Source organism: Salmo salar, chromosome ssa15 (genome assembly GCF_905237065.1).
Source record: "Salmo salar chromosome ssa15, Ssal_v3.1, whole genome shotgun sequence".
NCBI classification, from domain to species: domain Eukaryota; kingdom Metazoa; phylum Chordata; class Actinopteri; order Salmoniformes; family Salmonidae; genus Salmo; species Salmo salar.
The window spans coordinates 82,258,233-82,402,411 of NC_059456.1; the positions used below are offsets into that span (position 1 = coordinate 82,258,233).

The 144,179-nt window shown below is 42.9% G+C and overlaps 6 protein-coding genes across 10 annotated transcripts; 3 read left to right on the forward strand and 3 right to left on the reverse strand.

Moving 5' to 3' along the window:
- Positions 1-23,505: 23,505 nt before the first annotated feature.
- On the forward strand, positions 23,506-27,297 carry LOC106571995 (DNA fragmentation factor subunit beta). Of its 3 annotated transcripts, none has more exons than XM_014145670.2 (7): positions 23,506-23,679; positions 23,831-23,957; positions 24,964-25,149; positions 25,304-25,383; positions 25,553-25,726; positions 25,932-26,032; positions 27,192-27,297. In XM_014145670.2, exons 1-7 carry the CDS (start codon positions 23,557-23,559, stop codon positions 27,226-27,228), a joined length of 828 nt encoding a protein of 275 aa, XP_014001145.1. In that variant the 5' UTR covers positions 23,506-23,556; the 3' UTR covers positions 27,229-27,297. The 3 variants fall into 3 exon arrangements, with proteins under 3 accessions (XP_014001145.1, XP_014001143.1, XP_014001144.1); XM_014145668.2 differs by lacking the exon at positions 27,192-27,297 and adding an exon at positions 26,118-26,554; XM_014145669.2 differs by lacking the exon at positions 27,192-27,297 and adding an exon at positions 26,133-26,554.
- Positions 27,298-29,723: 2,426 nt separating this feature from the next.
- LOC106571994 (UPF0688 protein C1orf174 homolog) lies at positions 29,724-31,912 on the reverse strand. Its single transcript, XM_014145667.2, has 4 exons — positions 31,538-31,912; positions 31,111-31,203; positions 30,640-31,002; positions 29,724-30,518 (listed from the first exon to the last, which is right to left on the reverse strand). Exons 1-4 carry the CDS (start codon positions 31,550-31,552, stop codon positions 30,384-30,386), a joined length of 606 nt encoding a protein of 201 aa, XP_014001142.1. The 5' UTR covers positions 31,553-31,912; the 3' UTR covers positions 29,724-30,383.
- A 712-nt stretch (positions 31,913-32,624) lies between these two features.
- Positions 32,625-34,909, forward strand: LOC106571991 (UDP-GlcNAc:betaGal beta-1,3-N-acetylglucosaminyltransferase 7-like). The gene has a single exon (XM_014145665.2). It carries the CDS (start codon positions 33,137-33,139, stop codon positions 34,460-34,462), a length of 1,326 nt encoding a protein of 441 aa, XP_014001140.1. The 5' UTR covers positions 32,625-33,136; the 3' UTR covers positions 34,463-34,909.
- A 158-nt stretch (positions 34,910-35,067) lies between these two features.
- On the reverse strand, positions 35,068-86,468 carry LOC106571987 (centrosomal protein of 104 kDa). Of its 3 annotated transcripts, none has more exons than XM_014145662.2 (22): positions 86,240-86,468; positions 85,517-85,643; positions 84,721-84,894; positions 84,173-84,311; positions 83,975-84,037; positions 82,565-82,638; positions 77,073-77,241; positions 75,619-75,774; positions 72,620-72,853; positions 71,502-71,714; positions 71,195-71,362; positions 66,007-66,180; positions 64,235-64,411; positions 60,188-60,388; positions 59,657-59,746; positions 59,285-59,360; positions 58,998-59,073; positions 58,622-58,730; positions 58,257-58,395; positions 54,209-54,276; positions 38,924-39,011; positions 35,068-36,832 (listed from the first exon to the last, which is right to left on the reverse strand). In XM_014145662.2, the coding sequence occupies exons 2-22, from the start codon at positions 85,627-85,629 to the stop codon at positions 36,687-36,689; spliced, it is 2,847 nt and encodes a 948-aa protein (XP_014001137.1). In that variant the 5' UTR covers positions 85,630-85,643; positions 86,240-86,468; the 3' UTR covers positions 35,068-36,686. The 3 variants fall into 3 exon arrangements, with proteins under 3 accessions (XP_014001137.1, XP_014001136.1, XP_014001138.1); XM_014145661.2 differs by having other exon boundaries at positions 59,285-59,363; positions 86,240-86,467; XM_014145663.2 differs by lacking the exon at positions 64,235-64,411 and having other exon boundaries at positions 59,285-59,363; positions 86,240-86,467.
- Positions 86,469-86,552: 84 nt separating this feature from the next.
- Positions 86,553-98,267, forward strand: LOC106571990 (leucine-rich repeat-containing protein 47). Its single transcript, XM_014145664.2, has 7 exons — positions 86,553-87,155; positions 87,439-87,912; positions 88,727-88,843; positions 89,799-89,914; positions 95,371-95,473; positions 96,211-96,300; positions 97,530-98,267. Exons 1-7 carry the CDS (start codon positions 86,592-86,594, stop codon positions 97,749-97,751), a joined length of 1,686 nt encoding a protein of 561 aa, XP_014001139.1. The 5' UTR covers positions 86,553-86,591; the 3' UTR covers positions 97,752-98,267.
- A 1,907-nt stretch (positions 98,268-100,174) lies between these two features.
- smim1 (small integral membrane protein 1) lies at positions 100,175-101,650 on the reverse strand. Its single transcript, XM_014145666.2, has 3 exons — positions 101,451-101,650; positions 100,978-101,124; positions 100,175-100,654 (listed from the first exon to the last, which is right to left on the reverse strand). The coding sequence occupies exons 2-3, from the start codon at positions 101,073-101,075 to the stop codon at positions 100,531-100,533; spliced, it is 222 nt and encodes a 73-aa protein (XP_014001141.1). The 5' UTR covers positions 101,076-101,124; positions 101,451-101,650; the 3' UTR covers positions 100,175-100,530.
- Positions 101,651-144,179: the final 42,529 nt, after the last annotated feature.

Genomic DNA, 144,179 nt, shown 5'->3' on the forward strand with positions numbered 1-144,179 from the left:
CCTCGGGGTTTCGCCTGCCAAATCAGTTCTGTTATACTCACAGAGATTATTTTAACAGTTTTAGAAACTTTAGAGTGTTTTCTATCCAATACTACCATGCATATTCATATCCTAGCGTCTGGGCCTGAGTAACAGGCAGTTTACGTTGGGCACCTCAGTTATCCAAACTTCCGAATACTGCCCCCTAGCCTTAAATATCAGGAAAGTTGAAAAATAAATATAGTAGGCATAACGAGTTGCAGTAGTTCAGATGGGAGATTAGGACCTGCGCTGCTTCCTGTGTGAAGTAGGGTCATACTGTACAGATGTTGTAGAGCACGTGTCAAACTCATTCCACGGAGGCCCGAATGTCTGTGGGGTTTTCACTCCTCCCTTGTACATAATTGATGAATTATGGTCCCTAATTAGTAAGGAACTCTGCTCACCTGGTTGTCTAGGACTTAATTGAAAGGAAACAACTGAAACCTGCAAACACTTGACCCTCTGGAAAGAGTGACAACCATGTTATGTTGGGTGTTGTCCAGGGTCACGCCAAGGATCTTTGCACTCTGGGCGGGGGACAACATGGAGTTGTCAAACGTGATGGAGAGGTCTCGGAGTTGGCCAACCTTCCCCGGGAGGAAGAGCAGCTCCGTCTTGTCGAGGTTGAGCTTGAGGTGGTGGGCCTTTCATCCAAGCTGAGATATGTGCCAGGCATGCAGAGATGCGTGTTGGGAAAAGGAGAAAAGTAGTTGAGTGTCATCCACATAGCAATGATAGGAGAGACCATGTGAAGATATGATGGAGCCGAGTGACTTGGTTTATAGAGAGAAAAGGTGAGGGCCTAGAACCGAGCCTTGCGGGACACCAGTGTTGAGAGTATGTGGTGCAGACACAGATCCTCTCCATGTCACCTGGTAGGAGCAACCTGCCAGGTAGGATGCAATCCAACGGTGTGAAGAGCCTGCGATGCCCAGCCCTGTTGGGTGGAGAGGAGGATCTGATGGTTCACAGCAGATAGATTTAGGAGGATGAGAACAGATTGAGAGTCAGATTTGGCAGTGCGGAGAGCCTCCTTGACACAGAGGACAGCAGTCTCGGTTGAGTGACCCGTCTTGAAGCCTGACTGGTTAGGGTCAAGAAGATCTTTCTGAGAGAGATGGCAAGAGATTGGTCAGAGACAGCACACAAGTGTTTTGGAAAGAAAATACAGAAGTGATACTGCTCAGAGGGATAGAGTTTCCTAGGCGTAGAGGCAAAAGCTTTACATTTAAAGTGATAGAAAGTGGCTTTAGCAGCAGATACAGAAGAAGAGAAGGTAGAGAGGAAGGATGATAGGCCCTCAGAAGTTTAGTTTTCCTCCATTTTTGCTCAGCTGCCTGCAGCCCTGTTCTGTAAATTCGCAACGCGTCACTCAGCCATGGAGCAGGAGGGGAGGGCCGAGCCAGCCGGTAGGAAAGGGGACAGTGCGAGTCATAGGATGTAGAAGAGAGGAGAGTAGGGTCAAAGAGGCAGAATCAGGAGAGAGGAGGGAGAAGGATTTAGCAGAAGGAAGAGATGATAGGATAGAAGAGGAGAGAGTAGTGGGAGAGAGAGAGCGAAGATTGCGACGGTGCATGACCATCTGGGTAGGGGCTGAGTGGGTAGGGTTGGAGGAGAGGGAGACCGAAAAGGAAACAACATAGTAATCAGACATAGCGAAATGCTAATTTTGTTTTACAAGAAATGGGTTGAGAAGACTCAAACACTGTACCTATCTAGCATGCCCTCCTTGGCGACAATGTTATTGGGGCACGGAAAGTTAGATTAGTCTTCTAATTTGAACTTAACTGTCATTGAAGTTGGTGGTTACTACTGGTTTCAGATTGTGAGAGAAACTGTCTGCCATGTTTGGTGTTTTGGTAAGGGTTCGGAGTGACGTCACGCATCCAAGAAGCCTCAACCAATAATTTTGCGACATGATATGCGATAACCATATATCTCTAAGAAATATAAAAAAGAGAGAGAGAGAGGACTGAAAAGGCAGGCACATGGATTTTATGTTTTGGTGCAGTGCGGAAGCCTTGGGGTTCTCTCTGTGAGCCCCAGGAAGAGTAGCTGCAGCTTTTTCAACAGTGAATGGGGATCCTAATAAAATACAAAAAAGCTTTGCTGTGAACCCCTAATAAAAGTAAATACGGCAATAAAAGCAGTTTAAAAGTTGGGTTCTTCTGTCATTAAAAGTTCCACCTGTGAAGGAGTAAATTATGTGTCCATGAACATCCTCATTGTCATGATGTCAATGCCTCAATTCTACAGAGAGAGACAGGGAGAGTGTGAGTGAGTGAGAGAGAGAAGACTTAATAGGAGCCTTTTCTTTCTGCCTTAATCACTTTGATTGTTTGTGAGTCATTCTCTTTGCCCGATATTAAAACCAATCCATCGGGACCTATGCAATTTCACTGAGCTCCCCCGCTGCTCGGCTAGAATCCCTGAGACTTTATTTGGAGATCAAACAGCAACTTGCCACTCATAAACACCAACATGAATGCAATGCATCGGCCCAAATCAAATCAAAAATGGATATGCCTCTTGCAGCCTGACAGAAACCAGACCGTAGTCATTTCATAATCCTGATAAGATATATGATGTGTTACGACCGCCTGGGGCTGATGGGATCTGAAATGTGGAATTAATGAAGGCCTACAGTATGCGTCTGTGAATGCAGTATTTCTGCTGCTCAATGGTGTTTGTGAACAACAGCCGTGGCAGGTAGCTTAGCGGTGAAGAGCGTTGGACCAGTAAGCATAAGGTCGCTGGTTCAAATCCCTGAGCTGACTTGGCGAGAAATAGGTCGATGTGCCCTTGAGCAAGGCACTTAACCCAAGTTGCTCTGGATAAGAGCATCTGTTAAGTGACTGAAATATAACAGGCATGGGGTTAATTCAATTGTATTCAGTCAATTCAGAAGCATTTGAAAAATACCTTAATTAACTGAAAATGGCCATTTAATTTGAGCACAAATCCTAAATTGACTGCATGACTAGAATTGACCCCAACCTTTGAATAAATCTATTTACTCACTTTTATTTTTATTAAGCAGCTGACAAATTCTTAGTGCTCAAACATTGCAAGGTTCTTAATAGCTTGTCCTCGGAGGGGTCTAATGTGAAATGCATAATGGCATATTGCATCAAAACAATATTGGACAACAGCTACTTAGGGACTGAGCCCATTTAACAGCTAATTCAGGGTCAGCTCCTTGAACAAATTCCTTATAAGTAGTCTAAAGACTGCTGACCAATGGAAGCCTTCTTAAGAATTGACTTCCATTTCCTTGGACATTCTAGCCCAGTCAAAAAACTATTGGCCTAGCCCGTGCCCCTATAGATTTCTATTTTCAGCTGGCGTTAAGGCGGCGCGAGTGTCAATGCACATTCGTTGGGAATTTTGACCTCTTAAAGGGGAATGGAAACACTTTAGGAAGTAAATCTAAGCAAAGAGATGTATTCAATCCACTAGTACTAAAAACATGTGCATTTAACGTAAAAACATCTATATTTAGTATTTTGATCGCCGACAAGTTTTATTTGAGCTACGGTCAGGGCCATTTTAAATTGCCATAGTAACGACTGACGCCAGTGGGTCACTAGCAGGGATCAGCAAATTTAGTTTTTGCGCGGAGAGTGAATGGCGAGAGTGAGGTTAGGGGCGGACAACGAAGATGGCAACAGCAAGTTGTAATTCAAACATGAACTGTAGAGCACCAGGCTGTATGAATTGGTTCCAAAAAAAATCCCTCTGTAAACTACCATCGGCTTCCCAAGGACCTACAACTTTAGAAGAAGTGGCTCCATGTCCTGAAGAGGAAGGACGTGCCAGCTTGACCTACTAGGATCTGCAGACAGCATTTCGCGGAGGCTGACTTCGCAATGAAGGGCACTTTCGATGCGGAAACCGTGAGTTTCCGAATGGAAAGGAGTCATAGGCCTACGTTGAAGCCCTCTGCTTGCGCCTCCATTTGAAATGGAGGGTTATGGTGTAGGGGTTACCGACCAACCATCATGAACATCGCTGATTTTGGAGTCAAGCAAAAGCAACTGAATGGAGGAGGCGACGCGAGTAAATGCAATGGAGCCTGGGGTAACGTTAACCGGTCATGACTGTTGTTGACTAGGCTAGCTTTAGACACTGGACAACTTTATTGCAACTCTAGTTGAAGGTAATCTGAAGTGCTTTGTGTAACACCCCCCAGCAAATAACGGCAGCAAGCAACTCAACTGCAACACAGTTTTGTGTACCCGTTATTAGGCAACGTTACTAGTTGTAGCTAGCTTCCACCTCAGATAGTCAAGTACTGTAATACATTTTGTTGACAGATTTTTTTTTGTAATGTTTTGTTATCTCCACCTCATTTAGCTAGACTGAAGTTGACATAGCTAATGTTTGCTGAAAAACAAATGTCCCTGTGTGTGTGTGGACAAAGCATACAAGACGGGTAGCTTGTTTAATGCCAACTGATATATTTGGGTTGAGTTGTCTTAACAAAACATTTTTTTGTTTTCAGGATGACATCTTCATCCCTGAAAATGTTTTCATCCTGGAGGAGACTGTGCAGGAGGCAGAGGTGGTACATGCAAATCCATGTTATTTCTAAGGCTATTGTTTATTTCAAGTATATGCAGTGATTCTTGAATATTACTACAGCCTAATATATGCCTTAATTGTTTTCTACCAACAGGAAAGAATGGTTAGTACAGCATGCCAAACTGACTCCTGGGTGCCAGAGTGTTCCTGTGCTGCGGTGGATAAGAGGTCCACCGGGAACATCACTGAAGAGCTCAGGGCCCAGCTAGATTGCGCTCACAACCATCAGTATACAACTGGGTCCTGCCCCTATACGCCACAGATGGAGTGTAACAGTGTAGGTTCCGTCCCTCTCTTCGCCCCAACCTGGGCTCGAACCAGGGACCCTTGCACACATCAACAACTGACACCCACGAAGCATTGTTACCCATCGCTCCACAAAAGCCGCGGCCCTTGCAATGCAAGGGGAACAACCACTTCAGGTCTCAGAGCGAGTGACGTCACTGATTGAAACGCTATTAGCGCGCACCACCGCTAACTAACAACCCATTTCACATCGGTTACAGGAGCAGACGGAGAGTGAGATCAGTGAAGACCATAACTCGCTGTATGAACCTGAGAGCTCAGAATCACAATCATCACAGTCCGAGCCAAGATATACTATCGATCACTTTGGGGGTGCGGGATGGTGTTCCGAAAATGGAGGAGCAGGCCATTCAACAGCGAATTCAAAGATACACCCATCCATAAAGGGAATCGGAGTGGAATTGTTTTAACGCAGATTTTTTCCCCCCCCGTTTCAATGAATGTGCTACCTTGTCACGGTTCTGCTGTTTCGATTTTCTCTCTCAACCTATGAATGCTCAGCTACAAAAAGACAACTGACATTTGCTCCTGCGGTGTTGAACTGTTGCACCCTTTATAACCACTGTGGTTATTATTTTGATGTAAAAAGGGCTTTTGTAAAATACATTTGATTGTTTGCTGTGCTGGATGTTGTGTATTCACTAACTCTGAGTGATGGGCCATTTTTTGTGTCTAACATTTGTGTGTATTTAATCTCCATCTTAACTTTTAAAGTGGCAATCAGCAGTAGAAACAATAAAGTGTCTCCCTGCTCCTCGTTCAGTAAAAAGCTGAGGGATGGGGCTGGAGAAATGTAACCACTCTCAAATTCATAGACAGAGCGATAGATGCAAGGACTGACCATCCATGAAATCAAAATTGTAATCATGTTTCTATGATGTGTTTCCACTACCATGTACCCAGTTCGCTTTGGATAAAGGCATCTGCTAAATGGCATATATTATTAAAGTCTACTTTGACTCTGCCAACTCGCTGCCCAGTGGAGTTACCATTCCTTTCCAATAGATGGCAGCCAAAGCTAGTTCAAGTCACTACTCAAGCACAGGGACACAGGATTAGTGCTCACTGAAAGTATTTTTATTTTTTATTGAACCTTTATTTAACTAGGCAAGTCAGCTAAGAACAAATTCTTATTTACAATGACGGCCTACACCGGCCAAACCCAGACGACGCTGGGCCAATTGTGCGCTGCCCTATGGGACTCCCAATCACGGCCATCTGGTTACACTTGAACCTGTTGTTGTACTGGACAAGCTAACTAATACTATTTTTACATAAGGCTCAGGCATTAGGTCTATGTCTTAGGCTAGATTTACTAAATGAACTGGTTTTATTTAAACTTTTATTCAATGCCTTTGCTTCTGGCTATGCGCGCCTTGGAATAAACGACACACGCAGAGGATGAGACGCCGTACACCTTGTCCAATTCTCCCTTGTACCCATAGGGTGAACTGGTGACAAACTGCCAGCCTGAATGCTCGGCAAACAAAATCATGACAAAAGTTAGTCTGATACCTAAACCAAATCACAATGTATTTATAATGACCACGTCCCATTATTGGTTTGAATGACATTTCATGAATCATGATGCTGTCTGCGATTCCAACTCCGGTCGTCTAATCTAAAAGTAAATGTGTTACCAACGCGCCAAACAGCGCTGATGATAAACAACGTTATAGGATATATAAATATATAATTACAGGATACTGATACATAGAGATTATATATATATATATATAAATAAACACAGCAAAAAAAGAAATGTCCTCTCACTGTCAACTGCATTTATTTTCAGCAAACTTAACATGTGTAAATATTTGAATGAACATAAGATTCAATAACAGACATAAACTGAACAAGTTCCACAGACATGTGACTAACATAAATGGAATAATGTGTTCCTGAACAAAGGGGGGGTCAAAATCAAAAGTAACAGTCAGTATCTGATGTGGCCACCAGCTGCATTAAGTACTACAGTGCATCTCCTCCTCATGGACTGCACCAGATTTGCCAGTTCTTTCTGTGAGATGTTACCCCGCTCTTCTACCAAGGCATCTGCAAGTTTTCGGACATTTCTGGGGGGAATGGCCCTTGCCCTCACCCTCCAATCCAACAGGTCCCAGACGTGCTCAATGGGATTGAGATCCGGGCTCTTCGCTGGCCATGGCAGAACACTGACATTCCTGTCTTGCAGGAAATCACACACAAAATGAGCAGGATGGCTGGTGGCATTGTCATGCTGGAGGGTCATGTCAAGATGAGCCTGCAGGAAGGGTACCACATGAGGGAGGATGTCATCTTCCCTGTAACGCACAGCGTTGAGATTGCCTGCAATGACAACAAGCTCAGTCCGATGATGCTGTGACACACCGCCCCAGACCATGACTGACCCTCCACCTCCAAAACGATCCCGCTCCAGAGTACAGGCCTCGGTGTGACACTCATTCCTTCGACGATAAACGTGAATCCGACCATCACCCCTGGTGAGACAAAACCGTGACTCGTCAGTGAAGAGCACTTTTTGCCAATCCTGTCTGGTCCAGCAACAGTGGGTTTGTGCCCATTGGCGACGTTGTTGCCGGTGATGTCTGGTGAGGACCTACCTTACAACAGGAATACAAGCCCTTAGTCCAGTCTCTCTCAGCCAATTGCAGACAGTCTGAGCACTGATGGAGGGATTGTGCGTTCCTGGTGTAACTCGGGCAGTTGTTGTTGCCATCCTGTACCTGTCCCACAGGTGTGATGTTCGGATGTACTGATCCTGTGCAGGTGTTGTTACACGTAGTCTGCCACTGCGAGGACAATCAGCTGTCCGTCCTGTCTCCCTGTAGCGCTGGAACAATACACAAGAAGAACCTGAGACTCTACGGCGTGCCAGAGGTGGAGAATGGGGATGTGCGACGAGAGGCTATCCACATCTGCCAAGAAGTTATGCCTGCAGAGACGAACAAAGTTGGTGATACCATTGACGTTGTACATCGCCTCGGCAAGAAGCAACAGCAAAACGATTCAAGACCAAGGGGTATCATCATCCTCTTCACTACCAGATTCTACAGGGATGCTGTCTGGAAAGCTGCTAGGAAGAACGCCGTCCTTCAGAGCCATGGTCTGCGTTTCGCCGAGCATCTCAGCCCGGAGGACATAGAAAAAAGGAACAAGTTGTGGCCAATGATCAAGAAAGCACAAAATGAGGGAAAGGCTGCTTACTTCGTCGGAGGACGAGGCTTCAGCAACATTTCGGAAATCCATATTCCTCCCTAGAATCTCACCCGAAGGAAGAGATTGATGGTTTCAGCCATGGTATTCTCATTTTCCTTGTACTGATTAACGTTACCTAACAGGCATCAGGTGACTATTTTTCAGAATACTCAGGTACCTCAATTTATTAGTTTGTTCTTGTATAACCAGACCAGAAGGCCTATTATGTTTACAAACTTACAAAGAAGACTGGAAGTTGTATTTACTGTTTTAAAGGGCATACAGGTCTGCTCTGACTTTACACGGTTATTGTTCCATTTAGTTATTAATACTTATTTCCAAGTGAAAATGGTCTTAGGAACCTGTATATGTAAAACATTATTTATTCCATTTTTTTTATGATCACTTAAAATAGTAGGTACCCTTTTATTTAAATTATTATTTTGTATTTCATTTCTCAGAATAGTTCATGATTATACTAAAGATGGTTTTTAGTCTCTCTTACTACAGAGAACCCTTGGTTAAGTCTTAACATCATTTTCTGTTTAGTTGAATTTCAAAAGCCGGATAACAACTAGCTCAGAGTTTATGGTATAAGATATTTTCACTTTAAGTTAACTTAAATGGTGCAGGTCTCGGTTCCATATCGCTTACTGCTCTTACGTTTTTGACTCATCCTACAGTTTATACTTTTATGTAATCTTTGTTGTTTTGTCTTTGTCTATAGTTTATCTTAATGCTAGAGGGTTACAAAACAATGTGAAGCGCAAGGCCTTGTTTTTATTTGCTAAACAATTTCAAACAGATTTTTGCTTTTTTCAAAAGTCTCACTCAATTTCTGCTAATGCCAACTTCTGGAGGTCACAGTGGGGCAACGATATTTGGCTTTCCCATGGATCTGAACGCTCCGCTCGTGTCACTACAATGAAAAATACCTTGGTGGTAATATTCTACACTTGGAAGGTGACCCCTTTGGTCACTTTATTTGTCTTGTGATCAGTTACAATGACATTACGCTCATTACTGTAAACTCCTACAGGTACAACACCAAACACGAGAATGATGAGTTGCTTGAATCTATAGAGAAACATATACTTCATTGGTTATCTAAATTTACCAATTCGTTATTATTGATAGGAGGGAACTTTAACATTACTATAGATAATTCAACTGATAGATGCCCCCCAGGTAGGCCAACCAATCTGAATTTGTGTTTAAAACTTTTTATGGAAAAGTTTGATCTTACTGATATATGGAGAGAGAGTTTTCTGGCCGACAGATCATTCAGTTGGAGTAACAAAACATGTTCCAGACAGTCCAGAATAGATTTTTGGCTTATATCCAAATGTATTGATAGTGAGTGTGTTACTACAAATATTTGTACAACTCCCCTCACAGACCATAGGGCCATTTACATTGATATCAAAAGATTTACCCCTGATACTAACCTTGGTAGAGCATCCTACTGGAAGCTAAAATAGCTCGTTATTAAATAATGATATAGTTAAGATTTAGGTTAAAGATCTGTTTTCACACTTTTGGGAAAGGGCTTGTGAAGAAAATGTTTATTGCAAGAACTGGGAGCTCTTTAAATTTGAGTTGTCTAAATACCTTAGAAAATATGGTAGTAATCTTGCTAAGATCAGAAGAGCTGAGGAGGAAAGGGTGATAACTTCCTGGATAATATATACTGCTCAAAAAAATAAAGGGAACACTTAAACAACACATCCTAGATCTGAACGAAAGAAATAATCCTATTAAATACTTTTTTCTTTACATAGTTGAATGTGCTGACAACAAAATCACACAAAAATAATCAATGGAAATCCAATTTATCAACCCATGGAGGTCTGGATTTGGAGTCACACTCAAAATTAAAGTGGAAAACCACACTACAGGCTGATCCAACTTTGATGTAATGTCCTTAAAACAAGTCAAAATGAGGCTCAGTGTGTGTGGCCTTCACGTGCCTGTATGACCTCCCTACAACGCCTGGGCATGCTCCTGATGAGGTGGCGGATGGTCTCCTGAGGGATCTCCTCCCAGACCTGGACTAAAGCATCCGCCAACTCCTGGACAGTCTGTGGTGCAACGTGGCGTTGGTGGATGGAGTGAGACATGATGTCCCAGATGTGCTTAATTGGATTCAGGTCTGGGGAACGGGCGGGCCAGTCCATAGCATCAATGCCTTCCTCTTGCAGGAACTGCAGACACACTCCAGCCACATGAGGTCTAGCATTGTCTTGCATTAGGAGGTACCCAGGGCCAACCGCACCAGCATATGGTCTCACAAGGGGTCTGAGGATCTCATCTCGGTACCTAATGGCAGTCAGGCTACCTCTGGCGAGCACATGGAGGGCTGTGCGGCCCCCCAAAGAAATGCCACCCCACACCATGACTGACCCACCGCCAAACCAGTCATGCTGGAGGATGTTGCAGGCAGCAGAACGTTCTCCACAGCGTCTCCAGACTGTCACGTCTGTCACGTGCTCAGTGTGAACCTGCTTTCATCTGTGAAGAGCACAGGGCGCCAGTGGCGAATTTGCCAATCTTGGTGTTCTCTGGCAAATGCCAAACGTCCTGCACGGTGTTGGGCTGTAAGCACAACCCCCACCTGTGGACGTCGGGCCCTCATACCACCCTCATGGAGTCTGTTTCTGACCGTTTGAGCAGACACATGCACATTTGTGGCCTGCTGGAGGTCATTTTGCAGGGCTCTGGCAGTGCTTCCCCTGCTCCTCCTTGCACAAAGGCGGAGGTAGCGGTCCTGCTGCTGGGTTGTTGCCCTCCTACGGCCTCCTCCACGTCTCCTGATGTACTGGCCTGTCTCCTGGTAGCGCCTCCATGCTCTGGACACTACGCTGACAGACACAGCAAACCTTCTTGCCACAGCTCGCATTGATGTGCCATCCTGGATGACCTGCACTACCTGAGCCACTTATTGGTTGTAGACTCCGGCTCATGCTACCACTAGAGTGAAAGCACCGCCAGCATTCAAAAGTGACCAAAACATCAGCCAGGAAGCATAGGAACTGAGAAGTGGTCTGTGGTCCCCACCTGCAGAACCACTCCTTTATTGGGGGTGTCTTGCTAATTGCCTATAATTTCCACCTGTTGTCTATTCCATTTGCACAACAGCATGTGAAATGTATTGTCAATCAGTGTTGCTTCCTAAGTGGACAGTTTGATTTCACAGAAGTGTGATTGACTTGGAGTTACATTGTGTTGTTGAAGTGTTCCCTTTATTTTTTTGAGCAGTGTATATAGATTAAATAAACTGGATAATATATATAGATTAAATAAACTGGATAATATATATAGATTAAAAGCAGAAGGAGCCTTTATTAGATCTAGGAAAAAATGGATTGAGGAGGGAGAACAGAATTCATCCTATTTCTTTATACTTGAGAAATTTCACTCTACAAATAACACTATCCATAAATTAAATATTGATGGTGTTATTACAGACCAGAAATGAATCGCTAAATACTATAATAATCTTTACAGGAAATGGTATAGCTCTACGTACTGTCAGGAATCCACAGATATGTTTTTTGACTCACTGAATAATGTTCACTCTGTCAGTGATACAGAATCTAAACAGTGTGATGAACCCATCAAAGTTGAAGAGTTGCATCTTTTTTTGGCATTGTATTAATGTAAGGTAACTGTGGCAAGACATCAGAAGATTTATAATTAAACACATTTATGAAGATTTTACTGCTTGGATTCTTTACCTACGATAGAAATATGATGAAACAATTGGATGTAATTAACATTAATTTCATTATTCTTTTGGCCAAATTACATTCACAAATGTAAATTTACAAACAAAACACCACATTTTCTTACCTCACAAAAATAAATGTTACTATATTTTAACCTCTCTAGGGTCGGCGGGACGAAATCGTCCCACCTACTCAACAGCCAGTTGAATCCCGTGGCGCGTTATTCAAATACCTTAGAAATGCTATTACTTCAATTTCTCAAACATATGACTATTTTACACCATTTTAAAGACAAGACTATCGTTAATCTAACCACACTGTCCGATTTCAAAAAGGCTTTACAACGAAAGCAAAACATTAGATTATGTCAGCAGAGTACCCAGCCAGAAATAATCAGACACCCATTTTTCAAGCTAGCATATAATGTCACATAAACCCAAACCACAGCTAAATGCAGCAGTAACCTTTGATGATCTTCATCAGATGACAACCCTAGGACATTATGTTATACAATACATGCATGTTTTGTTCAATCAAGTTCATATTTATATCAAAAACCAGCTTTTTACATTAGCATGTGACGTTCAGAACTAGCATACCCCATCACATCACTTAAATGCATTTAATAAATAAAGATCTTTAGGGTTACGGTATATTTTGGAGTGTTATACATTTTCATAAACAATGTGGGATGGCAGTATCAAATGTATGTGAATTTACTAAATTACTCACGATAAATGTTCACAAAAAACATAACAATTATTTTAAGAATTATAGATACAGAACTCCTCTATGCACTCGCTATGTCCGATTTTAAAATAGCTTTTCGGTGAAAGCACATTTTGCAATATTCTCAGTAGATAGCCCGGCATCACAGGGCTAGCTATTTAGACACCCACCAAGTTTAGCACTCACCAAAATCAGATTTACTATAAGAAAAATGTTATTACCTTTGCTGTCTTCGTCAGAATGCACTCCCAGGATGTCTACTTCAATAACAAATGTTGGTTTGGTTCAAAATAATCCATAGTTATGTTCAAATATCCTCTGTTTTGTTCGTGCGTTCAAGACACTATCCGAATGGTAAAGAAGGGTGACGCGCACGACGCATTTCGTGACAAAAAAATTCAAAATATTCCATTACCGTACTTCGAAGCATGTCAACCGCTGTTTAAAATCAATTTTTATGCCATTTTTCTCGTAAAAAAGCGATAATATTCCGACCGGGAATCTGTGTTTAGGTTCAAAGATGATAGAAAATAAAAACATGGGGTCGACTCGTGCACGCGCCTCAGCCCATTGTCCTCTGATAGAGCACTTGCCAAAAGCGCTAATGTGTTTCAGCCTGGGGCTGGAATTACATCATTCAGCTTTTTCCCTCCTTCTGAGAGCCTATGGGAGCCGTAGGAAGTGTCACGTTACAGCAAAGATCCTCAGTCTTCAATAAACAGAGTCAAGAAGCTCAAGGAATGGTCAGAGAGGACACTTCCTGTAAAGGAATCTTCTCAGGTTTTTGCCTGCCATATGAGTTCTGTAATACTCACAGACACCATTCAAACAGTTTTAGAAACTTTAGGGTGTTTTCGATCCAAAGCCAATAATTATATGCATATTCTAGTTTCTGGGCAGTAGTAATAACCAGATTAAATCGGGTACGTTTTTTATCCGGCCGTGTAAATACTGCCCCCTACCCCCAACAGGTTAAGACAATTAAATACACCACTAACAAAAAAGCTGTTAGAATTATAAGTGTATGTATGTCCCTTAAGTTCCTTGTGTAATGTGATATTGTACCCCCTATGTCACGTCCTGACCAGTAAAATGGGTTATTTGTCATTGTAGTTTGGTCAGGGTGTGACAGGGGGTGTTCGTTTTGTGTGTTTTTGGTTTAGGTTCTGTTTTCTATACTGCTCAAAAAAATAAAGGGAACACTTAAACAACACAATGTAACTCCAAGTCAATCACACTTCTGTGAAATCAAACTGTTCACTTAGGAAGCAACACTGATTGACAATACATTTCACATGCTGTTGTGCAAATGGAATAGACAACAGGTGGAAAATATAGGCAATTAGCAAGACACCCCCAATAAAGGAGTGGTTCTGCAGGTGATAACCACAGACCACTTCTCAGTTCCTTTGCTTCCTGGCTGATGTTTTGGTCACTTTTGAATGCTGGCGGTGCTTTCACTCTAGTGGTAGCATGAGACGGAGTCTACAACCCACACAAGTGGCTCAGGTAGTGCAGCTCATCCAGGATGGCACATCAATGCGAGCTGTGGCAAGAAGGCTTGCTGTGTCTGTCAGCGTAGTGTCCAGAGCATGGAGGCGCAATCAGGAGACAGGCCAGTACATCAGGAGACATGGAAGAGGCCGTAGGAGGGCAACAACCCAGCAGCAGGACCGCTACCTCCGCCTTTGTGCAAGGAGGAGCACTGCCAGAGCCCTGCAAAATGACCTCCAGCAGGCCACAAATGTGCATGTGTCTGCTCAAACGGTCAGAAACAGACTCCATGAGGGTGGTTATGAGGGCCCGACGTCCACAGGTGGGGGTTGTGCTTACAGCCCAACACCGTGCAGGACGTTTGGCATTTGCCAGAGAACACCAAGATTGGCAAATTCGCCACTGGCGCCCTGTGCTCTTCACAGATGAAAGCAGGTTCACACTGAGCACATGTGACAGACGTGACACTCTGGAGACGCCGTGGAGAACGTTCTGCTGCCTGCAACATCCTCCAGCATGACCGGTTTGGCGGTGGGTCAGTCATGGTGTGGGGTGGCATTTCTTTGGGGGGCCGCACAGCCCTCCATGTGCTCGCCAGAGGTAGCCTGACTGCCATTAGGTACTGAGATGAGATCCTCAGACCCAGCCTGTAGTGTGGTTTTCCACTTTAATTTTGTGTGTGCCTCCAAATCCAGACCTCCATGGGTTGATAAATTGGATTTCCATTGATTATTTTTGTGTGATTTTGTTGTCAGCACATTCAACTATGTAAAGATAAAAGTATTTAATAAGATTATTTCATTCATTCAGATCTAGGATGTGTTATTTTAGTGTTACCTTTATTTTTTTGAGCAGTGTATTTCTATGTTTAAATCTAGTTTTCTATTTCTATGTTGGGTTTTTGGTAGGACCTCCAATTAGAGGCAGAGGGTTGTCGTTGTCTCTAATTGGAGGCCATATTTAGTTGAGGTTTGTTTCACTTGTGTTTTGTGGGTGGTTATTTCCTGTATAGTCTGTGCACCGTATGGGACTGTTTCGTTATTTCTAATAAATTAAGATGAGCACTTTACCCGCTGCGCCTTGGTTCAATCCTTACGACGCCTATGACACCCTAGCCCAATTGTCCTTTGTATATTATTTATATATTCCTGTGTTCCCACATGTACTTCCTGTATTGATTTGTTAATAAAAAAATAAATACAAAAAAATCTACATTTTTCTAACCTTTATTTAACTAGGCAAGACAAATTCTTATTTTCAATGACGGCCTAGGAACAGCCTTGCTCAGGGACAGAACAACAGATTTTTACCTTGTCAGCTCGGGGTTTCCACCTTGCAACCTTTTGGTTACTAGACCAACGCTCTAACCACTAGGTTACCTGCCGCCCCATATAATTATTAATATACACCTACTGTATGATAGCTAGAAAATTAATTAGCTAACTAACTTTAGCCTGCAACTTCTGAAGAAGGAAAATGTTTTATTTCTACAATTTCCAAAAGTTAACCAAACAAAAACATAATTACTTTTACGAGACGTTTGTGCCGTCATGTGCATTAGTAGCACAATTTCTAACTTTTTACTTACACTTGTATGTTGACTTCTCCATTGATGTTGTTTGTAAGTTTTGGCGGACTTTTCTTAGAGGATGTACAATCGTCGCGATTTGAATTGTGGGGAGTTTCAAGCCCCGGAGTGAACATAATTCTACACTCACAAACTCGACTAAAAACAAGGGCTAAGGGGCTTATGTTGTAAACTTCCCTTGCTTGGTTAATCATTTGGACCACCCACCAAAATGGTGACGGGGATTCCCCCAAGGGCATAACGCGAGGGTGTGTCTTTTGAATTGAACTGAACAAAGTTATTCTTCTATGATATCATGGTGGTCCGCAAATAAATGTTTAAAGTGCATGCCGCCACCTACTGTGTTGGAATGTACTATCAACCATGATCTGACAAATTCTGTACTACCATGAAAATAAAATTCTAAACCAAATAAATCCTTAATATATACCACACCAAAGAAACTTCCTAACCCCATTAAGCTTTATCTGCATCATGCTGAAACACTCCACCCTTGAGCAAGGGCGAAAATCTGATATTAACTTTGGAGGGGACAATTACATGAAATTTTCTCAAGAGCAATTCCTGAGGGGACACCAAAAGTAGTGCTGTAACACATAGCCTACATTGTAATATGGTAAATGTATATTGAGGAACCAAAGAAATAAGGTGTTTGCCGTACTCCTAACTACCGGTACCCAAAACTACACAACTAATCACAACAGCAATACCATTGCCTTTAACAAATCTTAGTTCAGTCACCAGTTTAAGTTGAGAGTGGGGGTATCCATGGCATTTTCCAATTATGTTCCTATTTTACAAGTTAAAAAAATTGAGAACCTTTCATAATGTTGCCAAACAAAGACTCAACAAACTTACCTGAGACTCCCTGTCTCTGCCAGTCTGTCCCTGCATATCTGTCCCCAACTATGCTGTCTGTGTGCCATCTGTTGCCTGCTCTGCCTAATGACATCACTGTGAAACATTTCCATTAGAATTTCATTTCTTTCTTATGAACATTTTATCAACTAGTCTTTGAGATATTAGGCTACTAGGGTTCTTACTTTGCGTTTTGGTGTACTGAAAAATACTCTGATGTCCGTCTTTTATTTTTCTGCCATTTTTCTACCTGGCTGGCTGGCTACACACACACACAGTGTGTAGGTTATTTACAGTAGGAGATGGGCTTCTATCATCTTATCTTTTATCATTCTATTTGGGCTTCGATCTAAAAGGTAGCTAGCAAATGTGAAACGGATTAAAATGACAAGAGTTGACAGCTGTATGAGTTCACCATTTACACAACATATGCTGCAACCTTTTGTAATTTTAATAGTTTGTTTCATATTGGCTGGCTTCCAACAATAGCTGAATTTGCAAAGCTAGCGAGCACCAATTCCGTTTCAGTGGTGTTTGCTATAATCTTTGCTACCCGGGTTAAATAAAGGTGAAATAAAATAAATAAATAAAAGTTCCCTTGCGACAATTTAGCTTTTGCAACGAGACCATTAAATATATTTAAGACAATGGTAGAAGAGAGTGTAGTTCTGTTCAGTTTGGACTCCAGTTTATCGCTAACCTTATCACAGGGACTTTGAAGCACTAACTTACATCATCTGCATGCTGATCTTGGAATAAATTGACGATAGCAAAGATTCCATCTTTGACGAGGCCACATAAATGGAATAGGTACTAGCTAGCTTAATAGTTAATATTTGCGCGCTAGCTCTGCATATTCAGCTAGTGTGTGTGTGCGCGATTGACTGGATTAACCTCACGTCAGTTACGTTCATTGAGTGCCTTTCAGACAGTGGATATTACCCCTCTGTTACCTTGCCAACTAAGGAACTGGCAGTGGATCAAACCATTGTGAGGCAAAGGGTGGGGGGGTCGCAATCTTTTGAAACTTAAAAACGCGCTATTAAGTGTCTATAATCAGCACAATTGCTTTCATTGCGTATTATTTAAATTACATAGTTATGTTTCAGTGATATATTGGGGGGGACAAATCATATTTTTCCCAGGATGGGGGGGTCGTGTCCCCCCCGTCCCCCCCGGGATTTCCGCCCCTGCCCTTGAGTCATATTGATAACCTTACCAATAAAAGCTATGAAGTCAACTTAATTCATTATCAAAGTGTCTATTGACACCACACATTCATGAACACAATATTTCTTAACAGGCCTCGAAACCTTGCCAGCCCAGACAGTAGGTCCACTTACTACAGGTACATCCATGTAAGCTTAATCAGTCTGCACTGTAGTTCTACCAATCTGTTTTACTGCCTCCGCATATGACTGTGTTCGTGCTAACGCCTTCTTCTTTAAGGTTTAATGGCAGATTACACAAATTGGTGTATTGCCGCCACCTACTGTACGGGGTTGTTCATGCAAAAAATGTATGTTTCGAATTTAAGTGTTTTTAAATATGACGTAGTTTGTTGATTAAAAATGACCAACCAAGCATATCTAAAATGTTTATATAATTATAAAAAATATAAAAAATACAGCCGTTGTCGGGTTATGCATAAAGTAGGCAATTTGAGTAACGGGAGTACCCTACGGCTGTACCAAAGATGTTTTATAACTAACCCAAGATAGACCAGAGCCTGTCGTTTCCGAAGGGAGCAAATTAATCATAGTGGGCAGAAAAAGCAAGGAGGTGGACAGAGCCAAGCACACGCTAGTGAGATCCTATTGACGCGTTCTTACTCTGTGAGTGCGCGTGTGCAATAATTCAATTTGCCCTTGCGCTTCTTCTAAATAACGCTTGTTTTTTTGTTTACTTTGGCAAAGGGTAAAGTCTATAAAATGTAGTCCACTCTGTTTGCTACAGATTTTAGTTTTGGAAATAGAAAAACTGTATGGATATCAAATGTTTAATCGATAACAAAATTAGCAGTGTGTCGACCAAAATCCATCTCGCTCCATCTTCTCACACTGCCGGACAGTTTATAATTTAGAAGTCAGCTGTGTGCACGTGCTGTTCTGAAACACTAGATAGCAGTATATTGCACACAGGCCACACAATGAGATGGAAACTGAGCTGCACTTCCTAACCTCCTGCCAAATGTATGACCATATTAGAGACACATATTTCCTTCAGACCCACAAAGATTTCGAAAACAAATCCAATGTTGACAAATTCCCAAATATATTGGGTGAAATACCACAGTGTGCCATATTTGTGACTTGTTACCACAGGAAAAGGGCAACCAGTGAAGAACAAACACCAATGTAAATACAACCCATATTTTATTTTTAAACTTTATTTCCATTGAACATGCCATACAAATAAAGGCATTTTAAATAATTATATGAAGAGTGCCTTGGTCCTCCTTTCGTTTTGATGACCAATTTAACCCTTTAACCAAAGAGCACCTTCTGTCTATCAAAATCTGCTATTGTACAGTCGTGGCCAAAAGTTTGAGAATGACACAAATATTAATTTCCACAAAGTTTGCTGCTTCAGTGTCTTTAGATATTTTTGTCAGATGTTACTATGGAATACTGAAGTATAATTACAAGCATTTCATAAGTGTCAAAGGCTTTTATTGACAATTACATGAAGTTGATGCAGAGTCAATATTTGCAGTGTTGACCCTTCTTTTTCAAGACCTCTGCAATCTGCCCTGGCATGCTGTCAATTAACTTCTGGGCCACAACCTGACTGATGGCAGCCCATTCTTGCATAATCAATGCTTGGAGTTTGTCAGAATTTGTGGGCTTTTGTTTGTCCGCCCGCCTCTTGAGGATTGACCACAAGTTCTCAATGGGATTAAGGTCTGGGGAGTTTCCTGGCCATGGACCCAAAATATCGATGTTTTGTTACCGAGCCACTTAGTTATCACTTTTGCCTTATGGCAAGGTGCTCCATCAAGCTGGAAAAGGCATTGTTCGTCACCAAACTGTTCCTGGATGGTTGGGAGAAGTTGCTTTCGAAGGATGTGTTGGTACCATTCTTTATTCATGGCTGTGTTCTTAGGCAAAATTGTGAGTGAGCCCACTCCCTTGGCTGAGAAGAAACCCCACACATGAATGGTCTCAGGATGCTTTACTGTTGGCATGACACAGGACTGATGGTAGCGCTCACCTTGTCGTCTCCGGAAAAGCTTTTTTCCGGAAGCCCCAAACAATCGGAAAGGGGATTCATCAGAGAAAATTACTTTACCGAAGTCCTCAGCAGTCCTATCGCTGTACCGTTTGCAGAATATCAGTCTGTCCCTGATGTTTTTCCTGGAGAGAAGTGGCTTCTTTGCTGCCCTTCTTGACACCAGGCCATCCTCCAAAAGTCTTTGCCTCACTGTGCGTGCAGATGCACTCACACCTGCCTGCTGCCATTCCTGAGCAAGCTCTTTACTGGTGGTGCCCCGATCCCACAGCTGAATCAACTTGAGGAGATGGTCCTGGCGCTTGCTGGACTTTCTTGGGCGCCCTGAAGCCTTCTTCACAACAAATGAACCGCTCTCCTTGAAGTTCTTTATGATCCGATAAATGGTTGATTTAGGTGCAATCTTACTGGCAGCAATATCCTTGCCTGTGAAGCCCTTTTTGTGCAAATCAATGATGACGGCATGTGTTTCCTTGCAGGTAACCATGGTTGATAGAGGAAGAACAATGATTCCAAGCACCACCCTCCTTTTGAAGCTTCCAGTCTGCTATTTGAACTCAATCAGCATGACAGAGTGATCTCCAGCCTTGTCCTCATCAACACTCACACCTGTGTTAATGAGAGAATCACTGACATGGTGTCAGCTGGTCCTTTTGTGGCAGGGCTGAAATGCAGTGGAAATGTTTTTGGGGGATTCAGTTCATTTGCATGGCAAAGAGGGAATTTGCAATTAATTGCAATTCATCTGATCACTCTTCATAACATTCTGGAGTATATGCAAATTGCCATCATACAAACTGAGGCAGCAGACTTTGTGAAAATTAATATTTGTGTCATTCTCAAAACTTTTTGCCACAACTGTATACCTTAGCAGCGCTTCCCTTCCTTCTTTTGTTCTACAACTATATTTATGTTTATTTATTTTCCCTTTTGTACTTTAACTATTTGTACATCGTTATAGCACTGCACATAGCCATAATATGACATTTCAAATGTCTCTATTCCTTTGAAACTTTTGTGAGTGTAATGTTGACTGATCATTTTTGATTGTTTGTTTATTTCACTTATCTATTTAACTTACTTTGGCAATGTAAACATACACTACATGACCAAAAGTAAGTGGACACCTGCTCGTTGAACATTTCATTCCAAATTCATGGGCATTCAAATTGAGTTTGTCCCCCCTTTTGCCGCTATAACAGCCACCACTCTTTTGGGAAGGCTTTCCACAAGATGTTGGAATTGCTGTGGGGACTTACTTCCATTCAGCCACAAGAGCAATTGTGAGGTCGGGCACTGATGTTGGGCGATTAGGCCTGGCTCGCAGTCGGCGTTCCAATTCATCCCAAAGTTGTTCGATGGGGTTGAGGTCAGGGCTCTGTGCAGGCCGTCAACTTCTTCCACACTGATCTCGACAAACCATTTCTATATGGACTTCGCTTTGTGCACAGGAGCATTGCCATTCTGAAACAGGAAAGGGCCTTTCCCAAACTGTTGCCACAAAGTTGTAAGCACAGAATCGTCTAGAATGTTATTGTACTCTATGCTGTAGCGTGTCCTTTCTTTGCATGTTTCTGCACAATGGTCTTCATAGAAGAAAAGGCACGATACACAAGCATTTTGCTACACCCGAAATAACATCTTCTAAACACGTGTATGTGACCAATACAATTTGATTTGCCTTCACTGGAACTAAGAGGTTTAGCCCGAACCATGAAAAATAGCCCCAAACCATTATTCCTCCTCCACCAAACTTTACAGTTGGCACTATTCATTTTGGCAGGTAGCATTCTCCTGGCATCCGCCAAACAGATTTGTCTGTCGGACTGCCAGCTTGATTCATCACTCCAGAGAATGTGTTTCCACTTTCCAGAGTCCAATGGCGACAAGCTTTACACCACTCCAGCCGGCGCTTGGCATTGCGCATGGTGATTTTAGGCTTGTGTGCAGCTGCTCGGCAATGGAAACACATTTCATGAAGCTCCCGACGAACAGTTATTGTGCTGATGTTGCTACCAGAGGCAGTTTGTGCTACGCGCTACGCACTCAGCGGTGAGCTTGTGTGGCCTTTCACTTCGCGGCTGAGCTGTTGTTGCTCCTAGATGTTTACACTTCACAATAAAAGCACTTACAGTTGACCAGGGCAGCTCTAGCAGGGCAGAAATTTGATAAACTGACTTGTTGGAAAGGTGGCATGCTATAACGGTGCCACATTGAAAGCCACTGAGCTCTTCAGTAAGGCCATTCTACTGCCAATGTTTGTCTATGGAGATTGCATGGCTGAGTGCTCAATTTTATACACTTGTCAGCAATGGATGTTGCTGAAATAACCGAATCCACTCATTTGAAGGGGTATCCCCATACTTTTGTATAAATGGTGTATGTTTCTGTAAGGCCAGTCTACTGCCAATGTTTGTCTATGGAGATTGCATGGCTGAGTGGTCAATTCTATACACCTGTCAGCAATGGGTGTTGCTGAAATAACCGAATCCACTCATTTGACGGGGTATCCCCATACTTTTGTATAAATGGTGTATGTTTCTCATGCTAATAAAGCTTTTGAATTGAAAATTGCATAAGAGATGAATGTTCTGAATGGATAACAGTAGTATCAAAAACTGGAACAAAAAGGAAATTGTCTAAAATTAGAGTGTGTGTGTTATATGTGTGTGAATGATAATGAATCGCATCTTGTTGAGATTAGTTTGTTGAGTAAGGATGCATATGTGGGAAACCCATTTGAGGTGTCGAAAATGGTGAAGAATGCGCTTGGAAAAGTGGAGTCTAGAGTGACCAGGAGTGGTCTTATTTTGATTAAATGTATTTCTGAAGAGCAGTGGTCCTCAGAAGAATCCGGGCAACAGAAGTTTTGTGTTTTGAACTTCGGAGTAGAGCACCGGTCAACGGAGTCATCTCAGGGGTGATGACGGATGTTCAGGTTGAATACATGAAGAGAATTCCTGGTGTGATTGGTGCCCGGCGTCTGACCCGCTGGGTGAATGGGGAAAAATAAGTAAGTCTGTTGGTCCTGTTGTTTTTTAATAAAGATTAAATACCTACGCATGTGAAGCTTGGTTATGTAAGATAAGCCGTAAGACCTTTCGTCCCCAAACCACTGTAGTGTAAGACTTGTAAAGGATTTGGCCATCTTTCAAGTGTGTGCAGACGAACAGAGTATACTGAAGAACGGTGTGTAGAAGGACGACAGTGTTGCAATTGTGGTGGGGATCATGATCCTGAGTTCCTGAAGTGCCCTTTAAGGGTGAAGGATATTGAGATGGCAAAAGTTAGAGCTGTCAATCAAATATCCTATGCAGAGGCGATTAAAATAATTGTGAAAACGTTATGCTAGTGAAGATATGGTAGTGGATACACCATAGCCTGTAGTAAATGTTTGCTGCCAGACAAAAGACACCCTGTGTGTTAAAAAGGTGGATTTTGTTGCGTTCATTGCCACAGTTATCAACTATACACCACAATTCTCAAAGAAGTCTAAGAAACTGGACATTATTGTGGCTGCAGCAGAAACGTTTTCAGGACTTAAGGATTTTTCATCTGAAGACTTGCAACGGGTACTGGTGCCGGAAGACCCAGGCTCCCCTGTGTAGTGACCAGATCGGTATTATGTTTTAAATTATGGTAATTTGTACGTTTTTTGGGGAATCCTGGTTCCATCCGGAAATCACATTTAATTGTGTGATCGCCAATATACTATAGAAGAAGAATATTTGATAATTTTACAGCCTGTCCAGTAGTTGGCAGTATGAGTCCTTTCTTTGCGTGTTTCTGCACAATGGTCTTCATAGAAGAAAAGGCGCGATGTTTGGACTTTTCAGAAAAAACAAACTTGTCAAAATAAGAAGTCTGAATGAAACTACAAAACATGGGGTGGCTGCAACAAGTCTGAAAGAGCTTCTCAAAAAGGGGAGTAAACTTCTACAGGTACGATTTCGCCCAGTAGTTTAGCAATATTTAGCACATTCTATTGCTACCAGACCGAAACAGCTGGTCTAGACCTGCAATAAGGAAGTGGCGATAATGAAAGTTACGTTGTTCTTTTGTTTAAATTATTATGTGAATCCTTTTCTTATAGGTTCCACTCGTCGGTTCGCATATTTGCTTGTATGAAGATGGAACAGAATTGTCAGAGGACTATTTCCGAAGTCTTCCAGACCATGCTGAACTTGTCCTTCTTGCCATGGATGAGAGCTGGAGCGGATGTGAGTTAAACATTGTAACTGTGACTGTAAAAAACAGTTAAAACAAACAACAAGCCAACCAACCACCTTAGACTTGGTTGCATGCACATTAATATAATGACGAGACCTACTTTATGTAGCTCTGCATGGTAAATATATGTTAACAATACTAATTTAAATATGCACTTCAAATACTTTATGTAGGCAAATAATTTAGTTAATGAATTTGAAAAGGATGGATTAGCCATGCTTTAATTTGTAGGAAGAGCGGTTAACCACACTCTCTAATGTGTAGCTTAACTTTACCTGCCAGTGATGCTTGCCAGTGCAGCGTGATCTCATAGACTAGACGTAACATAGAAAGTGTAAATCCGGGACACCCAAATTAGTATGATATGTTTGGTATGGTTGCATAAGACAGAAGGTTACTTAAGCAAAAAGTAGGGTGGATAACGCTAACATCTAGCAACGTAAAGGTTGCGTGTTTCAATCTCATCATGGACAGCTTTAGCAACTTTGCGACTCCCTTCTACTTTACAATTACTTAGCATGTAAGCTAACCCTTCCCCAAACCCAGTGTTTCCCAAACTTGGTCATGGGAAACACTGCCCTAACCATAACCCTTTAACCTAACTACTCATCTTAATTCTAACCCCTAACCTAGCTAACGTTAGCCACCTAGCCAACGTTAGCCACAACAAATTGGAATTAGAAACATATTGTACGAAATGCAATTTGTTACATACAGTATTAATATGAATTTTAATTCATAACTTATCATACGAAATGGATGATGGACATCCACAAATTAATACATACCATAAGAAATGCAACATATCATACTAATTGGAGTGTTCCAGACTTACATTTACTATGTTACGTCTACCTCAGAGTCCAGGTTGGCCAGTTAGGCTGTCTGGGCTTCAAACCCAGTTGGTCACATTGGTGCCATGGCTTAGATGTGTAGCTAACAAAAGTTGTTCTGTGAATCAATTTAAATAACAGGTATGATTTGTTATTATTCCAGTTGTCTGTGACATAGGCCGGTTGCTGGACACCGACAGGAACTCAGATCTTCTGATTGATGCGGCTAAGGGGCTTCTCACTGACGAGCGGTCTCCAAAGAGACGCAAACTCCTGGGGGAACTGCTGCTGCATTTGAAGGACAGCTCTGAGACTGAAAACAGAGAAGACGATGAAGACTGGTTCCAAGGTAAAAAGTCCTCTATCTTGGGATGGAAAGAAATCCTGCAGGAAACAATGTGATGGCCAAAAGCAAGATGGAGCAAAGTATAAGACACTTTTTATATTTAGCTGAAACAAACTGTGCCTTTTAACGTTGCACTCTTCCATTTCTGTGCTTTCAGGAATTGATGTCAGATTTAAGACCAAATCGGCCTACATGAAGTACAACTGTGAGAGCAGGATTCGTGGATACATGAAGGAGGTAAAACTGAATTACTGATGCTTTGGTTTGACACTGAAAGTGGTTGGGACTGTCAAGAAGTGCTATCTCATTATAACAAATCTACTCCAAATTGTTATCTGCCCTTCTATTTTCTGAGGGGAAAGAATATACTTACTCATGACTGATTTTATAGTTTGCTTATTCACAGGTGGATAGTTATGCTCAAACAATCCAAAAGCCTAAACTCAAGGCTGAATACAAGAAGACTGCAGAGTCCTTGGTGATGCAGCTGAAGTCTGACAAGTACAATGGCTGCTACTTCAACAGGACAGAGAAGGAACTCAATCGACTATGCACCAAGGATGGATGGTTCTCCTGTCAGGTAACATTTATGAACCTGAAAGTGGCTAGTAATGTAGAATTTGACTATAATAAAGCATAAATACAACATAATTAATTATGTGATGTACAATGGTCACAGTCATTATGGAGATATGAATGGTTACCAACAGTACCAGATCATGTTTGGCTCCATAGCATCCTGTCTTATAGCCTGTGTCCTTCCCCCATCCCTGTCATTTCCTCAGGGTGCATTTGACCAGGATGAATGCATTTCCCTCCACTCCATCAACCCCTATGGCAACCGAGAGAGCAGGATTGTCTTTAGCACCTGGAACTTGGACCACAGGTGGGTTTAGTGAATAACGGTTATTAATATCATTCAGAATGTCAGGCTCACAATCATGTTTGAAACAGTACTACAAAATCTGTAGAAATCTCTGTCCCAGGATTGAGAAGAAGAGGACGGTCATTCCTGCCCTGGTGGAAGCACTACAGAACCGCAAGAGCAGAAACATAAACCTGGACTATTTTTATAAACTGCTGTTCACTCGGGAGAATCTAAAGCTGGTGCATATTGTATGCCACAAGAAAAGTGCCCATGACTTGCTGTGTGATAAAAGAAACATGTACAAATGGGGCAAACGAAAATGATTATCTATAAAGGGAAAACGCTTTTTACATTTCAGGGCAGATGCTTTTTGTAGTGTTTGTTGGTTATTCTTAAACGGATAAAGTACAAGATTTATGACTACTGGTAAATTGAACTAAATGTAATTCTGGGTAGGGAACATTTGTTTTCTGCTGCTCTCAGAACAGCTGATTTGTTGATCATTTTGTGCTAGTGATATTAAAAAGCACTCCATTATGAGCCACTGATTGGGTAGTAGTCAATGGGCCAATCCCAAATCGTCCCCTAATCCCTATTCACAGGGTGAATTCAGTGCGATTCAATGCTTGCTACATTGTGTGATGGTTTGTACTGAAAGACACGTGTCCCCAAAATGGTGCGCACCATTCTTCAACAGCCTTTGAGGTAAATTTGTGCCTGTTTGGTGGTTGTGGCCTGATCAATATGGATGTGACTATTTAACATTTGAAAACACGTGAAGCACACACCATACAATCTTCTTCTGGGCTGCCATAATCACACTGTTCTTCAACTGGTCGTTCACTACCTTTTTCCATTGAATTTAAAATGCAAAACACTGTTCTGTTGTACCCTCCTCGAGGGCAAGGTGGAGCTATTACCAGATTGATTACACCTGTCAAATCCTCATTTTTTATTTAACTAGGCAAGTCAGTTAAGAACAAATTATTATTTTCAATGATGGCCTAGGAACAGTGGGTTAACTGCCTTGTTCAGGGGCAGAATGACCGATTTGTACCTTGTCAGCTCAGGGATTTGATCTTGCAACCTTTTGGTTACTAGTCTAATGCTCTAACCACTAGGCTAACCCAATGCATAGAGAATGATTGATTTGTTTATATATGTTTTCCTAGCACAGACTGGAATATGTTCCGGGATTCTTTCGATGGCATTGAGTACACCACATCAGTCACTGGCTTCATCAGTAAGTGCATCGATGATGTCGTCCCCACAGTGACCGTACGTACATACCCCAACCAGAAGCCATGGATTACAGGCATCATCCGCACTGAGCTAAAGGTTAGAGCTGCCGCTTTCAAGGAGCGTGACTCTAACCCGGAAGCTTGTAAGAGCAAAGCGTCAATACAGGACTATGATTGAATCGTACTACACCGGCTCTGACACTCGTCAGATGTGGCAGGACTTGCAAACTTTTACAGACTACAAAGGGAAGCACAGCCACGAGCTGCCCAGGGACACGAGCATACCAGGGGAGCTAAATTACTTCTATGCTCACTTTGAGGCAAGTAACACTGAAACATGCATGAGAGCACGACTGTGTTATCACGCTCTCCGGACGACTGTGTGATCACGCTCTCCGTAAGAACACTAAAATATCATGCCTAATTGAATACCGACCCATAGCACTCATGTCTGTAGCCGTAAAGTGCTTTGAAAGGCTGGTCATGGCTCACAACACCATTATCCCAGAAACCCTTGACCCACTCCAATTTGCATACCACCCCAACAGATCCACAGATGATGCAATCTCTATTGCACTCAACACTGCCCTTTCCCATCTGGACAAAAGGAACACCTATTTGAGAATGCTATTCATTGACTGCAGCTCAGCATTCAACACCATCGTGCCCTCAAAGCTTATCACTAAGCTAAGGACCCTGGGACAAAACACCTCCCTCTGCAACTGGATCCTGGACTACCTGACGGGCTGCCCCCAGGTGGTAAGGGTAGGTAACAACACATCCGCCTCGCTGATCCTCAACACGGGGGGCCCCTCAGGGGTGCGTCCTCAGTTCCCTCCTGTACTCCCTGTTCACTCATGACTGCATAGCCAGGCACAACTCCAACACCATCATCAAGTTTGCAGATGACACAACAGTGGTAGGCCTGATCACCGACAACGATGACACAGCCTAAGGGAGGAGGTCAGAGACCTGGCTGTGTGGTGCCAGGACAACAGCCTCTCCCTCATCGTGATCAAGACAAAGGAGATGATGGTGGACTACAGGAAAAGGAGGAGCGAGCACACTCCCATTCTCATCATCGGGGCTGTAGTGGAGCAGGTTGGTATCCACATCACCAACAAACTATCATGGTCCAAACACACTAAGACAGTCATGAAGAGGGCACGACAAAACCTATTCCCCATCAGGAGACTGAAAAGATTCAGCATGGGTCGTCAGATCCTCAAAAGGTTCTACAGCTGCACCATCGAGAGCGTCTTGACTGGTTGCATCACTGCCTGGTATAGCAACTGCTCGGCCTCCGACCGCAAGGCACTACAGAGGGTAGTGGATACGGCCCAGTACATCACTGGGGCCAAGCTTCCTGCCATCCAGGACCTCTATACCAGGCGGTGTCATTGGAAGGCCCTAAAAATTGTCAGACTCCAGCCACCCTAGTCATAGACTGTTCTCTCTGCTACCTCACGGAAAGCTGTACCAGAGTGCCAAGTCTAGGTCCAAAAGGCTTATTAACAGCTTCTACACCCAAGCCATGACTCCTGAACAGCTCCTGAACAGACCCCTCTTTTACCTCGACTAACCGTTGCCCTCGCAGATTGACTCTGTACCGGTACCCCCTGTATATAGCCTCGCTATTGTTATTTTACTGCTACTGTTTACATTTTTGTAACTTTTATTTTTCTCTTTTTTACTTAACACTTATTTTTCTTAACTTCTCAAAGCATTGTTGGTTAAGGGCTTGTAAGTAAGCATTTCACTAAGGTCTACACCTGTTGTATTTTGCGCATTTGACAAATAAAATTTGATTTGAGATCTGATTGCAGCTCCATGGCCTGTAAGCGTCATTAGATAATTATGTTTTAAAGTTATGCTTTCATTTGGGCAAGTGTAAATGTGTTTGTGGAACAATACAGACACAGGTCATTGAAAATTCAAAAAAGTTTACTTGGTCCTTGTATTGGAAGTGTAACATTACCTATGTTTAACTTCTACAGTGATTTTTGTCAACATTTACAAAGTTGGCATTGAAAATATACTGAACAAAAATATAGAACACAACATGCAACATTTTCAAAGAGTAACAGTTCATATAAGGAAATCAGTCAATTGAAATAAATTCATGTCTAGTCATATGACTGGGCAGGTGTGCAGCCATGCCTACCCACTGGGGAGCCAGGCCCAGCCAATCAGAATGAGTTTCCATTACCCGTTTAGGCAAACTGGCAACAGACTGTATTCTCTCCCACCTATCGGTTTCATGTCTCAGGTTGTCCGAGAAAGCCAGAATGGATATAATGCAATAATTGACAAATATTGTGCCACTGTGAAACTTGCAGATCAGAAATAATTAAATGGTGAAACTTGCCAGGCAACCAGTTGAATAAATTGATTTTGCAAGCAGTAGGCATTTAGAATTAAATGTAGCATGGAGCTTATAGTTAAATGATGACATCACTTTCCCCGTGTACCTTCCAAAGTTTTCAGAAATCATTTATTCGAGAAACACCATTTGTCACAAAGAAAGTATAATCCCACCCATCAAACAGATAAATGTTGTAATTTATAACTTATAAAATGTATATCATTTATAAATGTCTTTAGAAAGTGTTTCCTATATCTGCCGTTTCCATTACACATCACCATTTTTTTTGTCGCTACATTGCTTTTGTCTAATAAACCCGGATCAATGGAAACCTGCCTAAAGGCTACATGATTTATATGTTGCATTCATTCAGTCGTGCTATTACAAGGCAATATAAAAACGCCAAATAAAAAGATATTACTGTGCATACATACATACTGACAAGGCAACCAGTAACATAGTAACACACATTCAATAAAAATAGAACGAGCACTTACCCTGTACCAATTAAACAATATATACACACACACTATAAACTATAGGTCCTGATAATTGAAAAGCAAGAAGTTACTTTGTTAGTGCAAATAGCTTTTTAAATATCAATACAAATGTAAAAACTTTGGGGTACATGCTGGCAAAAAGATAACTTGATACCCTCGTTCCATTGAACAAATCCACTCTCCCAGGCTTGTCTGCCATTAGGCTAGTAAAAGGACAGAGGTTTTAATCCATCCCATTGATAGGATTTAGTTACTTCTATAAACTAAGTGCCACCTATGTCCTCTTGCTGCATGTCTGTGCCCTCTTCTTCATCACTGTCCTCTTTGGCGTAGTACTGTCGTCTCCGGAGCTCCCTCCTGCTGAAGGTCGAGGAAGCTGCAGATCTCTGTGGACAATCCTACAAGGCAAATGGAAATAACAGTATTTGAAATTAGGCCACATCATACTCCAAACAGCAGACCATTATTTCACCCATCACACCAAGCACATTGGGACATCTTATAAAGATCTCCTCTCACCTGTACAACTTCCATGTTTCCAAAGAACTTTTCCACAGGAAGAACCTGGTTACTGTCATCATCAAGGAAGATGCTCTTGTCAATCACAACACCCTCTTCAGTTTCGTCACCCTCCATATTCTCTGGTAATACGTTTGTTCTGCTCAACTCAAATCTCAGACCGTTCTCTTTACCCTCCCACAATTCATCCATGTCTGGTGGTGCGCCACACCGTGTCTTTTCATCCCATTTATAACCTTCACAGATGAGCCTCTCAGAAGTAGTTGACTCCCTACAACCGGCAACCATACAGTCATTCTGGGCAATTTCGGTTTTTGAGTCTTCCATTTTCGTTTTTTTAACATCCATCTTCTTCACTGAACTCTATGAAGACAAAAGAGATTATTAAAAATACTAAAAGGCTTCCATAACACTGATGGACCAGCCATAATTTAACACGTATCTAAACCGAGAACTAAAAACAACATTCACCTTATCTGAACTCTTCACCTTGAGGTTTAGGTCGCTTGAGGCAACAGCGCACTTCTCCTTTCGCCGCTTCAAGTTGCAAACTCGACTCGACATCTGAAATGAGTTCACACATTTTGTTAATCAACATAGTTGCACAGACATGAACTAGCTAAGTAACTAACACTTCTTAGCTGGCTACCGTAACCAATAGATAGTTAGCTAGCTAACTACTGCCCCGCTAGCTAACAGACTACCGTTAGTTAGTCGATGAAAGAAGGACTAAACAGGTTTCCCAAAAAACAATGGACAATTGAATCGCTAGCTACGTAGCAATTATTTTTGCTAGGTAGGACAATTTAATCGATAGCTAAATAGTGTTAAATAATAGCATATATTGTGGGAGGTTAACTAGCTAACGTTTGCTAGCTACTAACTCGGACAAACTCACCTGTTTCTTCCTCATTTTCGGAAGTTAGCTACATGTTAAGTCACTGGATTGCAATCTAGTTAACAGTCGCTTTTGCACAAATGTCTGTGGACGTAGCTAGCTAATTCAACCAAAAGCAATTTCGTTCTAAATACAGGTCGTCAGCAAACGGTAAAATCGTCGTTCTGATAAAAATACACCGTTTTGTTTTCTGATCCGAGTGGTGAACCGAGACAGTGTTCGAATTCCGAAAAATGTAGCTACGTCTAGAAGTCACGTGCAGTTCAATCAGAGGTCGAGGTCTCTTTGATGTTGACTGATCAAGAAACAATTGATTCCTTGTGCCAGTCAATGGTGCCTACTAGCTACTGTTTGTCTTTGTTATTTCGACAAAAACTTGAGTGTCGTGTCTTACTGCACTTATTACATGTTTATACACGGCATAAATAAGCTCGTTGTTTGAGGTGGAAAAACACGACACATTTGACAATTTCCAAAACCGACACACGGGGGTGGTAAAAGCTTGTAATGTATTTCCTCATACAGCCCAAAGACACCGGTTTCCCCTTTCATCTGTGTCTAGTTACACAGATTTTGTCCCTGTGGATCTCTCTTTCTCTCTGTGTGTATGTGTGTGTTAAATATATTTTTGTGTTAATGGATGATTGCTGCAAAACAAATGTACCCTATTGTTTATAATTACGTTTTCTGAAGCTACGTTGATGGTAGCTAAAGGACTTAAGTTAAGTTCCTTAGCTACGTTGATGGGCAATTGTATGTAGGCTGTGATATTATAATGCATATAATCATGCACAATAACCTATTATATATTACAATATTATTATCATTATAATAAGACAATACACTGTATTGCTTGATGGCTGATAAATAAATAGTAGGTGCAATCAAATGGACAATATAGCCTCAGCCTTAGTTTTTCAAGCTTATGCCATTAGATATCTAATTTAAAGCCTAAAAGATGAGTGAGCCAACCGGAGACGAAGTCTAGTGAGCCACCTGTGATGTGAAATAAGAAACCTGCATATTGTCACAGATAGGTGTATTGGGGAGATGATAAAAAACTCAGTAAGTAAAATCATGTTGAAAATACGTATTTTTCTGACGTCGAAGTTAGGTTAATTTTAGGTTATGAATGAAAGTTCAAAATATATATTTTCCCGGACCGGACGAAATCTGAACCAAATATAGACATCTATGTTAGTTCGGACCGGATCAAAAACCAACAATCAGTGGCTGGTCCAGACCACACCAAAAAAAATACCAAACAAAGAAGGCCGGTCTGGACAGGACCCCCAAAAATATGTACAAAAGAAGTCAGTCCATGCTTAGTGGGAACTGAGTAAGGGGAGAAGCTTGTAGGCAACAGTCACTTTTCAAGACCAGTCCACAATCTCATCGAACAAGTTTTTTTTTGTATGATATAACAGAGATTACTTTCCAAGAAATATAGATTCGTCTTTTTGAACGCTAAAGGAATAGCATGGTGGCGTCCAGCTACCGACTTTCAAGGTAGCTGGTCACGGGACAATGAATAGACTCACTAAGATGTAGCCAAACTGTAATTTATGCGCAGCTTTCAATTTTTCAAAATTGACACTAATGATGAGATGCTTTAACAATAGGGGTACCTATTCAATTGCAGGATTTCTTATTCATTACACGTTTTGCCCCATAGCTATGGATTTTTTTTTCAGGAGAAAGAGGGCATTGAAAACTCTCCTGAGCTTGTCTCTAGTCTTTGCGTCTTTATTGATGATCCAAAAGTTCAAGCTTGTGGATAACAGCATCAAGGATGATATGGAGGTTAAACGCCTGGAAGACGCCGGTTGGTGTGGACCTGAGTGTGATTTCTACAAAGGAAAAGACCTATTGAAAAGCAGTTTGGGAAACTACTCGCCGCCTGTTCTTGGTGATGATCTGGATGCGCCACGGGTGAAGATGTCCAACGATACTCCGTCTACATGGGATGTACACGTTATGAACTGCAGTGAAGATTCAGCCGTGAGGAAGAATGATTGGTTTCGACGTTTGGATCCGAGATTCCACCAATTTGTGTTACACAGACATTGTCGGTATTTCCCAATGTTAATAAATCACCCGGATAAATGCAGGAATGGAGACGTACACTTGCTCATGGTTGTAAAATCCGTTATAGAGCAGCATGATAGGCGAGAGGCCGTGCGTAATACCTGGGGTAGGGAACAGGCAATTGATGGTAAGAGAATAAAAACGCTGTTTCTTCTAGGAAGCCCGACAAATGGTAAAGACACGAAAAACCTTCAAAAGTTGATTGAGTATGAGGACATTATATATGGAGATATTCTTCAATGGGATTTTATGGACACATTTTTCAACCTCACCTTGAAAGAGGTGAATTTTCTAAAATGGTTTGATATTCACTGCTCCAGTGCCAAGTTTATATTCAAAGGGGATGACGACGTTTTCGTGAATACAAAGAACTTACTGGAACTTATTGGTTTCAAGACTGAGGACCGCAAAGTGCTGAACTTATTTGTTGGGGACACCATATCCAAAGCCATCCCCATCAGAAACCATCAAAGTAAATACTACATCCCCAAAGAGCTGTTTGACAAACCGTACCCACCTTATGTTGGTGGTGGTGGGTTTTTAATGTCCTCACAATTAGCTCAGAGACTGTTTGTGGTTTCAGAGGACTTGGAGCTCTATCCCATTGATGATGTGTTTTTGGGAATGTGCCTCCAGAAGCTACACTTGACTCCGGAGATGCACATAGGTTTCAGGACCTTTGGCATCATGAAACGCAGAGTGAGTCCAATGAACAGAGAACCTTGCTTTTTCAAAAACCTCATCGTAGTCCATAAATTGAGTCCTCAGGAGCTACTCAGGATGTGGAGTGTAGTGGAAAATAAGGAGCTGGTTTGTGCCAAATACACTGCACCATGATTGTTATTTATAATATGTGTATGTAGGCCTAGTAGGACACATTGCTGTCACTAAAATATCCAACTAAGAAAGACAATGTGAAAAGAATTACATTCATTCTCACTGACCTGTTTAATGTTTCACTTTTGTAATGTTTAATGTAATGTCCATAGGTAGGAAAACCAAATTAGTAAGTGTACATGACTTATGTCTATACAAAATTAACCACTTTTTCAGCAAACTGTAAATATATGGCAGCATTTAACACTGAAAAGCCTTTTTCATGCCAGTTTAGTGCCTTTGATTTTTTGAGATTAGGGATGTTTTAGTAACTAAAAAGGTTACATGAAAATATAATTTGGTAAATGTTTGCCATATATTCTAGAACAAATATGTAATGACATTTTAAGAGTCACAACTAGTTTTTGTGTTGATGTTTGTAACAGATTCATTAAATATGTATTGTTATATCAGTGTTTTAATGTGGCTGAGTGCTGGGTAAGAGTTGAGGGCTGCTGGGTGGATAACAGATACTGTAATTGTTGGTGTAAAATATTGCAACAGGTGTCTTTGAAATACATATTTGGCAACTCAAACTCAGCACAGTAAGAGACAACAGCACTGTATAGATTCATTTAACTTTATTTCATCAAACATAGATGTTTCAATCTCTGCACAAAATGGTTGTAAATCAAATATGTACAGTCAATACTGATTGATATGTACTGAAAATCCACAAGGAAAATATATACATCAGTGGAGGCTGCTGAGAGGAGGACGGCTCGTAATAATTGCTGGAACAGGGCAAATGGAATGGCATCAAATACATGTAAACCATGTGTTTGATGTATTTGATACCATTCCACTGATTCCGCTCCATCCATTACCACGAGCCTGTCCTCCCCAATTAAGGTGCCACCAGCCTCCTGTGATATACACCTATGTAATTTCCTAAATATGAAAAAGCTGAAAGAGACAAAAAGATTGGGATGTAAGAAAATGTCAAAACGTCCTATAATTTGATCAAGATTGGTAACTCAAGGCAAAGGACCAGCAGATAACAATGAAACACACCATATAACATATGAAGCAGTAAAATAGTATTGTCTGCTAAGTGGACACTTTATATTAGTTCCAGTCCACATTGTACTGATGTAGGGTGTACCTTGGAGATAATTATGACTTGAAGTTTTAGGTCAAGATTCACACATTTGGTATAAAATCCCTCTGATTTAGGCTACCTATACAAAATGCAATAGCATGTTAAGTAACATATGGGAAACAAATGCAAACCTATAAAAGGGTGCATCTTACCCTAGAAAGTATTACAGTGAACTAAGTGCCTAAGATGTTTCATCAAGTGGGACCATTCTCAAATCTTAGATGTTTGGGAAAATTACCACTAACGTACATTACTCCTAAAGAAAAAAGAGAACGTTTGCTCTCATTTATTTTCTATTTCACCTTAAATGGCTTTTTGGCTAGGCTAAATATCTGTGCTTTGTGTTGATTGTCTAAACACTCAAAATATAAAAACACAGATTGAGACAATAAATAGTGTGACAATGTGAAAAGCATGATAAATTCCATTGGCAAGCAAAATGTGCTATATAATAACTATGTAGGGAAAGTAATTACAGTAAGAAACAAAGACACACATTTACACAACTACTGTATCAATGTAAAACATATTTGATTAGATTACAAGTCACACAGAGATACATAAAGAGACATAAAGAGAAATGTAAACAGATGCCCTGCATGAAGCTTGTTGTAAAGCTACACAGGCTGTTATTGGATTTGGAGTAATCAATAAACAGCTTAGAATAGTATTATTACTATATTATAATAACTTAGTATGTAGTATACTAATATATAATATATTGCAATATCATTCAGTATCCCTCTCTTTTGATTTTAGCCAGATTTTGGTCCCTGTTCTGACGGACTCAGTTGCAAGGGAAATTAATCCAGTCCCCCCTAGTCAGGGTGTCAACATGAAACTGTAGCCCAAAACAGACAAATGTTCTTCCCTCATTTCCTCTCCCATTGGTGTAAGGCGACTACATAGGTTGGGATAAAGCCATATGATTGAAACCTATCATGTCATTTTAGATCAGTGATTGTAAAGGAAGGTATTTTATACTGTTGAGACAGTACCATGGTTCTTCCTCATTCCAAGCATTTGGACAATCTAGGGTGCTCTTGTGTGAGAAGACTGGGGCAGAGACGGTTGGGTGTGGGTTCACCGTTTGACTGGGGTGAGGCGGCTGGTGTGGGTTCGGCTAGCTCTGGGTGCCAAGGCCGGAATCCTGCTCCCTTTGCCCATTGCCCTGCCCCTACTTCCCACTGACCACACCTGCTTAAGCTTAGCCACACTGCCAGGCTTCCCTGAACACAAGAGAAAAAGAAGAGAATGACTTCCTCCACCATTAGGAAGTACTGAGTGTTATTCTAAAATACTTTTTCCCCCCCTCAACCACACACACACATGCACACACAAAAAATACCCCATAATGACAAATTGAAAACAGGTTTGTAGAAATGTTTGTAAATGTAACAAAAATAAAACAGAAATATCTTATTTAATGTAGTATTCAGACCCTTTGCTATGAAACTCAAAATTGAGCTCAGGTGCATCCTGTTTTCATTGATCATCCTTGAGATGTTTCTACAACTTGATTGGAGTCCACCTGTGGTAAATCAAATTGATTGGACGTGATTTGGAAAGAAAACACCTGTCTATATAAGGTTCCACAGTTGACAGTGCATGTCGGAGCAAAAACCAAGCCATGAGTTCGAAGGAATTATCCGTAGAGCGCCGAGACAGGATTGTGTCGAGGCACAGATCTGGGGAAGGGTACCAAAAAAATTCTGCAGCATTGAAGGTCCCCAAGAATGCAGTGGCCTACATCATTCTTAAATGGAAGAAGTTTGGAACCACCAAGACTCTTCCTCGAGCTGGCCGCCCGGCCAAACTGAGCAATCGGGGTGAGAAGGGATGGTCACTGACAGAGTTCCAGAATTCCTCTGTGGAGATGGTTGTCCTTCTGGAAGGTTCTCCCATCTCTGCAGCACTCCACCAATCAGGCCTTTATGGTAGAGTGTTCAGACGGAAGCCCCTCCTCAGTAAAAGGCACATGACAGCCCACTTGGAGTTTGCAAAAAGGCACCTAAAGGACTCTTGACTATGAGAAACATGATTCTCTGGTCTGATGAAACCAAGATTGAACTCTTTGTCCTGAATGCCAAGTGTCTCATCTGGAGGAAACCTGGCATCATCCTTACGGTGAAGCATGGTGGCAGCATCATGCTGTGGGGATGTTTTTCAGCGGCAGGGACTGGGAGACTAGTCAGGATCGAGGAAAAGATGAACGGAGCAAAGTACAGAGAGATCCTTGATGAAAACCTACTCCAGAGAGCTCAGGACCTCAGACTGGGACAAAGGTTCACCTTCCAACAGGACAACGACCCTAAGCACACCCCCAAGACAACGCCGGAGTGGCTTTGGGACAAGTCTCTGAATGTCCTTGAGTGGCCCAGCCAGAGCCCGGACTTGAACCCAATCAAACATCTCTGGAGAGACCTGAAAATAGCTGTGCAGCGACGCTCCCCATCCAACCTGTCAGAGCTTGACAGGATCTACAGAGAAGAATGGGAGAAACTCCCCAAATACAGGTGTGCCAAGCTTGTAGCGTCATAACCAAGAAGACTTGAGGTTGTAATTGCTGCCAAAAGGTGCTACAACAAAGTACTGAGTAAAGGGTCTGAATACATTGTTTTATACAATGTTTGTACATTGTTTTATAAATTTGCAAACATTTCTGAAAACCTGTTTTTGATTTGTCATTATGGGGTACTGTGTGTAGATTGAGGGAAAAAAATGAACCAATTTTAGAATAAGGCTGTAACGTTACAAAATGTGGAAAAAGTCAAGGGGTCTGAATACTTTCCGAATGCACGGTAGGTCTAAAAAGGGCCTAAAATGGCCACTTTTCATCTTTTTTTAAAAAGTGATACAAATGTAAAAGCATGCCAAACATCTTTCCTCCCAATGAAGTTTCTATGTGAGAATTGCCAGAACAATCTGATAGCCAAAATATTTTCAGTCTGGAATTGCCTTGTGTGTACTGTATACAGGTAACCTGCAAGGCAAGAAGGTTGTACAGTGTTTGAGTGCTGTGTGTGTGTGTGTGTGTGTGTGTGTGTGTGTGTGTGTGTGTGTGTGTGTATACACATGTTTCCAGAATGTGCATCACAGGAGATTGATGGCACCTTAATTGGGTAGGACGGGCTCGTGGTAATGGCTGGAGTGGAATAGTATCAAATACAGCAAACGTTTGATGCCATTCCATTTACTCCATTCCAGTCATTATTATGAGCCGTCCTCCCCTAAGCAGCCTCCACTGACGGGCATGCATGTATGCGCACACTAAGGACAGAGGAAAAAGTGGGTGTTAAGTGGGTGTATGAATGACTTACCTTGTGCCAGCTGGGCTCTCAGCGATACCGCAGTCCTCCGTGAGTTCTGTTTACAGCCCTCTCGGCCCATGAGGTGTGCCTTCCAGGTCTGGAAGACAAAGAGCAAGTCAGTCTGCTGCTGCCCTATAAAATGTACTCTCTCCCTCTTACTCCATGCATGCCTTTGTTGTGCAGCACCACTGTGGGCCAGTGTCAGTGCCTGGCTAATGGCTGACTTGGCTCCAACACAGGGGCTTTTCATCTGGCACACCAGGCAAGGGTTTGGGCCGCAGAGGTTCAACTGCTACTGAGAGTTTTCCTTGTTGAAGGTAAGAAGGAGAAGTGTGAGGGAGAATGAATGCGGCAGCGCTGCTTGAGGGCTTCCAGAAAATGTGCCTCCTCAGTTCATCTTAAGAAGAACACTGCATGTGTGTTTTTATGAATTTAAAAAAGCAAGTCAGTTAAGAACACATTTTTATTTACAATGACGGTCTACCAAAAGGCCTCCTGCGGGGATGGGGGATTAAAAATGTAGAACAAAACATACATCACAACAAGAGAGACCCCACAACACTGGACCGGATGCTGGAGTGAGTAGTCGTGCTGTACTTCGCTCCGCGGGTAATATTACATTTCATTACATTACAACGGAACGATTTGATTTGATTAGCTAGCTAGCTAGCTACATAGTTGTCTTTGCTGTCTTTATATCAAGGATAAAGGTATAGCTTTGAGAAACTAACAAGGTTAGCTAGCCAGCTGTATTCGGTCGCAGCGACGCAGCGACGCCGTTTTCCAAACAGCGTCAACACCACAGCCACTGCTAGCTAGCCAACTTTACCAACTAGCAGTACTGTAGAAACTAAATACATTACAACGGAACCTTTTGATTAGTGTAATGTTAGCTAGCTACATAGTTGTCTTTGTATCAAAGATAAAAGGTAAGATAAAGGTAAACGCAGCCATTGCAAGCTAGCCAACTCTACCAGCTAGCAGTACTGTATCATTTTTAGTCAATAAAATTGTTGCAACGTAAGCTTAACTTTCTGAACTTTCGAGACATGTAGTCCACTTGTGTGGCTAGCAGGACTGACTTTGTGTTAGCTAGCCAACGTTTAATTACTTCTGCGTTATGAAAGGAACTAGACACGGACACGAATGATCCATTGGTAGTTTGTTGTAACCAAGTATTGGTGCTAACCGTGTGTTATTGGATGCTAGCATGCTAGTTAGCTACGGCGTCATAGGATACGGTGCACTGGGTGGGTTTCACGGAAGAATACTGTACCAAGTTATCTAGCTGAATAAACTAAGTTTGAGCCTATTCCTGGAAACATTGAACCACTGTAGTTTACATCAATTCTAATTTCTAAAGTGGAATTTGGAAAAGTTATATTTGAGTGTTTCAGTGAATGGTTAGTGAGGGAGGCCCTGCTCTCTCGCTTCCCCAGTTGTTTAGTTAATTTTCATTCCAATCTCCGTTGCATTAGCGTTGCCTCTCCTGTAGCCTGTCAACTATGTGTCTGTCTATCCCTGTTCTCTCCTCTCTGCACAGGCCATACAAACACTTCACACCGCGTGGCTGCTGCCACTCTAACCTGGTGGTCCCAGCGCGCACGACCCACGTGGAGTTCCAGGTCTCCGGCAGCCTCTGGAACTGCCGGTCTGCGGCCAACAAGGCAGAGTTCATCTCAGCCTATGCTACCCTCCAGTCCCTCGACTTCTTGGCGCTGACGGAAACATGGATTACCACAGATAACACTGCTACTCCTACTGCTCTCTCCTCATCTGACCACGTGTTCTCACATACCCCGAGAGCATCTGGTCAGCGGGGTGGTGGCACTGGAATCCTCATGTCTCCCAAGTGGACATTCTCTCTTTCTCCCCTGACCCATCTGTCTGTCTATCTCCTTTGAATTCCATGCTGTCACAGTCACTAGCCCATTCAAGCTTAACATCCTTATAATTTATCGCCCTCCAGGTTCCCTTGGAGAGTTCATCAATGAGCTTGACGCCTTGATAAGTTCCTTTCCTGAGGATGGCTCACCCCTCACAGTTCTGGGTGACTTTAACCTCCCTACGTCTACCTTTGACTCATTTCTCTCTGCCTCCTTCTTTCCACTCCTCTCCTCTTTTGACCTCACCCTCTCACTGTCCCCCCCTACTCACAAGGCAGGCAATACGCTTGACCTCATCTTTACTAGATGCTGTTCTTCTGAGTCACTGGCTTACTGGTGTTCTTCCATGCTGTCCATGGGAGGGGTGCGTCACTTGAGTGGGTTGAGTCACTGACGTGGTCTTCCTGTCTGGGTTGGCGCCCCCCCCCCCCCTTGGGTTGTGCCGTGGCGGAGATATTTGTGGTCTATACGCGGCCTTGTCTTAGGACGGTAAGTTGGTGGTTGGAGACATCCCTCTAGTGGTGTGGGGGCTGTGCTTTGGCAAAGTGGGTGGGGTTATATCCTGCCTGTTTGGCCCTGTCCGGGGGTATCATCGGATGGGGCCACAGTGTCTTCTGATCCCTCCTGTCTCAGCCTCCAGTATTTATGCTGCAGTAGTTTATGTGTCGGGGGGGCTAGGGTCAGTCTGTTATATCTGGAGTATTTCTCTTGTCTTATCCGGTGTCCTGTGTGAATTTAAATATGCTCCCTCTAATTCTCTCTTTCTTTCTTTCTCTCTGAGGACCTGAGCCCTAGGACCATGCCTCAGGACTACCTGGCATAATGACTCCTTGCTGTCCCCAGTCCACCTGGCCGTGCTGCTGCTCCAGTTTCAACTGTTCTGCCTGCGGCTATGGAACCCTGACCTGTTCACCGGACGTGCTTGTTGCACCCTCGACAACTACTATAATTATTATTATTTGACCATACTGGTCATTTATGAACATTTTAACATCTTGACCATGTTCTGTTATAATATCCACCCAGCACAGCCAGAAGAGGACTGGCCACCCCTCATAGCCTGGTTCCTCTCTAGGTTTCTTCCTAGGTTTTTGGCCTTTCTAGGGAGTTTTTCCTAGGGAGTTTTTCCTAGCCACCGTGCTTCTTTCACATGCATTGCTTGCTGTTTGGGGTTTTAGGCTGGGTTTCTGTACAGCACTTTGAGATATCAGCTGATGTACGAAGGGCTATATAAATACATTTGATTTGATTCTACTAATCTCACTGCAACTCCCCTCCAAGTCTCCGACCACTACCTTGTATCCTTTTCCCTCTCGCTCTCCTCCAACACTATTCACTCTGCCCCTACTCAGATGGTATTGCGCTGTCGCAACCTTCGCTCTCTCCCGCTAATCTCTCCTCTTCCATCCTATCATCTCTTCCCTCTGCTCAAACCTTCTCCAACCTATCTCCTGATTCTGCTTCCTCAACCCTCCTCTCCTCCCTTTCTGCATCCTTTGACTCTCTATGTCCCCTATCCTCCCGGCCGGCTCGGTCCTCCCCTCCTGCTCCGTGGCTTGACGACTCATTGCGAGCTCACAGAACAGGGCTCCGGGCAGCCGAGCGGAAATGGAGGAAAACTAGCCTCCCTGCGGACCTGGAATCTTTTCACTCCCTCCTCTCTACATTTTCTTCCTCTGTTTCTGCTGCTAAAGCCACTTTCTACCACTCTAAATTCCAAGCATCTGCCTCTAACCATAGGAAGCTCTTTGCCACCTTCTCCTCCCTCCTGAATCCTCCCCCCCTCCTCCCTCTCTGCGGATGACTTCGTCAACCATTTTGAAAAGAAGGTTGACGACATCCGATCCTCGTTTGTTAAGTCAAACGACACCGCTGGTCCTGCTCACGTTGCCCTACCCTATGCTTTGACCTCTTTCTCCCCTCTTCCGTCTTCAAGAGAGCGAGAGTTGCACCCCTTCTCAAAAAACCTACACTCGATCCCTCCGATGTCAACAACTACAGACCAGTATCCCTTCTTTCTTTTCTCTCAATAACCTCTTGAGCGTGCCGTCCTTGGCCAGCTCTCTTGCTATCTCTCTCAGAATGACCTTCTTGATCCAAATCAGTCAGGTTTCAAGACTGGTCATTCAACTGAGACTGCTCTTGTCTGTGTCACGGAGGCTCTCCGCACTGCTAAAGCTAACTCTCTCTCCTCTGCTCTCATCCTTCTAGACCTATCTGCTGCCTTTGATACTGTGAACCATCAGATCCTCCTCTCCGAGTTGGGCATGTCCGGCGCGGCTCACTCTTGGATTGCGTCCTGCCTGACAGGTCGCTCCTACCAGGTGGCGTGGCGAGAATCCGTCTCCGCACCACGTGCTCTCACCACTGGTGTCCCCCAGGGCTCAGTTCTAGGCCCTCTCCTATTCTCGCTATACACCAAGTCACTTGGCTCTGTCATATCCTCACATGGTCTCTCCTATCATTGCTACGCAGACACACAATTAATCTTCTCCTTTCCCCCTTCTGATAACCAGGTGGCAAATCGCATCTCTGGCAGACATATCAGTGTGGATGACAGATCACCACCTCAAGCTGAACCTCGGCAAGACGGAGCTGCTCTTCCTCCCGGGGAAGGACTGCCCGTTCCATGATCTCGCCATCACGGTTGACAACTCCATTGTGTCCTCCTCCCAGAGTGCTAAGAGCCTTGGCGTGACCCTGGACAACACCCTGTCGTTCTCCGCTAACATCAAGGCGGTGAACCGATCCTGTAGGTTCATGCTCTACAACATTCGCAGAGTACGACCCTGCTTTACACAGGAAGCGGCGCAGGTCCTAATCCAGGCACTTGTCATCTCCCGTCTGGATTACTGCAACTCGCTGCTGGCGGGGCTCCCTGCCTGTGCCATTAAACCCCTACAACTCATCCAGAACGCCGCAGCCCCTCTGGTGTTCAACCTTCCCAAGTTCTCTCACGTTACCCTGCTCCTCCGCACACTCCACTGGCTTTCAGTTGAAGCTCGCATCTGCTACAAGACCATGGTGCTTGCCTACGGAGCTGTGAGGGGAACGGCACCTCCGTACCTTCAGGCTCTGATTAGTCTCTACACCCAAAGAAGGGCACTGCGTTCATCCACCTCTGGCCTGCTCACCTCCCTACCTCTGCGGAAGCACAGTTCCCGCTCAGCCTAGTCAAAACTGTTCGCTGCTCGGAGTCACGATTGACGGAGTCAATCACCACCTTCCGGAGACACCTGAAACCCCACCTCTTTAAGGAATACCTGGGATAGGATAAAGTAATCCTTCTAACCCCCCCCCCCCCAAAAAAAAGATTTTGATGTACTATTGTAAAGTGGTTGTTCCACTGGATATCATAAGGTGAATGCACCAATTTGTAAGTCGCTCTGGATAAGAGCGTCTGCTAAATGACGTAAATGTAATGTAAATGTACATAAAGAGAGACATAAGACAACACAGCATGGCAGCAACACAACAACACAGTAGCAACACAAAATGGCAGCAGCACAAAGCATGATACTAACATTATTTGGCACAGACAACAGCTCCATAGTCTCTGGAAGACGTTTTCAATCTTTGCCTGACTGTCTGACACACAAACAGGTTCCGGATGTGATTTATAGAAGAGTCACACACTGTCAAATTTCCCCAAAAAAGGAGGCTTAGTGTCGACATGCATTGACAACGCAGCTCAAGTAGAGCATTTACATTCTATGCTAATATTTCTATTTACAGTGCCAAGAAAAAGTATGTGAACCCTGGATTTCAGCATAATTCGGTCATGAAATTTGATCTGATCTTCCTCTAGGTCACAACAATAGACAAACAAAGTCTGCTTAAACTAATAAAACAGGAAAACATAATTTTATGTCTTTATTGAACATACCTTGTAAACATTCACAGTGCAGCGTGGGAAAAATGTGAACCCTTGGATTTAATAACTGGTTGACCCTCCTTTGGTAGCAATAACCTTAACAAAACGTTTTCTGTTGTTGCAGATCAGACCTGCACAACAGTCAGGAGGAATTTTGGACCATTCCTCTTTACAAAACTGTTTCAGTTCAGCAATATTCTTGGGATGTCTGGCGTTTCTCCAATATTCTTGGGATGTCTGGCGTTTCTCCACACATAGTGTTGTGTGTTCCTTCCAAACAACTAAACTTTAGTTTAATCTGTCCACAAAATATTTTGCCAGTAGTGCTGAGGAACATCCAGGTGCACTTTTGCAAATTTCAGACGTGCAGCAATGTTTTTTTTGGACTGCAGTGGCTTCCATGGCGTCCTCCTATGAACACCATTCTCGTTTAGTGTTTTATGTATCGTAGACTCGTCAACAGAGATGTTAGCATGTTCCAGAGATTTCTGTAAGTCTTTAGTTGTCACTCTAGGATTCTTCTTAACCTCATTGAGCATACTGCGCAGTGCTCTTGCAGTCATCATTGCAGGACGGCCACTCCTAGGAAGAGTAGCAACAGTGCTGAACTTTCTCCATTTATAGACAATTTGGCTTACCGTGGACTGATGAACATCAAGGCTTTTAGAGATACTTTTGTAACCCTTTCCAGCTTTATGCAAGTCAACAATTCTTAGTCTTAGGTCTTCTGAGATCTCTTTTGTTCGAGGCATGGTTCACATCAGGCAATGCTTCTTGTGAATAGCAAATTCTAATTTTGTGAGTGTTTTTTATAGGGCAAGGCAGCTCTAACCCACATCTCCAATCTCGTCTCATTGATTGGACTCCAGGTTAGCTGACTCCTGACACCAATTAGCTTTTTGGAGAAGTCATTAGGCTAGGGGTTCACATACTTTTTCCAACCTACACTGTGACTGTTTAAATGATGTATTCAATATAGACAAGAAAAATACAATAATTTGTGTGTTATTAGTTTAAGCACACTATGTTTGTCTATTGTTGTGACTTAGATGAAGATCAGATCAAATTTGATGACCAATTTATGCAGAAATCCAGGTAATTCCAAAGGGTTCACATACTTTTTCTTGCCACTGTATAATACTCATCATCTTTAAAAGAGCAGGGCTGTTCAATTCTGGTCCTGGAGTTTTTTTTTCTACCTGGTAGTTAATTGCGCTTACCTGGTATCCCAGTTGTGAATTAGTCCCTTATTAGGAGAGGATGAAAACCAGAAGTGTTTCAGCCCTCCAGGACTGATACTTAACAGCCCTGATAAAGAAAATGTTTCTTACTATTTAAAAAAGGGGCAATCTGCCATTGCTATATACATTTTGGAACTTTTAATATCATGATATATACTCAGGCCCATAATTATTTGCATCCTTGATAAAGGTGAGCAAAAACAACCAAAATAAATAATACAAATACTGAGCTATATTGTATGCTCCAAAAAGTTGGAAATTACATTATTTTATACTTTTCCATTGCAAAATGTTGATTTTGTGGTAAATTAACCATTTCTTTGTGGCTTTTGATTAGTGCATAGGGTTATTGTCTTTCTGGAAGATCCACTTGCGGTCAAGTGTCAGCCTCATGCCAGATGCAACCAGGTTTTTGGCTAAAATGTCCTGGTCCTTGGTCTTCCCTGTGGCTCAGTTGGTAGAGCATGGTGTGTGCAACGCCAGGGTTGTGGGTTCGATTCCCACGGGGGGCCAGTACAAAAAAACTAATGTGTGAAATGTATGCATTCACTACTGTAAGTCGCTCTGGATAAGAGCGTCTGCTAAATGACTAAAATGTCAAATGTAAAGTCCAGTGGAAGCAAAATAGCCCCATAACATCAAAGAGCCACCACTATGAGGTACTTTTCTGCATATGCTTCAGTTTTTCAATGCCAAACCCTCCACTGGTGTGGTGGCCAAATATCTCTATTTGCATGTCATCTGACCATACCACCTCCTGGAATTTGATAAACATTTACATTTTAGTCATTTAGCAGACACTCTTATCCAGAACGATTTACAGTTAGTGCATTCATATAGCTAGGTGGAACAACTACATAACACAGTCATAGCAACTACATTTTTCCTCAATAGGGGGCTATCAGAAAAGTCAAGTGTGAGTGAAAAAAAAAGTCAAGTATGAATGTTAGTTCATGAAAGGCATTTGGGGGATTATTTGAATAAAAGGTAGGGTTTCAAATGTTTTTGGAAGATGGGCAGAAACTCTGCTGTCCAGGTGGAAGCTAGTTCCACCATTGGGGTACCAGGATGGAGAAGCTTGGACTGGGCTGAGCGGGAGCGGCCTTCCCATAGGGGTGGGAGAGCCAAGAGACCAGAGGTGGCAGAACGGAGTGCTCAGGTTGGGGTGTAGGGTTTGAGCATAGCTTGAAAGTAGGGAAGGGCAGTTCCTCTTGCTACTCCGTAGGCAAGTACCATGGTCTTGTAGTGGCTGCGAGCTTCGACTGGAAGCCAGTGGAGTGTTCGGGGAGCAGGGTGACATGGGAGAAATTGGGAAGGTTGAACACCAGGCGGGCTGCAACGTTCTGGATAAGTTGTAGGTGTTTGATGACACAAGTGTGAAGCCCAGCCAACAGAGTTGCAGTAGTCCAGACGGGAGATGACAAGTATCTGGAATAGGACCTGCGCCACTTCCTGTGTGAGGTAGGGTTGTGCTCTACAGATGTTGTAGCATGAACCTGCAGGACAGAGTCACTGCTTTGATGTTTGCAGAGAACGACAGGGTGTCCAGTGTCACGCCAAGGGTCAGAGGGAGAAACCATGGAGTTGTCAACCGTGATGGAGAGGTCTTGGAGCAGACTGAGCAGCTCCATCCTGTTGAGGTTGAGCTGGTGGACCGACATCCAAGCTGAGATATCTGCCAGGCACGCAGAGATGCGTGTCGCCACCTGGGTGTCAGAAGGGGGGAAAGGAGAAAAGTAGTTGAGTGTCATCCGCATAGCAATGATAGGAGAGACCATGTGAGGATGTGTTGGAGTTGAACGACTGGTGTATAGAGAGAAGAGGGCATAGAACTGAGCCCTGGGGGACACCAGTAGTGAGAGTAAGTGGTGCTGACACAGATCCTCTCCACGTCCCCTGGTAGGTGAGACGCCCACAGCCCAAAGAGGGTGGAGAGGAGGGTCTGATGGTTCACGGTGTTGATGGCAGCGGATAGATCTAGGAGGATGAGAACAGAGGAGAGAGAGGCAGCTTTGGCAGTGTGGAGAGCCTCCGTGACACAGAGAAGAGCAGTCTCGGTTAAGTGACCTGTCTCGGTTAAGAAGATCATTCTGAGAGAGATAGCGAGAGTTGGTCACAAACAGCACGCTCAAGTGTCTGTAATTTTTGACGTGAGCGGAGTCAAGTGAGGGAGGAGGGGAGTGAAGAATGGGAGAAGGTCTTCAGAGCTGGTCTGGAGAAGGGAGGAGGGGATGGGGTTGAGCAGGCAGGTTGTCGAGTGGCCTGACCCCACTAGTCACTGGATTTCATCTGGAGAGTGGGGAGAAAGAGGTCAAGGCGGAGGGTAGTTCTGTGTGAGTGGGACCAGTGGACTCAATAAGCTGAGTGAATGAGGAGCAGATGTCGTTAACCTTTTTTTCTTCAAAGTGGTTGACAAAGTCATCCGCAGAGAGGGAGAATGTGTAAAAAAAAGTTTCATAGGGTTAGAGGCAGAAGCTTGACATTTAGAGTGACAGAAAATGTCTTTAGCAGCAGATACAGAGGAAGAGAAAGTAGAGAGGTGGGAGTGCTACCCGCAGCCCTAAACAGCATTGGCACTTGGATTGGAACCGGTGCTATGGTCAGATGACATGAAAATAGACCTCTTTGGCCACACACACTAGTGGTGGGTAAGGCATTGAAAAACAGAAGCATAAGCAGAAATGTTATAATTTAGTACAGAGCAGAAGACGAACTTACGTTGTTCGCTGTAACATATGGACAATAAAGTTGAATAGTATTGTATTGTAACGTGTCAGCCTTGTTTTGAGCCATTTCATCAGAAGGATGAAGGTTTGAGGTGCTGCCAGTGTTTTTTTTGCCCCGTGGACACAAGAGCATTTCAATACTTTAGTCAGGGATGGGCAACTCCAGTCCTCGGGGGCCTGGATTGGTGACACACTTTTGCCCCAGCTAACACACTGGACTCCAATAATCAACTAATCATGGTATTCAGTTTAATCAAGTGTGTTAGCTTTAAGGCTGGGGGAAAGGTGTGACACCAATCAGGCCCCAGAGGACTGGAGTTGCCCCTCCCTGACTTAAGTGGCCAGGCAACATGGAAAGCCCAAGTATCAAACGATGGAATTAAGTAAAGGAAGGAGATGCTTTGTCGTGAGCTATGCTGTATGATTGATTAGGGGAAAAAAGACAAATGAACATCGGAGAAAGAAACTGAAAGGCGATTACATCTTTAACCATTACATTTTTTTCTAAAATGCCATGCCCAAAAGAAATCATAATGCAAGAACAGTTGTCACATTTTATTTTCCTTTGGATTAATAACATTTATCTTTTGAAGTGAGGGCTTTGGAGTCCACTGTGACTTTAAAGACAGACAATGTTTTCCACACAGCTGTTTGGTCCTTAAGCCTAACATTAGCAGCACTCTGGGTGGTGGCAGATTGACAGAGGGAGGAAAAGAGAGAGGCACGTGTGCTAGTGGTTGTGAATGCCCTTACAAGTCCTAAACCACCTTTATATCTATCTACTTAGTATTTTAGCCTACTGTCTCATTCACCTTAAAGTGGAACTGACAGCATTTTTAGCAACATGAAATCTTATTAAAATCTGTTAATATACACCCCCAGGAAGAATGACACTTTTTTATACATTTTCTGACAAACGAGCGCTTAGATATGGTCATTTTCAAGTTTTCATGAATTCTTAAAATGTTTGGGAATTACGTATACTAAAGCATTTATGAAAATTCTATAGCAATGTAGAGTGGGAAAGCGGCAAGTGTTTGCACAATTAGACATTGCAGTAAATAAAATCAAATAAAAACATCTGTCTCGTACAGTAGACCTATATGCAAACAAAGGGCCTGCCATCATTCACTTTGAACTGGACTGTGTTTACAGGCAGTTGCAACAGCGCAACTTTAGATTAGAACGCATTTCAGCAAAAGCCTCAAAATACACTTGAATGGATTTCTGCAAATATGTACCTAAATACCATGGGAGTCCTCTTACATTTTGGGAACGTTACAGTTATCATACAATCATAAAAAGGTTGGCTATCTTTCCCTATATGCATCTCAACAACAACAAGATCAACAACTAATGCAAGTCAGAAAAAGATGCGCTAAACTCTAACGAAGGAACATTAGATAAACCCTTTCAAACTTTTTCCAGCTGGTTGGCCGTTAAAATTGCACTGATAAATGATGGGGAATAGCCTGCTCGTCCTTCTGCAGCTTGCCTGCCATTGCATGCGTTGTCCCAACCAAGCACCCAAGCTAACTGGCTAAAGTTGGCTAGCTTGCTAGCTAGCTACTTCCAGACACAAATGAGAGAACACCTCACTAACCTGGTTAGGCTGTTTACATGTTATATAGAGCGTTCATGAGCAATGTTCCCTCTAAACTATACGCAGCTCCCCTGGGACTGTCACACAGATTAAATATTAGCCTGCGCAGAGAAGCATGAGATTGAACTTCACTCAACTTTCTAGTTTTCCCCTTTAGTTAACACTATCAATATTTCCCTCTACTGTGGGAATTGCCAATATTAGCCACTTTCATTGCAACATACAAAACTAAATATGCAAGTGATTTTCTTGTAGGCAGGAACACAACGGAGTAGGATTCTATTGCATTGGCAGGCACAACTCAGCCCATACTCTACAGACCAGATCGGTGCGGCATAACCAATCAGAGCTGCAGTATCTCTATATGTGACCCGATTCAGGAAATTGGGTGTATGTCGCAATTCACAACTTCACAGGAGAGCTATTTGAACGTCAAAAATATTTTATCAAAATGTGTTTTGTTTTGCAGAAATGCCTTCTCGAACATGTTAACTTTCATGTACCTTAATAACAAACGTGTATGCCATCTGTAAATACGAATAAAATTGTTAAATTATGAGCCTTGTTGGTTAAACCACAGAAAAAGTCAGCAACCTTCCCACTAGCCATGATTGGCTGAGATAATGAGTGGCTGGACATGCTGAGAGAGGAGTTCGGATTGGTCTGCCATATAGAAGGCTTCTGCCTATTTGAGCTGTCAGTCTGTGTTGGTAATCCTGTCGAACACGGCTTTTTTAAAATGCATTGTGTAGCGGAGTTGCATTGCTAAGTGTTGCTCTCCACTGTCTGGCGGATCAAGTTTTGAAATCAGTGGCATTAGAGTATGATGGCATTAGAGTATGATAGCTAAAGAGATGGACAAAACACCTGTCTCCGGATTACATCTTCAAACAAAGAGCAACTGTGGCATGGCATTCATGACAGGGAGACATGTCCATCACGCATGATGATGTATACAGGTAAGATTGTAGCTAGCTAACGCTGGACTTTCAGATATTACACATTTCTAATTTTGACAGAAAGTGGTTTCATTTCAAGCTAAAGTGTACTGTTAGCTAGCTAGCGTTAGCTGGCTGGCTCTGTAGCGGACGTTGTTATTTGTATCCCAGAGTTGTTTGCTTTGCTAGTTAGAGTCTAATGTTAGCTAGCTAACATTGAACCTGGTTGGTTAGCACCCAGCATATTCATGCAGTGTAGTAACGACCTGATTTGGCACTATGTTCATTGTTGTTTAAGTAGCTAACGTTAGCTGGCTGGTTTGATGTTAGGCCACTGATAGGCATTATTTTCAAATAGCCACAGTAGCCTACTTGGCCACTGTTATAATTGTAATTAAAGCAGGTAAAGCCTCAGTGTTCACAATAAAAGCGCACCAGAAGTTGCACAAAGTGGCACAAATTCAGCAGGTGTTGCGCGTTCGTAAATTCAGTTATTCTGCGCTCTGACACACTCACACAAGTGTGCTCTGAAATCGGAGTAGGTAGCTAGCCACAGTGAATTCACGAACGCAAGAGATATGGTAACATAGCTAGCAAAGCGATTCACTTTCAAACCAAATGACACGTGCATCTCTACCGTAGCTGTGTAACCACCAAAAAATGATACAAGGGGAAAAAGTTAGGCACTCAACCACTCCTCCAATGACATGACGTTCTCCTAGCAGTTAGCTAGCTAGTGTTTTTAGCTTGCTACATAAATAGATACGCTAGCATATTAGCCACGTTATGACTGACTTGTGATCATTGCCCACACTAGTTTGGTTGTATTGACATGCCCAGCCTTAGTTACATTTGTCAGTTTTTGTCCAAAATAATGAGTCATTGACACTGAAACAGTGCATCCCGAATAGAGGCAGCAAACAATGTACCAGGCCAGCTGTGATTTACAACCTGATAGCAATATTTTTTGGACTACGAATAAATGTATTGGTGAATTATATTAATCACGCATTGAACTGAATCCATCTATTCTGCCAACATCATGGAATGTTGGGTCAAACAGAACCTATTTTTAAAGTATTTTTTTCTTGTTGCATAAACTGGGAATTTGATATTCTTTACTGATATTATGATGGTCTGTTTATTTCATATCTGCAAAGTAGTTAAAATGCTGTCAGTTCCACTTTAAACATGTGTCACTTTTTTTCCCTAATCTCAAAAGGTGACAAGCTAAACTTAAGGCCAGGTTTGAATCCAAATCAAGCTTTGTCGGCTAGGCGCCATTTAAAGGTAATTTCCGATTGAGCCCACATATGCAGAGTTTGCCGTGAATGTGGTCTTAGCGAAGAAGGGAACATTCCCTTTGAAAAGGTGCATAGCCGACAAAGCACGATCGGATTAAATCCCAGCCTAAAACAACATGCACTTGCCTTAGTTGAAATTGCTACATTTGATGAAAACTCATGCCAGGTGATCATTTGAATACAATTTTTGTAATACTGCAGGCATATTTTGTGTTTTGACAAGAAGTACTGTTTAAATCAGTTTTTTTTCTGGATCGAAAAGAGGCTTAGGTGGTGGGCGTGACATGGAGTGTGGCAATGGGAGTGGTTGGCCTGTCGGCACTGCTTGATTTTAGCAAGGCATTTCTTTCAGTTTTAAAGTACATTTTCGGCAAATTCTACACATTTTGCAATGGAGCTGAGAGAAAATGTTGCAGTTTTAAAGTGAATTTCCTGCCATGCCTAATGATGTGTTCTTTTGCAAAAAAATTATAACAAAATCAATACTGCTAAATTAATTATTTTGGGTATTTTCTATTCTCCCTGACAGTCTAGCTTTTATTTTGGTGATTGTTAGTTCTCAAAGATTATATTATAAAAAATAAGGAGACGCATAAGGAAGGAGACACATTCTGTCTCCTAGAGATGAACGTACTTTGTTGTAAATCAATCCCAGAACAACAGCAAAGGACCTTGTGAAGATGCTGGAGGAAACGGGTACAAAATTACCTATAGTTCCACAGTAAAACGAGTCCTATATCGACATAACCTGAAAGGCCACTCAGCAAGGAAGAAGCCACTGCTCCAAAACCGCCATAAAAAAACAGACTATGGTTTACAACTGCACATGGGGAGAAAGATCGTACTTTTTGGAGAAATTTCCTCTGGTCTGATGAAACAAAAATAGAACTGTTTGGCCATAATGACCATCGTTATGTTTGGAGGAAAAAGGGGGAGGCTTGCAAGCCGAAGAACACCATCCCAACCGTGAAGCACGGGGGTGGCAGCATCAGCATCATGTGGGGGTGCTTTGCTGCAGGAGGGACTGGTGCACTTCACAAAATAGATGGCGTCATGAGAAAGGAAAATTATGTAGATATATTGAAGCAACATCTCAAGACATCAGTCAGGAAGTTAAAGCTTGGTCGCAAATGGGTCTTCCAAATGGACAATGACCCCAAGCATACTTCCAAAGTTATGTCAAAATGGCTTAAGGACAACAAAGTCAAGGTATTGGAGTGGTCATCACAAAGCCCTGACCTCGGAAATTTGTGGGCAGAACTGAAAAAGCGTGTGCGAGCAAGGAGACATACAAACCTGACTCAGTTACATCAGATCTGTCAGGAGGAATGGACCAAAATTGCTTGTGGAAGGCTACCCGAAACATTTGACCCAAGTTAAACAATTTAAAGGCAATGCTACCAAACACTAATTGTGAATTTTTACTAGGATTAAATGTCAGGAATTGTGAAAAACTGAGTTTAAATGAGTTCAACTGTATATTTCACACACACACACACACACACACACACACACACACACACACACACACACACACACACACACACACACACACACACACACACACATTTTTTTACTGTTTGAACTTAGTCATCCCCCAAAAATGCTTAGGTGGCCCTTCCAAATGCTTGGCCTGACAGTGACTGGCTACAGTGAAAAGGACCAAGGCCAGTATTTGCGGTCCGTTATTATATAATCTGTGGGAGTGCAACAGAATCTCACCTCCTCTCCGGACACGAAGTTGTTGTGACACAAAGGACAGTGGTTGGAGCCTTTGACTGAGCCAGGAGCTGAAAACAAAGAGAAACATGAATAGCACCGCCCTGCACAGAACCCCAAAATGCCCACAGAAAATGACATCACCAGTGGCATGTATTCATGAATGCCAAGAGAAGCCAGGCTTCCCCCCAAAAATGGACCAATAATTTAGTATAAAATTATATCTCTTTCATCTCTGTGTTTTTATAATTTCCCTTCAATTCGCAATTGGCTGTACCTATCTCAACGGAGAAATCTTCAGAGCGAGGGAAACAGCGCCCCTCTGTCTCAGTATGTGTAGCCAATGTATCTAATGCTGTCTGGACAAATGGACAACATGTATGACATGTTGCCGCCGTAGCATTTGATTGATTGTTCCCAGTGAGCATAAAAAGAAAATAATTAGCCAATCAGCGTTGAGCTGAGCACAACTGTGGGTGGTCCTTGCGCACCAAAACGCCCCCCAAGGGAGGCCAGTTTGGATTTGTCATCACACCAATCAAATCACATCAAAAGCTAAATTGTCCGAAATGATTTCCTTTCTGCATCTGCTTGTGATGTGTTGATGTTCTGAATTAGTTAGCTGTGTCATTACTACAATGCGGTGCCTTTTCTGTCCCCAGGAAATATCACTTTGTAGGGTAAAATGTAGATCGCAAAAGGCTTTAAATATAAAAGGTCACGTGTTCTTTACCTTAAAAACACAAAAATATGGATCTTGAAAGAGAATCTATGCATTTTGAAAACTTTTTTCTCCAGTGGACATAGGCATTTCTACCATGTCCTCGGGTGTTATTCATCAACTTCTACGAGAAATAGAAGCCATAAAATAATAATACATTTAATATCTTTCTTCATTACTTAATAACTTTTTTTTCATGATTGTATTTATTATTATTGTATTTAACATTGTGTGTCCCTGATATCACTTTCCACCCTGTTAGTTTGCAGTAATAGTCCTTTAAGAAAACAGCCCCTTCCCACAATGACATCATGTTCATGAAGTGTCGTCATTTGTTTGGTGGGAAAACAATGGTGCAAAGCTAAATAAATATAAACACTTGGTTTTATCTATTTTTCCATGTTTCATTATGTTAGTCTGTCTCACTCCTACATTGCCACCATGATGACATTTCTAATGTTAAAATCTTCAAGTGTTTACCATTATTCTAACCTTAACCCACAGAGCTATGGCTAATTTAGGCTCCAAATGTTCACCCTGTTAGGTTCCACCCTGTTAGGATTATCATCTCTAGCTTGTGCTTGGCTCTGCCGACCTCCTTGCTTCTTCTGCCCACTATGACTCATTTGTTCCCATTGGAAAAGACAGGCTGTGGTCTTGGGTTAGTTATACAAATCTTTGTTTGCAATGTTTGCTAGCAATGTTTGCTTTGTCTCGGATTTACATTCACTTATAGATGGGTTAGCTGCCAATGTCACGAAAACAATGCACACGCTTCAATGAGGCAGAAGTCTGTGTGTTGTTGTGATTCTGGATGGCCAGATAGCTAGCAACAATGACAAGAAGCTACCATGTGGGGAATCATAGATGGCTTGTTTCAACTCAGTGTATCTTGTTATTGATACCATGTCTTGTTTTGAGGTGTTTTGACTGATGTCACGTTTATGCTAATGTGGCTCAAATGTGCTTGCTAGCTAACCAACAACTGTAACAATGTATTTGAGAGACAACAAGTGCTCATTGTGCAAATGTATTTATGACTTCAATAAACAGACACAAAATATAGTTTACATGTTGTCAACAATCTAAGCCAACCCAGTCTGTTTTGCCGCATTGTTGCAAATACGCGTCGGTTTTGTTGCTAAACAACCAACCAGTATATACATTTCCATACTCACCAAGAATTACATTTGGTAGTTCATTTCAGCAGAGATGGTGGCTTTTAGTATAGTTTTTGAATCTTTACAAACCGGACAAAACGTATAGACGGGTTGGTTGTTTAGCTAAAACAAGCCACCTACGAATCCCCACATGGCAGCTTCGTGTCATTGTTGGTAGCTGTCTGACCATTCAGAGTCATTACACCACACGGACCTCTTAAAAATACAATAAAATGAAAGTATTAGAACAGTTACGACGAATATTTTATTCATGACCTTTATCCATAATCATTGGTTACACGGTTATACATTTACCGTGCTAGCCCTAATAATAACACTGCCATGGTATTGTTTTACAAAAATGTTCCCATTCTCCCACAAACTGAAAGGATGTTGTCTATACATTTTATTCAGCACTATTGAAGCTATAGATTAAACTGATTGGCCACATTTTGGTTGAGCGCCAATGTATATACTCCATGCAGTGATGTTGGAGGTACCACAGGGTTCAATTCTTGGGCCAACTCTTTTCTCTGTATACATCAATGATGTCGCTCTTGCTGCTGGTGAATCTCTGATCCACCTCTACGCAGACGACACCATTCTGTATACTTCTGGCCCTTCTTTGGACACTGTGTTAACAACCCTCCAGATGAGCTTCAATGCCATACAACTCTCCTTCCGTGGTCTCTAACTGCTCCTAAATACAAGTAAAACTAAATACATGCTCTTCAACCGATCGCTGCCTGCACCTGCCCGCCTGTCCAGCATCACTTCTCTGGACGGTTCTGTCTTAGAATTTGTGGACAACTACAAATACCTAGGTGTCTGGTTAGACTGTAATCTCTCCTTCCAGACTCACATCAAACATCTCCAATCCAAAGTTAAATCTAGAATTGGCTTCCTATTTCGCAACAAAGCATCCTTCACTCATGCTGCCAAACATACCCTCGTAAAACTGACCATCCTACCAATCCTCGACTTCGGCGATGTCATTTACAAAATAGCCTCCAATACCCTACTCAACAAGCTGGATGCAGTCTATCACAGTGCCATCCGTTTTGTCACCAAAGCCCCATATACTACCCACCACTGCGACCTGTACGCTCTCGTTGGCTGGCCTTCACTTCATAATCGTCGCCAAACACATTGGCTCCAGGTCATCTACAAGACCCTGCTAGGTAAAGTCCCCCCTTATCTCCGCTCACTGGTCACCATAGCAGCACCCACCTGTAGCACGCGCTCCAGCAGGTATATCTCTCTGGTCACCCCTAAAGCCAACTCCTCCTTTGGTCATCTCTCCTTCCAGTTCTCTGCTGCCAATGACTGGAACGAACTACAAAAATCTCTGAAACTGGAAACACTTATCTCCCTCACTAGCTTTAAGCACCAGCTGTCAGAGCAGCTCACAGATCACTGCACCTGTACATAGCCCATCTATAATTTAGCCCAAACTACTACCTCTTCCCTACTGTATTTATTTATTTTATTTATTTTGCTCCTTTGCACCATATTATTTATATTTTAACTTTGAACTTTCTTCAAATAACAAATCTACCATTCCAGTGTTTTACTTGCTATACTGTATTTACTCTGCCACCATGGCCTTTTTTGCCTTTACCTCCCTTATCTCACATCATTTGCTCACATTGTATATAGTCTTATTTGTTCTACTGTATCATTGATTGTATGTAGTTTTACTCCATGTGTAACTCTGTGTTTTTGTATGTTGTCGAACTGCTTTGCTTTATCTTGGCCAGGTCGCAATTGTAAATGAGAACTTGTTCTCACCTTGCCTACCTGGTTAAATAAAGGCAAAATAAAATAAATACAAATAAAATAAAAATGTTACCTCTCAGTGATAATGTTTCCTTTCTATCAGTCATTTACACAAGTACTGTTTTAATGAGCTTACTTGACAAACCAACTGTTAAGAGCCCCTGAGGGTTAATGGACAGGCATGAATGAAAGAGTAGATGAGTGTATATAGTAACAAGCACAAAAGACTCAATATCTTTGGCTGTGTTGGATTCTTGTAAGAATATACTTGCTTACAAAGACTAAAAGAAGGGATCAAGCGTTTGGCAAGGTTAGCAGGGTAAGCAGTTAGCAAAGTTAGCTATTAGCAAAGTTAGCAGTTCGCTAGTGCTAGAGGAATGTTGAGACTTACGGTTGCAGGCAGGGCTCTGGGTGTGGTGGGTGACCTCGTCAGTGGGCACGGCCTCTGAGCAGCGAGGGCACTGACTGAACCTGGCCCTGTTCTCACACTCCCCCAACAGGTGCTCTGTGAGGCTGGCTATCTCAACCACCTGAGAGAGACAACATCAGTCACAAAAAGACACTGGTCTCCAACACAAGGACACACAAAACCACACTTTGTGTCTACGCACTACACTGTCATATCCTTACTCCACCCAAAGCTTACTCCACCCAAAGCTCCTGCTGGTTCTCCACCCTATGGTCCTTCCGCAATGGGTCATTTTGTCATTTTATTGATAGGAGTTACTTGAAGTGGCCCTACTGGCCTTTGCATACCTGTCTACATTTGTCACAGCAATGCAACATAGGACAGTGCTTCCAATAGTGCAGGTCCAATCCATCCTCAGTGAAGGACTCATCTTTTTCACCGCAGAATATACAGAGGCTGAAACACATTGAGAATATACACACCGACCGAAACACATTGAGAATATACACAGGCTGAAACCAATTCAGAATATACATACGCTATAACATTAAGAATACACAGACTGAAACACATTATGAATAAATACAGGCTGGAAAATAAAATTCAAAGGCATTCCATGTTGCCAATTAGCTGTTTTCCACTCTTATGTATTAGACAATTTTTTACAGCATTTCAGTCAGCTTTGTAGATTCCTTTCTGATTTTGCTGGGCATCAACACTCACTTGTCCAAGTTGTTGACAACTGAAGACTGGTTATCTCCTGCATCTTCCGGGTTGCTTTGGGGTGCAGTTTTGACACCTGGAAAGCAACAGGGATTTTTCACCTGTCACTACAAACTAGAGGGACAGTGTACTGTAGTCCCTAAAATAATGTCTCAGTGGTGCAACCAGCATTCCACCGTAAAAACAAAAATGTGAACCACAATGGCTTTGGCCAAAACCTTTTGTGGTATTTGAGGTGGGTTTATCAAAGTCAGTATACAGTGTTTGAGGATAGGGTTCATACAGACCTGTTTTTACAACTTTAACTGCCTCTTTCTTCTGTCCTTTGGTATTTCCCTTCTCGTTTTCCACTTTGAAATTGCCCTTCTTAAAAATAAAAATAAAAACACAAATCAACATCTTGCAGACATACAGTCTAAAAAGTGTTGTAAAACCATATACCTGTGCTTATATCCATACCAATGGTACATATGATTAAGTGTCTTTTGGAAATAATCAATACCATAGAGACTATTACGTGTGTGTTCTATTTACTTCAGTGGTCTATACTGTGGACATACAGTACAGTGGAATGAGTGCACAACAAGGAGGAGTGACACAGACAAGCTGGCCTGTTGAAGGAAATTAGGTAATATTGCAGTGATGACAGCTCCACCTACACTGATCTCATTCAAGGCAGCCAGCTGCTCCTGAAGACTACGGATCTCCTCCTTCTCCCCCTCCTGCTGTGTGCCTCCCTTCTTTGACGTCTGAAACAAAATGAAAGAAGTATAGTGACACACTTAATGCCATGGTACTGTATAAGTCTCTCTCTCACAAACTCATTCCTTTTCTCCTCTCCCTCTGTCGTTCTTCTTTTCCTCTATCGCTCTTCCTCTCCCTCTCTGTTTGCCCATGCTTCTCTAACAACCCAGTCATGTCTGGAAGCCTTCCAGACAGACTCTACTGCAGTGATGACGATGTGTCCTTAAACTTACACAAGGAGACACAGCCAGAATTTTAGCAGTGGAACATTACTTAATAGTAGCACGGTCATTACTTAATGGGACTAATGGGGTGAGAGAACCCAAGCAACAGAAAAGAAGCAGCTTGTCACCCATCCCAAAGAACTGTGTGAACTTGTTCAGAATCACATCGTGTCCAACGTCAAGTCATGACTCATTCAAGCACACAGATGGGCCGAGCCTTGCCTGGGACTCCACCGGCCGCCCATCGATCCTGGCGAAGCCGTCAAATATGTTTTTATAGAGGACGTTCTTGCGAGTGGCGGCATAGTTGGCCGGGAGGTAGCTGAGGATGGCGGTCTTGTGCAGGCGGTACATAGCCAGGATGATGAGCACGACCGTCTCTCTCACCTCTGACGCGCTGTGCTGCAGCGCACCTGTACAGAACTGACACAGAGGCACAGAGGTGATAAACAAGAGAACAAGAGCTTTTAGAAAGCTGAAACGGAAACAAAAAGACTGGTTTACCAGAGACAGATTAAGTCTAATCCTGGACAAAAAAACTCCTGCTTAATGGAGAATCTCCATTGAAAGTGCTTTTTAGTCCAGAACAAGGCTTCATTTGTAGTCTGGGAAACCGCCTATAAGAGCCTTAACAGAAATTAAACAAAAACAAAGAGGATACAGTAGCAGGTTAAAAAAGCTACAACATACTGAGTTTAGCATGATGTACCTGTACAGAGGATGAAATACAAAAGGAGGTTGCATGTCCAAAAAGAAGCAAGCATGCAAGCACCACTCAGATAGTGAATGAAACAACTAAATGTATAAATTACAGTTATTGACTGAATGAAAAAGCCTGCATATGTGATTGATATGTAGAAATTCTACAGAGTTCATTGAAACATGATACTAATCAATGCTTGTTTAAACCAACAGTCATTATATTACGATAGTCTGGTGAGAATGATAGCTCAATAGCCATCATAGCATATCAGCTAGAGAACATTCAGAGAGAGCATTTACCTCAAAAGGTAAACTGTGTACAAAGGGCACCTATACTCTCCCTGAGTCAATGGGCTGGGGACAGGCAGCCATTATTCTATGTTGTCTCTCGCTGCTTCTCATTTTAATTACAGGAAATTCAATCACCTCTTTGCTCCGGCTCCCGGCCCATCTCCCAGGTAACCGGAGGGGAAAGGGAGAAATGTATCAGTCCTCGGACCAGGGGGAAATAACCCGGCTGACCCTGCACTGAGCAAAGAGCAACCTAGCAGGGTTCTCCCAATGATTTTTTAACAAGGTGGTGCTACTGACTACTGCCGGGAGGGAGGCCTCAGAGATTTTTGGGAGCCCGAGGAGGAAGGTGTGAAACTCAAGCAGTACGGCTCAGTTGCATAAACCCCCATTGTTCAGTGAGACGACACAGACCTGAGGATGGACATGAAGCCATCATCTCACAATAGCAATCAGGTGTGTTGACAAAACTGGAAAACTGGGTCTGGGAATTCACGTTTATGACCGTGAGACCGATTTTCATACAACACCTCACTGACTGAACCCACAGGGTTTACATATTATGTGTTTTTAGGACAAGTGGTGCGCCAAGACTCCTGAAGGGCTGTCAATGAACACCAACAGTTTTCAACTGAAACCAATTCCAATCTTAGGCAGCGAGAAAGCATTATAGGGAAATGCCCTCCCACTATTGCCTCCGAATGCAACGCTTACCCCAAAAGTTTTCAGCAAACATTGAAAGGAGCTGACATAAAGGAGTTGGTGCATGTGCTAGCTGTCTGCAAGCACACACAAACAAACATGCAAACACAGGCCACCGAGGAGAGTACCGTCTGGGGCTCTTCAACTTGAGGGACTCCGGTGCAGAATTTAACAATTTGCTCCCGCCTCCCATAAACCCAGCGGTGAAGCAGAGGCCGGCCAAAAGAAGTCTGACGTCAACTAGAGAGGACAGGCAATCACACTGCCCACTTTGTCAACACTTGGATAGTTGACACATAGATACTAGGTCACTGTTGGAAGTGAAGACAGAGAGACACACACAGAGAGACAGACACACAGAGAGAGAGAGAGAGAGAGAAAGAGAGAGAGAGAGACAGAGCGAAAGAGAGAGAGAGACAGAGCGAAAGAGAGACAGAGCGAAAGAGAGAGAGAGAAGAGAGAGACACAGAGAGAAAGAGACACAGAGAGAAAGAGAGAGAGAAAGAGACAGAGAGAGAAAGACAGAGAGAGAAAGAGACAGAGAGAGAAAGAGACACAGAGAGAAAGAGAGAGAGAAAGAGACAGAGAGAGAAGAGACAGAGAGAGAAGACAGAGAGAGAAAGAGACAGAGAGAGAAAGAGACACAGAGAGAGAAAGAGACAGAGAGAGAGAGAGAGAAAGAGACACAGAGAGACAAAGAGAGAAAGAGACAGAGAGAGAAAGAGATAGAGATAGAGAGAGAAAGAGAGAGAGAGAAAGAGACAGAGAGAGAAAGAGACAGAGAGAGAAAGAGACACAGAGACAGAGAGAGACAAAGAGAGAGAGAAAGAGAGACAAAGAGAGAGAGAAAGAGAGACAAAGAGAGACAAAGAGAGACAGAGACAGAGACAGAGACAGAGACAGACAGACAGACAGACAGACAGACAGACAGACAGACAGACAGACAGACAGACAGACAGACAGACAGACAGACAGACAGACAGACAGACAGACAGACAGACAGACAGACAGACAGACAGACAGACAGACAGACAGACAGACAGACAGACAGACAGACAGACAGACAGACAGACAGACAGAGATATAGAGAGACAGACATAGAGAGAGATACAGAGACAGAGAGAGAATACATCAAAGTGGGCACCCCCGGGACTTTGCTAATCACTTTCTCCAGGAAATGAGGTGACAGGCCACTGACTCAACTGCAGAATCTCGATAGTGGAGGGAAATCTCAAAGACCAGATTACCTGCTGAACTTTGCCACACAGACAAATGCGTGGGACAGTGTTGTTCATCCTAGCATCTGGGTTTGTCTTCTTCCTAGGCCTGTTATTGCTCTCTAAGTACTGTACATCCCTGCACTGAGGTGGAATGTAGGGAATGAGGCCTACTCACTCAGAAAACCTGGCTCCTGGATTCCTACCAAACATAGCTATACTTCCCTAAATATGAAAAAAGAGAGGGAAAATAAAATGTGATACAGTAACCTTTGATGCATGCAAGAAAGAAGATAATGAACATGTCTCATTAACATTTGTCTATATCATGGCTCTCCAACCATTTTCCTGGAGAGCTACCCTCCTGTAGGTTTTCGCTCCAACCCCAGTTCTAACTAACCCGATTTAGCTTATCAACGAGCTAATTATTAGAACCAGGTCCACTAGATTAGGGTTGGAGTGAAAATCTACAGGACAGTAGCTCTCCAGAAACAGGATTGGAGAGCCCTGGTCTATATGGAGGAAACATAAACGATTCCCTATGTTCACTGGGTACTGCTTCTTGCATTTCAAGCAATGTACTGTATATGCCACAATATGCTTGTTATTTATTGTTTATTTATTTGGTGGTTTAATTTTTGGAACACATTTATGCATATGTACGTATGCTTCTGAGCCTTATGTGAAGGCTATATTGTATATCTTAGCTAAAATATTATCTTCTGTCCTGAGAGAGAGAGAGAGTTGGGGTGTGCTGTGGCATTCACCAATGGCAGCATGCCCCCAGCTGACCAGAGGTGACTAACGCCTATTTGAGTTGAGTGAATTAGGATGACTGATTCAAAACACAGACATCATCTATTTGGCCATCCTCTCTCATCCTTCAATTCCACTGATCAACTTATGATATAGAACTACATGGAAATGGACAAGTCAAGATAAGTGGAGGCCTAAAGCCTATCTTTACTCTAGAGTGTGTTGACTGACTTCTGGGGTGTCTTCATTCACTGCTTCTCAAGAGCCCGGATAGTGAAACTGCAGATTCTTCTTCCCATCTATGTCTGAGCCCAGAAACGTGCGACAGCAAGTGGCACTAGGGTAACGACAATGCTCAAAAGCCTGCAAAAACGTGCTGGAGTCTGGTGCAGTGGTAGTGTTGCTGACTCTAGACCACACATGGGTTCAAAACCCGCCCTGCAACTTTCTATTTTGTCTCTCCATGTCATTCTGAATGACACAATAAATAAACAAATATGAAAGGGGAGTGGACGTCCACTGTTCTTAAAAAAAAGCCTGCACACACTGCAACCCTCCAGGAGTGGGAGTAAAAGAAATCATGGTTGCCTTAGGTGTTTACCTTCATGACGTTGTCCAGAGTGAAGCCTGAGTTGTCTGTACCCAGTTCTCCCAGCAGCTTCTCCAGTAGCTCAGCCCTGCTCAGGGCCTGCCGTGTGGGGATGTTGGATTTAATGGGCTTCACCAGCTCCCCAGGCACCAACTGCAGGGCCTGCACCTCTTTAAACAGGGCCATATCCTGCACAGGAGCGAGAGGAAGAGGCAAGGCAGCCATTTTGAACCCAGGAGGTAGTAGTGGAGAAGCAGTAATGCTGGAGAGGGAGCTACAACCAGGAATCTAAAGATTGAATAAACCCCAGAATGGGTGCTCAGTCCTTGGAGATGACAGAAGTGAATATAAAAAGGTTCAGGATGACCCTTCAAATCATGTTTCACGCTGAAAAACAACATTTCTTTCTCTATACAAACATGATATTGATACATTTAACATTTTCTAGAATGCAGACCTTAGGCACAACAATTGCACCATAGAAAAGTACTGGAGTTAATTAAATAACCTAACTCATCAATATACTTTTTAAAAAGACAGCTTATCATCTATCCAGATATGTAGGAACACCATCAATTTGGGCACCATCTAAAGTTCATATGCTTAAATCATAAGCATCATTTTTATGTTGGCAAAGCCCATTCATGAAAAGCTACAATACAAGCTTGTTCGCTATTCGCTAATATCTTTAAGAGGTGCATAGTCAAGAGCCTTTAAAGAAACATTGTGCTAAAGTTCTATAATGTGTAAATGGCCTTTAAAGGTCATTGCATGCTAACCTACAGTACCCTACTAATGTTTTGCTCACAAGAATGTTCTGGGAAAGTGAGATGAATGCATAATGAATAAGGACGTATTATTGCTCCTAGAATGGACCAGAAGACCCTTTCATGCTATGTGTATTTTTATGGTACTACTAAAAATGTTAAGTTTCATTTGTGTGTCCATTGCTGTTTATATAGACCAAGGCCAATAATGTTTTGTGCACGCACGCACACGCACGCACGCACGCACCAACACACACACACACACACACACACACACACACACACACACACACACACACACACACACACACACACACACACACACACACACACACACACACACACACACACACACAGTCCCTCCGTTTCTCTGTAGGGCCCCACCATTCCTAGTACAACATGGGGCTTATTGGGGAGTTTGAAATCAGCTGCAACACCTCCAGCTCTTCATCCAAACAGAGCTACAGTAAATGTTAGCTACATGTCTAAACGTTCTAGATCGGGCGCAGGCCTCGATGGCATGCAGTCAATGAGACGTTTGTAATGGAATGGTGATGTATTTATTGTACAGCAATATTCTCTAATTAATCTCATCCACAACTATCAACATGTAGTTCCCACCTGGGTGATCGGCAGCAGACATTTTGTGGCCAAACGTCTGCCACACAATGGCCTGCTATCACAGTGTAGGTTAAGAACGTACTACAATAGCAATATAGGCCTAGCAAGAAATCAGGTCAACAAATGAAGGGGACCAGGTTGGGAATTTGGCCAGAGCACGATAAGTGCATCCATAGAGCAGCAACCCACTTGGCTGAAGTCCTCAATGATGCTGCCCATGCTAAAATAGGCTTTGTGGCAAAAGGGGGGCATGCGGCCAGCAGCTCCCCTTTTGAATGCCCTCGGCATGTGGGTACACAGACCCGCGAGCAACTGTGGCCCCTCATGAGGAGTTCAGATTTTTCTGTGGCCCCCACCCCCATCAAAGTTGCCCATCCCTGATCTAACTCTACCCACCTGGATGAAAGCTGTGGCCATGGCCCGTAGTCTGGTGGCCGAGTCCCCGGTCCTGGAGAGTAGGTTGGGCCAGGTCTGCTCCACGCAGTGGACCACCTCGGCTCTGCCCAAGGCCTGGCCTGGGATCAACTGGGTCAGCAGCAGCCGCAGCAGCTTCAGAGATGCCTGAAACACCTACAGGACAGGACCATCAACAACACACACATACATTAGAAGTAACCAAAGAGTAATCTAATTTCCAACATTCTGGAATGTCCTATTAAACATGGTTACTTACTCTAGTTTTATTTTTGTTTGTATAACATTAGTCAACTCAGCAGCTGAGTGTCCTCCCTGAGATTGGAAGTTTTGGGGGTTGGAAACAGTGGACCCAATGCCTCAGGACCATCTTTCTCATTGCAGGACAAGTCAGGGAAAGTGGTTGCAACTTACAAGTTGCAACTTACAACTCACCAATCCTCTCTAATATTTGCTTAAGGAGAGACCTCTAGCAGTGAGCAGTGAGTGGGACTGGGACAGCATTGTTGGGGGGGGGTAGAATGTGTGTGTATAGCACTCAGAGAGTGAATAAACATATCTGGCCTTCATGTGTGTCTGTCACTGCTAACAAATTATCCATTTTCAATTCAATTTACACAGCCTAAAGCTTTCCAATTGACAACAAAACCTTACACATTCCAGTGGTGTCTATTCATGTGTGCCAAGAGAAGCCAGGCTTCCCCCCAAAAAAAAGAAGGAAAAAAAAGGAGGAAAAAAAACACATTAAATAATGCATCTTTCGTCTCTGTGCTTCATAATTTTCCTTCAATTCGTAGAGAAAGTATTCAGAGCGAGCGAAACAGCGCCCCTCTGTCTCTGTATGTGAAGCTCATCTATCCGATGTGGTCTGGTCAAAAATAATATGATATTGTTGCCGCCCGTAGCATTGAATACAAGAGAAGACAGCGAGCATTGGCACTTTCCTAAATTAGCCAGAGATGGAAAAAGTGATTTGGACTTGTGGTTTTACTGAATTCTCCGTACTGGCCAATGATTATAACGCCGATTCTGATCCAACTATAAATTCAGACATTGTGCCCCTGGCCTGAGAGGATGGAAGTTCAACATGTAGCTAGATGTAGTATGCTAATGTTAACTAGCTGGAATGACATTTTAGCCAGGTAGCTTAGGACAGCAAAAACTTAAAGTGTGTACTGTATCATGACAGAATCATAGACCGTTTAGGCAACATGAAAGAGGAGGATGGCATAGGCGTTTCTCTACAAGTAGAGTGAGTCAACATGTTTTTTCTACTTGCACAAACACAGATATCAGTACAATGGACAGCCACATCATATTTAGCTGACGTTGATTGGACTAAATCGTTTTTTGTATTTTTTAGTTGTCACTGTATTGGACTAGCATAGGTGATTAGATGATGTTGAAATGTTGAAGTTGAATGGTGCTGGAATAGTGGAAGCAGCGCTGGTTTTCTTTGAGACTTGAGGCAACTCTCCGTGGTTCTAAATCAATAGTTGTTTAGTAGCCCGAAAATTACGGAATCATTAACTTGCTTGACCATGCTGTAGTAGGTCATGTAACGGTTTGTTACATGTAATATGTTTTGTGGACATCATACACACACACACACACACACACACACACACACACACACACACACACACCTTGAAGTCGGAAGTTTACATGCTCCTTAGCCAAATACATTTAAACTCAGTTTTTCAAAATTCCTGACATTTAATCAGAGTAAAAATTCCCTGTTTTAGGTCAGTTAGAATCACCACTTTATTTTAAGAATGTGAAATGTCAGAATAATAGTAGAGAGTGATTTATTTCAGCTTTTATTTCTTTCATCACATTCCCAGTGGGTCGATGCCTTTAAATTGTTTAACTTGGGTCAAACGTGTCGGGTAGCCTTCCACAAGCATCCCACAATAAGTTGGGTGAATTGGGGCCATTCCCCCTGACAAAGCTGGTGTAACTGAGTCAGGTTTGTAGGCCTCCTTGTTCGCAAACGCTTTTTCAATTCTGCCCACATTTTCTATAGGGTTGAGGTCAGGGCTTTGTGATGGCCACTCCAATACCTTGACTTTGTTGTCCATAAGCCATTTTACCACAACTTTGTTGTCTCAGGACGGTAAGTTGGTGGTTGGAGACATCCCTCTAGTGGTGTGGGGGCTGTGCTTTGGCAAAGTGGGTGGGGTTATATCCTGCCTGTTTGGCTCTGTCCGGGGGTATCATCGGATGGGGCCACAGCGTCTTCTGATCCCTCCTGTCTCAGCCTCCAGTATTTATGCTGCAGTAGTTTGTGTCGGGGGGCTAGGGTCAGTCTGTTACATCTGGAGTATTTCTCTTGTCTTATCCGGTGTCCTGTGTGAATTTAAATATGCCCTCTCTAATTCTCTCTTTCTTTCTTTCTCTCGGAGGACCTGAGCCCTAGGACCATGCCTCAGGACTACCTGGCATGATGACTCCTTGCTGTCCCTAGTCCACCTGGCCGTGCTGCTGCTCCAGTTTCAACTGTTCTGCCTGCGGCTATGGAACCCTGACCTGTTCACCGGACGTGCTTGTTGCACCCTCGACAACTACTATGATTATTATTATTTGACCATGCTGGTCATTTATGAACATTTTAACATCTTGACCATGTTCTGTTATAATATCCACCCGGCACAGCCAGAAGAGGACTGGCCACCCCTCATAGCCTGGTTCCTCTCTAGGTTTCTTCCTAGGTTTTTGGCCTTTCTAGGGAGTTTTTCCTAGGGAGTTTTTCCTAGCCACCGTGCTTCTTTCACATGCATTGCTTGCTGTTTGGGGTTTTAGGCTGGGTTTCTGTACAGCACTTTGAGATATCAGCTGATGTACGAAGGGCTATATAAATACATTTGATTTGATTTGGAAGTATGCTTGGGGTCATTGTCCACTTGGAAGACCCATTTGTGACCAAACTTTAACTTCCTGACTGATGTCTTGAGATGTTGCTTCAATATATCCACATCATGTCCTTACCTTATGATGCCATCTATTTTGTGAAGTGCACCAGTCCCTCCTGTAGCAAAGCAGCCCCACAACATGATGCTGCCACCCCCGTGCTTCACGGTTGGGATGGTGTTCTTTGGCTTGCAAGCCTCCCCCTTTTTCCTCCAAACATAACGATGGTCATTATGGCCAAACAGTTCTATTTTTGTTTCATCAGACCAGAGGAAATGTCTCCAAAAAGTACGATCTTTGTCCCCATGTGCAGTTGCAAACCGTAGTCTGTCTTTTTTAATGGAGCAGTGACTTCTTCCTTGCTGAGCAGCCTTTCAGGTTATGTCGATATAGGACTCGTTTTACTGTGGATATTGATACTTTTCTACCTGTTTCCTCCAGCATCTTCACAAGGTCCTTTGCTGTTGTTCTGGGATTGATTTGCACTTTTCGCACCAAAGTACGTTCATCTCTAGGAGACAGAACGCGTCTCCTTCCTGAGCAGTATGACGGCTGCGTGGTCCCATGGTGTTTATACTTGCGTACTATTGTTTGTACGGATGAACGTGGTACCTTCAGGCATTTGGAAATTGCTGCAAAGGATGAACCAGACTTGTGGAGGTCTACAATTTATTTTCTGAGGTCTTGGCTGATTTCTTTTGATTTTCCCATGATGTCAAGCAAAGAGGCACTGAGTTTGAAGGTAGGCCTTGAAATACATCCACAGGTACACCTCCAATTGACTCAAATGATGTCAATTAGCCTATCAGAAGCTTCTAAAGCCATGACATCGTTTTCTGGAATTTTCCAAGCTGTTTAAAAGGCACAGTCAACTTAGTGTATGTAAACTTCTGACCCACTGGAATTGTGATACAGTGAATTATAAGTGAAATAATCCGTCTCTAAACAATTGTTGGAAAGATTACTTGTGTCATGCACAAAGTAGATGTCCTAACCGACTTGCCAAAACTATAGTTTGTTAACAAGAAAATTGTGGAGTGGTTGAAAAACGAGTTTTAATGACTTCAACCTAAGTGTATGTAAACTTCCGACTTCAACTGTATATAGATATATTAATTTAACCTTTATTTAACTAGGCAAGTCAGTTAAAAACAAATTCTTATTTTACAATGATGTCCTACCCCGGCCAAACCCTTCCCTAACACGGATGACGCTGGGCAAAGTGTGCACCGCCCTATGGGACTCCCAATCACGGATGGTTGTGATACAGCCCGGGATCGAACCAGAGTCTGTAGTCTGCACTGAGCAGTGCCTTAGACCGTTTCGCCACTCAGGAGCCTCCAAAAATATCACAGTGTCAACGCATATGAACTAACAGGTTAGAGCAAACAACGCAATTATTACAACTCATGAGTTGTAGTATACCTTTTTTTTCTTGCTTGGCTTACCCAGTGATTTTACCCACGCACCGCTACTGCCTTCAAAACATGGACAATGCCTTTCACTTAATCATTCTATATTACGCTGATTGTATAGACTTTTAAGGGAAAAACCCTGTGAACTTGTTCATCAAACACAGGGAGAAAAGTGTCACAAATAACATCATCCCATGTTAAATAATGCCTAAACAAGGAAGTCCACAAATAAGAGCATGGTTCGAACACAAAAATAGACAAACATTTACCAAAAATGTCCCCGCTGCCTGCTGTGTAGGCTAAGCCAAAAAATGTATATATTTATTTCTGAAGTTGTCTATTTTTGTGTGCAAACCACCCTCTAAAACGGCATGATCAATATTTACTCTGTTCACAAACTTCTCAGTGCAACACACTACTGTGAAACGGTACCATATCACTTCCCCCAGTGCAGGTTTCCCAAGCGTGGGTTAGAATGAATGTTGGCCTCCATAAATCAGCCCCAGGCAACAAGAGTGGTTAGTCATTGTGGCATAAGGCATGTAGCTAGCTCTTTTTATGTTCTACATGTTGTTTGTAACTTCAATCTGGGCCAAGTGTGGTTAAAGGCACTAAAAGGTAAACATGTTAACCTACTGTTCTGAGTAATAAAGTACACAACCCCCAAAAAGATCCCCTGGCATCACAGCTACCTGTAAATCATCATACCTAGGCTAAATAGGGAGTGTCTGTGTCCAAAATGACACCCTATTCCCTATATAGTGCACTACTTTTGACTAGGTCCCATTGGGATCTGGTAAAAAGTAGTGCACTATATAGGGAATACGATACCATTTAAAACTCACAGATGATACTTTATCCTTGAGGGCCTTCTTGACCAGAAACACTGCAGCCCTCATCATGTTCCTCAGTTTCTCCTTGGGCGTCCCGGCTGATACTTCCGTCAGCTTCTTGTAGACAGCCAGCAGGGCATCTTCCCGGTAGGACCAAGTTTTTGAATAAGCTCCAGCCACCTAGGACAGATGAGAGGATTAGAAAGTCAAACTGTCCAGAGGATGACTGACTATGAGAGATACATCATGTAAAGTCTGGGTTTTTCCTGTGTATGTGTGTGTGTGTGCGTGCATACATGCTTGCGTGTATTTATCTCACCAGTCCGTCTCCATACACCTCGATAGGGAAACTGGCCTCTCTCTGGGCACTCTCTGTCAGGGGCTCAGGCTCCCCAGTCACACCAGGGCTACAGGGGATGATGGTGGCCAGGGGAGAGGGGGGGAGACTGGACTCCTCAGGGTGGCTCTGGGGCATCTCCCCCTTTCTCTGCAGGGCAGGTAGGGGTCTCTCGTCATAAGGCAGGGTGGTGACCTGTGCATACAGTCATTCAATGGGAGATCAATGGGACATCAAACTATTGTTTAATTATTGTGGTTAGAACATGTTTCTATATAGATCAATTCATTTCTTTAAGATAACCTCACATGACCCTAATATTACTTTGCTTGCAGAAACACTAACTGAGGATTGAAATAAACAAAAAAAGTTACCTGTTCAGGTGGTTAAGAGTTTGGACTTGATGAGTGAAGATTTAAGCAGGTTTACATTTCTTACACCCAGATATCGCAAGTGTTGAGATACACTGAAATGTTCAGTGTTCAAGAGAAAAAGACCATGTAACCAACCAAACAGACCGAGCTAGACAGACTAGTGAAAAGATTGATTGATCAGATTATCTACTAAAACAAATGTTGCTTTCATTGACTATGCTGTCGTTGTATGTATAATGAGTTTTAGAACCCAGGTATAATATCTAATCCAAGTTTAACTGCCAGCCAACTGGCACAATACTCCCGTCCTGTAAAAGGCCAAAAGCAGGGCCTTCCAGCCAGGTTGGCTCGTGCTAAAGTCACTCAACTGTTTCACTTTTAATTAAATTGTGAAACTGAACCTGTCTGCAGTCACACTGGTGAGTACACCGTACACCATGTTTCAAACACCCCTGCAGATTATAAGGAGGGGCTCAGTGCGTTTCTTGTCACGACATTGTGGCTATAACTCTTCTTCAATAACTTGTGGGGTTTGGTATAACATGGAAAAAAGGAAAAAGTTGTGAATAGCATAAGAAAACTTATAACACCTATAACTGGGCATCAATCAGAGCTTTTTAAATTGTCACGTTAAGTCTTTGCTAGCCTGGAAATCCAAACAGAATCATGCTTTGTTTCACAAGTGAAACAACAGTGCTACATAGTGTGATTCAGTGTGGGACTCACGTCTATCCTGGGCACTGCTGGGTAGGAGCGTGGTGTCAGAGAGAGGGAGCGCAGCAGGGTTTGGGGGGGACTGACAGGTTTGGGGGGGAAAGGTCCCACAGTCTCCGTGATCACAGGTTCCTGGTTTCTCCTCCTTGTTTCCGTGACAACCCTCATCTTGTGTCCTACTTGGTGGCGGCGTGGGGAAGGCACATCGGGAGAGTCCTCGGATGGTGACTCCGTCATCTCCCTTATCTAAAGTCAACATGAGGAGAGAAGACGGAGGGCTTTCCTCGTCAAACTGCTTGGCTTTGCAATGTTGGTGGGTGTCAAGGTTGAAAGATGACCAAATGTCATTTAATGCAAGATGATGGAAGATTGGATATATGGGAAGCCAGGTAGCCTAGCGTTTAGCACAATGGGCCAGTAATCGAAAGGTCACTGGTTCAAATCCCCGAGTAGACGAGGTGAAAAATCTGTCAATGTGCCCTTCAGCAAGGCAGTTAACCGTAATTGCTCTGGATAAGTGTGTCTGCTAAAAGGACCAAAAATATGAATATTTGTAGACATGCTAGTTAATTAGGTTACAAAATAATAAAAATACCATTAATTACCATAATGCAGTGGTTTTCAACCTGTTTCTTTTTTTGTGTGAAAAATAATAACAGTTGGGACTATAATGATGTTGTAAGAAATTTTACATTACTTTTCACAATGCAAATTGTATAACAATTGTATAACAAACATAATAGGCCTTTAATCTGTTACATTCACTGATAAAATAGACAAATTGACAGGTAAGATAGATATTTTATGTAAAATAATGCTGCGCCTCTGCGAATGGTGGACCTCAATAGCCCTTGACTGTGACTTGGTCGTCCCCGGAAAGGAAAAGTTTGGGAACCGCTGCCATAGTGAACGAACTTGTAATGTATTTTTCCATTATAAGGTCATGTTTGTTTTCAGTTGATATGTTGTTACAGCACTGTTTTTATGCTGTTTTATCCAAAAACCCAATTAAAATAGTTAAATGAAGGCATTAAGATACACTACATGACCAAAAGTATTTGGACACCTGCTCGTCAAACATCTCAATCCGAAATCATGGGCATGAATATGGAGTTGGTCCCACCTTTGCTGCTATAACAGACTCCACTCTTCTGGAGGCTTTCCACTAGATGTTGGAACTTTGCTGCGGGGACCTGCTTCCACAAGAGCTTTAGTGAGGTCGGACATTGATGTTGGGAAATTAGGCCTGGCTCGCAGTCGGTGTTTTAATTTATCCCAAAGGTGTTCGATGGGGTTGAGGTCAGGGCTCTGTGCAGGCCAGTCAAGTTCTTCCACACCGATCTCAACAAACCATTTCTGTATGGACCTCACTTTGAGCATGGGGACTATGTCGTGCTGAAACAGGAAAGGGTCTTCCCCAAACTGTTCCCACAAAGTTGGAAGCACAGAATCGTCTAAAAAGTCATTGTATGCTGTAGCATTAAGATTTCCCTTCACTGGAACTAAGGGACATAGCCCAAACCATGAAAAATCTCTGCATGTCTGTCAGACATATCAGTGTGGATGACGGATCACCAGCTCAAGCTGAACCTCGGCAAGACGGAGCTGCTCTTCCTCCCGGGGAAGGACTGCCCCTTCCATGATCTCGCCATCACGGTTGACAACTCCCTTGTGTCCTCCTCCCAGAGTGCTAAGAACCTTGGCGTGATCCTGGACAACACCCTGTCGTTCTCCACTAACATCAAGGCGGTGACCCGATCCTGTAGGTTCATGCTCTACAACATTCGCAGAGTACGACCCTGCCTCACACAGGAAGCGGCGCAGGTCCTAATCCAGGCACTTGTCATCTCCCGTCTGGATTACTGCAACTCGCTGTTGGCTGGGCTCCCTGCCTGTGCCATTAAACCCCTACAACTCATCCAGAACGCCGCAGCCCGTCTGGTGTTCAACCTTCCCAAGTTCTCTCACGTCACCCCGCTCCTCCGCTCTCTCCACTGGCTTCCAGTTGAAGCTCGCATCCGCTACAAGACCATGGTGATTGCCTACGGAGCTGTGAAGGGAACGGCACCTCCATACCTTCAGGCTCTGATCAGGCCCTACACCCAAACAAGGGCACTGCGTTCATCCACCACTGGCCTGCTGGCCCCCCTACCTCTGAGGAAGCACAGTTCCCGCTCAGCCCAGTCAAAACTGTTCGCTGCTCTGGCACCCCAATGGTGGAACAAGCTCCCTCACGACGCCAGGACAGCGGAGTCAATCACCACCTTCCGGAGACACCTGAAACCCCACCTCTTTAAGGAATACCTAGGATAGGATAAAGTAATCCTTCTAACCCCCCCCCCCCCTTAAAAGATTTAGATGCACTATTGTAAAGTGGTTGTTCCACTGGATATCATAAGGTGAATGCACCATTTTGTAAGTCGCTCTGGATAAGAGCGTCTGCTAAATGACTTAAATGTAAATGTAAATGTAAAAACAGCCCTAGACCCTTATTCCTCCTCCACCAAAATGTACAGTTGGCACCAGGAATTCAGACAGGTAGTGTTCTCCTGGCATCCGCCAAAACCAGATTCGTCCGTCGGACTGCCAGATGATGAAGCGTGATTCATCACTCCAGATAACGCGTTTCCACTGCTCCAGAGTCCAATGACAGCAAGCATTACACCACTCCAGCCGACGCTTGGCATTGTGCATGGTGATCTTAAGCTTGTGCTTGGAAGAGGCAGTTTGGAACTTGGTAGTGCGTGTTGCAACCGAGGACAGACGATTTTTAACGAGCTGACTTGTTGGAAAGGTGGCATCCTATGACGGTGCCACGTTGAAATTCACTGAGCTCTTCAGTAAGGCCATTCTACTGCCAATGTTTGTCTATGGAGATTGCATGTCTGTGTGCTCAATTCTATACACCTGTCAGCAACGGGTATGGGGTGTCCACATACTTTTGTATATATAGTGTACATTCCCAGTCACAACAATTCAAATGACTGAAGAAGCCACATTGAGCCACTCACCATACCCATGTCCAGTAGGTTGTGGACCTCTAGTTGATGGTACACCGTCATCCTGTACTCCTCCATTTGCTCCTTCTTCTTCTTGGCTGTGTCATAGTCCTCCTTTTCTATGGCACAGCATTTCTCCACGTCATATCGGCCCAGACGTTCTCCTACCTAGCCCACAGTCACACAGGGGGACAGAAGGAAGAAAGAGGAGAGAGGATGGAGAAAGAGAAACAGAGTATGTTTTTTTCTTTTTTTTTGTGATTAAATATTTTAATGTCCATGAATGGGCAACTAAAGGCCTCGATGTTGGAAGGAAGTGGCAAACTATCCATTATTGTTCAACATTGTGGTTAGTATGCAACGGGGCATTGCCATGCCCACAGGGCATCATGGTATTCCATGGACGGAATTGTTAACGTTTACGAACTGGATATTTTACCATTGTCAATATCCAAAATGGTACCCTAAATCACTATATAGTGCACTATTTATGACCAGGGCCCATAGGGAAGTTGTGCACTACATAGGGAATAGGGTGCCACTTAGGACGGAGACCAGAGGTTCCAGTCCAATGCATCATTTTACAGGGAAATTCCATAGAACTGAGCAAGTTTGCTAGTACGGTGCCAGGTAACACATATATAAGACTATGTGTAACACAGCATTAGCTACTGATGTGAAAGACAATTAGTAGTAGATATATTTGAAGTATGTGACAATACTCAACCTTTATTTAAGTAGGCAAGCCAGTTAAGAACAAATTCTTATTTCCAATGACGGCCTACCCCGGCCAAACCCGGACGACGCTGGGCCAATTGTGTGCCGCCCTATGGGACGCGCAATCACAGCCGGATGTGATTCAGCCTGGATTCGAGCCAGGGACTGTAGTGACGCCTCTTGCATTGAGATGCAGTGCCTTAGACCGCTGCGCCACTCGGGAGCACAATATGAAGTAATTGCCTTTTCTATCAATCCTACATTGGTGTGAGTTATGCCCCCAAGAGGCTATGGTGGAAGTGTTTCGGTTTGACCACCTTAGCAACAGCAGCGCATGCAATGCTAATTGGCCAGGCAAACAAGTGGATTGGAATTGGGTTTGGGAAGTTATTTTGCTACGGCGTGGTGTCTGAATTCACTCACAAGATATGATATGGAGTATACTTTATGTGTCCATTTGTAATGCAAAGATAACATATCTGTGTACTGTGTCAATGTCAAACTCTAACAACACTTTTTTCCACTACCCTAGGCACTTCATGTAGATGGATAGATAGGTACTGTATAAGCAATATGGCACTAGCTCCACCTTATCCTCTAATAGGCTAGGTGGAATTTCCGTCATATTACTTGAATCTAACTATGCAATACATATTTTCAGATCTACACAAGGGCCAACGGGGGGGGGACGACGACGACAGGCTATTGGATATTTTGTTCAATTTTCACACAGAAGACCCTAGAAGTACCTTCTGCAGGTCAGCGATAGCCTGCTTGAGTGTTTTGGCGAACTCGTATCTCTCCTGACGGACCATCTCCTGCTTCTTGTCATCCAGCAGGTGGATGATGTGGGCTACCTCGGGGTCCTGGTACATGTCAAAAGCCAGGTCATCCAGAGGAGAGATGGACTCACACTTACTGAAAAAGACAATGGGATAGAGACACTTTTAATGCAGAGACCAGAGCTTAATTTCACACTTTCAGATAACAATGTACCCCAATTAGGTATTCAAAATGTTATCTGAAAGTGAGTGATTAGTTAAACACATTCTTTACATTTGTTGAGTCACAACACGACTCCCAAGTATCATCAGTATTGTTAAAAAAATATGATTTTTAACATCTATGGCAGGAAGCCGTTTGTGTGTGTGTCAACAGTGAAGGCGACTCCGGGATGCTGGTCTTCTAGGCAGAGTTGCAAATAAAAAGCCATATCTCAGACTGGCCAATAAAAATAAAAGATTAAGATGGGCAAAAGAACACAGACACTGGACAGAGGAACTCTGACTAGAAGGCCAGCATCCCGGAGTCGCTTCTTCACTGATGACGTTGAGACTGGTGTTTTGCGGGTACTATTTAATGAAGCTGTCAGTTGAGGACTTGTGAGGTGTCAGTTTCTCAAACTAGACACTCTAATGTACTTGTCCTCTTGCTCAGTTGTGCGCCGGGGCCTCCCACTCTTTCTATTCTTGTTAGAGCCAGTTTACTCTGTTCTGTGAAGGGAGTAGTACACAGCGTTGTACGAGATCTTCAGTTTCTTGGTCATTTCTCACATGGAATAGCCTTCATTTCTCAGAACAAGAATAGACTGACGAGTTTCAAAATGTCCTTTGTTTCTGGCCATTTTGAGCCTGTAATCGAACCCACAAATGCTGATGCTCCAGATACTCAACTAGTCTAAAGAAGGCCAGAATTGCTTCTTTAATCAGCGCCACAGTTTTCAGCTGTGCTAACATAATTGCAAAATTGTTTTCTAATGCCACTGGAACACAGGAGTGATGGTTGCTGATAATGGGCCTCTGTACGCCTATGTAGATATTCGATTAAAAATCAGCCGTTTCCAGCTACAATAGTCATTTACAACATTAACAATATCTACACTGTATTTCTGATCAATTTGATGTTATTTTAAATGGACAAAATGTTTTTGCTTTTCTTTAAAAAACAAGGACATTTGTAAGTGACCCCAAACTTTTGAACAGTAGTGTATATACACACACTACTGCTCAAAAGTTTTAGAACACCTACTCATTCAAGGGTTTTTCTTAATTTTTACTATTTTCTACATTGTAGAATAATAGTGAAGACATAAAAACTATGAAATAACACAAATGGAATCATGAAGTAACCAAAAAAGTGTTAAACAATCAAAATATATTTTATATTTGAGATTCTTCAATGTAGCCACCCTTGGCTTTGAAAACAGCTTTGCACACTCTTGGCATTCTCTCAACCAGCTTCATGAGGTAGTCACTTGGAATCCATTTCAATGAACAGGTGTGCCTTTTTAAAAGTAAATTTTTGGAATTTCTTTCCTTCTTAATGCGTTTGAGACAATCAGTTGTGGTATGACAAGGTAGGGGTGGTGTCCAGAAGATAGCCCCATTTGGTAAAAGACCAAGTCCATATTATGGAAAGAACAGCTCAAATAAGCAGTGAGAAACAACCGTCCATCATCACTTTAAGACATGAAAGTCAGTCAATCCAGAAAATTTCAAGAACTTTGAAAGTTTCTTCAAGTGCAGTGGAAAAAACCATCAAGCGCTATGATGAAACTGGCTCTCATGAGGACCGCCAAATGAAAGGTGGACCCAGAGTTACATCTGCTGCAGAGGATAAGTTCATTAGAGTTAACTGCACCTCAGATTGCAGCCCAAATAAATGCTTCACAGAGTTCAAGTAACAGACATCTCAACATCAACTGTTCAGAGGAGACTGCGTCAATCCAGCCTTCGTGGTCGAATTGCTGCAAAGAAACCACTACTAAAGGACACCAATAAGAAGAAGAGACTTGCTGGGGCCAAGAAACACGAGCATTGTACATTAGACCGGTGGAAATCTGTCCTTTGGTCTGATGAGTCCAAATTTTCGATTTTTGGTTGCAAAATAAATTATTTGAGATTCTTCAAATAGCCACCCTTTGCCTTGATGACAGCTCTGCACACTCTTGGCATTCTCTGAATGAGTTCCCACATATGCTGAGCACTTGTTGGCTGTTTTTCCTTCACCTACACCGCGTCTCACAAAGAAACGGCGGTTGGAACCAAATTTCCACTGGTCTAAATGTCCATTGCTCGGGTTTCATGACCCAAGCAAGTCCCTTCTTATTATTGGTGTCCTTTAGTATTGATTTCTTTGCATCCCAAAATAAACTCAAGCCCACTATTAAAGGACACCAATAAGAAGAAAAGACTTGCTTGGGCCAAGAAAGATGAGAAATGTACATTAGACCGGTGGAAATCTGTCCATTGGTCTGATGAATCCAAATTTGCAATTTTTGGTTGCAACCACTGTGTGTTTGTGAGACGCAGAGTAGGTGAACGGATTGTTTAAAACATTATTAGTCATTTAGCAGATTTTCTTATCCAGAGCGACTTACAGTAGTGATTGCATATGTAACCGATGTGAAATGGCTAGTTAGTTAGCGGTGGTGCGCGCTAATAGCGTTTCAATCGGTGACGTCACTCGCTCTGAGACTTGAAGTAGGGTTGCCCCTTGCGTTGCAAGAGCCGTGGCTCTTGTGGCGCGATGGGTAACGATGCTTCGGTGGGTGTCAGTTGTTGATGTGTGCAAGGGTCCCTGGTTCGAGCCCGGGTTGAGGCGAAGAGAGGGACGGAACCTACACTGGTACATTGGTGCCGTGACCCGGATCGTTGGTTGCTGCGGAAAAGGAGGAGGTCAAAGGGGGGGTGAGTGTAACCGATGTGAAATGGCTAGTTAGTTAGCGGTGGTGCGCGCTAATAGCGTTTCAATCGGTGACTTCACCCGCTCTGAGACTTGAAGTAGGGTTGCCCCTTGCGTTGCAAGGGCCGCGGCTTTTGTGGCGCGATGGGTAACGATGCTTCGTGGGGTGTCAGTTGTTGATGTGTGCAAGGGTCCCTGGTTCGAGCCCAGGTTGGGGCGAAGAGAGGGACGGAACCTACACTGTTACATTGATGCTGTTGACCCGGATCATTGGTTGCTGCGGAAAAGGAGGAGGTCAAAGGGGGGGTGAGTGTAACCGATGTGAAATGGCTAGCTAGTTAGCGGTGGTGCGCGCTAATAGCGTTTCAATCGGTGACGTCACTCGCTCTGAGACTTGAAGTAGGGTTGCCCCTTGCGTTGCAAGAGCCGTGGCTCTTGTGGCGCGATGGGTAACGATGCTTCGGTGGGTGTCAGTTGTTGATGTGTGCAAGGGTCCCTGGTTCGAGCCCGGGTTGAGGCGAAGAGAGGGACGGAACCTACACATACATTTCATTTCATGCATTTTTTTTTTGTACTGAGCCCCGTGGGAATCGAACCCACAACCCTGGCGTTGCACACACCATGCTGGCGTTGCAAACACCATGCTCTACCAACTGAGCCACAGGGAAGCCCGGATGATCTCGACATGTGTGGTTCTCACCGTGAAGCATAGAGGAGGAGGTGTGATGATGCTTTGCTGGTGACACTGTCTGTGATTTATTTAGAATTCAAGGCACACTTAACCAGCATGGCTACCACAGCATTCTGCAGCGATACGCCATCCCATCTGGTTTGCGCTTAGTGGGACTATCAGTTGTTTTTCAACAGGACAATGACCCAGCACACCTCCAGGCTGTATAAGGGCTATTTGACCAAGAAGGATAGTGATGGAGTGCTGCATCAGATGACCTGGCCTCCACAATCACCCGACCTCAACCTAATTGAGATGGTTTGGCGGATGAGTTGGACCGCAGAGTGAAGGAAAAGCAGCCAACAAATGCTCAGCATATGTGGGAACACCTTCAAGACTGTTGGAAAAGCATTCCTCATGAAGCTTGTTGAGAGAATGCCAAGAGTGTGCAAAGCTTTCATCAAGGCAAAGGGTGGCTCCTTTTTTGGTTACTACATGATTCCATATGTGTTATTTTATAGTTATTCTACAATGTAGAAAATAGTCAAATAAAGAAAAACCCTTGAATGAGTATGTGTGTCCAAACTTTTGACTGGTACTGTATATATATAGACCAAAGACATGTGCATAGACTTCAGGAAGTGTACAACACCTACCTCTGCAACATCTATCAGAGGTCAGAATATAGAGATTGTAGAGGAATACAAATACCTGGGTGTCCTCTTGGACAATAAGCTTCAGTGGAGTAAATGTACAGACCTGATCTACAAAAAGAGCCAAGAGAGACTGTACTTTCTCAAAAAGCTGGGATCTTTTAATGTAGACTGTACTATACGGACTCTGTTTTACAAATCCTTCATTGAGAGTATTTTAACTTTTTGTATTGTTTGTTAGTTTGGCAATGCCACTGTCAGCCAGAGAAATATGCTGAGAAGGATTATCACCACAGCAAGCAAGGTACTTGGAGTCAAACAGACAGGCCTGGATGAGATTTTTAAGGTCAGGGCCCTCCGCAAGGCTCACAAAATAATTTTAGACCCAAGCCACCCCCTGTACCCGGACTTTGAACTACTCCCCTCTGGGCGCAGGTATAGGGCACCCCTCAGCAGGAAAAACAGAACTAGACAATCATTTGTGCTAGGTGTGATATCCCTCCTAAATAGCTCGGGCTAATGTTCCTATCGACTCAGTAAGGCCAGCAGGCTAGTCTTTAAAAAATATATGTTTTATTGGTATGTAACTGTTATGAAAGTTGTATTGTCAATTTTGTTGTGTATTTAAACGCCACTTTAACCGTGTACATGACACTGCAACATGGGGACAATAAAGTCAGTAAGTATATTTTGGGTTTTTGTTCAAAAACTAAAATCACTAGGAATTCAGCAAAAAAAAAATTTAATTTAGGAAATCTGTTCACCAAGTATTCCCACCAAAAAAAAAAAAGATTGTCTTAATGTAATCAAGGTATGAAATTATCTATTTTTGGGCTTACAGTAGTTGTGGTCAATTTACAGTGTACAAAATATTATAATTATGTTCCGGCCCCCCGACCATCTGCTCCAAGAAAAAAATTGTCCCGAGGCTGAATCTAGATGCTTACCCCTGATGTATGGGATATTCTTTTGTTTTTCTAAAAATGTGAATGACATCTTGGAGTCTCAGAGTGACAAATTGACAACTATTCCACTTGACGCATCAGTTCCTGGGTTCTACATTAGCCAGATCTATTGTTAACAGACTATAGTCCAAGGTAAAGAGAAAAACTGTAAAATGGAAATGGCAAATTGAGTGGTGATCATACATAAACTTCAAGGTTAATGTTTTGTTTAAACAGCATTGTCACAGAGCACTTCACAGTACAATGCGCCATGAGCCTTCAACCCTTACCCCATGTATGTTCCATCCAAGGCGGTCTCGTGCTGACTGTTGAGGTAGTGCTCAATCAGTTGCTCTCTGCTAGGCTGAGGGCAAACAGAGATACAATTAACCTCTCTCAATGACAGGCTGCAAAACACACAGCCATAAGTCTCAGACAGGTCATCTGCTCAGTAAAACACACAACCACTGTTAACGGAGTCATTATTATGGATACAGGAATGGAGCATAGTCTAGTGGTAAACAAGCGAGTTTACAGTAACATGGACTTGATAAGGGGACTACTCAACTCTGTATAATACTTGATGAGGCAAGTCATCAGTGCCACAACACCAGAGTTAGGTGATCTACCACAAGTAGTATGTCAATTATACGACCAGCTCTCACTCCACATACTTCAAAGTCACTCTATAGGCTTTACCTGTACAATCACAACATACATGCAGCAGTAAGAACACTAAACTCCCTGAGAGATAACCAGGCAAGCTAACACTGTGGCCGGGTGGAGGTGCCTAAGAGTGGGATTAGAGAGTGACAATGTGAAGCTTGTACCGTGGAATCTGCCTATCTGTGTGTTGGAGAGGTAAGGCTGGGCCACTTGGTGTAGGGGAAAGTTGCCCCTAGACGCTGATCTTTGGTCAGCTTTGCATTTTCCACATGAATGGTTAAGGTTAGGACTGGGGATGGGAAGCTGATCTTATATCTGCAGCTAGGGGAAACTTCCCCTCGGAGCTGGGCCACTCTCTTCCAGGGGCTGTCCGTCCGCAGGTCTATCTGATTACAGTGGCTAAGGCCTCCTCTGTGATTACTCTGCCCTCGGAGTCGGATTACCACATTCCTTCCCCATGCCTGTCAGGGCAAGCAGCGCACACACCAATACAGATGCCAATACAGGCACACACAGTGACCACCATGCAACAGAAACACTGTGTTTGTGTGCAAACTGTAGTCTGTGTGCATTTTGTAAACATACACTGACACATAGCTTGCATACATAAACAGTGGAAAAGGGTTTTCTCTATACGTAAATACATATTATGGAAACACATAACACCAATAAAATATATATGCCATTTAGCAGATGCTTTTATCCATTATTTTACCTTTATTTAACTTGGCAAGTCCACAATATTCAGAAATATCGACCATGATTATCTGCAGAACAATGTAGGTATATAATGTGTATATGGTTCTACAGTAGCCATACTCACCGTTGTGGGTTAAATGCTTATGGAAAAGTAATGAAATCAAATAGATGTTTTTATTAGCGCAGCCTATCAAGAAATTTACTTCAGGTTGGCAGGCTCACACAAATACTAGCACAGCAGCGCATTCTGGTGTTTCACAGTAGTACTGCGCCTTAAATATACAGTAACATAAACATGACAGAACAGTCACACACGTTTAAGAGCGACCACTTACAATTGTGTCAACAGCAGTGCCATCCACAGAATCTCCCAAAACATTAATGGCAACCAATGCAACCTGAAATGATAAACAAAAGTCGATGAAAAAATAAATCAAATAAACTATAAAATGATATGAATGTGGTAGTATATAAGTTAAATCAACAGGTTAAGGGGAATGACTTTATGTCTTTATGACTTCATAGTGGAGTACCTGGTTGTAAAGGTTGTAGCGGTTGACATGGTTTCTGTGAAAGGTTATACGGAGGTAAGTTCCAATGGCGTCCACGTGAACAGACTTCAGCTCCCGGGCTTTGAAGCCTGTTTTCTCATTGTCCGATAGAGAAACATACCTACGGCAAAAGTTGCATATCAATTTCAATTACTGTGCACCTTTCTTGTAACGACAAAGCAGTAAATACGGTGAAAATGTAGGCCTATATATCATAATAGTAATATAGTTACTTAGAAATAACAGATGTTGAAGTTCAGCATGTATATTCACTACTATATGTGTGTCAGGTAGAAATTGAACCAACAACCTTTCTGTTCACAGCACCATGCTCCATAGAAACATGACAACCAACTAAGCCAGACTCATATACATTAGGGTACACCATAGCAAAATGTTTTGCAACAGAAAAAACACATTTTCTATCAGACGAGTTCAGATACTCCCTCCCTGTTTCAGCTCAGTTTCTTGCTTTTGGTGCCTTGTCTGTGTCGGTCAGACATCTCTTTTCGCTGGTTCTACTGACTCACCCTAGCCTGCGGAGGTGCCCAGAGAGACCAGGTGAGTCGGCCTCTAGTAGTCGGTCCCCGATGTGGAACTCTATTTTGCCTGAGATCAGGTACTGGTGGGCAAGCAGCTGCAGCTTACGGACCCGACTCCGCTCTGGCAACTGCAAAGTGATCTGCTGAGGGTATGGACAGAACCTGTGGAAAGAAACAGTGAGGTTGGTACTTCTAGTACTGCACTTACAGTACATTACTGAAAAACAGATCTAAAAGCAGTGTGTGTGTGTGTGTGTGTGTGTGTGTGTGTGTGTAATCCCAAATCAGCCCCTCGCCCCAACAAATTCGTTTGGAGGGCCCTCCGTTGTCACGTGTTGGTGACGAAACTCAGAAGGTGATTTCAATAGAGTGGAGAGGGGATCAATAAACCCATCAACTTCAGGACACACTCATGACTTGAATGGCGCAATTCATGTTCTGCATTTAAATAATAAAACAAGCATGAAATTCCCCCTGTTGTTTAACAAAATATAAAGTTCAGTAACAGTTAAACATTTAATTTGGGAGGTATTTCATTTGTTTCATGTGTCAAGCCTCAAAATCAGACAAACAAACGCACTTGTCATATAATTTGGCAGCCCTTGCAATTTTTTGTATGAAATTGCACAAACTCCAAACATATTGCAGTGTGTGTTGGGATAGCACTTCGCTCTGGAGCCTGCAGCCTTGCTGGCTTGGTCGAAGTGGCTTTCGGAGGCTTTGGGACACTTGCATATGGCGGAGGCGCACATGAGAGAGTGTGTGAGTGAGAAAGAGTGTCTACCTGGCAGATCTCCAGCCATTGACCGTTGGTGCATGGACCATCAGCTCCTTGGCACTGAAGTTATCTTCGTGACCAGAGGAACTGACCAGGGTGAATCCTATCTTCCTGGGCATCCTGCTACTGCACACTATCAAATATGGAGAAACATAACATAATCTAAAACGGAATATCATCTGAAGCACCGTTCACTATCAAATAGATTGGCACAGTAATTAGCTAGCTACCTATACTCGTAAACCATGGAAGACTGACAGCAATCTTCACCCTGGGATTGAGATAAACCTTGACAGCTACACTACTCTACAATGGACACAAGATTAGGTGTGTAGGTGAATTTGGGATTTCATTCTGCCATTTAATTTTCATATCATTCTGCCATGTAATATCAAATTTATGCCCCTAAACAAATTAGTTCAATAGCATACATTTCAATACTCCGTGTTAGCTATATGGTATTGCATTGCTTGCTTGCTTGCTTCTGACGTCCCTGGGGTGGGAAGGAATGAACTTGGAGCTGATGACAGCGCGAGTTAAAGACAGGTTAGCTAGCTTGTTGTAGCTAGCTAACGTTAGCTAACTCGTTCCTATTTAGAATGGTAACGTAAAACACCTTGAATTCATATAAATATAGTGACACCTGATGCACAATAAAACCACCGTTTGAATACAACGTATTTCCTATTGAAGTATAATGTTACTACAAATATATCAAAGATATCTTACCATGAACATTACAAAAATGTTGACAGCTTGCCCAAGTCCCATTTCATCTCCATAACCACCGCTGACAACAACTAGTAAGCTAAGGTGCGCATGTGCAGGATCATCGTGTCACCGCGAAGGACTGTGGTCCATGAAGTTTTTAATCAATTCAAAAATATTTTTGAGTATCCAGTCTGCACGTGCACTGCGCATATCATCTCCACTGCTCGATGCATATTTCACTGCGTCTTCCATTCGGCAGATAGACATTTTAAAGTGTGTGTGCTCAAGTGTTACCGGGTGACTTAAAGCGTCTGTGCTCAAGTGTTACCGGGTGGCATGAGTTTTCCTTTTCCGGGTCTGGTGTAGCAGCATGGATGGTCAAGAGAGTTGGCCAGAAATTGAGAAAGCCTCAAAAGAGAAAAGACGCGAACTGGTCCTGCAAGGTGCAGTTATCGATGAAAAGATATCCTCGAATGGAGGTCTGTGTTCCGCAATCTATTCTCTCAAGCTCCTAAATTACCTAGAAATCATCCAATGTCCGAGTTTGACAGAGATTCATGGAGACATACAAAATCTGACCACCCTTACCAGCTTGATTCTTTGTAGGAATAAGCTCTCCTCTATTCCAAAAACCATTGGAAATCTGAAGTCCCTGAAAGTCCTCGACATTTCAGTCAACAACCTGAATGCTTTGCCTGAAGAGATAACCCAGCTAAGCGATCTCAATACACTCAACGTGAGCTGCAACAACATCGAGTCACTACCAGATGGACTGTGTCATTGCACGAAACTCTCTACCATCAACATCTCCAAAAATGACATCACTCGGTTCCCTGATGACTTCTATCGCCTGGATCTCCTCAGCACTGTCATCGCCTCTGAGAATGCCATAGAAGAGCTGAGTGGAGATGTTCTCAAGCTCTCTGCTCTAAAGGTTTGTAGCTGAAATAATCCATAACTCCACTGCTACCTAAAATGTGCATGACTTCATAAATACCTCTTGTCTATTCCTACTGAATTATGGTCATGGTTGACAGGGTAGCTCTCAGTTCATCTTATCAACATTGTATTAAACCTGAGACTGTCTTAACATTTTCCTGGCACAAGGCCTCGCCGATGGTGAGACACCTGAGACCAGGATAAACCCCCGTTTGGTTATTAATCTTAATTCATCTTATTACATTCAACGATGATAACAAATCTAAAATTTTCCTCAGGTTTTGGACCTATCCAACAACAAGCTCAGTGACATCCCCTACGAGCTGAGCGACTGCTCCAAACTGAAGGAGATCAACTTCAAAGGAAACAAACTTAAAGACAAGCGACTGGAGAAGATGGTCAACGGTTGCCAGACCAAGTCCATCCTGGACTACCTTCGGGCCGGTGGCAGAGGGAAAGGCAAAGGCAGTAAGCAGGCCGACGGGGATGGGGATAAGGCCGACGGGGGCCGGAACGCAGAGAAGACCCAGACCAAAAAGCAGCGCAAGCAGAAAAAGAAGACCGAGGAGGATGAGGTGGATGAGTTGAACCGGCTGGTGGTGAAAGTGCTTCATGTGTCTGACAACCCAGGGGCATTCACTGTAAAGGTGGCCAATGAACTGAAGGACGTGAGGCCGTACTTGGTGTGCTGTGTGGTCAGAGGCATGAACTTCAGGTCCGGGAATGCGCTAAAGAGATTCCTGGTTGCACAGGTAATGCTGTTCAGAGATGAGAACACTTTAGTCTTGGTACCAGTCTGTTTCTGCGTTAGTCAACTCCTATGTTGCGGTCTTTGACAGTCATATTTGGCAAGCAAACTTTGTAGGCTAGTAGTTTGTGAATGCAGAAACAGACTAAACAGGCTACAAAATAAACTCAAGCTTCAGTGGTGGAAAAAGTACTCAATTGTCATACTTGAGTAAAAGTAAAGATGCCTTAATAGAAAATGACTCAAGTGAAAGTTACTTTTAAACTTTTACTGGGTATTTGGTTTTAAATTGACTTAAGTATCAAGAGTAAAAATAAAAGTATAAATCAATTCAAATTCCTTATATTAAGCAAACCAGATGGCACAATGTTTAAATGTTTTATTTACATATAGCAAGAGGCACACTCCAACATAATTTACAAACTAAGCATTTGTGTTTAGTGAGTCTGCCAGATCAGAGACAGTAGGGATGACCAGGGATGTTCTCTTGATAAGTGCATGAATTGGTCCTTTTTCCTGTCAAAATTTAACGAGTATTTTTCGGTGTCAGGGAAAATGTATGGAGTAAAACTACATTATTTTCTTTAGGAATGTAGTGAAGTAAAAGTTGGCAAAAAATATAAAAAGTGAAGTACAGATAACCCCAAAAACTACTTAATTAGTACTTTAAAGTATTTTTACTTAAGTACTTTACACCACTGTGCAAGCTCATAAATTGACACCATCCTCGATAGGCTATGTAACATAATATATGATCGTTAAGTCTCTTTCGCGTTATTCCGTTTTCACCACTCTTTCTCTTACCTGTTGTATTTTAGACCAAACTTCACGATGACCTATGTGGTAAAAGGACAACTGCGACCATCGCAACACACGACATGCAGCTACTCAAGGGACCTCTCATGTATGATGCCAGAACACCTCCTATGTTAAAGGTATGACACATTGCATGACATTTTGCTCATACAATGTTAGACAGCCACAAATTCTCAAATGTAAGTCGCTCTGAGATAAAATTAAAAAACACGTTTACATCTGACACATTTACTATGACTTACTTCTTGAGCTTATATTAGGGCTGGGAATTGTCAGGGACCTCATGATACTTAGGTGCTGACACAATATGTATTGCGATTCGATATACATTTCAAATGTATTGCTCACTACAGTATGTCTGCTGAAGAAGGACAAGAGAGCCATGAGAATTTTGAGATAAAAGGGCCCAAAACATGTTGGCTCACAATTTTAAAAAGAAGATGGAGAACAAGCAATAGGATGAGAAATGCCTGAGTTTTGCCACAGGTACAGCCTACTATAGCGCTAGTTAACGTTAGCTACCCCGCCCCCATTCCTAGCTTCTATGTGTTTTCCAAGGTATTTTAAACTCTTCTCATTTGATTGGTTTACGATGACATTTCTCAGGACCTTGTTCCATGTCATTGTTCAAGTAGTTTATGCAGGCAGTCTCACAAATGTTTCTGGTGAATATAACAAGGCTCTTTTTCTATTGAACATAATACCTCTGTTTTCTTGAGTAGAATCCAGTATTTTGAAGGACAGTTTTAATCAGTAGTTGTGAGCCATAACATTATACCATTAATAATTCATGATCCTTTTAAACATATTTTACGCCAAAGCCAGGCAACAAGCCTGTTATAGTGACATCAGTCTGTTATTGAAAGACCTTCATGCGGCTTCACCTCAACAGTTTGAACACAAAATAATTGTTGCTGGTTGTTGCCTGTCGCTATTGGCATATGAACAAATCATTATATTCATAAATTGCATTCAGGTTTGTGTCAATGCATTTCGGTCCCATTCGCGGTTATTTAAACAAGCAAATTATCTTTTGAAAGGAGCATAAATCTCTCATAAAATGTTGTTTACTAGATAGTCCCCCTGGGCCGTAAGGAGATGACTGCGGTGGAGCTGATGAGGCAGTTGCAGCTGGAGGCAGAGGACCAGAGGAAACAGAGGAAGAGGCAGAATGTGTCTGGCCTCCACAAGTGAGTATTAACACCTGTCTTTAAAGCAGAGCTGAAAGTATAGGTGAATCCAGATTCTGCACTCTTCTCCCAAAGTGTATGTTTGCAGACTTCCCTTCATGGATTTAACAATGATGGAAACTCTATACAGCAAATGATTACACCAATTCAATGTTTATAAATCCATGACAGGAAGTATAAAAGTGCACACTTCTGGAGGATGTAGAATCGGAAACGCAGCTCAAAGCTGCAGTCGGCCTGATGCCCATTCTTTTTTTGTTTTGTCATTAAAAGGAAGGGGGGGGGGGAATCACAAAGTGGCCTCTGGGTTGATGCCAGCATTCTTAAAGGTAGAGTCAGCGATATGACGTAGATGCACAAATAAACAGCATAGTGAGTCAATTTCCGCAACAACTAAGAGCGCGAGGCTAAACTTCTCCACTGTTTTGGTCCTGTGGCTACTAGGAGTGTAACGGTACACTTATTCGTACCAAACCGTTTTGTACGGGGACCTCGGTTCGGTCCGCACTGTGAATCTGAATGAAAACAAAACAAAAAACACAATTAAATCTAGGCCTATAGGCTAAGCCTACGCTGCTTTGTAGACCTATGCCTCTTGAGTAAATCTGAGCAACAAAAAAATCATTTCAGGCTATTGCGTTAAGGCAACTAGAGCCTATGCGCACATTGTAATAAAATTAGAATCTTAATTGGCGCATTTCAAACTGTCCTTTATGAGACACAGCCAGGAACTAGTTCTGTAAGATGGTGAGTGGTGGGGTCAATAAACCAGAATTGAAAGATCCTCCATCATCGTTTAAATTTCCAGTTTGGGAACATTTTGGCTTCCCAGTAGATAACAATGGCGATGGACAGAGCGTTGTGGATAAAACGTTGACAGTATATCGCCACACTCAACGAGAATAGCCTATGCAGCTGCCAACACCTCAAATATGTTGACACATTTAAGCCGACATCACCCCAGTATACCGGAGCAAGACGGAAACGCAAAGAAACAACAACACAACATGTCTCCCCTCTGCATTCAAGCGGCCCTTGGCAGCTGATTCTGACTGGACCAAATAAATTACAAGAGCGATAAGTAGGCTCTTAGAGTTGTTGGTTTATAGCTGTGGATGTGCATCCATTCTGTGGTTAAAAATGGGGGGGTTTCAGGGAGCACCTCGTGAAACTGCTCAAATCACGTTACGAACTTCCCTCTTGCACCCATTTCAGCATACCCGCTCTAAATAAGCCAAGCCAAAGTTTTCAATGAATAGGCCAATGCACCCTGTGTTGCGCTTACTTAAGTGACAGCCCATCACATTTCCCCAGAGGGGGGGATGTATCGTGCTGCAGACACGCCCCCTTTATGAGAGTCACAAGTGCTCATATGGCACTGAAGGAAACCGTGTCATGTGTTTGTAACCAAGATGGAAGTTGGAATTTATCACATACGACTAAGAAAAATCCACTTGAACGGCCCTCCAACTGGTAATTATTAGTGGGAAACTCGTCTATCATCGAGAGCACCCACTTCTCCCACACGGTGACATCTGACATCACCTACTAAGGAAATGTCCTCTATCACAGCACTTTTGGCAATTGAATGCAACGACACATTATTTATAAAAAGCAGTCTGTTAATGTGGTTTCTGAACTGTCATTTGTATACAAGCATGATAGATGTACTTTTAGTTTATGGTGGATGCATCTTGTTGGCCATTAGCCAATCTGCGTTAATCAACCAGTTCAAATCACATTAATCTATCCAACTGGTATTTACGACTTCACAACTGGTAAATTCCCACCTCCCACATGGTTACAAACGCAGCATCAGAGTGAAAACTTGAGAGGCCCAACATAACAATCCGGTCACAACAGACAATTCCAGGAACATTGTGAATGGCATTTAATTTTCCCGAACGGTGACCCCAAACCGCAATACTACTGAACCGTGGGTTTGTGAAACCGTTACACCCCTAGTGGCTACCACGTTGTATGACTGTGTGAGAGCAAAGTCTTGCATCATGTTCATCGCAATATATGGAACCCTGACCTGTTCACCGGACGTGCTACCTGTCCCAGACCTGCTGTTTTCAACTCTCTAGAGACAGCAGGAGCGGTAGAGATACTCTCAATGATCGGCTATGAAAAGCCAACTGACATTTACTCTTGAGGTGCTGACTTGCTGCACACTCGACAACTGTGATGATTATTATTATTTGACCATGCTGGTCATTTATGAACATTTGAACATCTTGGCCATGTTCTGTTATAATCTCCACCCGGCACAGCCAGAAGAGGACTGGCCACCCCTCATAGCCTGGTTCCTCTCTAGGTTTCTTCCTAGGTTTTGGCCTTTCTAGGGAGTTTTTCCTAGCCACTGTGCTTCTACACGTGCATTGCTTGCTGTTTGGGGTTTTAGGCTGGGTTTCTGTACAGCACTTTGAGATATCAGCTGATGTAAGAAGGGCTATATAAATACATTTGATTTGATATGTGGGGCTGCTCGTGAAATGTCATTTTAAAGGGCCAATCAGCAGTTGAAACAATAACAAAGTGATTTTTGGGTAAAAAACTAAGGGATGGCAATTGTAAAATGTAATCCCTCTCAAGTTCATAGACAGAGCTATGGATGCAAGGACTGACTATCCATGATATCAAAATGATATACTGAACAAAAATATAAATGCAACATGTAAAGTGTTGGTTTCATGAGCTGAAATTAAAAGATCCCTGATATTGTCTATATGCACAAAAAGCTTATTTCTCTCATAATGTTAATCCATCAGGTGTGGCATATCAAGAAGCTGATTAAACAGCATGATCATTACACAGATGCACCTTGTGCTGGGGACAATAAAAGGCCACTCTAAAATGTGCAGTCTTGTCACACAACACAATGCCATAGATGTCTCAAGTTTTGAGGGAGCGTGCAATTGGCATGCTGACTGCAGGAATGTCCACCAGAGCTGTTGCCAGGGAATTTTATGTTAATTCCTCTACCATAAGCCGCCCCCGAGGTCATTTTAGAGAATTTGGCAGTACGTCCAACCGGCCTCACAACCACAGATCACCTGTAACCACGCCAGCACAGGACCTCCACATCCGACTTCTTCACCTGCGGAATCGTCTGAGACCAGCCACCTGGACAGCTGGTCAAACCTTAGGTTTGCACAACCAGAGATTTCTGCACAAACTAGCAGAAACCGTCTCCGGGAAGCTGCCTGCTGGTCATCCTCACCAGGTTCTTGACCTGACTGCAATATGTCATCAGTGGGCAAATGCTCACCTTCGATGGCCACTGGTATGGATAAATCCCGGTTTTTAACTGTACTGGGCAGAAGGCAGACAGCGCGTATGGTGTCAACATTGTGAACAGTGGGGTTATGGTATGGGCAGGTATAAGTTACGGACAACGAACCCAATAGCATTTTATCGATGATAATTTGAATGCACAGAAATACCGTGATGAGGTCCTGAGGCCCATTGTTCTGCCATTCATCCACTGCTCATTGTTCTGCCATTCATCACCTCATGTTTCAGCATGATAATGCATGGCCCCATGTTGCAAGGATCTGTGTACAATTCCTGGAAGCTGAAAATGTCCCAGTTCTTCCATGGCCTGCATACTCAGCAGAAACGTCACCCATTGAGCATGTTTGGGATGCTCTGGATCGACGTGTACGACAGCACGTTCCTGCCAACATCCTGCAACTTCGCACAGCAATTGAAGAGTGGGGCAACATTCCACATGCCACAATCAATAGCCTGATCGACTCTATGCGAAGGAAATGTGTTGCGCTGCATGAGGCAAATGGTGGTCACCAGATACTGACTGGTTTTCTGATCCACGTCCCTACCTTTTTTTGGGGGGGGGGGGTATCTGTGACCAACAGATATTCTTGTATTCCCAATCATGTGAAATCCATAGATTAGACCCTAATGAATTTATTTAAATTGACTGATTTCCTTATGTACTGTAACTCAGTAAAATCTTGGAAATTGTTGCATTTTATATTTTTGTTCGGTGTAGTTATCAATTTTTTGATGATATACAGTGTTTGTTTACACTTTGTTTACAAACATTGGACTAAAACAAGTTTATGTTTTGGTTTCTAATGGGGTACGACAAGCAAATTAAGTGCCTTATCTCAGCTTACTGGTCACCATAGCAACACCCACCCGTAGTACACACTCCAGCAGGTATATTTCACTGGTCATCCCCAAAGCCAACTCCTACTTTGGCTGCCTTTCCTTCCAGTTCTCTGCTGCCAATGACTGGAATGAATTGCAAAAATCACTAAAGCTGGAGACTTATATCTTTAAGCATAAGCTGTCAGAGCAGCTTACTGCTCATTGCACCTGTACACAGCCCATCTGTAAATATCCCACCCAACTACCTCATACCCTTATTATTATTATTATTTTTTTTTTTTTTTTGCTCCTTTGCACCCCAGGATCTCTACTTGCACATTATCTTCTGCACATCTATCACTCCAGTGTTAATGCTAAATTGTAATTATTTTGCCACTATGGCCTATTTATTGCCTTACCTCCCTAATCTTACTACATTTGCACACACTGTATATAGATTTTTCTATTGTGTTATTGACTGTACGTTTGTTTATCCCATGTGTTGTTTGTGTCGCACTGCTTTGCTTTATCTTGGCCAGGTCGCAGTTGTAAATGAGAACTTGTTCTCAACTGGCCTACCTGGTTAAACAAAGGTGAAATAAAAGAAAAAATGAGCCATTTATAACTTATATTCTTTATGTATCAATGGGTACATATTGGTCAAAAATGTATGTCGCAACTGCTGATTGCCCCTTTAAATGTTATGGTGTAGTAATAAATGAATTCCTATTTAATTTTCCATTTACAGTATGTTGGTGTGGTGTCCTATGCAATAATGCATTGTTTTTATCAAGCACTTAGTAGCAAGTAGCACTTGTAAGTAGTTTCAGGAGCTCAAAACAAAGGCAGAATTATTAGGTTGCTCATTCAACACATGAGGGCGCCATAAGGCTTTTTGATACAGAAACCATGTTGCCACCATGTTGAAGTAAATAGACCTCCGTTATTTGTGTATGACAATTTGTGGACTGTTGTTTTTAGGACCTGCCATGCTTGAGCCCAGCTGAGTTTTGTTCACCCATTTTCTGTAAAGATATTGCCACGATATAGGCAAGTGATAAAGATGACATTATTATTGACAAGATTAGGTTAGATAAATGACCTAATTTTAATTTACTTTAAGGTAAACCTAAATACCATGACACAGTATTTTGGGGAGTTTTCAAAGAGCTCAAATGTCACTTCAATCTTCACCATGAGTATGGGTGTAGACCTTTCAATGAGCTCTTATGAAAGGGTTATGTTGGCTATTGTAGCCATCGTTGGCATGAGGGTAATATTACACTTTAGCCATTGTTTCTCAGCTAAAGTTATTTGACTTTTTTTATTTTACTCAGATACCTGCAGCTTCTTGATGGAAAAGAACTCTACCCATGTCTGGTGGATGCAGAGGATCATGTGATCTCATTTCCACCAATCACCAACAGCGAGAGAACCAAGGTGTGTGTGATCTTTATCAGACCAAAGACGGGTGCCTTTCTCACACTCATACGCTTATCACTTGCTGATCCAGCGGTGCATTCACAATACAGCTACCAATAGAAATGTTATGGTTTATAATAAATCTTTGTTCTCAATATCTACATTTAGCCTGCCTATAGAGGCCCAGCAGTGTAGAATGCAGAATAAAACCTTGCTGAGTTGTACTTTCCCTTAGACTTTGCACACCTTCAGCACTTTGACTTTGGAAACTTTAAATTGCAGCCACACCAGATAAAGAAATAAATCTGTATCTTTATTGCTTGCTTAATTGCAGACATGCTTGTATCCGGTTTGCAATAAATTCATCTTGAGTATAGTACTTTGCCTTGAAATCAAACGCTGACTTTTTAAGACTATTAGTTGATGACGCAACCAGGTGTTGTCTTACCTGACATTTCCTGATTCTAAAATGTAGTTCTGATCCCTTATTCTGAATTTCGAGATAGTAGCTTATACATTCAAGGGAATATGACATGCATAGATAAGAAAGTGGAATAGTCTTACAGGCAATGCACTGCATTTATTCAATGTATTTATTTTCTAATGCCGGATGGATATGATATCGTACTGTCAACTCTATCCTGTCATCCCTCTTTACAGATTGAACTCATTTGATAATAAAAAATAGCAGTCTGCTTTAGCTGGGGACAATATTACATGCAAGTGATGTACTGTGTCTTTGTCCTGTATTATAGATCAGGAAGACGACTAAGGAGCTTTTCTTAGAAGTGACCAGTTCTACCAGCCTGCAGATCTGTAAAGATGTGATGGATGCTCTCATAGTGGTAAGCTCAGCTCTCTCCCTGTATACAAAGAGACATGCAGTAGGACTGAATCCTACATTGCAATGCACATGCGTAACACTTACAGCCGTTGATTGCATGAATTAAACATTTACACATGCATGCTTCAGTCAGACACACGGTGGCTGGCGAGAGCAGAAAAGTGTCATGACACCGGGTGTCATGCTCAGTCTCAGGGTGTTGTGCTGGTTTGATGTCTGGATCCTGGCCCCTCTGGCCCTCAGTGGAATAAGTGAGCTCATCTGTCCGGGGTGACTGGCTCGGCGGTGTACGGTGTCACCACCTAAACATACAGCTCACAATACGACTGCAACCCTAGAGCTGCCTACACCCATCAGTACACACAGCAGCAGACGCGTTTCAATAACAGCCTTGTCGAAACATAGCAGCCGATAAGGGTTTAATCCACACTCTGATTCCTGCCCCAAAATAGCCATTATTGAGAGAGGGTACGGTTTTGATTGGGTGTGGTGATTGAAGGAGTGATTTGAGGTCAGGTCATGAGAGTTTGGGGTTGATTTAATTCCTGTTCGATTTGGCACACCTCAACAATCCATGTCTCAAGGCTTAAAAATCCTTCTTTAACCTGTCTCCTCCCCTTCACCTACACTGATTTGAAATGGATTTAACAGGTGATATCAATAAGGGATCATATCTTTCACCTGGTCTGTCTATGTCATGGAAATAGCACTCCTAATGTTTTGTACACAGTGTAGGTTGCACTGTTGATGAGACTTCCTGTTCTGGAAGTGCTTGTCCTATATTTCCACAATCGCACTGACAGATCGTATACCTCTCCCTATATATTTTACTGTGTCAACAAACGTGAGTCGAGTGGGGCAAGATAGTGAGAAGTTTACAATACCTTCAACAAAATTTGCCGCCATTGCTTAAGAAATAAAATTAGGAGAATGTAAAGATTGAGGAAATAATAACAATTTCATACCTTGATTACATTGAGACAATCTTTTTTGGGGGGGGGGGGAATACTTGGTGAACAGATTTTCTATTTAGATTTTATTTTTGCGGAATTCCTGGTGATTTTAGTCTCTTTTTTTGTTGTTGGACCAAACACTAAACTCCCCCAAAATTTCATTTAAAAAAATGACTCATTTGCGGCCGACCCCTGCTCTAGTTTACTTTCTCAAATAGACTTCATCCATATGGTCCCAATGGTCAGCAATTAACACATCTCTCTGTTTCCTTCTCAGAAAATGGCGGAGCTGAACAAGTTCACGTTTGAGCACAGAGAGGAGGCCGGGTCAGAGGGAGAGTCGGATTCACCCCCAGTACCTGCCTCAGATGGTACCACTTCAGGAGAGCTGGTCATCCAGCAGGTTCGCACCGTGGACCCTGATGGAAACCTCAAGGTCGTCTACCCGTCCAAAACGGACCTCTGCACCGACGTTGGCGACCTGAACGTCATTTGGTAGTTGCGCAACAACCAGCCTTTTGATTTATACACTTAGTCTCACACAGTTAATCACAATACTGTATATGAATTGCCACTGTTCAATGTATTTGGTTTGCCGGGTTCCCTTGGTAAGCAAAGCTGATTACATCCACTAATTTCTCAAACATGGAAATAGTGTAATTATAGCCTTGCTTAAGGTTCTTGATTACTATTTGGCACGTACAAACAGCTTCTGCTGTATTAAGGCATAGAATAATTCAACTACCTACCTACCAAACCTAAAATATTGCAGTTTTTGTATACTTATTTTTATATTGCTACACGCTAAAGGCAACTCACAATAACTGTAAAGTCTGTAGCAAGCCTGTGTGGTCTGTAGAGTGTAGACATAGTTAATGACAACATTTTAGCATTTGTGAACTGAAACAAGTATAAAACCTTTTTCCATTACCCGCTTTAATTAATTAAGAGCAGGGAATGTGTATAATGTCTAATATTTTAAAAGATCTCTAAAATAAATTGAACCTTGAGGGCAGCAGTGGTTATGTATTTCTTTGCACATGTTGAAAGCCAATGCTTTGTTCTGGGTAGAAACATTTCTCCTATTTTCTTGATCATTTCAGGAATGCTTGGCCTCAATGACACAGGAAACCCCAAAAAGAGATTGGTCAATTAATGTGCATGCATGGTGAACGGCCCTTTGACTGAATTGTAAAACTGCTTGGGTATTAACAGGTTAACTAAAGTGTGGGGTACTGTTACATATCAAGTGTCCAGTAAGGGTTGGGGGGAGTGTGTAAAGGGCTGTGTCTCAGACACACTCACACACAGTATAAAAGAATAGCCAGAGAGTTGCAGTTAGGTGTCCTATACGTCAATGACCGAGTCGGACTACTCGACACAAGATGCAAGCTTCCATTTAAGGCAACCCATTCATTGGAACTATGAAAAGTACTTACAGAGTACAGAAGAAGCAAGCCTGGTCGGATACAAACAGGGAGAAAAAGTCACGGTGGAGAAGCATTAGTGAAAAGGACATGCAGTACTTGGAGATTAATGTGCAACGGATTGACAGGCCGAATGTTCCACGAGGAGACCCTGTTCAAGCGAATGCTAAACTGAGACCAGCTCCAAAGATAACAAACCCAATTGAATATCTTACTTGTCCTAGGCATTTAATGATTCAAAATAAACTAGGATGTGCAAGCACAACCTCTATCACCCAGAGTATCCTTCTGCCGCCCATCACTGGATCAAGAATCATTGCTGGTAAAGCGGAGGCCGCAAATGTGCCGTTTCTCTCTGCAAGACCAGCCGGGTCACTACAAGACAACGGAGACACACACACGTCTGGTGTCAGGAGTGTAAATACAGTATTTCGGGTACTGGTTGCTAAACGTGCGCAGGATTGTCAAATGTCAAACAAAGCTGGGTTAGATAGTGGTAGTCTAACCATGTTGAATAGGTCTACAAAAGATACCATCCAGAACCCAGACACTCGCTCCAGACTAGATTGCACCAAGGGGACCTTTGGGGCCCAGCCAGCTGTGGCATCAAGTTTCTCACCAACAAACCCGTTAGTAAGGCAACGGAGAAATGATGTGAGTAACCCTAGTGCCAACTACAGCGGGGTGATGACGGAGAGACTTAAACATGATGCCAGTCTATGTGAAACAAAACAGCAGAGAGATTTCTACTCTGATGACTCGGCTATTAAAACAGAATCCCAGTACTCTGAAGACAAAGATACCATCAAGACTGGCATAGACTCTCTTTGTCCCAATGATGCAGATTATTATACGGACCAGAGAATTGCAGAATGGGTCTTGAAAGTCAACTCCACCCTATTTTCCTCATCAGATGATGAAATGCATAGCGTAAATTCTGTTGAGGAGCAAGATATTGCTACCATAAAAATAATCTATGAGGGAGAGTAATAAAAGCTGATTTGATGAAGTAGAGCAATGAGGTGAGATTTTCTTTTTCACTGTCATTTATACTGAACAAAAATATAAATGCAACATGCAACAATTTCAAACATTTTACTGAGTTATAGTTCATATATGGAAATCAGTCAACTGAAATTCATTAGGCCCTAATTTATGGACATTGCAGAGGACAACATTTGCCTCTAATATTGGGAGCGGGGGCCATGTCCCCCCTTTCCCGCTATAAATTACACCCCGGTCCAGGGCTCAAATGTACAGACTTTTTTAAGCTCAATGACAGTTTGATTATAAAGCTATTTCTCGTTACAGACTTGATGGATTTGAGGTGAGACAATAAATATTTAAGTGTATTTTTGTAATGATGATTAGGTTTGATATATTTGCAGATAACACCTAAATAAAAAGAAATCCAGTCCTTGTCAAGAGAGGCAAACCTCTTGTTTGACAGCATATTTACCACACCTTGTTTGTTAAATAACACAGGTAATTAACATATTTTCAACAGCTTTTTTATTACTATTAGTATTGCCTGTGTCCTTTCATTAAAATATTAAATCCACAGGGCCTTGATATACAGTTGAATAGGCTAACATAACAAGCCCTGTAGCACAATCTTGAAAAAACAATTGAAATAGATAATATCACTTAGTGACAAGAACATATTGAATACCAAGCACTGTAAGTCAAACATTATGTTCATGTTTTTGGACTTAATTGCAATGACTTTTCACATATAAGACAAAGCTGTGGGAAGCTGTACAATTACTTTACAACAAGCAAACTGCAATCCCAACACAATCCCTACATAACATAATCCCATCTGTTGAGGGTCCTTCGGTCAGTGGCCGGTCAGCATGTGTGGACGTAATATCCAGTGGCGTATCCTATGATGTAAACAACCACCAGTGCAGCCAAAGCTCCGGCCACCTTCATAGCTATGCCCAAGGTGCCAGTGCAGACTCTGTTGTAGAGCCTTTGGGGAACAGAACATGTCATGTCATAATATGGCCACAGATTACAGTTGGGGTCAGTCCATACACGATCAGTAAACTCAAGGAGTCATCATTTGGAAAAGTTAATAAACTAGGATTAAAGGTAGGAAACACTGCACTGAATACAATTTTCAACTTCATATACCTTAATTGAATGTAAAGTGTTTCTTGAACTGCCTAAAACATTGTCCTTCACTATAATTTATATTGCCTATCCCCTGTGATAAACAACGGGTACCCTATAATAGTAAGAACACTGATTGTATCTACTGTCACCCAGTCATGAGTCTTCCTCAGAGCTTACCCCCTTACACCTGTTCCAGCCACATTCAGATTGATGTTGTCTTCATTCCAGCGATTGTATTGCACACCAGCAGTATTGGAGTCCATGTCAGAAGCCATTCTTCCCTGAATTTTATTTACTGCAAATACCACTTACTCCTTCAACAACCTATAGAGATGGAGTTGCACAATATGGATATAGAATAGGTAATATTGTGAAAAGACATTTGGACTTTCTTACCACATTTAGGCTAACTTAAATTTCAATAAATGATTGAATTTGTTTTATTTGATTATATCTCATTGTATCATTCAATGAGTCTTTGTATGACACATTAAAACTCAAACATAAATTATAAATACATATTAACATAAAACAGGTGGCTAGAGCTGTAGGACATTGATCAGCTTGCCCAAACCTACTGGCTCAAACTATAAACAAATCCTATTGCTAATCACCCAACTAAACCAAAAAATAACTGCCAGTTTACTCACCACTGTTCTTTCGAGGACTGAAGACTGATTGTGTTGAAGAAGGCATGCCTCTTGCTCTATATATGAGTTTATCACAGTCAGCATTTATCCCTGGTCATAAATTGAGAAGGCCATAGTAGTTTTATGGCTCTTTCCAATGATAAAAGCCCAATTCAAATTATGTGCTCTGTGATTGCCGCCGGTTACAGATACAATAACTGCAGATTTTTCTTGATAACTGCATACAGATTATTCACATCACAAAGGCAAAGGTCAATAATTCAACAGGCAATTACATGTTTGCTCATAGCCATGTGGTGAAATGAAGAAAAAAAAAAACAATGTTAAAACCTTATGTTTACATACATTTCCCTACTTAGCTATTTTGGCTGTTTTGAAATAGCCTACAGTGCTAACTGCAATTGCCAGACAAAGGCTATGCGTCATGCATTCATCAACACCATTCCATGCAATGTTTGCTGAATATTTTGTGCTTTTTTTACTTTTGTTGTAGACTTTTACTGTGGGCCAACTGGCCCAATTCAACTCTTATGTAGCAGGCTACAGTCGAAGAGAGGATGCATTTATCCTTTTGACAGATTCCATTTTGTATGCCTGTATTGGACACCTATCGATGTCATCGACGGATTGATTACTTGACCTGTGACCAGGCCTGCGACAGGATCCTTGGGACGTCCCAACTCTGACGTTACCCCATTGAAGTTGAATTTTAAAATGGTTAAGGTAAGGGTTAGGTAAGGTTAGTGTTATGGGTAGGGACGTCCCACGGAATCCAGATAGCACTAACCAGCCTGCGATCATAGTTGTAACTAGATTGAGTACAGCTACGGGTGGAAGTGACATTTCGTAGCAGGTTAGGAGAGCATTTTAGCTAACACTAACCTTTTTCCTAATTATCTTAACCTGCTGCGAAAATTCTCCTAACCTGCTGCTTAAATTAATCTAACCTGCTACGAAAAAGTAACTTTGGTCGTAGCTGTACGTATATACCACTAGTCAAAACCTGCGACGATATTCCCTAAAAACACGCCACTTCAATACAGCTACGACCGGAAGTGACTTTTTTGTTACAGGTTAAGAGAACTTCCCCAGCAAGTTAGGGGAATTAGGTAAGGTTAGGAAAAGGGTTAGGGTTAGCAAAAATGCTCTCCTAACCTGCTACGAAAAGTGACTTCCGGTTGTAGCGTATCGAAGTGGCTTGTTTCGACTAGGTGGTATACAGCTACGACCGGAAGTCACTTTTTAGTAGCAGGTTAGATTAATTTAAACAGAAGGGATCTAGCTTTTGTCAAATGAATGTCCAAATTTGAGAATTTTTGCATTTTAGCTAACCTTAACCCAGGGATGGACAACTTTGATTGGAAAGAAAATCTGAACTCATCATGAGGCTGCTGTGGCTCGTGGCTGTGAATACCCAAATCCATATTGACACATGCAGTCAGAGGACCATAAGTGATATTTTGTTGCAAGCAAATCCTTTTAATGACCACCCTCTTGACAGCGGAGAGGGAAAAAAATTATACATTTTCCCATGGGGCAAGAGAAGATTTTGCAATTTGTTAACTAATTTCATGCAATTCTACAAATTCTGCCATGAAGCAGAGAGAAACATTTGCAGTGCAACAGCTAATTTCCTGCAATTCTACTAATTTATTAACATTTTAAAACAGAAATACCTTATTCACATAAGTATCAGACCCTTTGCTATGAGACTCAAAATTGAGCTCAGGTTCCTCCTGTTTCCATTGATCATCATTGAGATGTTTTTACAACTTGGTTGGAGTCCACCTGTGGTAAATTCAATTGATTGGACATCATTTGGAAAGGCATACAGCTGTCTATATAAGGTCCCACTGTTGACATTGCATGTCAGAGCAAAAACCAAGCCATGAGGTTGAAGGAATTGTCTGTAGATATATATACAGGACCAGTCAAAAGTTTGAACACCTACTCATTCAAGGGTTTTTCTTTATTTGTAATATTTTCTACATTGTAGAATAATAGCGAAGACATAAACTATGGAATAACACATTTGGAATCATGTAGTAAGCAAAAAAAGTGTTTAACAAATCTAAATATATTTTAGATTCTTCAAAGTAGCCACCCTTTGCCTTGACAGCTTTGCACACTCTTTGCACACTCCGACTCTCAACCAGCTTCATGAGGAATGCTTTTCCAACAGTCTTGAAGGAGTTCCCACATATGCTGAGCCCTTGTTGGCTGCTTTTCCTTCACTCTGCGGTCCAACTCATCCCAAACCATCTGAATTGGGTTGAGGTCGGGTGATTGTGGAGGCCAGGTCATCTGATGCAGCACTCCATCACTCTCCTTCTTGTTCTTGGTCAAAAAGCCCTTAGAGCCTGGAGGTGTGCTGGGTCATTGTCCTGTTGAAAAACAAATGATAGTCCCACTAAGCGCAGACCAGATGGGATGGCATATCCCTGCAGAATTCTGAGGTAGCCATGCTGGTTAAGTGTGCCTTGAATAAAAAATAAAAAAATGTTTACTGACAGTGTCACCAGCAAAGCACCATTTTTATTTTACCTTTATTTAACTATGCAAGTCAGTTAGGAACAAATTCTTATTTTCAATGATGGCCTAGTGGGTTAACTGCCTTGTTCAGGGGCAGAACAACAGATTTTTACCTTGTCAGCTCGGGGATTCGATCTCGCTTCATTTACTAGTCCAACGCTCTAACCAGTAGGCTACCCTGCCACCTCATCACACCTCCTCCTCCATGCTTCACGGTGGGAACCACACATGCGGAGATCATCTGCTCACCTACTCTGCATCTCACAAAGACACGGTGGTTGGAACGAAAAATCTCAAATTTGGACTCATCAGACCAAAGGACAGATTTCCACCGGACTAAATTCCATTGCTCGTGTTTCTTGGCCCAATCAAGTCTCTTCTTCTTATTGGTGTCCTTTATTTGTGGTTTCTTTGTAGCAATTCAGCCATGAAAGCCTGATTCACTCAGTCTCCTCTGTTGATGTTGAGATGTGTTTGTTACTTGAACTACGGGAAGCATTTATTTGGGCTGCAATTTCTGAGGCTGGTAACTGTAATGAACTTATCCTCTGCAGCAGAGGTAACACTGGGTCTTCCTTTCGTTTGGCGGTCCTTATGAGAGCCAGTTCATCATAGCGCTTGATGGTTTTTGCAACTGTACTTGAAGAAACTTTCAAAGTTCTTGACATTTTCCGGATTGACTGACCTTGATGTCTTAAAGTATTAATGGACTGTCGTTTCTCTTTGTGTGCAAAGTTGTCATCAAGGCAAAGGGTGGCTTCTTTGAAGAATCTCAAATATAAAGAATATTTTGATTTGTTTAACACTTGTGGTTACTACATTATTCCATATGTGTTATTTCATAGTTTGATGTCTTCACTATTATTCTACAATGTAGGAAATAGTAAAACCCTTGAATGAGTAGGTGTGTCCAAACTTTTGACTGGTACTGTATATGTGTATACTAAACATTAAGGACACCTGTACTTTCCATGACATAGACTAGGTGAATCCAGGTGAAAACTAAGATCCCTTATGGATGTCACTTGTTAAATTCACTTCAATCGGTGTACTGTTGATGAAGGGTAGTAGACTGATTAAAGAAGGATTTTAAAGTCTTGACAATTGAGACATGGATTCTGTATGTGTGCGATTCAGAGGATGACACTATATTTTAGCGCACCGTTTTTTCAACCTCAACAGTTTCCAGGGTGTATCAAGAATGATCCACCACTCAAAGGGAAATCTTACCCTGCAGCATACGAAGACATTCTAGACGATTACAGTGGCTTGCGAAAGTAATCACCCCCTTGGCATTTTTCCTATTTTGCTGCCTTACAACCTGGAATTAAAATATATTTTTTGGGGGGGTTGTATCATTTGATTTACACAACATGCCTACCACTTTGAAGATGCAAATGTTCCATATGTTTGGGGAGTCTCCCACATGCCTTTTGGTACTCGAGGACCGGAGTTGGGAACCACTGATCTAAGCCGAATGATGTGAGACCCCCTCGTTAGTTCCAAACGTAAAAAAACAAGTTGATTAAGACCACTAGAAAAAATTGCGGACATGCAATACTTCCAACCTCTCAAAACGAAACACCGTTGTTTCTAAATCTGTTCTGGATTTAATCGTAATATACAGTAACATGCTAATTATACCTCCCCTGTCTGTATATTTGTTTACATCCACTGTTTTTTGTCGTCGCTTGGATATGACCTTTACAGTTCACTGATGCGAACACAAGCCGCTGAGCGGGACGGTCATGGCTAGAAGATTAAACGTCAGATTTGACCTTTTGATCAATTTCCCCCCCAAAAGTATATTAACTACATGACATGGCGTTTTTCCTATTTTGTTAAAAAAAAAACCCGGAAAAGTGGTGCGCGCATATGTATTCACCCCCTTTGCTATGAAGCCCCTAAATAAGATCTGGTGCAACCAATTACCTTCAGAAGTCACATAATTAGTTAAATAAAGTCCACCTGTGTGCAATCTAAGTGTCACATGATCTGTCAAATGATCTCAGTATATATATACCTGTTCTGAAAGGCCCCAAAGTCTGCAACACCACTAAGCAAGGGGTACCACCAAGCAAGCGGCACTATGAAGAACAAGGAGCTCTCCAAACAGGTCAGGGACAAAGTTGTGGAGAAGTACAGATCAAGGTTGGGTTCTAAAAAAATAACTGAAACTTTGAACATCCCACTGAGCACCATTAAATCCATTATTATAAAATGGAAAGAATATGGCACCACAACAAACCTACCAAGAGAGAAGAGCCACCAAAACTCACAGACCAGGCAAGGAGGGCATTAATCAGAGAGGCAACAAAGAGACCACAGATAACCCTGAAGGAGCTGCAAAGCTCCACAGCGGAGATTGGAGTATCTGCCCATAGGACCACACTCCACAGAGCTGGGCTTTGCGGAAGAGTGGCCAGAAAAAAAGCCAATGCTTAAAGAAAAAAATAAGCAAACACGTTTGGTGTTCGCCGAAAGGCATGTGGGAGACTCCCCAAACATATGGAAGAATGTACTCTGGCCAGATAGGACTAAAATGTAGCTTTTGGACATCAAGGAAAACGCTATGTCTGAGGCAAACCCAACACCTCTCATCACCCCGAGAACGCCATCCCCACAGTGAAGCATGGTGGTGGCAGCATTATGCTGTGGGGATGTTTTTCATCGGCAGGGACTGGGAAACTGGTCAGAATTGAAGGAATGATGGATGGCGCTAAATACAGAGTAATTATTGAGGGAAACCTGTTTCAGTCTTCAAGAGATTTGAGACTGGGATGGAGGTTCACCTTCCAGCAGGACAATGACCCTAAGCATACTGCTAAAGCAAAACTCTAGTGGTTTAAGGGGAAACATTTAAATGTCTTGGAATGGCCTAGTCAAAGCCCAGACTTCAATCCAATTGAGAATCTGTGGTGTGACTTAAAGATTGCTGTACACCAGAGGAACTCATCCCACTTGAAGGAGCTGGAGCAGTTTTGCCTTGAAGAATGGGCTAGATGGGCTAGATGTGCCAAGCTTATAGAGACATATCCCAAGAGACTTGCAGCTATAATTGCTGCAAACAGTAGCTCTACAAAGTATTGACTTAGGGGTGTGAATAGTTATGCACGCTCAGGGTCTGTTTTTTTCTCTTATTTCTTGTTTGTTTCACAATAAAAAATATTTTGCATCTTCAAAGTGGTAGGCATGTTGTGTACATCAAATGATACAAACCCCCCAAAAATCTATTTTAATTCCAGGTTGTAAGGCAACAAAATAGGAAAAATGCCAAGTGGGTTGAATACTTTCGCAAGCCACTGTAGCTGTGTAGCGACACTCCCCATTCAACCTGACAGAGCTTGAGAGGATCTGCAGAGAAGAATGGGAGAAACTCCCGAAAATACAGGTGTGCCAAGCTTGTAGTGTCTTACCCAAGAAGACTTGAGGCTGTAATCACTGCCAAAGGTGCTTCAACAAAATACTGACTAAAGGGTCTGAATACTTGTGATATTTCCGTTTTTTTATTTTATAAATTTGCCAAAAAATCTAAAAACCTGTTTTTGCTTTGTTATAATGGTGTATTGTGTGTAGATTTATGAGGGAAAATATATTTTAATTCATTTTAGAATAAGGCTGTAAAGAAACAAAATGTGGAAAAGTCAAGGGGTCTGAATACTTTACGAATTAACTTAATGTTTCTCACTAAGTAATGGGCAAGTTATCTATCAAACTAAAGAAACAGCACGATTCTGGATTAATCCCATCTACTCATGTTATTTGATGCTGGAAATGAATTACTCTGGCCACAACAAAAGGTGAGACGTAATGTCCAATAGGGGCTATTAACTTGTTGTCCAGCAGGGGTCATAGTACACTCACACATCTATGTAGTCTCCATTTTCCCAGGATGTAAAACCTGACATTTCAATACTGTATATCTGCTGATTGTAATACACTGACTTGTTTGTGTACCTACTTTCAATCACATCTGTTGTATTCTAGTGTGTGGGTTCATAGAAATAGAGTGAATCTATTAATGAATGAATATATTTCTATGAGTGGGCTACATGTGATGTTGTCATTTTCTATCCAGGATTTTCCATGATAGTTGCAGATGAGCAGGAAGGACACATGCAGGAGCCCAGACTCATACCCCTGAAGACCATTACATCAGACGTTGTGAAGGTAAGCCAGGGGTCAACAATGGCATAGTGCTTTGTGAAGATTACAACAGTTGTATGAAAGCCCATAGTAATAGACAGTAATATTGATTAAATGTGAATAATTTTATGTTGTGTATATTATAACACGTATGTAACAACATATTGTCTTTGTTTAGATGCAGCTGTATGTGGAGGAGAGGGCACTGGAGGCTTCATAGACCAAGCTTGATGGCAATCATTTGCACTGCAGCTGCCACAGGAATCCACTAGTTGAGGAATTGATTTGGAAAATACTTTTTGTAAATGCCTTATTATTGTAAATGCCTTTTTTTGCCTTTCGTGAACTAATGCTCGTACTTGACTCTTTTCCCCCTTACTAGCTCTGACTTTGCTGATAGCTACTTTATTGAAGAAAAATGTACGTACTATGGCCTGTGATATGTGGTTGTTCCACCTAGCTATCTTAAGATGAATGCACTAACTGTAAGTCGCTTTGGATAAGAGCGTCTGCTAAATTACTAAAATGTAGATGGTTTATTATTATAAAGTGTTAACCATGTTTGGGTGAAAGCATCCAGTGTATATTTTGGGGGCATATAATGTAGGTGAGGTAGGTTTGGCTGATAGTGTGCAGAGTCTTCACAGTAGTAGTGTGAGGGAAGTAGATCTGGCCAATTGTCACGTCCTGACCAGTAAAGAGGTTATTTTGTTATTATAGTATGGTCAGGGCGTGGCAGGGTGTTTGTTTTTGTGTGTTTTGGGATTTTAGGTTTGATCTATGTTATCTATTTCTATGTTTTCCTTTCTAGTTCTTCTATTTCTATGTTGTGTATGTTTGGGTTGATCTCTAATTGGAGGCAGCTGATCCTCGTTGCCTCTGATTAGAGATCATATTTAAGTAGGGCTTTTTCCTCATGGGTTTTGTGGGTAGTTGTTTCCTTGTATAGTCAGTGCACCTTACAGGACTGTTTTTCGTCGTTGTATTTGTGTTTAAGTGTGGTTCTTATAAATACGAAGATGAGCACTTTACCCGCTGCATTTTGGTCCGATGATTCTTCCTCCTCAGACGACGAAGATTATGACAGAACTACCCACCAACCAGGGACCAAGCAGCGGAAGAGGGAGCAGCGAGAGAGGTATCTGGAGTCGTGGACATGGGAGGAAATATTGGACGGGAAAGGACCCTGGAGGCAGGTCAGCGGCGCCATTACGAGGCGTTATACACACCGATTGGCAAGTGCGAGAGGCAGCCCCCCCCCCCCCCCCCTCCCCCCCACACGGGGAGTGTGGCTAAGGAAGGTCGGAGTCCTGAGCCAACTTCCCGTGCTTATTATGGGGAGCGACGGATCAAGAAAGCACCGAGCTATGCGGAAATGCGCACTGTATTGCCCAGATGCATTCAAAGCCCGGTGCGATCGGTGAAAGCTCCTCAGCGTTGCCAGGCTAGGTTGAGCACTCAGCCAGGAAGGGTTGTGCAGGCCGTACGCTCCAGACCTCCAGTGCGTCTCCAGGACCCAGTGTACCCTGTTCCTGCTTCCCGCACTAGCCCTGAGGTCCATGTTACTAGGCTGGCGCCTCCAAAAATAGCCCCACGCATCAGGCCTCTAGTGCGCCTGCCCAGTCCAGTACGTCCTGTTCCTGCTCCTCGCACTAGCCCTGAGGTGCGTGTCACTAGTCTGGCGCCCCCAAAGCCAGCCCCACGCATCAGGCCTCTAGTGCGCCCGCCCAGTCCAGTACGTCCTGTTCCTGCTTCTCGCACTAGCCCTGAGGTGCGTGTCACTAGTCTGGCGACCCCAAAGCCAGCCCCACGCATCAGGCCTCTAGTGTGCCTGCCCAGTCCAGTACGTCCTGTTCCTGCTCCTCGCACTAGCCCTGAGGTGCATGTCACTAGTCTGGCACCTCCAAAGCCAGCCCCACGCATCAGGCCTCTAGTGCGCCTGCCCAGTTCACTACGTCCTGTTCCTGCTCCCCACACTAGCCATGAGGTGCGTGTTACTAGTCTGGCGCCTCCAAAGCCAGCCCCACGCATCAGGCATCGAGTGCGCCTGCCCAGTCCGGAGCTGCCAGAGTCACCCTCCAGTCTGGAGCTGCCAGAGTCGCCCTCCAGTCTGGAGCTGCCAGAGTCGCCCTCCAGTCTGGAGCTGCCAGAGTCGCCCTCCAGTCCGGAGCTGCCAGAGTCGCCCTCCGACCCGGAGCTGCCAGAGTCGCCCTCTGACCCGGAGCTGCCAGAGTCGCCCTCCGACCCGGAGCTGCCAGAGTCGCCCTCCGACCCGGAGCTGCCAGAGTCGCCCTCCGGTCCGGAGCTGCCAGAGTCGCCCTCCGACCCGGAGCTGCCAGAGTCGCCCTCCGACCCGGAGCTGCCAGAGTCGCCCTCCGACCCGGAGCTGCCAGAGTCGCCCTCCGACCCGGAGCTGCCAGAGTCGCCCTCCGGTCCGGAGCTGCCAGAGTCGCCCTCCGACCCGGAGCTGCCAGAGTCGCCCTCCGACCCGGAGCTGCCAGAGTCGCCCTCCGACCCGGAGCTGCCAGAGTCGCCCTCCGGTCCGGAGCTGCCAGAGTCGCCCTCCGACCCGGAGCTGCCAGAGTCGCCCTCCGACCCGGAGCTGCCAGAGTCGCCCTCCGGTCCGGAGCTGCCAGAGTCGCCCTCCGGTCCGGAGCTGCCAGAGTCGCCCTCCGGTCCGGAGCTGCCAGAGTCGCCCTCCGACCCGGAGCCTACCGAAGTGGTATGCAACCCAGAGTCTTCTGCGGGCGTGGGCAGGTTAGATTGGGGACTAAGCCCGGAGCCAGAGCCACCTCCGTAGGGGGGAGTATTGGGAAGGGGGGGGGGTAGCACAAGAACCATCGGTGACGGTGGCCACCCTCCCTTCCCTCCCTTTATGTTTGGGTTTCTTTTTGTGGGTTGTTGTTTTTGAGGTGCATTCGGGGTCTGCAGCTTTGGGTGGGGGGGGGGTACTGTCACGTCCTGACCAGTAAAGAGGTTATTTTGTTATTATAGTATGGTCAGGGCGTGGCAGGGGGGTGTTTGTTTTTGTGTGTTTTGGGATTTTGGGTTTGATCTATGTTATCTATTTCTATGTTTTCCTTTCTAGTTCTATTTCTATGTTGTGTATGTTTGGGTTGATCTCTAATTGGAGGCAGCTGATCCTCGTTGCCTCTGATTAGAGATCATATTTAAGTAGGTTTTTTTTCATGGGTTTTGTGGGTAGTTGTTTCCTTGTATAGTCATTGCACCATACGGGACTGTTTTTGTCGTTGTTTAAGTGTGGTTCTTTAATAAATACGAAGATGAGCACTTTACCCGCTGCATTTTGGTCCGATGATTCTTCCTCCTCAGACAACGAAGATTATGACACCAATAGAGCATGGTAATGTTTAGGGAAGCGGTCCCTCAGTAGCCTTTCTTCAATTTGTGAGTTGGGATGCTTGACAAGTATAGGGAGTGCCTTGGCTATGATGTACTGTCTGCAGGGACGATGGAACACACAAATTGGCAACACACATCAATGTAACAAAAAGTGTTTACTAATTGTCTCATTTCTTTGCCCTCACCCTTTGCTGGGGATGGAAGTGCCAGAGTTGGGTCTCTGGAGCAGGAGAATGCCTGCCTTTCTGTCCACCTCGCATAGCTCCTCCCTAGTCACAGGCTTGGGCTCCATGGCAGAGAGAAATGAGACATCAGGAGCTAGAGGTAGACCACAGCAGATTTCAGCACACACCAACACTGATGTGACATTACTGTACATTTACATTTTAGCAGACGCTTTTATCCAGAGCGACTTACAGTAGTGAATGCATACATTTCATTTCATGCATTTTTCTTTTGTTGTACTGGCCCCCCGTGGGAATCGAACCCACAACCCTGGCGTTGCACACACCATGCTGGCGTTGCAAACACCATGCTCTACCAACTGAGCCACAGGGAAGGCTACTGTACTCACACACTGTACATTACTTAATAAAATAACAATGAGCATAAGAGACGTTGGCCACAAGGCCTATGATACACATTGCATCACCTACTGAGCTAAACACATGCCCATATGGAAGGAAATGTGTTTCATAGTCACAGCTCTTACCTGTAAGGCTGATCTTCCTCTGAGTCCCAGGCCTGACGCAGGGTTTTGGCTGTGGGGTGGCAGGGTGAGACCAGGGGTGGAGATGCAGCATGACTGGGTGGAGACAGGTGACTGTGGGGGGTTCCCCCATTATAGAGCTGGATGGTGGGGCATGTCGTCAGGTACCTACCCTGCTCACATTGCCTAGATTCTAGTGTCAAATATATGCCTGTCTGACAAAAAATGGTAGACAGGACACCCAAACAATACATATGTTAGGAGAATGAATGTGAGAGTGTTTATAATAGTGCTAGAATAACTATATTGCATGATAATCATAAAGGCCAGTGTTGGGCCACTGTGTAAATGTGAGCAATACTGTAAGTGGGAGTGCTGTAAAGGCACCATGGTTCAGCAGTTGTCTCACCGTGGCCCCCAGGGTGGACACTCCAACAGCAGGTGTAGTGGGGCTGGTTGACCCACTGCTGGAGGCGCTGGAGCTCCAGGTCCACTCTCCTCTCATCGGCCCGCCGGGTTCTCTCTCTCCGCACCTTCTGCAGGTACTCATGTCTAGGATTGGCTAAGCAGGGGAACAAATTAATAAAGCGAAATATAGTATATATTTGTAAATGATTAGTACATGTATCTGATTTAAATTGTTGTGAGATATGTACTGTACAAACACAATACTGTAATACATGCATCAGCCTCCTCACCCCAGGAGCTCCTTTTCCACCCGGCTCTCAACACTGTCCTCAACACTGTCCTTCCTCCGTGTCCTCCTGCCTTTCTTGGCTGGGTCTTTGGCAGAACTCTGAGGGTGAGAAATAGTATGTATTACATATAGAATAGACATCTATGATATAATCAGGGGCGGAAATCCCGGGGGGCCGGGGGGGACACGACCCCCACATCCTGGGAAAAATATGATTTGTCCCCCCCAATATATCACTGAAACATAACTATGTAATTTAGATAATATTAATAATACGCAATGAAAGCAATTGTGCTGATAATAGACACTTAATAGCGCGTTTTTAAGTTTCAAAAAGATTGCGACCCCCCCCACCCTTTGCCTCACAATGGTTTGATCCACTGCCAGTTCCTTAGTTGGCAAGGTAACAGAGGGGTCGTATCTACTGTCTGAAAGGCACTCAATGACGTGAGGTTAATCCACTCAATCGCGCACACACTAGCTGAATATGCAGAGCTAGCGCGCAAATATTAACTATTAAGCTAGCTAGTACCTATTCCATTTATGTGGCCTCGTCAAAGATGGAATCTTTGCTATCGTCAATTTATTCCAAGATCAGCATGCAGATTATGTAAATTAGTGCTTCAAAGTCCCTGTGATAAGGTTAGCGATAAACTGAAGTCCAAACTGAACAGAACTACACTCTCTTCTACCATTGTCTTAAATATATTCAATGGTCTCGTTACAAAAGCTAAATTGTCGCAAGGGAACTTTTATTTATTTATTTTATTTCACCTTTATTTAACCCGGGTAGCAAAGATTATAGCAAACACCACTGAAACGGAATTGGTGCTCGCTAGCTTTGCAAATTCAGCTATTGTTGGAAGCCAGCCAATATGAAACAAATTATTAAAATAACAAAAGGTTGCAGCATATGTTGTGTAAATGGTGAACTCATACAGCTGTCAACTCTTGTCCTTTTTAATCCGTTTCACATTTGCTAGCTACCTTTTAGATCGAAGCCCAAATAGAATGATAAAAGATAAGATGATAGAAGCCCATCTCCTACTGTAAATAACCTACACACTGTGTGTGTGTGTAGCCAGCCAGCCAGGTAGAAAAATGGCAGAAAAATGAAAGACGGACATCAGAGTATTTTTCAGTACACCAAAACGCAAAGTAAGAACCCTAGTAGCCTATTATCTCAAAGACTAGCTGATAAAATGTTCATAAGAAAGAAATGAAATTCTAATGGAAATGTTTCACAATGATGTCATTAGGCAGAGCAGGCAACAGATGGCACACAGACAGCAGAGTTGGGGACAGATATGCAGGGACAGACTGGCAGAGACAGGGAGTCTCAGGTAAGTTTGTTGAGTCTTTGTTTGGCAACATTATGAAAGGTTCTCAATTTGTTTTACTTGTAAAATAGGAACATAATTGGAAAATGCCATGGATACCCCCACTCTCAACTTAAACTGGTGACTGAACTAAGATTTGTTAACCTCTCTAGGGTAGGGGGCAGTATTTGCACGGCCGGATAAAAAACGTACCCGATTTAATCTGGTTATTACTACTGCCCAGAAACTAGAATATGCATATAATTGTTTGATTTGGATAGAAAACACCCTAAAGTTTCTAAAACTGTTTGAATGGTGTCTGTGAGTATAACAGAACTCATATGGCAGGCAAAAACCTGAGAAGATTCCTTACAGGAAGTGCCCTCTCTGACCATTTCTTGGCCTTCTACACTCTCTTTATTGAAAACTGAGGATCTCTGCTGTAACGTGACACTTCCTACGGCTCCCATAGGCTCTCAGAAGGCGGCAGAACATTGAATGATGACTTTGCAGGCCATGGCTGAAAAACAGTAGCGCATTTGGATAGTGGTTGATCAGAGAACAATGAGACTGGGGCTTGCGATCACGAGAAGAGTCCAATTTAGATTTTCTGTCTTTGAACAAAAACAGGGTTTCCCGGTCGGAATATTATCGCTTTTTTACGAGAAAAATCGCCTAAAAATTGATTTTAAACAGCGGTTGACATGCTTCGAAGTACGGTAATGGAATATTTAGATTTTTTTTGTCACGAAACGTGTCGGGCGCGTCACCCTTCGTCACCCTTCGGATAGTGTCTTGAACGCACGAACAAAACAGAGGATATTTGAACATAACTATGGATTATTTTGAACCAAACCAACATTTGTTATTGAAGTAGAAGTCTTGGGAGTGCATTCTGACTAAGAATAGCAAAGGTAATCCAATTTTTCTTATAGTAAATCTGAGTTTGGTGAGGGCCAAACTTGGTGGGTGTCAAAATAGCTCGCCATCACGGGCTAGCTATCTACTCAGAATATTGCAAAATGTGCTTTTGCCGAAAAGCTATTTTAAAATCGGACATAGCGATTGCATAAAAGAGTTCTGTATCTATAATTCTTAAAATAATTCTTATGTTTTTTGTGAACGTTTATCGTGAGTAATTTAGTAAATTCACCGGAAGTTTGCGGTGGGTATGCTAGTTCTGAACGTCACATGCTAATGTAAAAAGCTGGTTTTTGATATAAATATGAACTTGATTGAACAAAACATGCATGTATTGTATAACATAATGTCCTAGGAGTGTCATCTGATGAAGATCATCAAAGGTTAGTGCTACATTTAGCTGTGGTTTGGGTTTATGTGACATTATATGCTAGCTTGAAAAATGGGTGTCTGATTATTTCTGGCTGGGTACTCTGCTGACATAATCTAATGTTTTGCTTTCATTGTAAAGCCTTTTTGAAATCGGACAGTGTGGTTAGATTAACGAGAGTCTTGTCTTTAAAATGGTGTAAAATAGTCATATGTTTGAGAAATTGAAGTAATAGCATTTCTAAGGTATTTGAATATCGCGTCACGGGATTCCACTGGCTGTTGACTAGATTTCGTCCCACATACCCTAGAGAGGTTAAAGGTAATGGTATTGCTGTTGTGATTAGTTGTGTAGTTTTGGGTACCGGTAGTTAGGAGTATGGCAAACACCTTATTTCTTTGGTTCCTCAATATACATTTACCATATTACAATGTAGGCTATGTGTTACAGCACTACGTTTGGTGTCCCCCTCAGGAATTGCTCTTGAGAAAATTTCATGTAATTGTCCCCTCCAAAGTTGATATCAGATTTTCGCCCCTGGATATAATTATAGTGGTAAAAGCTATTGTTTTTGACACCAACCTTATCTGTGTTGACTTTCACCAAAGTAAAGGACAACTGATGTTGTGTGATTGATGGGAGTAAAGACTCATCCGCTATGGTCATATCTGGGCCTTCAGAGGTACTTGGGAACCGGATACTCCTGCCTAATACCAAATACATACTTTAGTGTTAAAGATGCACTCTCTAACTGTTGTATAATTTCAGCCATTAGTTTTGAAAGTGGTGCTCACAAGCCAGAAGGGGTCCCTGTTTTTTGTGTACTACATCATCCAATTGTGTACTATATCATCCATTTTGTGTGATATGTTACGATTCTTGCAATTTGTATGATATCATACGAATTGTGCAATTCTTGTTATATGGTACGAATCCAATGTGTGCAATATGTTACAAATTTGTTGTGTTTAATATCCCAATATTCAAAGGGAAACTTTGGGACTTTGGAAATTAGGTCCTTTATCTACTTCCCCAAAGTCAGATGAACTTGTGGATACCATTTATATGTCTGTACAGTATGAAAGTTTGAGGTAGTTTCGCGAGCCAATGCTAACTAGCGTCAGCGCAATGACTTCCGGTCTATGGGAAACTACCTCTAACTTCCTTCATACTGGACACAGAGACATACAAATGGTATCCACAAGTTCATCTGACTTTGGTGAAGTAGATAAAGGGCCTCATCGCCTAAATTCTGAAGTATCTCTTTAAGTAAATGATGGACAGAGGTAGTATGTTTATGGATCACGTTATGAAGATTACTGTAACTGTCCTGAGCTTTGACATCCTCTGACTCTTGGACTGAGGAAACTTCAGCATGCTGGAGGAAAACAGAAAACACATCTCATATATAATCCAGCATAATAAAGATCATGATAAATAGTTCATTTCTATGATAGCCTTTTCGAATATTTACACAAAGTTTTGTCATTTGTTTCAATGTTACAGCTGAGGCACTTGTTTAGCGTGATTAGTCATGATTAGTCATTTTATAGTGTAAACCACCAATAGATTGCTGGAGTGTGAAAATAGTTTTATTGACCCAGCACCAAGAATGAATCATTCTCCCTTTCTGCTGTTAAGCATCTAATGATGCCAACTAAACTCTGCACTAAAACATACTGTATCATGCATACAATTCCCAAGACAGGCTTTATATCCCCATGAATTCTCCACTGACGTATTTCACTGAAATGTGACAAATCATGTTTTGGTGTTGAATAGTCAATATGAGTGTTTTGACTGAATCTGTTTGACTATATCTACTTTCTAAAGCAAATCTCTCTAATGGTTGTTTCTGAACTTACATCTTCCACTAAGTTTGTGAACTTACATCAGGCTAAGCGTCTGTGCTCCAAGCTTCTTCCCCCTCTGTTGACAATGCTTTTGTTTAATCTGATCTGTCCTCTCTCTTCACTCCATCTTTGGGCCTTTCTTCTATCTTGCCCTCTCCCTTAGGTCTACCATCCCACTCTTCAGCTTTGTTCCCCTCTCCCTCATCACCATTGTAAAACATATCCTCTCCTTTCCATTCTTCTTCTTGTACTTCATCGTTCGCCAATGCTTCTTCAGGTTTTCCATATACCTTGTCCTCTTCTTTGTCCCTCCCATTCATGTCCTCCTCTACCCTAACCCCATCCTCATTCCTCCCATCACATTCTTCTTCCACTCTCTCTACCTCTTCCTCTCCACTCCCTCCATCCTCAGCTTTTCCAAGTGTCTTTCTGTCCCTCTGTTCTTCTTGCTTGAATGAGGCTGTCGAGACAATCACAATTCCTCTGCTGGACACTTGTCCTCCATGCCTCAAACTCTTCCTGTCAAGTGTCGCAAGAAGAAGAACTAGATGTTGTTCTTTGTTCTTCTTCTGCTCCTCCACCTCTTGGCTACATTCTGTGTGTGGATTTAAACCAAATCAAATCACATTTTATTGGTCACACAAATATTTAGCAGATGTTATTGCGGGTGTAGCGAAATACTAGCGGGTGTGTCAATGCTTTGAAGTACAATGTGTTGTTATACATACAGTACCTAGGTCACTATGCCTCAAGGAGTGTGTGTCCAAAAGCAAAAGTAATTCCACTACCTAAAAATAGTAAAGCACCCTTTGCTGGCTCTAAGAGCCGATCAATCAGTTTGCTGCATGTTCTTAGTAAACTAAAGCCCCAAATTGTGTTTGAACAAATACCATGCTATTTTTCAAAGAACAAACTAACTACTGACTTTCAGCATGCATATAGTGAAGGGCGCTCAACTTGTACTGCACTGACTCAGATGTCTGATGATTGGCTAAAATACATGGATAATAAGATGATAGTTGGAGCTGTATTGTTAGATTTCAGTGCAGCCTTTGATGTTGTTAATCATAATTTGTTATTGAAAGAACTAACTTGTTATGGCTTTACATCACATGCCATCAAATGGTTGGAGAGTTACTTATCCAATAGAACTCAGAGTATTCTTCAATGGAAGCTTCTCTAACATCAGATACTGTATGTACAGTTCGGTCTCCCTCAGTTGCCTTGGGGCCGTTACTCTTCTCTATTTTTACAAATGATTTGCCACTTGTCTTACAACAAGAAACTAAAATGACCGCGTATGCACACTCTACACATCAGCACTTCAGCACCTACAGCTAGAGAGCTCACTGAGACTCTTAGCCAGGAGTCACAGTCAGTATCAGAATGGGTAATTAATAAACTTATGTTAAATATAATAAACGGCTCCCTATCCATCGGATGTGTACCAAACTCACTAAAAGTGGCAGTAATAAAACACTAACGGCTTATATCAAATCTCCCATTCCTCTCAAAAATTTTAGAAAAATCTGCTGCGCAGCAACTCACTGCTTTCATGAAGACAATGTATACGAAACGCACATCATAGCACTGAGACTGCACTCGTTAAGGTGGTAAATTACCTTTTAAATGCATCAGACCAAGGCTTTGCATCGATCCTCGTGCTCCTAGACCTTAGTGCTGCTTTTGCTACCATCGATCATCACATTCTTTTGGAGAGATTGGAAACCCAAATTGGTCTACACAGACAAGTTCTGGCCTGGTTTAGATCTTATCTGTCGGAAAAATATCAGTTTGACTGTGGATGGTTTGTCTTCTGACAAATCAACTGTCAATTTCGGTGTTCCTCGAGGTTCCGTTTTAGGTCCACTATTGTTTTCACTATATATTTTACCTCATGGTGATGTCATTCGGAAACAATGTTAACTTTCACTGCTATGTGGACAATACACAGCTGTACATTTCGATGAAACATGGTGAAGCCCCAAAATTGCCCTCCCTGGAGCCTATGTCTCAGACATAACTAAGTGGATGGCGGCAAATGTTTTACTTTTAAACTCGGACAAAACAGAGATGCTAGTTCTAGGTCCCAAGAAACAAAAATATCTTTAGTTGGATCTGACAATTAATCTTGATGGTAGTAGTCATCTGAAATAAAACTGTGAAAGACATTGGCGTTACTCTGGACCCTGATCTCTTTTTTGATGAACATATCAAGAATATTTCAAGGATGGCTTTTTTCCATCATCTGTCCAAAAATAATGCAGAAAAATTAATCCATGCTTTTGAAATTCCCCTTTCCAGAAACAAGTCTCTCACTGTTTCCGCTTGCTAAAGACCTCCCTCTGCCCCCAGCTGTGCCCTCAATACCATATGTGAATTGATTGCCCCCCATCTATCTTCTGAGCTCGTGCTACTAGGTGACCTAAACTGGGACATGCTTAACACCCCGGCCATCCTACAATCTAAACTTGATGCCCTCAATCTCACACAAATTATCAATGAACCTACCAGGTACAACCCCAAATCCGTAAACACGGGCACCCTCATAGATGTCATCCAAACTAACTCGCCCTCCAAATACACCTCTACTGTTTTCAATTAAGATCTCAGAGATCACTGCCTCATTGCAGGCATCCGTTATGGGTCTGCGACCAAATGACCACCCCTCATCACTGTCAAACGCTCACTAAAACACTTCTGTGAGCAGGCCTTTCTAATCGACCTGGACGGGGTATCCTGGAATGACATTGACCTCATCCCGTCAGTAGATGATGCCTGGCTATTCTTTAAAAGTGCCTTCCTCACCAACTTCAATAAGCATGCCCCACTCAACAAATTTAGAACTAGGAATAGATATAGTCCTTGGTTCACTCCAGACCTGTCTGCCCTTGACCAGCACAAAAACATTCCTGTGGCGTTCTGCATTAGCATCGAATAGCCCCCGTGACATGCAACTTTTCAGGGAAGTTAGGAACAAATATACACAGGCAGTTAGAAAAGCTAATGCTAGCTTTTTCAAACAGAAATTTGCATCCTGTAGTACTAACTCAAAAAAGTTCTGGGACACTGTAAAGTCCATGGAGAATAAGAGCACCTCCTCCCAGCTGCCCACTGCTCTGAGGCTAGGAAACACTGTTACCACCGATAAATCCACTATAATTGAGAATTTCAATAAGCATTTCTCTACGGCTGGCCATGCTTTCCACCTGGCTACCCCTACCCCGGTCAACTGCCCGGCACCCTCCACAGCAACACGCCAAAGCCCCCACCATTTCTCCTTCACCCAAATCCAGATAGCTGGTGTTTTGAAAGAGCTGCAAAATCTGGACCCATACAAATCAGCCGGGCTTGTCACACCCTGACCTTAGAGAGCCTTTTCATTTCTCTATTTGGTTAGGTCAGGGTGTGATTTGGGTGGGCATTCTAGTTTTTCTATTTCTTTGTTGGCCGGGTATGGATCCCAATCAGAGGCAGCTGTCTATCGTTGTCTCTGATTGGGGATCAAACTTAGGCAGCCTTTTTCCCACCTTAGTTTGTGGGATCTTGTTTTTGGTACTGTGCTGTATGCCTTACTGAACGTTACGTTTTCGTTTGTAATTGTTTTGTTTTCGGGGTGCTCATTTAATAAATTAAAAAATGTACGCCTACCACGCTGCACCTTGGTCCAATCCTTCCATCAACGAGCGTAAAAGGGCTAGACAATCTGGACCCTCTCTTTCTAAAATTATCTGCCGAAATTGTTGCAACCTCTATTACTAGCCTGTTCAAACTCTCTTTCATATCGTCTGAGATTCCCAAAGATTGGAAAGTTGCTGCGGTCATCCCCCTCTTCAAAGGGGGAGACACTCTCGACCCAAACTGCTACAGACCTATATCTATCCTACCCTGTCTTTCTAAGGTCTTCGAAAGCCAAGTTAACAAACAGATTACCGACCATTTCGAATCCCACCGTAACTTCTCCGCTATGCAATCTGGTTTCAGAGCTGGTCATGGGTGCATCTCAGCCACGCTCAAGGTCCTTAACGACATCATAACCGCCATCAATAAGAGACATTACTGTGCAGCCGTATTCATCGACCTGGCCAAGGCTTTCGACTCTGTCAATCACCACATTCTTATTGGCAGACTCGACAGCCTTGGTTTCTCAAATGATTGCGTCGCCTGGTTTACCAACTACTTCTCTGATAGAGTTCAGTGTGTCAAATCGGAGGGCCTGTTGTCCGGAGATCTGGCAGTTTCTATGGGTGTGCCACAGGGTTCAATTCTCGGGCCGACTCGCTTCTCTGTATACATCAACGATGTTGCTCTTGCTGCTGGTGATTCTCTGATCCACCTCTACGCAGACGACACCATTCTGTATACTTCTGCCCCCTCTTTGGACACTGTGTTAACTAACCTCCAGACGAGCTTCATTGCCATACAACTCTCCTCCCGTGGCCTCCAACTGCTGTTAAACGCAAGTAAAACTAAATGCATGCTATTCAATCAATCACTGCCCGCACCTGCTCGCCCGTCCAGCATCACTACTCTGGACGGCTCTGACTTAGAATACGTGGACAACTAAAAATACCTGGGTGTCTGGTTAGACTGTAAACTCTCCTTCCAGACTCACATTAAGCATCTCCAATCCAAAATTAAATCTAGAATCGGCTTCCTATATCGCAACAAAGCATCCTTCACTCATGCTGCCAAACACACCCTTGTAAAACTGACCATCCTACCGATCCTCGACTTCGGTGATGTCATCTATAAAATATCCTCCAACAGTCTACTCAACAAACTGGATGCAGTCTATCACAGTGCCATCCGTTTTGTCACCAAAGCCCCATACACTACCCACCATTGTGATCTGTACGCTCTCATTGGCTGGCCCTCGCTTCATACCCGTCGCTAAACCCACTGGCTACAGGTTATCTACAAGTCTCTGCTAGGTAAAGCCCCACCTTATCTCAGTTCACTGGTCACCATAGCAGCACCCACTCGTAGCACTCGCTCCAGCGGGTATATCTGACTGGTAACCCCAAAGCCAATTCCTCCTTTGGTCGTCTTTCCTTCCAGTTCTCTGCTGCCAATGACTGGAACAAACTGCAAAAATCTCTGAAGCTGGAGACTCATATCTCCCTCACTAGCTTTAAGCACCAGCTGTCAGAGCAGCTCACAGATCACTGCACCTGTACATAGCCCATCTGTTAACAGCCCATCTATCTACCTACCTCATCCCCATACTGTATTTATTTATCTTGCTCCTTTGCACCCCAGTATCTCTACTTGCACATTCATCTTCTGCACATCTACCATTCCAGTGTTTAATTGCTATATTGTAATTACTTCGCCACCATGGCCTATTTATTGCCTTAACTTACCTCATTTGCACTCACTGTATATAGACTTTTTGTTTTCTTTTGTTCTACTGTATTATTGACTGTTTGTTTTGTTTATTCCATGTGTAACTCTGTGTTGTTGTATGTGTCGAATTGCTATGCTTTATCTTGGCCAGGTCGCAGTTGCAAATGAGAACTTGTTTTCAACTAGCCTACCTGGTTAAATAAAGGTGAATTAAAAAATAAATAAAAAATCCCAAAAGTGTTTGATGGGGTTGAGGTCAGGGCTCTGTGCAGACCAGTCAAGTTCTTCCACACTGATCTTGACAACCCATTTCTGTATAGACCTCGCTTTGTGCCCAGGGGCATTGTCATGCTGAAACAGGAAAGGGCCTTCCCCAAACTGTTTCCACAAAGTTGGAAGCACAGAATCGTCTCGAATGTCATTGTATGCTGTAGTGTTAAGATTTCCCTACCCTGGAACTAATGGGCATAGCTGAACCATGAAAACAGCCCCAGACCATTTTTCCTCCTCCACCAAACAGTTGGCACTATGCATTGGGGCAGGTAGCATTTTTCTGGCATCCGCCAAACCCAGATTCTTCCGTCAGACTGCCAGATGGTGAAGCTTGATTCATCACTACAGAGAACACGATTCCACTGCTCCAGAGTCCAATGGCTCCAAGCTTTACACCATTCCAGCCGATGCTTAGCATTGCGCATGGTGATCTTAGGCTTGTGTGAAGCTGCTCAGCCATGGATACCCATTTCATGAAGCTCCCGACGAACAGTTCTTGTGCTGACGTTGCTTCCAGAGGCAGTTTGGAATTCTGTAGTGAGTGTTGCAACTGAGGACAGACGATTTTTACACGCTACGTGCTTCAGCACTCGGCGGTCCCGTTCTGTGAGCTTGTGTGGCCTACCACTTTGCGGCTGAGCCGTTGTTGCTCCTAGACGTTTCCACTTCACAATAACAGCACTTACCTGAGCGGCTCTAGCAGGGCAGAAATTTGATGAACTGACTTGTTGGAAAGGTGGCGTCCTATGACGGTCCCATGTTGAATGTCACCGAGCTCTTCAATAAGCCCATTCTACTGCCAATGTTTGTCTATGGAGATAGCTGTGCGCTCGATTTTATACACCTGTCAAGAACGGGTGTAGCTGAAATAGCCAAATCCACTAATTTGAAGGGGTGTCTACATACTTTTGTATATATAAAGTGTATGTTATCTGAGTCAGTGTGAGCTTTGATGGGTGCTTTACCTGAGGTAAAGGTGTGGCTTGGGGCTGGGTCAGTCACAGGGCTGGGTAATCTATTGGTCACAGTGATGGGTCTTCTGTCAGGTACAGAGCTGGGGGTGTGGCTGGACTCCCTTCTAGATGGAGAGGTTGTCTTTTTGGGAGTCCTATCCTCACTTTCCTTCTGCTGCTCACAAAACAACATTTACATCAAGGTAACAGGCACATACAGTACATCTAACAAGCATTTTCTGCAGCACAAGAAGAATGATGCTGTGGCTTATCCTGGAAAATAAATGGATATTTATAGTTGATTAGGTACACCCTGCAAGCGTATCTATTACTTTTAAGTCATCACAACAATTAACTAATGTAATGTAAGCATTATTAAAGGTTGTGCTATATTATCTACCTTGACCTTTTGACCTTTGACTGCAGGTGGCCTATGAGAGCTTGCTCTCCTCTGAGGCCCCTGAGAGGGCTGTCTCAGGCCAGATGTGCTCTCTCCGGGCCTGCTCTTAGAGACAACAGCAGGCTGCCTCCCTCTGCCAGTCCCTGGTGAGGAACGTGGGCAGGAGACCACAGGCTGCCAAGCTTTCTGAGGAACCTGACCAGATGATAGCGATTTCAAAACTAATTTGAAAATCTTAATACCTGCCTTAAACCTTAAACACAATGTCAGTGATAAGGTATACACTGAATGACTGTAGTAGAGTGTAATAGCCATAACAAAGAACCAGGGTATGGAGCGGACATGACCTGTGTAGGGGAAGCTTTTGTGGCCTCTGAGGGGAGGGGGAGCCTGTGACTCAGGGCTCTGCTGCTGTCTGGCCTCTGCAGCTGGGGGAGCTGGAGCAGGAAGAGGAGGTGGTCTGGAAACAGCTGTGGGAACAAACAAAGCATTGTTCCGATTTCAGTTTTGCAATTAAAACATTTAGGACATAATATTGATGGACAACCTTGAACTGAAGAGGGCAGACAGCGATCTAGCTTCACGGTGGGTCTGTGGATGTCGGGGATGGTGATGAAAATGTTGGCTAAGCGCGAGGCAGGCGGCTCCATCACGATGCTGGTCAGCACAAAGATTGACACAATGTTCTCCACTGCAACTGGTGGTGGGGATATCTGTCAAATGTTGTGACAAGTTAGGCCTAACATTACCTCAATTCTGCGTCACACACACACACACAGGCCAATGTCCTTGAGGCTAGGATCTAACAATCTAACAGTGCCAAAGAAATGTAACACGGAGTACAAGGAATCTGACACATCTGATTACACAACACTCCTTCATTAAGAAATTCTGTAGTTTTGGTAATGACTATTATCCTGAGTAAAAAGGAAATAGTGTTAGTACTGTGACTGGTGGTTGAAGGAATGTGGGAAGGTGTTCCTCTTTCGGAGAGTCTGGACACGCTATTGTAATGCGATCTCTAGTATGTCTGATTGGACCTCTCAGGATTCGTTTTCCTCTGATTGGACCATCTCTGGGTTGGACTCAGCAGGTTGGGGAGACTGCTGCCTCAATAACTGATCTTGTGCTGCATAGGGGGAAAACACTGCAAAGTTATAGTAAATAACAATTCATCATTCTCATCATTATCTTACACAACATCAAAGTGTCTGACAACATAGTGAAATGACTGCTGCTGTCTTCCACAGCTCGAATGAGGGATTGGTGTGCTCAACTCAAAAGTTTGTAGCTACACAGTCGTGCATACCGTACACAGCTGAGCCTGCTCAAACACCCATCTTTAACTATCTAATTGGTGTGTTGCAGATGGAGAGATGGTTGTGCTGTCAGTGAGTAGTTTCACATGCTGGAGGTCTGGGAAGGCTTCCTGAGGTTTACTGTAATGACAGCATTGGACTGGCGCTCATGTTTTGGACCATAGTGTCTGACGATGAAACACGGCTTTAAAGCGTACCTTTAAATAAACTACTGAAAGAGAATTGAAGCTAAATGTAATACAAGTACACATGTAAAACACTATCTATGTCACCCCGCTCCTCCGCACACTCCACTGGCTTCCAGTCAAAGCTCGACTTCACTACAAAACCATGGTACTTGCCTACGGAACAGCAAGAGAAACTGCCCCTACCTACCTTCAGGCAATGCTCAAACCCTACACCCCAACCTGAGCACTCCATTCTGTCACCTCTGGTCTCTTGGCCCTCCCACCCCTATGGAAGGACAGCTCCCACTCAGCCAGGTCCAAGCTGTTCTCTGTCCTGGCACCCCAATGGTGGAACCAGCTTCCCCTGAAGGTAGGACAGCAGAGTCCCTGTCCATCTTCCAAAAACATCTGAAACCCTACCTCTTCGAACCAACCCTTTTGTGAACTAACACTCACAATTATTTTTATTTTCTTTCTTCTTTTTTTTTCTTACCAACTCTGACTTTATTGAGAAGTGTACTTACTACGACTGTGATATGTGGTTGTCCCACCTAGCTATCTTTAGATAAATGCAATAACTGTAAGTCGCCCTGGATAAGAGCGTCTGCTAAATGACTAAAATGTAAAAATAAATAAAAACAAAAGTATGATTGAACTATCTCCTTGGCTTATGTCTCACCCAGGGTCTGTATGAGGTCAGTGGTGGACTGTCCAGGTGTGAGAAGCAGGGTTCTGAAGGACAGGGCAGACAGAGAGGAGATGGGACTGGGCAGGGACTGGTAGGTCAGGGAGCAGGTATCATCTCATCCACACTGGAGTCCTAGAGAGAAAAACAAAAATAAATGTGTACACACACAGATAGCTGAGGGAGAGAGAGAGAGAGAGAGAGAGAGAGAGAGACACTTATTTGCACGTCATTACAACACTGTATATAGACATAATATGACATTTGAAATATCTTTATTATTTTTGAACTTTTGTGAGTGTAATGTTAACTTTTCATTTGATATTGTTTATTTCACTTTTGTTTATTATCTATTTAAATTGCTTTGGCAATGTAAACATATGTTTCCCATACCTATAAAGCTGCTTAAATTGAAACTGAATTGAGAGAGAGAGAGCGAGTTCCCCCACCTCCTGCCCATCCTCCTCAGAGAAATATAGGCCCTTTAGTGGCTGAAGAGTGAACTGGCTAGTGAAGTCAACCCCCTGGTAAGGCTCCTGAAAAGGCAAAATATCATGAATAAAGACATGGAAACATAATAAATATAATAATTTTTGTAAAATAATTCAGTCATACTGAGATTCATTAATACAATGTAAATTTCCATGTCAATGGGATCCATCTCCTTCCTGAACTTCTTATTATCAAAGTTCAAGCAGGGATTCTCATAGATGTAGGATTCTGCAATAGGAAAACAACGAGTTGATGTAGAAAACAATGGTTGTATTCAAATAGAAAATAATAATTTGATGAACCTAACAAAGATGGTGGATGTTGCCATCAGTGAGTAGGCCTATAGAAGTCAAAACCAAAGCAGAAGACTGTTCCCTTGGTTTTTCCCCCTGTTCACCTGTGAGCGAGGCCTGGACTTGTTGAGGGCGGAGGGCAGCAGGTGGTGGTGGGACAGTCTGAAGACGTTGAGTCTGAAGCCCACCAGCAGGTCTCCCAGGGGGTTGAGGAAACAGGCACAGCTCAAAGAGGAGTACAGCTGTACCTCAGCCAGCAGGGAGCGCTGTTCATCCCACAGCTTGATCAGGGAGTCAGCTCTGAAACAGACAGGGAGGAGTAGGACGGGATAGTGACAGCAGTAGTGTCATAAAAAGGAATATGTCAGTCCTGTGTGTGTGTGTGTGTGTGTGTGTGTGTGTGTGTGTGTGTGTGTGTGTGTGTGTGTGATACAGTATAATTCTTACCCACAGATGAGAAAGATGAGCAGGGCAGAGTAGGGGTCCACAGAGAGTACAGCGCCTTGGTGATCATGTTTGGCCTCAGAGCTCTCCATTCCTCCATTGCCTTGGTTACACAAATATCACACAAACATAACTATCTCACACGTACAGGGATTCCAACTCTTATATCTTACTGCATCGAACCTCAATAACTTCAGTTTGTAAATAAGGATCACACAGTATTGATGAACTACAATGACTCAACCCACTCCCAGCAGCACCTGTTCTGACCTACCTGTGTAGACCCAGATCTCCCAGGAGCTGAGCAGGAGGGCGATGACCCCACTGGCCCGGCCATAGGCAAAGTTAGGCAGGACTTTCAGCAGTGAGTGGAAGGGATGTGGGGGCATCATGCACAGCTTCTTACCATCCGTACGGGAGAAGATGTGGAGGTTGTATAGTAGACAGAGGCAGATCTATGGAAGGCTTCAATAAAATATATCGCACTATTATGTTCTATAAAATGCTGCAATTGTGATTCGAGGCAATTTCCTTGCCAATCAAAAGACCATAATTGCCATTTGAACAGAAAGCCTGACATCTAAACATGAAATACAGGAATGGAACACTTTACAAGGAAACAGATGTCATTTCAATACACTCTGTATGAAGAAGATTGAAGATGATGATAAAACCTGGTGAACATAGCGGACCTGTTGCCCTCCCCCAGGGTGAGAAGGTGTGTGGTCTTGTCCAGGGCCTTGCACAGTGTGAAGGAGAGGGCTGGGCAGCGCAGGTGGCTCCAGATGTCCAGGAAGTGGTTAGGTTGGTAGAGCTGCATGTTCCTCAGAGACCAGGCATTCAGCAGCCCCTCCTCTGTTAGCCCCAGTCCTAGAACCCCCTCCACACATGTTACACTGCAGATGGAGGGGTGATAACATGAAGTAAAGAAATTAAGATGAGGGATATGGAAAATAGAAAGTAATGTGAAAACAATGTGGGGGAGAGTGGAGGGAAAGAGAAGAGAAAGTGAAGGCTGAAGGGACTTCACTAATCAGACTGTGTCCATTTATGAATGTCCGCCCTCAAGTGTTCACAAAATATACTGCATGTCAACCTTTCAATGAACTACAATTCAGAGTCCATATGAGTTAGAGTATCAGGGTAGAGGGAGCAGGGGGTCACCTGCAGAGCTGGGTCAGGGTGTCCAGGCACCAGAGGCGGATGGTACCGTTCAGAGAGCCAGAGATGAAGATGGAGGGGGTGTCAGGGTGCAGGACCAGGTTGGTGACAGGTCGGTTATGGCCCTCAAACACATGGAGGAGATGGGCCGCCTCGCTCTACGCTTTGACTACAGAGAGAACAGGATGGGAGAGGGATGGATTACAAACCACAGATTGTGTTTGTGCTGTCTTTCCAACTCCTATGTTAATTGTCGTCTGACAATGGCAATAAGAGATGACAAGACAGCACAAACAGATCTGGGATCAGGCTACTGATGCTGCTGGTCACCCACTCTCAAAGCCAACGGATGCAGTGAGCAGCATCCTGGAATAAGGGGCGAAGATTTAGGCCAGTACCATGCCCTGCTGGGTGTTCTTCAGCTGGGACACCAGGGTGCTCTCCATTTCTTAGCACAGTAGACCGAGGTCTGAGAAGCAGTAGAGGTGCTTGTCCAGGTCCATACGGGTACACCAGAACCCCTGGGCCAGCAGAAAGTCCTGCCTGCAGGAATCAGAGGTCAGAAAGGGATGGGAGGGCCTCCCGAATGGCGCAGCAGTCTAAGGCACTGTTTTGCAGGGCTTACGGCATCACTACAGACCCGGGTTTGATCCCGGGCTATGTCGCAGCCGGCCGCGACCAGAAGACACCCATGAGGCGGCGCACAATTGGCGTCGTCCAGGTCAGGAGAGGGTTTGGTCGGCCAGGATGCCCTTGTCCTATTGCCCTCTAGCGACTCCTTGGCGGGCCGGGCGCATGCACGCTGACACTGTCGCCAGTTGTACTGTGTTTCCTCTGACACATTGGTGCGGCTGGCTTCTGTGTTAAGCGAGTAGTGAGAATGAGGTCATAATTTGCCATTGATACATGTTGATTGAACATATCAGTCTCCATTTGCTGGTAACTCCAGAACTAGAATGAAAAATACAGATGGGAAAAATGGTATTCACGTTATCTGTGGTTATGAATGCAGCCCCTGGTGCTATCTATACAATAATTCAGTGATTCTGGCCAAGTCTCTGTACTCAACTCTAACTGAACACAGAGAAAGCTGATTTGTTTACCCTGACACAGTCACCACATGTGATGAGCTCATTCTTGACCGGGTTGAAGAGCAGGTGAGTGACCAGACTGCAGCTCTCCATGGTCGCCCTCTCCGTCTCCTCAAAGTCCTTGTTGTACACCTGTCATTTACCATGGATGAGGAAAATGCACTGTAGTAAATCTCTGTCAGGTAGTTTCACTACTGTCAGGTAGTTTCAATACCACATTCCTACTCTAGCTGAAGATGTTAAACCTACCCTGAGTGCATAATCCTTTCCCAGTCCAAAATAGACATTCATTTTCTTATAGTAGAGGATTATGATGATAATGTTGAAGTGGTACTTGGGGAAGGCTAACTCTCTCTTCACTGAAAAAGTTAGTAAGACAATGTTATACAGTGGAGAATAACAGTAAAGGGCAGATACTGGTCACCTCTGGCACATTTCTAAATGATGATGATGATGATTATGATGACCATTGCATAAGCCACTTACATGAATGACAACTGCAAGACACAGACCAGCTAGAGAATCCACGTGAGTCCAGGATGATAACCCTTTGGCTTCTGCCATTGTAAGTTACTGTACTTAATCAATCATATCAGATACGTTAGGAATGTGAAACTGGACAGTCACAATGAAAATCACCACATTGCTCAATGCGCATTATGCAAAAAGCACGCTCCAGCAACACAAGTTTGAATTTCAGATGTCTGTAGTGATGGGCATTCTGATTTTTTCCGGTGAGCCGGCTCATTTTGCTTCATTCACTTAAAAGACCCGGCTTATTTGGCTCCCAAATAGTTGTTCGTTCAAAATGCCTAAAAAACTACCTAGAACCATTAAAAAAAATGCTACTCTACAACGTAAAGCCCTAAATGTAGGCTACCATTACATCAGATCGTGAAATGTGAGTTCAAATCATTTTTTACCTGGCCAAATTATTAGATGGCCTGCACTGAAAATATCAGCATGGACCAGATTGACGCGCTCTCCCCACTAGGCCTATTTATTGTTTCTACAGTGAGGACCCTCTTAAAATGATTATGTTGTAACTTATCTGTAGAAAAACGTAGCTTTTAGAAACAACAACAAAAATGTAGTAGCAGTAGGCTATGCAAATCAGGGAGACAAATTAACGGCTGATGCGATTCGGTTCCGGACGTTCACCAAAAAGATCCGTTCAAAAAAGCAGACCCATCACTAGTGATCTGTCTGTGGTGCATGCAAGGTCGCAGGCAACAAACTCACCTCCTCTGATCTCTGTCCGGTGCTTAGGCTGATTGAAACTTGTTGGTGTAACTGGTGTGAAATAGTTAGCTAGTTATAGCGTTTCTAATAGCGTTTCAATCGGTGACGTCACTCGCTCTGAGACCTTGAAGTAGTTGTTTCCCTTGCTCTGCAAGGGCCGCAGCTTTTGTGGTGCGATGGGTAATGATGCTTCGAGGGTGGCTGTTGTCAATATGTGCAGAGGGTCCCTGGTTCGAGCCCAGGTAGGGGCGTGGAGAGGGACGGAAGCTATACTGTTACATTGGCGCAGTCTTGAGACCTAGTGTTGGAATGAGGCCCCTCGATTCCAGGACTGTATACATCTCTGACATCCATAGCAAACCCAGACACAAAGCTGGATATAGCTATCTATGGATCTAGGCTACTAGCTGAACTCGCTGGACTGGTTAAACAAAATATTTGTGTTATTTACACACCTTACAGTCGACAAAATTAATGTGAGCGAGGGGTGGGTTGGCTTCAAAGCCGGGGTCTAGGTTCTCAACCAGATATGTGGTCAAATATGTGGCCCTCTCTGAAGAACGGACTGGTTGTTGCTTAGCAACAGGTGTTCCATCATTTGCCTCCAGCTGTTGGTTCAATGATGCACATGTCAGGATGTTCAAATGCTACTCAGTTATTAGGCTACAGAAATACTTAACGGGACTGGAATTGGTTGGTTCAAACCATTTTGTATCCCTAGTATAAACCTAATTTAGTCTAGTCGGTTTGAATGTGTGTCAAAGTTAGCCTAGAGGAGTTGAGGTGAGTTTCACCCCACTATCTGTTCACCTCATTTTAGAACATTGCTATGGGCACAGCCAAACAATGGAGGTGATGGTTTCGAATTCCGCTTTACTTCCCTTTACTTGCAGCGCGCCGGTGTCAAACTTATAGAGTATAAAAGTATAAGACACCAACTTCGAAGCTGTTATCAATTTATACAACGGGTTACAAATATATTCAAATAATGGTTGACACATTTTCATATTTTCATTAATGTTATTTTGATTAATTTATTCAGACTATTTTATCCTTCCACAAGATATAGTTCCGACACAAATCTAGGGTCGCTACCCAAGCCGGCTGGTCGTTTGTTCTATCGGTTCAGTTGCCAGAGACACGACCCAGTCCTAGTCTTTCTGCTCTATATTGTTCTAAATGTTCATTTTCCATGCTGGCTGGCAACATTCTTATCCCTTGCTTGCTAGCTAACCAACTACGGCTAAGTTACAATCACGTCAAACAGTGCAGGAAGAACAACAGCAAAGTAGCTGCATTTGTTTACACTTTTCCAGTGACATTTATTTGGATACATCTATAACAATGAGCTAATGATACACGATTTTTCCTAGCATAGAAAATATGCTCGATTCATAATTTTGACTGGCTGAGAAAAGCTGCCTGCCAGTCTGCCTCATCCCGACACATTAATTACTATGGGACAGCTGGAGATTGAATTTGAATATTGAAACAATGTTGCAAATGTCAGAGAAAGAGACAGCAATGTTTATACAATTTTGGTTGTTTAAAACTAAATGTTAGTGTAAAAGAAATGTGAGATAATGTCTTTTTATAGTTAAAATCAAGTTAATAAATTGCCTGTCTGGGCTGATGAGACCGTGGATTGCTCAATCAGATAGAACAGAGTAAATAGGCAGTTTAAGGTCATAGATTTAGCCAGTGGTAACATGGAATAGACACCGGCTTTAACCAATCAGCATTCAGGATTATACCCACACGTTGTATGTCATACTGACAATTGCAAATAATACTTCAATGTTTTTATTTAACCTTTATTTAACTAGGCAAGTCAAACAAATTCTTATTTACAATGACAGCCTAGAAGCACTGCCTTGTTCAGGGACAGAATGACAGATTCTACCTTGTCAGCTCGGGGATTTGATCTAGCAAACTTTCAATACTGGCCCAACGCTCTAACCACACTGGGCTACCTGCCACCCCAATGTACAGTCCATTAGGAAAGTATACAGACCCCTTGACTTTTTACACATTTTGTTACATTACAGCCTTTTTCTGAAACGGATTAAAAAAAAAAAATTCTCTCATCAATCTACAGACAATACCCCATAATGACAAAGCAAAATCAGGTTTTTAGACATTTTTGCAAATGTAAAAAATGAGATATTACATTTACATAAATATTCACACCCTTTACTCAGTAGTTTGTTGAAGCACCTTTGGCAGTGATTACAGCCTCAAGTCTTCTTGGGTATGACGCTACAAGCTTGGTACACCTGTATTTGGGGAGTTTCTCCAATTCTTCTCGGCAGATCCTCTCAAGCTCTGTCAGTTTGGATGGGGAGAGTCGCTGCACAGCTATTTTCAGGTCTCTCCAGAAATGTTTGATCGGGTTCAAGTCTGGGCTCTGGCTGCGCCACTCAAGGACATTCAGAGACTTGTCCCTAATCCACTCCTGTGTTATCTTGGCTGTGTGCTTAGGGTTGTTGTCCTGTTAAAAGCTCTCTGGAGTAGGTTTTCATCAAGGACCTCTCTGTACTTTGCTCCGTTCATCTTTCCCTCAATCCTGACTAGTCTCCCAGTCCCTGCCGCTGAAAAACATCCCCACAGCATGATGCTGCCACCACCATGCTTCATCATAAGGATGGTGCCAGATTTCCTCCAGACATGATGCTTGGCCAAAGAGTTCAATCTTAGTTTCATCAGACCAGAGAATCTTTTTCTCATGGTTGAAGAGGCCTTTAGGTGCCTTTTGGCAAACTCCAAGCGGGCTGTCATGTGCCTTTTACTAGGAGTGGCTTCTGTCTGGCCACTCTACCATAAAGGCCTGATTGGTGGAGTGCTGCAGAGATGGTTGTCCTTCTGGAAGGTTCTTCCATCTCGACAGAGGAACTCTGGAGCTCTGTCAGAGTAACCATCTGGTTCTTGGTCACCTCCCCGACCAAGTCCCTTCTCCCCTGATTGCTTAGTTTGGCCAGCGGCCAGCTCTATTGTCACGTCTACTCCCGCTCCGGTGCTCAACGTTGCCGGTTTACTAACCACCGGTCCTGGAACACCATCATTACGCACACCTACACTCCATCATGAGGCACACCTGGACTTCATTACTACCCTGATTTCTCCCCCTTTATCTAGCACTCCCTAGCATCACTCAGTATTTGTTCTGTTTTCATGTCCAGATGCTTCACTTGTTTTGTAACTCTCCATGTTTGTTATTATTAAACTCACCATCTGCACCTGCTGCTTGACTCCCTGTGTCTTGGTTACATCCAGGAAGTGCCTTGGTGGTTCCAAACTTCTTCCATTTGAGAATAATGGAGGCCACTGTGTTCTTGGGGACCCTCAATGCTGCAGAATTTTTTTGGTACCCTTCCCCAGATCTGTGCCTCAATATAATCCTGTCTCGGAGCTCTACGGACAATTCCTTCGACCTCATGGCTTGGTTTTTGCTCTGACATGCACTCTCAACTGTGGGACCTTATATAGACAAGCGTGTGCCTTTCCAAATCATGTCCAGTCAATTACATTTTCCACTGGTGGACTCCAATCAAGTTGTAGAAACATCTCAAGGATGAGCAATGGAAATAGGATGCATCTGAGCTCAATTTGGAGTCTCATAGCAAAGGGTCTGAATAGTTATATAAATAAGGTATTTCTGTTTTTGTTTTTTTATTAATTTGCAAACATTTCTAAAAAGCTGTTGTCCCTTTGTCATTGTAGGTTATAGTGTGTAGATTGATGAGGAATTTGTTTTATTTAATCAATTTTAGAATAAGGTTGTAATGTAACAAAATGTAGGAAAAAGGAAGGAATGCTTTTTGAATGCGCTGTACAGTGGGGGAAAAAAGTATTTGATCCCCTGCTGATTTTGTACATTTGCCCACTGACAAAGAAATGATCAGTCTATAATTTTAATGGTAGGTTTATTTGAACAGTGAGAGACAGAATAACAACAAAAAAGGAAAAACGCATGTCAAAAATATTATAACATGATTTGCATTTTAATGAGGGAAATATGTAATTGACCCCTCTGCAAAACATGACTTAGTACTTGGTGGCAAAACCCTTGTTGGCAATCACAGAGGTCAGACGTTTCTTGTAGTTGGCCACCAGGTTTGCACACATCTCAGGAGGGATTTTGTCCCACTCCTCTTTGCAGATCTTCTCCAAGTCATTAAGGTTTCGAGGCTGACGTTTGGCAACTCGAACCTTCAGCTCCCTCCACAGATTTTCTATGGGATTAAGGTCTGGAGACTGGCTAGGCCACTCCAGGACCTTAATGTGCTTCTTCTTGAGCCACTCCTTTGTTGCCTTGGCCCGTGTGTTTTGGGTCATTGTCATGCTGAAATACCCATCAACGACCCATTCTAAATGCCCTGGCTGAGGGAAGGATGTTCTCACCCAAGATTTGACGGTACATGACCCGTCCATCGTCCCTTTGATGCGGTGAAGTTGTCCTGTCCCCTTAGCAGAAAAACACCCCCAAAGCATAATGTTTCCACCTCCATGTTTGACGGTGGAGATGGTGTTCTTGGGGTCATAGGCAGCATTCCTCCTCCTCCAAACACGGCGAGTTGAGTTGATGCCAAAGACCTCCATTTTGGTCTCATCTGACCACAACACTTTCACCAGTTGTCCTCTGAATCATTCAGATGTTCATTGACAAACTTCAGGCGGGCATGTATATGTATTCTTGAGCAGGGGGACCTTGCAGGCGCTGCAGGATTTCAGTCCTTCACGGTGTAGTGTGTTACCAATTGTTTTCTTGGTGACTATGGTCCCAGCTGCCTTGAGATCATTGACAAGATCCTCCCGTGTAGTTCTGGGCTGATTCCTCACCTTTCTCATGATCATTGCAAACCCACGAGGTGAGATCTTGCATGGAGCCCCAGGCCGAGGGATATTGACAGTTCTTTTGTGTTTCTTCCATTTGCGAATAATCACACCAAATGTTGTCACCTTCTCACCAAGCTGCTTGGCGATGGTCTTGTAGCCCATTCCAGCCTTGTGTAGGTCTACAATCTTGTCCCTGACATCCTTGGAGAGCTCTTTGGTCTTGGCCATGGTGGAGAGTTTGGAATCTGATTGATTGATTGCTTCTGTGGACAGGTGTCTTTTTTACAGGTGACAAGCTGCAGTTAGGAGCACTCCCTTTAAGAAAAATAACTTGTTTAAAAAAATTATAAAAAGTGAAAAACGGAAAAGTGGTGCGTGCATATATAGCACCATTAAATCATTTTTTTTAAATGGAAAGAATATGGCACCACAACAAACCTGCCAAGAGAGGGCCGCCACCAAAAATCATGGACCAGGCAAGGAGGGCATTAATCAGAGAGGCAACAAAGAGACCAAAGATAACCCTGAAGGAGCTGCAAAGCTCCACAGCGAAGATTGGAGTATCTGTCAATATGACTACTTTAAGCCGACACTCCACAGAGCTGGGCTTTACAGAAGAGTGGGCAGAAAAAAAGCCATTGCTTAAAGAAAAAAATAAGCAAACACGTTTGGTGTTCACCAAAAGGCAATTGGGAGACTCCCCAAACATATGAAAAAAGGTACTCTGGCCAGATGAGACTAAAATTTTGCTTTTGGCCATCAAGGAAAACACTGTCTGGGGCAAACCCAACACCTCTCATCACCCTGAGAACATCATCCCCAAAGTGAAGCATGGTGGTGTCAGCATCATTTTGTGAGGATGTTTTTCATCGGCAGGGACTGGGAAACTGGTCAGAATTCAAGGAATGATGAATGATGCTAAATTCAGGGAAATTCTTGAGGGAAACCTGTTTCAGTCTTCCAGAGATTTGAGACTGGGAGGGAGGACAATGACCCTAATTATACTGCTAAAGCAACACTCTAGTGGTTTAAGGGGAAACATTTAAATGTCTTGGAATGGCCTAGTCAAAGCCCAGACCTCAATCCAATTGAGAATCTGTGGTATGACTTAAAGATTGCTGTTCATCAGAGGAAGTTCATCAGAGCAGTTTTGCCTTGAAGAATGGGCAAAAATCTCAGTGGCTAGATGTGCCAAGCTTATAGAGACATACCCCAAGAGACTTGCAGTTGTAATTGCTGCAAAAGGTGTTGACTTTGAGGGGGTGAATAGTTATGCACGCTCAAGTTTTCTGTTTTTTGTCTTATTTCTTGTTGGTTTCACAATAAAACATATTTTATTGTGGTAGGCAGGTTCTGTGGTAGGCAGGTGGTAGGTAGGCAGGTTCTGTAAATGAAATGATACAAACCCCCCCAAAATCTATTTTAATTCCAGATTGTAAGGCAACAAAATAGGAAAAATGTCAAGGGCGGTGAATACTTTCACAAGCCCCTGTAATCCTGTGGTTGAAATTTCACCAAATGTACTTTTTTCAAATCCAATGTATTTTCGAAGTATATTCCATGTCACAGTACAGTTTCAAATTACGTTGAAACCGTGTTGATTGAACCAGTTTGTGCCCAGTGGGTAGCGCCAAGCCGCAAACAAACACTGGAAAACACTCAACAACATGTTCTCAGTGTCGGTTGTAAAGTCCACATTTTAGTAGTGAATGGCCGAGTGTTTTTAGCAGCGAGAGAGTTTATATCTAAACTCAGCAAAAAAATAAATGTCCTCTCACTGTCAACTGCGTTTATTTTCAGGAAACTTAACATGTGTAAGTAGTTGTATGAACATAACAAGATTCAACAACTGAGACATAAACTGAACAAGTTCCACAGACATGTGACTAACAGAAATTGAATAATGTGTCCCTGAACAAACGGGGAGTCAAAAATCAAAAGTAACAGTCAGTAACTGGTGTGGCCACCAGCTGCATTAAGTACTGCAGTGCATCTCCTCCTCATGGACTGCACCAGATTTGCCAGTTCTTGCTGTAAGATGTTACGCCACTCTTCCACCAAGGCACCAAGGTTCCCGGACATTTCTGGGGGGAATGGCCCTAGCCCTCACCCTCCGATCCAACAGGTCCCAGACGTGCTCAATGGAATTGCGATCCGGGCACTTTGCTGTCATGGCAGAGCACTGACATTCCTGTCTTGCAGGAAATCATGCAGAGAACAAGCAGTATGGCTGGTGGCATTGTCATGCTGGAGGGTCATGTCAGGATGAGCTTGCAGGAAGTGTACCACATGAGGGAGGAGGATGTCTTCCCTGTAACGCACAGGTTTGAGATTGCCTGCAATGACAACAAGCTCAGTCCGATGATGTGGTGACACACCGCCCCAGACCATGATGGACCCTCCACCTCCAAATCGATACCGCTCCAGAGTACAGGCCTCGGTGTAATGCTCATTCCTTCGACGATAAAAGCGAATCCGACCATCACCCCTGGTGAGACAAAATCACGACTCGTCAGTGAAGAGCACTTTTTGCCAGTCCTGTCTGGTCTAGCGACGGTGGGTTTGTGCCCATAGGTGACGTTGTTGCCGGCAATGTCTAGTGAGGACTTGCCTTACAAAAGGCCGACAAGCCCTCAGTCCAGCCTCTCTCAGCCTATTGCGGACAGTCTGAGCACTGATGGAGGGATTGTGCATTCCTGGTGTAACTCGGGCAGTTGTGGTTGCCATCCTGTACCTGTCCCGCAAATGTGATGTTCGGCTGTACCAATCCTGTGCAGGTGTTGTTACACGTGGTATGCCACTGCGAGGACGATCAGCCCTCTGTCCTGTCTCCCTGTAGTGCTGTCTTAGGCGTCTCACAGTATGGACATTGCAATTTATTGCCCTGGCCACATCTGCAGTCTTCATGCCTCCTTGCAGCATGCCTAAGGCACGTTCACGCAGATGAGCAGGGACCCTGGGCATCTTTCTTTTGGTGTTTTTCAGAGTCAGTAGAAAAGCCTCTTTAATGTCCTAAGTTTTCAGAAATGTGACCTTAATAGCCAAACCGTCTGTAAGCTGTTAGTGTCTTAACGAACGTTCCACAGGTGCATGTTCATTAATTGTTTATGGTTCATTGAACAAGCATGGGAACAGTGTTAAAATCCTTTACAATGAAGATCTGTGAAGTTATTTGGATTTTTACGAATTATCTTTGAAAGACAGGGTCCTGAAAAAGGGACGTCAAGTGCGCTCTTGATGACGCTCAAGTAATTAGACTACATTTGTCATAAAGTTGGGAGGATGTCTATGTCTGTCTTTTTCCTCATTAATTCATTATCACCTGGAGAAGCTCCCATGGGCCTATTCTGACGGAGATGTTGTTTCATCAATACTACTCATGTCCACATGGCTGTGACATTGCTCCATGAAACATATTTTCTCAGTGGTGTTGCTTGCTTCGAATCAGACCTTTTCAGAATAACTGTTCACTGAAATGACTAGGGGCAATCATGTTGATGTATTGAAGTCATTCCAACTAAGTCTCATAAATGTGTGTTATATGATTTGTTTATAATTCTAAAAAAGAAGAAGAAAAATAAGTATTGCAGCAGTTAAAGAAGTAAAAAGGTTGGTGTTGGCTAGAGTGTAGTCAGCTCGGACCCGGGTCGGGTCTGGGGTATATTGGTTCCCCCCGGACCCATGAAGACCTCTAGTGTAGGCTAATCATAGAAATGTAATTAAATTCCAATCAGTAATGCTAAATTGTCTACATTATAACATTTGGGATGTTGTGTTGACAGATTATTCCAATATAGACCATTAACTTATTTGTCCCAAAATGCTTAATACCGTAGTGACATACCATAATAATAAAACACCAAAATGTACAAACTTTTGGGCTTTTAAACTCTGAGCTTTTCTATTTCTGCAGGAACATTGAGTTTATAAATCAATACTGTGTCCCCAACACTCATTCGCTCCTAGCACTCTGAGGAAGACAATAAAGCACTTGGCAAGATCATCTGCCTCCATCACCTCTTTCACAGGATGAGCAAAGAAAATGGTTGTTATGGTATTTGGAATGGTATTTGAAGACAATATGAAATGGCTTTTGAGTGTTTGCATGGTGATAACCTGACATGTAATTGATTCACTAACTTGAGCTGAGAGTTACACCACCTGGGTGGATTTCAAACCCAGAGCCATGAGCTTAGATAGCTCTTAAGCCAAACAATTGCTTTACATGAGTGGCAAAGGACATTGCATTATAGGGATCCATTTCAAAATCTTTTATGCCTCAAGTCAAACAGTTCATATCCAAAAGCCAAGCATATGTCAAACCAAACTACATCCTACTGTACCACGTCTAAATAACGACATGTAAAGAAAAATGTGTCAAAAACATGAAAAACAGGGTCTACAGCAAAAGATGAAAGGGTGAAAAAGAGAGAGAAAAGAGTAGTGTAAAATGAGGCTGATGTATGCTAAGTCAAACCTAGACGAAACCATTGAGGCAGAATCACACCTAAAACTAAGCTCTTAGGTGGAGGGGCTGGATTACGCCTGTGGGTTGACAAGTGAGAACAGAGAGGCCTATGGTTGTGTCACAATCTGAAGAGCTTTCAGGCTTAAAGCGGTGACGCTCGCTCATTAATATTATTTATTTACACTTTAATTTCACTATAAAACAAACCTAGAAGCGCTGGCGCTGATGCCTGCTTTATGTACTCTCATTCCAGCAGGTTTATGAATTAACATAAAGAGATTAGGAAAGTTGTGTGATGAAAGACACCGACCGCTAGTCTATCAAATTCCTTTCATCTTCTCTTGAAGTCACAGGTAAAGCTCTGTGCCTTTGACAGGGATTTGATGCAACCTAGGACACATACATACACACACACACACACACACGGTAGAATCCTACTACATTAAAAAGTAATTAATGCAGATTAGAAAAGACGTTCACTTTACGCTCCTCATTTTTTAAACATTAGACCTTGAGACTACTGCTGTTCTATAAAGTGTTGATTATGTGTAGGATCTAAGAGGTGCCTTTCACTCAGTATCAGTACTTTTACATTTGAGGAGAGCTGATGAAACAAAACCTATTTGATGTACTGTATGTTATGGCACCTTTTCACAATTTCCCTTCCCTTCAATCTGAAAGCTTAAAGGGATAGTTCACCAAAATTATAAAATTATACATTGTTTTCCTTAACCAAATCGAATTGTATTGGTCATATAGCAGATGTTATTGCGGGTGTAGCGAAATGCTTGTAAGCAGTCTATGGACAGTGTATGACAGCAATCCCACCGCAATTCATCAACGATCTGGTACCGATACTAGCATTTTTTTGCGCATTATGTTCAAATCCTCTATAAGTGACTTTGTTGAGCTTCACAATCAATTTTAGATATTTTCGGAGGATTTGGACATGATGTCTGAAAAATGCTCATTTTGGTACTAGGACTTGGATGGGATTTGTTTCACAAATGCAAAAACTTTATCATTTGGAAACAGTGCCCGGGAAACTAAACCAATGCATGGATTGCTGTCATGTCTAACCTTGTCCATAGACTGCTTCCAGGGTAAGGAAACCAATACCCCTTTATGTAATTTGGGTGAACTATCTCTAACTTTCTTCCGTATTCAGCAAAGCAGTGAGTTAGACGGAACAGGAAACACCTCTCATGTCAACTGGGGGTCCAGCCTCAGAGCTGGCAGCCTAAGGTGAGAATAATAACATGTTAAATGACAATAACGCCTTTTCCTGGACACAAAGTACATATCTGACACAGTTTGGCTCACCAACTTCAATTACATTCCTAAATCAGCTAATCTGATCGGTGGAGTGAAGAGTGCACTCATTGGAGTTTGGGAACAAAAGGCTTTGCCAAGCTAACCGGATTAGCCTCCTCAAAGGAGCCCTAGAGAGCCATCTCTCAGTGTGGACCCACAATAAGCTGTACAGTAGGAAGAAGGAGATTGAGAAGTTTACATTCACAGCTTTACAGAGACTAGGGATGGTGGGATAGCCCAATTTAGAACAAACTGTGCCACACACACAAACGTACGCACAAAGACGTGTCCTCCCCCCACACACACAAACATACAGCCACAAACCCAGCAAGGAAAATCAAGCAAAAAGAAAATCCCTAATGTGAATATAAACAAAGTAAATGGTCCATTAGCTTTTTGATACAGTCTCTAATGAGTTGAGCTTTGTTGTATTTGTTTAGTTGAGCGGGCCCCGGGTCCTTGTGAAGGAGGAATGACAGCAGGATCTTCATCTCTCTCCATCCCCTGCAGGTAGAGAGGTATGAGTAATAGAAAACAATGCCAAGTACCATTCCAGATTTTATCAGATTCACATTCACTTGATACTCATTCATAGAACAGACTTTACTTGACATATGTTTATAAAAATGTTTTAAATAGCTTTCATTATTCACAGATAATAAAAGACAAGGGTTGTACAGAATATAGTTTTTTCTCTCTTTTGCAAAACTGCATTGTAGATCTTGTCTTTGATTGTATACTCCAGTAAGCAATATTGAATTCCATTGTTACAGCAGTTACAAAAAGTATGAAATAATGCATTGGATCAATAAGCGTCTTGATTACCAAATTCTGTTGAGTTGGTCAATATATGTTTTTTGATTGATCATTAACATTGCCGGAGCTGTGCTTATGCCAGGGCTAGAAAATGAAAGAAGAAAAGTCAAGTAAAGTGGCTCAATGTAATGATAATTAATTGGAAGAGAAGCGATGACATGGCAGGAAGCCGATCGATATCATAGCAGTGCAGGGGGCGGAGCGACACGTCCACTAATCCTCCGTGTGTCAGGGGAGATGGTTAATGGAAGAGGACGCGGACATGGCACTGAGCTCTGCTCAGGCATATATTTCTATCAGAGGAGAAGGGGAAGGCAAGTCCAAGGGAGAATCTATAGGCAAGACAGAGAGATTAGTGGAGAGGGAGAGAGAGTGGGTGTGGGGGGGGGGCAAAAACAGTTGAATGGAGAAGGCTTTTGTATAGGTAAGGAGAGGACAGATAGCCTACTGTCCCAAATGTGATGTTGTCTGAGAGGTTAAAAAGAGGGAAAAGGGCAAAATATATGGTTTTTGACATGGTTCAGTGGGTAAAAAAAGCCACTATTTTGGAAAATTACATTTGAAACACTATTGCTTAATTGCTCAGTTATTTTATCCTCATTACTAACATAATTGGAAGTAGTGATAGCATAGCATAAAATTGGCATTTGTGTCAGTAGGAATTAACAACTAAGGTTGCATAACATGGTGGGGAGATAACTTTCAGCTAGCCAAACTGACATGTTAAGCTTTTCTCTAATTATGATCTGTTTCAGCATACTCTTCCTCAAAAGTTAATTTTGTGACAAGAATTAGTAGGGGAGAGTGGGGTAAGTTGAGCCATTTTTTACATTCAGCATAATTCTGTCAAAGGAAATACAGTATTCTTTCTAACAAAGATGCTTACATATATTTCAGGATGTTGTGTATCCCTGGAAATAATCTGAATTCATGTAAGCATTACAGTTTTGAAAACATAGCTTGTCCCAAAAAAGTGGTCTCTTGGCACAACTTACCCAGGGTATGGGGTAAGTTGAGCCACGGGACAAGGTAAGTTAAGCTGCCTACAAATGTCTGTACTGAATTAAATATTATCACTACCGTTTTAAAACCATGTCTATCTTTATTTCTCAAACACAATTCAACAGAATCACAATAATTTTTTTTGTCTTTCAATAATTTTAAATATATTTTAACACAGGCTTATAACACTTAACAAACACTTTGTACTTTTTTAAACACTTTTAACATAGACCAGCCCCTGATGCAACCTCATATCCCAGCAATAATGCCTTGCATTACGCCTGGGAAGAAAACACTTCAATTTGCTCATTGGCTCAAACATTGGCTCAACTTACCCCATGGCCATGGCTCAAGTTACCCCAAGGCAAACATTTTGACTATATTAGCCCACTCAGCTACAAATATGCACTTTCATGCTAGGTTTAGCACCTCATATTGTAGCTAATAGAGACCCCAACTGATGTATAATAATAATCTTAAAATTATCTACTTTGGTTCAAATACAAGTATTATG

Coding starts and splice junctions, on each gene's coding strand:
- LOC106571995 (XM_014145668.2), top strand. CDS start 23,557: ATGTTTGGACTTTTCAGAAAAAACAAACTTGTCAAAATAAGAAGTCTG. Junction 25,150..25,303: donor CGATGAAGACTGGTTCCAAG/GTAAAAAGTCCT, acceptor CTGTGCTTTCAG/GAATTGATGTCAGATTTAAG. Junction 25,727..25,931: donor ATGGATGGTTCTCCTGTCAG/GTAACATTTATG, acceptor TCATTTCCTCAG/GGTGCATTTGACCAGGATGA.
- LOC106571994 (XM_014145667.2), bottom strand. Junction 31,003..31,110: donor AGGTGAAGAGTTCAGATAAG/GTGAATGTTGTT, acceptor TTGTCTTCATAG/AGTTCAGTGAAGAAGATGGA. Junction 30,519..30,639: donor GAAACATGGAAGTTGTACAG/GTGAGAGGAGAT, acceptor TTTGCCTTGTAG/GATTGTCCACAGAGATCTGC.
- LOC106571991 (XM_014145665.2), top strand. CDS start 33,137: ATGATGAGATGCTTTAACAATAGGGGTACCTATTCAATTGCAGGATTT.
- LOC106571987 (XM_014145661.2), bottom strand. CDS start 85,629: ATGCCCAGGAAGATAGGATTCACCCTGGTCAGTTCCTCTGGTCACGAA. Junction 59,747..60,187: donor GGCGGCCGGTGGAGTCCCAG/GCAAGGCTCGGC, acceptor ATTTTGTTTCAG/ACGTCAAAGAAGGGAGGCAC. Junction 58,731..58,997: donor GTTGTCAACAACTTGGACAA/GTGAGTGTTGAT, acceptor AATGTGTTTCAG/CCTCTGTATATTCTGCGGTG.
- LOC106571990 (XM_014145664.2), top strand. CDS start 86,592: ATGGATGGTCAAGAGAGTTGGCCAGAAATTGAGAAAGCCTCAAAAGAG. Junction 87,913..88,726: donor AGAGATTCCTGGTTGCACAG/GTAATGCTGTTC, acceptor GTTGTATTTTAG/ACCAAACTTCACGATGACCT. Junction 96,301..97,529: donor TGATGGATGCTCTCATAGTG/GTAAGCTCAGCT, acceptor TTTCCTTCTCAG/AAAATGGCGGAGCTGAACAA.
- smim1 (XM_014145666.2), bottom strand. CDS start 101,075: ATGGCTTCTGACATGGACTCCAATACTGCTGGTGTGCAATACAATCGC. Junction 100,655..100,977: donor GCTGGAACAGGTGTAAGGGG/GTAAGCTCTGAG, acceptor TGTTCCCCAAAG/GCTCTACAACAGAGTCTGCA.